This window comes from Enoplosus armatus, chromosome 13 (genome assembly GCF_043641665.1).
Source record: "Enoplosus armatus isolate fEnoArm2 chromosome 13, fEnoArm2.hap1, whole genome shotgun sequence".
NCBI classification, from domain to species: Eukaryota; Metazoa; Chordata; class Actinopteri; order Centrarchiformes; family Enoplosidae; genus Enoplosus; species Enoplosus armatus.
Window position 1 is genome coordinate 5,332,060 of NC_092192.1, and position 121,896 is coordinate 5,453,955.

The 121,896-nt window shown below is 39.7% G+C and overlaps 1 protein-coding gene across 1 annotated transcript; it reads left to right on the top strand.

The window, feature by feature from the left end:
• Positions 1-43,559: 43,559 nt before the first annotated feature.
• ncam1a (neural cell adhesion molecule 1a) lies at positions 43,560-121,053 on the top strand. The gene is made up of 23 exons (XM_070917725.1): positions 43,560-43,576; positions 49,597-49,706; positions 52,044-52,253; positions 53,749-53,892; positions 57,585-57,722; positions 57,999-58,116; positions 61,799-61,959; positions 62,854-62,996; positions 67,728-67,757; positions 73,916-74,066; positions 80,296-80,480; positions 80,572-80,668; positions 81,646-81,813; positions 85,173-85,298; positions 87,690-87,704; positions 89,576-89,623; positions 91,943-91,945; positions 96,711-96,835; positions 97,616-97,796; positions 113,340-113,547; positions 114,980-115,096; positions 115,787-116,248; positions 120,933-121,053. Exons 1-23 carry the CDS (start codon positions 43,560-43,562, stop codon positions 121,051-121,053), a joined length of 3,078 nt encoding a protein of 1,025 aa, XP_070773826.1.
• The last annotated feature ends 843 nt before the right edge of the window (positions 121,054-121,896 follow it).

Here is a 121,896-nt window from a genome sequence, read left to right on the forward strand (position 1 = left end):
CCCCGTGGGCACCAACATTGTGGCAGGTGTATCTTTCTGTGAATCAGAGGTGTGCTCCTCTGTGACTGAGCTTGCTGACTAACATCAATTTTCTTCGCCGCCTGACATTAAGGTCTGTCCTCCGGACCTTGCTTAAGGCATGGTTTGTGTCAGGGAAGCTCCATGACAAAAGAGAAGTTTCCAGCTATACCTCTACCTATGTTAGCTTTCTTGTATTACCTACACCCTCCTTTCCGCGTCATCACTCAACTGGCAGCAGGTGACAGGCTACAGCAAGTATAGAGCCACCAGCGGAATCTCTTTTTTTCCTTTTTAATTTGCCCGGTTGCGCTGAAAAGAAACGGGTACACGAAGAAGTTCAAATAATTGGATCGTCACAAAGGCCAACTGATCTATTAACCACTTAAACACTGAAGTAACAAAGAAGATAGTTAAATTGGGGGAAAAAAAATATATTATGCTGATTTCTTTTGTTCATTTAAGGGTTAAAGAAATTAAAGACAACCCCACAAAAAATAATGAAAGAGCAGTACACAGGCCTTTACATTTGGTAGAAACCTTGGAAAAAAAGGGAGTTAGGAGATGCAAATGTGTCATTTATCTTTGGCCAGAGAAGTAGATGTGATTGGGCTTGAATCTTGATAGTGCTGCATATTATTCAGGTACCAGGGATATTTTGAGTGTGTCTGTCTCTTCTTCTTCTTGTCGTCATTTAGTCACAAAATGCAGAATTTCCATCAAAGTTTTTTCTTAACTCTAAGTGCATTTTTTTTTGTTCTAGTTGACACATTTTCAACTCGCAACCGTTCTTTGACTCAGTTTGTGCTGGCCAGAGCGATTTTGCATCCGTTTCCATCCATTCGTGTCTTTCCAATTATATGCAATCACATGCCTCTAAAATGCTTTGTGCTCGAACACGTCTTCGACTTCTATTAAACCCAGACTCACTTCACGTTAACTAATGATAAGAGAAAGAATGGACAGTCATGTCTTTAGAATGATCCATCTGTAATGCATCAAACAGTCTGTCTTTTGTGTATCCCTCACAAAGTCGAGAAAATGGAAAAGGTGTTGTTAAGGTGCAGACAGACTGAATCACCTGTGCCGGACGCCCTGTTGTCAAGGCTGGCTCTGGGATCTGTCTGGAGAAATCTGCCAATGCTGCAGTTGTGTCTGACATGACAGCTTTCCTCCCAGGGGTTAAGCATCATTCATATTCATGAGAGCGATGTTAGAGAGCTGCTGGGAGCCGAGCACTCTGTGAAACAACTGCAAGGCTTTTTTAGCCCCAGTCCCTTCCTGCTCAGCATTTTTGACAGAATGTCATACGTCTCTTTTTTCCAACTGACACACAAAACCAGTATAAACCCACGTATTCCATGTTGAAATTCATGAAACTAATCAGCAGCTCAACAGCTGCATTAAGAAAGGCCAAATCAATACTTCAGAGCTGCCTCAATCTCAGTTTTATTTTCCGAGCCTGATGTTTCCAGTACGGAGGCACTTACTTGCAGACATTGTATGTTAACTGTAATCCTTTTTTTCCATCAATTTTGTGTCCATCTTCAGAGCTCTTTGTTCATTGTTGTTCTGTTTTTGTTCTGCAGTTCCCAGAGATCACCTGTCAATCAAACATCATTGCCAGCCTTTTCTTTGGGTTTTTAATGAATCAAGTTTGAGCCAGTGTTAGTATCGCTCTCTTCAGCCACACTTTCATGTAAGCTCATGTATGTGTCTGTTTAATTTGACAAACCACTTAATTGAGCAAATGAAACTATACAGTATAGCAGACAAACAACAGGCAGGTACAAGTTAGGTTTTGATGTGTTTTCATGTATTTGGGAAGCTTCAATAAAGTTTGAACATGATCATAACATAAACTCCCATCCACAGTCCCGTCCATCCCTATAAGACATTTATCCAAATACAAGACTGAGCAGCAGCCAGTGCAGGACTCCATCCAGGCCTCTGTGGGGGGCGTGGCACTTGAAAAATTAGGTGCAACAGAGATTTGTAAACAAATTATGTGAATGCTAATCAAGGTTATTTGGCATGAAATGTCAGAAAGAGAAAGAGAAAAGTTTTGGCTCACAGACCATTAACATTCATTTGCTGAGGTTAGTTCAGTTTTGGCAATATTCTGCTTTGCTGCAGGCGAGCCGAGTTTTGACAAACAAGACTAAAAGTCAAAAAGCCCTGTTAGCGGCCCCTACAGAGTGCAATGTTCATTTCACCCCACAATATAATACGAACGTATTTCATGGAACAAGCAACATGTGCCAGCTGAAAATGTAAAAACGTCTTGATGATTCATGGTCACACAGGAAAGATCGCGGTATTAGTCAAATCAACAGGGTCCATCCCCTGGCAGCTTAGGGGGGGTCACCATAAACATTAGCATTCATTCTCTAGTGACTATCCATATCACATCACAGAGCAAAATCCAAAGAAAATTCATTAGTTTTCAAGACAGCTTGTCATGAATCAAACTGTGTGTTTCTCACTCAGGTCAATCACTCATGCAGAATGAAAAACAAAAGTTGCTTTTTTCATTCTAAGAAAATAGAGAGTAGAGGTACCTGGGCACAATATAACACGCTTAGCTGGAAATTTTCACCTTCTTAAAAGAGATAATTATGTAGCAGAAGTGCAACATCTGGTCTCCTGTAAGAGCGACGCTCTGTCCCAGCAGTGGCACATCTGTGACAGTATACTCTTAAATTCAAAAATGTCTTTTTCTTTTGGAAATAATTTTAGTCGTTCTGCTTTTACCATTAAAGAGTGAGGAAGTCCAAATGGCAGTAATACACTCGAGCAGACTGTCGGTCGGTGACAGCTACAGTAACAAGCCACACTGGGTGAGCATATTGAAAAATGACAAGGAAACACTAAAGTGAAATATTTCCTTAATCCTAAGAATGATGACTCATCCTGTGATTCAGAATGGCAGAAATTCAAAGGGAATTGAATGCGGTTCCCCAATTGTTAAAAAAAAAAAAATAATGTGTGAGATGTTGAAGGCGCAGTTGCTGTATTAACAGGCCAATCAGGCAGACTGTGGTAGAATTGTGGAATTCAATAATTCAGAGAGAAATTACTCTTCAGAAGGGAAATGTGAATAATTCAGGGTATTATGACTTAAAAGAACCATCAGCTGCATACAGAATGAAGTGGAATTATGATTAATTCAACATCTGGATTAACAGCGCTTCAGTCAGAGCGTCAGTTTACATCGGCGGGTCTGGCTGTCCGCTTACCCTTTACCCACTTAAAGAAAGGGATTATTTTCAGCTGTAGCCCTTTGCTGCATTTTCGGCTCAGTGCCAGTTCACTTGCTGTGCTGCGTGCCAGCACAAGGAGAAAACAATCTGGTGAGCTCCGAGTCTAGGAGTTTGACTTTTGTGGGTGACGGCGCAACGCAGCGAGTGCAGTCTGCTGTTAAGCAGTCGAGATAATTGAAGGAGACGCATCTAGTGTGCTGCCCATAATCACTTGAAAATGTGGAAGGGGATAGTCATCACGGCCCGCTCAGCAGGAGACCTGCTATTCTAGAAGCTGTATATCATGAGGGTGAATATGAAGAAGCACTGAAGCAGTTACGTGATGAAAAGGTACACAGGATGAGGAAATAAATCTAGATGCTGGAGAGATGAAACTGTGGCCAGAAGGTCAAAGATTCTAATCAGCATACTGGCTGTAGAAAGACGATGAGAAACCCTCTCTCTTCAGCTACTGTCTACTCCCTCCTGACTGACTCAAGTGCCCTTGAGCAAGTCTTTTCAACACTCAACTGTGCCGCTGGAGTGGATTGTACTGTACTTTATGGATAATTAAAGACACTTTACATAGAATTTTTATGTAATTATCATCTTTCAAATGATTCTTTTATGTCCTCGTGGTGTCAAGCATGATGTTCTGGTGTGTCGGTTGTCGTACTGCAGTGTGTGATTTTGCCATGACAGAGTGTAGAAGCAGTTGTAGTTAAATCAGTTATATCAGTCACACTTTAAACATTTAAACAGCATTTAAACTGGGCATGTGCTTCCAAAACTCGACCAATGTATCTTCATTCTCTGTTTGTTTTTGCAGTAATTTGATCAGCAAGCAAATGTTCACAAACAAAGGAATTAATGTGTTTTACTTACTTAGTAAAGAAGGAATACGCCTCAAATATTCTGGCTAAATACTGACTCCATGACTGAATATGGAGTTATTGTGGCACTATAAAAAATACCAGATTAAAAACAAAATGAAATTTGTAATTTTAGTAATATATCGCTGTTTTCGTACAACAGCCACACATAATTTGTTTAATTCCATGCTCCTGCTCTTAGAAAAAAGCACCAGCCTCATGTTTATGATACTTTAACAGATCAAACTGAATAAACTTAAAGATGCAACTCAAAATTCAAAGTTTAAAACAAGGCTGCAGTTGAGAGTGATACACACTTACTACCTGCAGTGACAATATGACGTTTTTGGCTTCATTGTCTCTCTTGCCTCTATGTCAAATTAGTGCTTAATGTAGACAATTACTGCAGATGTGCCCACGGAGATGAATGGCAGATTGCACCTGGATCGTCTCAAAAATAAATAAAAATGTGTACTATCAGATTTAAAAATACTGTAATAAAGGGGCTCTCACACCCCCTTTTAAATGCCAATAAACACTTAATGACTGGTTATTACCTCTGCTTTATCTTGCAGTGTATCCACGAGGTGATGATCCTGCAGTTGTGTATGCTTACTGGGTTCAGTCTGCACATTAGCAAAGCAAACGAACACATTGTCAGAATGCGGGATGATAGCATGAGGCTGATAGCTTTGGGCTCATTTGCTTGCTCAGGGCTTCCATGCTGATCAGAGCTGAACATAATACAAGTTGTTGATGAATTAAGGGTAAACTGTTGAGCTGTGGGGCTGCTGCAGGGCCTCATGACAAAACAAGATGGGCTATTATTTTTGTGTAAGTAATCGCGAAAGAAACAGTATGTGATGATCAAAGTGTTGATTCCATATTTGTTTTATTATTATTATTCAGCGTGTTTGGCCCAGCTCCATTTATTGATATTCCAGGGTGGGTGTGAGTGTAAGGGTTGCATTTGTGTACAAAAATTCAATTGTCAGATTTTGTTTACTCTCCTGAAAAATCAATTGCCCTCCTCCATCCGCTGGCAGACAGCGGGTTTGTCACGTCCAGAGCTCAACCAGTGATAAAGCACTTTCCCACTTTTCCAAATGGATCGCCTGCTTGTTTCCAAGGTCACTGCACTAACTGCCATCTGTGACTGTGGGTGTATGTGTGTGCAAGCACAAGAGCAAGGTTGTGATCTGTGTGCATACACATTTGTTGCTGTGTATGCTGATGAAGTGTGGAGGCGATTCTGGTACAAAAGTCAATGATTCACACAGAATGTTTATGAATCATTGCATATTAATCATGTGTCTGCGTGTTTAAGAGCATGAATGGAAATAGATATGGCAGTGAATGACAGAATATTGTACTCATTAGACGTGTATTATGATATTATAAAAAAAGAAATATAACATCGTCCCAAACAAATCAACACATTAATCCAAAGTCCAAAGGGACTCAGATTTGTAATTCATAGTAATTGTCATTGAAAACGTCACATAAAGGTTTTTACAAGAATTTTTAAATATGGTGATAGATGATCTGACGTTGTGTTATTGGCCAAAATTGCCCATTTATAAATATGGTACCATTTAAGGGTTTTTTGAAACTATATGGATTGTGACTTTTCTAGTTTTATTCAAATCTTTTAAATTTCTTAGTTTTGATACAGAATAGCCTCCATAAAGAGGCGTTTTTTTCTCCTCACTCCCTTTCACATGTAGGTCAGTTTCAGCTAACTGACCACTGTGCTCTGACTGGCTTCTCTTGTTCCATTTTCTCACTGTGTGGTTGAGAGTTGACAGATTCAGTGTGACACTTTGGTTTGAAACAGATTCCCAAAGGCCTGAAATGTGCTCAGCTTTTTTCGTGTGACTGCCACTAAATATGCAGTCGCAAAATGAACTCAAACCTGATGATCCTCGTTATATATGTTTGGCCAGTCCTCACTTTGGTTTTAATTCCTGTCATTATCTTTTGAACAGAGGAATGTTTTATCATTTTTAGATAGTGCAGTAAGATTTTGGTACGGGGAAAACAACTGACCCAAACTAGTTTCTTTCTGTCTCCGCAAACAAAAACAATTCCAAATATGACTCCATAGCAGGCGAGCAATCTGAAAAGGTTTGTGCTCTTGAATTAAGGCTTCGAGTGTGTGTGTGTGTAGCCAAGATAAACAGTCCCATAACATAGAGAAAAATGTCACTGACAAAAAATCTCAAATGCATAAAGTGATATTTTTATTACATATCCAAAGGGCAAGGCGATATATTTATATAGCATATTTCATACATAGTAGCAGTTTGTGTGTGCTTGCAAATTGCATAATAAACTATAAGACAGGATTGAAAAGAAATACATAACATTTTGTCTTCGCCCAGTAAGTGATCTGTAGACCAGTAGCAGTATTTTGGACAAGCTGTCGTTGCCTAACAGCTCTCTCTGGTAGCCCTGAGAAAATTACTGTTACAATAGTCTAATCAAGATAAATGCCTGCGTTAACTTTGTTAGATTATGTTTTGACATAAGTAGCAATATTGTTTTGATGATAAAAGGCTGATCCGGCAACTGCATTATGGTGTGCAATGATTTTCTGTCTTTCATTATGGGCGCCAAACTCAAACACCCCTAATCTTTATTTAGCAGGAGATAATTCTGGCTCATCCAGTCATTAATTAGTTCAATGCTCTGGCAAAGTGTGTCAATGGGGGGAGTGATTTCTGGCACAACTTTACAGTACCTACTTCAAATTTGAAAGATGAAGGGGAAAAACCATGAAAACTCCATGAATACCTGTAGTATACGCACAATAACAACTTTATTGTGAGTATAAGCATAGCATAAGTATGTTAATTAATGTTGTTTTGAAAGATCTGGCTAAATAGAAGGCGGGAAGTGTTGGTTCTTGTGGTGCTTCAGAGGTCATGCTGACCTGCTTGGAAGTAAAATTGCTAATTTAGATGAAGTAATTATCGTCTTAGAAGTAGTCGCAATACCAGAAAGCTCAACACAGGCTACCAACCTGTCCAACAATAGAGTGTGATCAACTGATCTAATAACAATGACTCCACAATGTGACAGAAGTTTTAAAAACACATACACATAGCCCCATGTGATATCCTACAAGGACATGATACATGGATGTATGCATGCATTTACATGTGCTGTTTATACTGATGTCCTTGTCAGGCTTGTGCCCTCACTCAAGCTGCTGATGAGTTCTGGGAAAACCCATTTCAGCCTCTTACCACTTTTCTCCTGATTGTACATTGCTGTTTGTCTGATAGCCTATTTAATTTTCAAAATCGGCACATTTTGTAAGATGTGCTGGCGACCGAAACATTCACTCATCTTTCACATTTTTCACACTGTGCCATCTGTTTTTCCTGTTATGGGTCCACAAAAACACAACACAGCGTTACCTCACTGACTTGAAAGAGACAGTCGCACACTCGGTTGACCGTTTTGACTTTGGTGGCTTTGTGCCAGCTCTGTGGGCTGCGATGTTGGCTGGGTTCTGTTCATATTTCACTCTTCACACTGGTTTGTTCAGCAGTCACATGGCGGAACTGTGTGATGCTGCTGCAATTTCTTTTTCAGTGTTTTGACTCCAATTGTTGCAGTCAACCGACCAAAAGCCACGCTGTCGATTCAGTCTGGCCTTGCGTAGCCTTTTGACTGTCAGCAGCTTGTTACAAGATGATCCCCATCAACATGATCAGGAGTTGCTTACATTGACCAGAAAGCCAGAACGATATCAGCAGGCTGATTTTATTGTGCGATACTGGCTTATTATAGTAGAAATGTTACTGCATTCTTCTATTTACAGTTGATCATTGTTCAGCTGCAGAAATATTTAGCTTTGTCACACCTCTTAATAACCAAACTTCAGGGTTCAGTGACAACAATATTGCAAAAACGGAATATAGGCAGATGTTAAAACCGGGTGCTTGTGATTGACACCGTGGATAGCCAATGACTGTAAACTCTCAGACATGAGGTCTGGTGACATAAGACTAATTTGAGCTCTTTCTTCTCCCTCTTTATGACTGTAATTAGCATGTATACGCCCTGTGAAGGTGACATTGAACTTCTGCTTGCAGAACACATGGTCACATGGCTTCGACCCTGAATACCGAAATACTGAATATAATCTTTCAGAATGCTGCCTAAGTGGTATTAAAATTTCTGTAATAATAAGTGCAGCCCAGAGCATGCAAAGGAGCTGCTGACAATAGCTAATTCATCAGTGCTAATTTGCTGTATTAGAGAAAGAGATTGCCTGCGGTGGTTGTTTCAGCGTTTCCTTTTTCTTTCCATGCTTGCTGGTCTTTTCCTCATTTTCCTCCCTATTCTCTTCATATCCACACTATCTTTGCCCGTGCCTTGTTCTGCTTCTTGCGCATTGTTCGGACATGCAGTGCACTTCTCATCTAGTTCAGTTAAACGTAGACTCAGTAGTGATAACTAGTGTGTCAAAACGCCTTTGGGAGATGGACGAGGTGGATGGGTGGGTCAACAAAGCACAGGACTTTGACACCAGAGACAGCTGTTTGTATCCTGCTTCCTACCAACAGTTGACTGTGGTTTCTTTCAACCGTAACTCTAACAACCACTTGTTCTCTAAACTTAACCAAGTAGTTTTTGTGCCTAAACCCAACAAAACCTAACTATAGTGATGGCAGATCAGAGATCAGTCATAAGAATCATTTTTGTAGTCTCTCTGAAGTCTCTTGAGATGCATTTGCTCTTTTACAAGAGAGACCTGGCCAAGCATAGAGTAGTAAACACATAGTCAACACACAATTCATTTACAACACAAACAGGGCTTCTAGAAGAGACACGTTTCCTTTGTCTTGACTCCCCCCCCCCCGCTGAGTGTGTGTTTGCTCTCATAGTTTGACACACAGTATGTTGTTTCCACACACACCTCATCTCACCATCAACATCTATCATCTGGAAAGAGGGGTGAAGGTCTGCACAATATCTTAGGCCCTCATATTTGCTCAGAAGCCAGCGCTGCTCCACAATTGTTTTATCAGAGTAAATAAATAGCTGTGCTTTTGAAGAAACAAATGAGGTTGCCTCGGGGTTAACAAAACATTTTCATGCAGAAAAAACATTGCATTTCAAGGTATGATGTTCCTTAGAGAGACTAAATGTTTGAGTAGCCTTTTCTCTTCATTTAGTCTTTTCCCTTACATATGGTGAGCTTAGCAAGGCTGTTTATCATCTGCAGAAGCATTCCTCCCACTGTCTTCTACTGTATTTTTTGTTTGTGATGCCTCGGTTGTGTTTGGATTGGCTAATTCTTTATATTCAGAGGCAATGTTAAAACTGTGACTCAGGATAAACTGAAAAATGTGGATTGTTGCTTCTGTTTGAGTTAAATTAAAACCCAGTCAGATGGAAAATACTCAAAGGCCCAATTTCAGTGATCAGGACTGAGGCAGTATGTGAAGCCTAAATGATACAAGGTTAGCTAGAGCGCAGACCTCCACCTGGAGTGCACAATCCTCATTTTTTAATTCCATTCATTTTTCTGAGACAGGTAATGCTGCTTTTCCAAGGACTCTTTTTAATTTGTATTTTTTTCTTTTTTAATTCCTCATTTCAACAAGTTATTTAGATTGGAGGACTTGTAGCACATTTCATATTTCAGAGAAACTTGTTCTGGGAATATTTCGAGTGTCCCCTTGCCAAATATTTTCCACTTGAACAAAAATAAAAATCTCAACAGCAACAGTGGTGTCAGTGGGTTTGAAATGAGTTCCAGCCGCTGCTTGGAATTACTTTAGTAAAAAGCCTTTATTGGATAGCTTAAAGCTTTAAAAACAGCAACAGTTTTTAATATTTGTTTAACCATCCTCTGGGGACCATGAATATCCAGACCAGATTTTTGCCAATCTGGCCTGTAGTTGTTCTGGCTCTGGACCAAAGTGTTAGATGAACAGACAGAACACATTGCCACCCTTTGGCTCTGCATGTAATAGCTGTATTTCAGACTTTTTTAGGTTTGTCACTATCTGTCCATCAGGTATTCACTGAGCGATCCTCCCTCTTTCTCTCTCTAGTCCCTTTTTTTCCATTCAAATGATTATCCTAATATAAGAATATGAGAAATCCTAATATCCAATGTGATTGACTTGGGATATTCAGATGTCTCAGCTATGCTTTAATCCCTCGCCATGCCCGTGTTACATCGCCTCACCATCTCACCACTCACTGTGGAGTGTTTCTTTGTTTTTACAATCTCAAATAAAACCTTGATGCTTTAAGACTGGACCTTTGCTCTGCTGTGGCTTCGGGAAAATGCCCTGAAGTTTCCCTTCTAAAATGAATACACTTTGTTGCCAGTGCTGTCTCATATATAGGAATGTGGGTTTGTTTGTAACTGCACCTCAAATCATACCCATTCATCTCTGAAAACAACTGCAGACACACCAAACAATTGAGTTTAGCTCGGCACTCTCTGAAAAGATGAAATATTTTCTGTGATAAATTTACAGTCTCCCTTTCTTTTTCCTCTCTCCCTATCCCTGCTTCCCTGTTGCTGCTGCCTGGTGATTTCTAAACCGTCTTTGTGTTGCATCACCACTCCATATCTACTTAAAGGTAAGAACCTTGTCTTCTGTGAGCACTTGTGGTGCTGCTAGACGGGATATTAACTGGATAAAATACCCTCGGTGTTGATTCTTTTTTAAAGTAATTGCTCAGTTAAATCATTATACTGCATTAAAGAAATCCACATTGATTCGTTAAAGTGGAGTCACACCAAATGTGAAGGAACAAGATTAACTTTCCTTGAAAAGCAAGAAACCAGAGAACCAGGACTCCTGGGCAATAATCCTTGGCAATGTGCCTTTTGCTTCAGATGTGTAGCTACTACACTCTACATGAAACCCCAGGACAGAGCTGAAATGGCGCTTGTTTTTGAGGGAGCCCTCTTATTAAGGAGTGAAACATTCTTAAATGAATTCTGGGAAGGTTTGAAGTTAATCTCCCTAACCCCCAAGCTCCTCCACAGCCATTAGGAATCAGCCATCAGCCGTGCTGCCTTTGAAAACAATCAAAGCTGCTCTTCTGCTTGTGTTGCTGTTGCATTGGCGTTTTTCAAGCTCAAAAACTGCAGAGATTAACATATCAGACCCGATTATCCTTCTGATGCTGCTGTTTGGGTGAAATTAAATGCATGTGTGAATGATGTTTCTCATCTGGGGCTTTTGATATTAGCTCTTTTTTGAAGATAACGTCTTATTTAATGGGTACACCATTCAATTAAAAAAAATCACAAAGTATTTTACAGCATCAGCCACATCACACTGAGTGAACATGATTAACCGTCCTCTAAAGCATGAAGTCAGAAGGCTCCTGGGAGTCATTCTGTGCACTGTCACAGTCTCCTTGCTGCTCTTTTCTTAATTCATTCCACATAGAGCTCTACATCTGTCACAGATCATGGAGCGAGACAAAAAAAATCCTTTTGTTTCTAGTTATGAATTGAACTGAATGTGAAATGAAGTGGGAATGCTAAAACAGGCAAAACTGAAACACTAAAGTGAGAGCAGCATACAGTATGTGAAATGGTCTGATATGCTTTTAAGATAGCACACTGTATCCTTAGCGCCGACCTACCACATCTCCTGCATAACAGTGTAATTTGTGGTGGAGGACGACAGGAAGTCATAAACAAAATAACTGAAGCGCATAACTACCTCTGCCAAGTACAACAGTCTTCCCTTGACTCCAAGCAAACACTTGGAAACAACACAAAGTAACCACACAGAGTTCATTCCTGTAGTTCATTCCAATTTACAGTGTTTTCCCGCCCCTGTTGGATCAGACATTATTATGAAACAAAGCAGATTCAATTAGACAGATGCAAGAATAGGAAGCAGAAACTCAAACCAGAAGAAAAAGGAATATGGCTCTCCTTTGTGCCTTATCTCCCAAGAGCCTGCCATGGCAATCCAGGGTCTAATCTCCTCTTTGTTTTTGCTGGTATTGTTTTCCCTTGTGTCCATCACTCTTTCTACTCCAACAGTTTATCTCAAATTCAGGGAAATGTACACAATGAACACACCTTCAGCTGTTTTAAAGCGGGGAAGCGGACAATTGGACCAAAAAGCCTTTGGCCCAGCGAAATATCTAAGAGCCTCTCTTGACAAAGCTTAGTATTGATTTTCTTAGGGGCCAGCAATGTGGTAGCTATTACCAGTGCTGGCACACGACGCTGCATTCTTCCTTTGCACAATCATAAAAATGTCATTCATGTCAGCTTTAAGGTTATGCTGGCATGATATCAGTGAAGGCAGCAGCCTGCAGTCAGGAGCTGGTTCTTCACATCAGTGTTGAACTCTAGATCAAACACCAGCCCAGGACAGACCCCAGAGAAGGGGAGCACAGGGACTACTTATTAAGTAAGAAAAAACTTGCTGAAAAGAACTGTGGCGAAGTTTATCTCCCTAACCCGCAAGCTCCACAGCCACCATGAGGCATCGGGCGTGGACGCAATGATTCCTCTGAAATCGATCAAAGCTGCCTTCACTGCTGCATTGTGTTGCATGGGAATGTCCGAAGTTAGAAATCACACAGTCCAGTTATTGCTCTCAGTTGTTTCCTAGTGGCTATGTCTTCTGCTGAATCAGCACAAACATAATACCCACAAACCGCACAGGCAATGATGTACATTTGAAAAAGACCTCACATTTTAACTCTGTGGATGCAGTTTTTTTTTTTGGTCTATATTTCAAGTGACAACCACCACCCTCGAGCGATAATGCCATCCCGCAATTGCAAGGAATTGTTACAAAGTACTGTAGCCGTCGCAGTGTGTTGGGGGGTGACAATGCATTGCTTTGCTGCAAAAGTGGAGCCATGTTCTTTTTTTTGCAGGACGACTCTGCCTTTTTATGCTAGAGCCTTTTGTTTCGTGACCCCCACTCTGTGGTCTTAGTGAAATAAACGTGAAGGCTCATTTTCTTAGCTACTGCTACATGTCCAAGTGTCCTTAAGCAGGATACTGTATCTTGCTGCGGTGTGTGTGGGAATGGGTGAACCTTCTAAAGTTGTTCTTCTTCTTCTTCTTCTTTAATGTTGTTCTGACGACTTTCAACTGCTATACCTCTACAGGGCTACTTTATGGCAAAATATAATTAATTTAAAAGGTCCCATCTTTTCTCCTGACATACAAGTCCACATCTTGAAACTGTCGCGCTACTAAGGCTTAAACAAAAGTATGTTTTCAGCCACATTTGCTTGATTAACAGTTGCCTCAGTCTGTTACAGTAAGCAGTCGCGGCTACTTCTTGTTTACCCCACCTTGGCGAGATGATGCACAGTGATACAGGCTCGTGATTGTTGTAGAAGTAAAGCTCTTTGAAAGTTTTGGTAGCGTACTGACAGACTGACAGGGTGACTTATGGTGCTGGTTGCGGGTAAAAATACCCATGCTATTCCTTAGCACATTGATGGATATGGCCCACATGTTTTTTCCCCTGCATTTCTCCTTCAAAATAGCGGCACTCTGTGGGGCAGCTGAAACGCTGCGTCATTGTGAGTATTCATTTGAATTTAATAACAAACTGGACAGCCGGGGATGGACTTCATCAACTTGTTCAGAGTAATGCAACATAAAGACTTGTTTCCATAAATAAACCTCCTTTCCTCTGTGGCTTTTCCTTTCTACTTGTCTGATCATCAGCAGATTCTCAGCAGGGTCGTTGATTAGTGTCATGGTAGCAAGCAGTGAGTGCCAACCATGATGGGAATTAGGGAGTGCCGCTGATAGCAAACACTGTGTCGTCTACAGCCCAGCCCCAAAGGAGATAAGTGGCTGTCATCACAAGCTGACACCTGACCAGTCCTCTCAGCGCAAGCCAAACTGCAGAGTCCAATTAAGAACATGCATCTATCTGTTCTTCAATCTCCCCTCCATCACGCTTCTTTCTCACTGTTCTTCTCCTCGCCTTTACCGTCCTTTCTCTTCCTCTGTCTCCTAAATTGTCTCTCTCTTCAGTCTCTGCTGCTCCTCGGGCTTTCAGTCCTCATTCTCACTCATCTCCCCACTCTTCCCCTCTTCTTTCCCAAACCTGTTCTACCTAAGTCTCTCTTTTAAGGTCGCTTTCACACCAGTAGTTCGGTTCCCTTGCTCCAGACCCAAGAAAGAAATTATTCATTGTTGCCTTTTAATTCTAGTTTGTTTCTTATTCACACTGACTTCAAAGATAAGCCGAGCAGGAAGTAGAAAGACAAGGTTGTCCCACAGTGGACATTACATGAGGCTAGCAGACCCAGCCAAACAAGCTCAAAACAGAGACAAGAAAGAGACAAGCAGAGATACAGTGCAGCTGCAGCAGTGCATTAACAGCAGCCACTTTTCATTTCTTTGACAAACCCACTGACCTGTTCCAAAGGCAGATGGAGGCAAAATGATGGAAGTAAATTATAGTGGATGCTTTTAATTTGTAAATCTGTTCTCCCCTGGAAAACAGCTCTGTTTGAGTGTTTGGATCTGCTGTTTCTGAGCAAAGGAGGCTGGGTGTCATTTGAACAGTTTTAGAGGTGAGAAGAAAGAGAATTAACTTTTAAACACTGTATTTTTATTGTGTATGTATATATATATATATATATATGTATATGTATTTTATGGTTGAATGTGTTTATATCGGCGTTTTCCTTGAGTCCCTTGAATGTAGCGTCTCACAAAGCTGAATATGAATTTGAATTTATTGTCTAACCAAAATATCTTGGACTACGTATTGGTTACTTACAATTTCAGAATATGAAATAAAAAATGATGCATGAATGAAGAATCATAAATTGTTATGTTATTTAATCACAATTTCAAATCCTACAATTCAAATTACCTTAACATGTCAATCAAGGAAAAGGATTTCAATATTCAAAATGGCAGCCATAATTTATGTTGAATGTTTAGTTAAAGGCCCTGAAGGGAAATTAGAAAATTATACAAAGCATGCTTAAGTGATTGATCTACATACATAATAATAATCTGAGCCCCGAGTCATTTATGGACTGCCCTCATGTTTTAATCCACACCGGAGCCATGTGTGATTGTCAGTGTTACATATCTCAGCAAATTTTCCAGCAGAAGGTAGATGGAGGGTGACACTTTTACATCTGTTATGCAGTTTAACACACGTATTGTGCTGTTAATTGAAACTACAAAGGGCAACTGAAAATGGTCCTGCAACAAAACCAGCATCCACCCATATTCAATAAACAAATATGTAAATATATATATTCGTAGAATGGTCCATCCATTCTGGAAGGATAAGTGAATAAATCATCCAACCAAAGCAACCAAAATCACTTCAGTTCCTGCAAAGAATAGGGTCTTATCATGTGTCATGCTCCTGCTGCAATCTGACACTGAAATTCAGGAACACTGTTTATTATCAACAAAGTGACGTGCTGTGCACTGTGTAGGTGTTCACAGCAACTGAGTCTCGTGGTGGAAAACCTTACCGTATATAAAACTGTGCCCAGGACAGCAGCTACTTAAAGGATTAAATTGAATATCTAAGCCAACCAATTTTTGGCAAAACGAGCTATGTCTCGTCCATGCATCAGCTTTAAACTAAAGCAAACACCAGTACATAAGGAGAGCCAAGAGATAAAGTACATAAACAGAGGAATAATGCAGCCAAAACCCAACGTGCAAGCCAAAATGCAGAATTAAGACTTATTTGGACTCAAAATTTTACAGAATGCAACTTCGAGACCAGGTGTTGAAAAACATGAGAGAATCAGAGTCAAGTGTCCTTTTGAGCGACATGCTTCAGTTTACTGTTTCCACCTGCCACCATGTTAAGCTGTGTTCCCCCCTGAAGCCCTGCTCATTGCATCCTATTCATAGGATTACCAGAGATGCAGGTGTTTCCATAGCAACTGCAGTGCAGGCAGTGGCAACTGGGCTACGGTGGGGCCTGGTGGCTATAATATGTGTGTATGAGTGCATGTGTGGGTGTTTGAGAGTATTTGTGAGAGGAAGACATGGAAAGAGAGGAAAGACAAAAAACACTTTTGTGTGTCCATTTTTACAACTAAAAGGAGGTTAATAACCTATAGCTTGTAGCTTGTGCACACACATATATACATATACAACTGGTGGCAAAAAAGTAGTGAAAAGAAGCTGTATGCAAGTGGTGGGCTAACGCTAAGCTTCAAGGCTTATGGACATGGCACTGTTGCATTCAGCCTGTTAACATTGTGCGTAAAGCTTTCTTCTGTTGCTACTACCCATTGTTGCTCTCTGCCATGTGACCGGTGATGACATTACTACGTGCCAGGATTATCCTGAAGAACGTGTGGTGTTAATCACCTTAGCAAACAGGCAGTGTGTCTGGAAAGAGGTGTACTCGCTGAGACAATCCCCTTCCTGAAAACGCTGTCGAAGCATACAGGGAATTAGCGGAGGGTGACATCATCATTATGGATAGCGGCTTTATATTGTAACGGTTATACTGCAGCTGGTAAATACCACCCCGGTTATAATTGAGCTGGAGGCATTATTTTCTGTCCTCTCATTATGTCTGTGCTGTTTGTTTTTCTTTCTTTTTTCTTTCTTTATTCCGTCAACCAGCAAACACAGGATTCGAATAAAGTTGGAGAAGCATAACAAATGTGGATGTTTCTGTACAGGACAGGAGTGCTCAGGAATGACTTGATGAGTATGAAAACGGTGTGAATCGTATGCCGTGGTCTTCACAGTCACCGGATTGTCAACCCAATTGAACACCTATGGGAGATTTTGTAATGACGTGATAGACGGTGCTCTCCTCCACCACCGTTTTAAGGGAATTTCTTTTGGAAGAATGATGTTCATCCTTTCAGTCGAGCTCCCCAGAGTTGGAGAATCTATGCCGAGGAGCAAACTGTTCTTGAGGCACCCAACTGAGATACTTTGTGTTGGTTTTTCCTTTTGTATGTCACACAACTGTAAATTCAAACATAGATAGACAGCATTGGTAAGTTGCTCTTACAATGACCCGTGTTACGTTTCCTGTGACCTCCTGTATTCGTGCATATAATGTTAAAATGGTAGATGGACTGCATTTATATAGCGCTTTTGTACTTGAAGTACAAAGCGCTTTACCATTCTGCCTCTCATTCACCCATTCACACACCGATGGTGGCGGAGCTGCCATGCAAGGCGCTGCAAAACTCTTAGGGAGAAGGTGTGTGACTTCAACATGGAGGTAGCAGTTCTCCTACCGTCAGACAATATTCTTTAACCATCACCTTCATTGGCCCCTAACCTAAACCAAGTAGTTTTGATTGCTTAAACTTAACCAAACCATAACCATACATGCAAATCAGATAACAGGCACATGAGTCAGTTTGGAAGGCACATATATATGAGGACTTATTGGAAAATGCACTAGACAATGTGAGCTAGTTTAGGCCCCAGCACCCCGCGACGCTGCAGCTATAGATAATGGATGGACTACAAGGGGAATCTAGTGACTTTTGTTTTCTTTTTTCCTCTATAGGTAAATGGCTTTGCTGAATCCTAGTAGCTAGATTGCTTTTTCCAACTATAATTTCAACCCTGTGTTTCTTAGTCTTCTTTTTTTTAAGGCTCGTCATCATCTATCAAAATGACTACGATCATCCTGTGCACCATCTGTTTAAAATAACTCACAAAGAATACCAGAATAGTCACAGCTGCCAAAAAGGAGCATGTTAACGCAATAAATGCAATTGGTATGACATATCCCAATGCAGTCCAAAACAAAATGTAACACTCTAACAAATGACTTATTGTTTTTTCATATTTTGTATTTATTTCCTCGGGCTACGCTATAAAAAAATTACAGTGCATGTATGTGAAATGTATTTGGAAGCAGCAGGGAAGCAGATATGAGTGAGGCACGTTTGTCTCCCCGAGTGAGATGAATGAGGTGGATTCTTCTTGACATGAGATGATATCTGCTCCCCACCAGTGGATTTACAGCAGGGATGCTCTCAGAGAGGCAGAGAGATTAGATGGCCCTCCAGCTGATAGAAAGCAGTGATAAGTAAAGTAAGGCTCTAGTTTTTAAATTGTTAATGCATTATTAAGGCTTTTGCTGAATACATGGTTGGATGGAGCATTGCATTGCATATAGAGGAGTGTGCATTAGCCTGCAAGAGACACATTTGAAACTGTGTAATCAAATTGTTGGTACTGTACTGAATTTTACAGAAGGGAGCCACGAGGGCACAATGCCTCACTGGCTTTCTGTCCGTACATGTTAGTTTAACTCGTACTGGCCAGTCGGATTGCTGAGGACAATCCCTTTCGGTCATTGTTTGGACACTCCATGAGCTTTGCTGAAAACAAAAACTTGAACGTCTATTCTTAGTGCAAGGTCAAAGAACCACTTTTTTTTTATGTATCAACCTGTCACCTTGTGCCACACCTTTTTTCACTCACCTTTGCATCATCTATTCAGCATCCGGCATGAACAATGTACATTTAAAGGCCAGGAAAATACAATAACAACATGCAGGAGAGCTGCTTAAGCTGTGTTTTTGCTTCCATGAAAATAAAGCCCTGAGTCTCATTTCACCAATGTAATGAAAGATTAGTTTGTACTGAATGCAACTGCTTGACTATAAATAACTTGACATATTTTTAGAAAACTCTTTACGTAAGTTAAGTGGTAAAGTGGGTATTGTCATTTCCACTTCTTTGTTTTGGTTTCTGACTTTGTCTGTAATTCAATTCCAGTAGCTATAAAAAGGTTTTGAGAAAATCTAAAATCTGGTTTTCTGCAGTACAAAGATACCCCATTTTGTATTAAGGTACCCATGGGTCTGGTCTAAATTACAGCCGTACAGATCAGAAAATAGCTTCACCCTTAAGGTAGTCTGTGTCTCTTTCTCTCTGGTGCCAACGCTGGCCCAAACCATCATGTTGTATCTGTGTCTGTTCAGCTTGAAATTAGGAAAAAGCAGGACCTGAGATTGTTTAAACACGCAGTCTCCATGGAATGTGGTTTCTGTTGGCATTCTGGGTGGGTTTGAGCAATAAATCAGAGTGAAGAGGCCAGTGCATGAAGGCAGCAGGGTTAACTGGCTGGGTTGCTACATAAAAGGCAGAGTCTGAAGGCCAGAGCTGCTTAGTGAGGAGACCCATTTAGCATCTATTTATCAGGTATCCACTGAGCAGCTTTTCAGTGATTTGAGTGGGTGTAAAATGGACCAAAAGGAAATTTCCACCCACCCTCACATCCTCAGTTGGATATCAGTCTGTGATGTTCAGCGCATTCCAGGAGCCATTTTCTGATGAAGAGTTGTAATGTGCTTTCATGTTGAAGACGTTTCCCTTAGTGTGCCTCATCTACATCAACCTCAGTTTCTGGTTTAGCAGCATGTCTGATACATGAGCCACACCAATACGAATAGTGATAAGGATAGTTACAGCAACAGTGAGAGTTTCCAGTCAGGAAATAGTGAAACTGGCATCCCTTAGGGACTCAGTGGCTTATACTACTTTCTGAAGCCCCTGATCTCCCCTGATCTGATCTTGTGAAATCCCTGATCCCTTCGTGGTTCCTCAGAACTGTGGGATATGTAGGTGGTGTGAGGAGGTTTAGGAGCTAGCCTCATACAAAAATCAGTGGCAGGAGCATTTTTTGTTTGTTTTTTTGGCTTGGCTTGATAATGCTGCTGTAACAAGGGCTCCTGATGTGGCGATCACATAATTAACAGCTGGCTCTTTAACCTCTTCCAAGTGTCACTTAATCTTCAAAGAATGCCCAGACTGTGGAAACAGGCCTCAGTGATGCCCATACCTGACACCAGTGTTGAGGAAATGACTCTAACATTACTCAGTATTACTCATTAGTCGATGAAGAGAGGAATCCCATTACTCATTACTTAACTATGCGTTGCTTTCTTAAAGTCCTACCAGGCCTCACCTGCCAATAGTAATCACTCGTGGGTCGCACAGTTGCTACCGCTTTACTTTTATGGATGCTGATGTGACTAAGCCTTCAGACCACACAACCTAAAAGCTAAAGCAGATGTGCTAAGTTCTTTTAGTAACGACATGTTTTGAGAAGCTTAAGAAAGACCTGTCATTCAAGAGCCCAGAACCTGTAGGATCCATTACAATTTGCTCAAAGGGCTAAACACGGAAGCTACTTTTAGATTTAAGCAAAGATAATAATGATCTCACTGCCTCCAAAATAGCAGTTTGAACAGTATGATGGCAAGCTGTGGTTGGCATGTACACAGGATGTGCTGTAGTCCTTGCTGGAGACAGCATGCTTGACATCTGGTTGGCTGTGTGGTGACGACTGGAATTGGGTTGCAGTAGTGATGTTAAGTTTGTCTTTCATCAAACACTGTCTGTAGGCCTGTAGCTGATCAGAGACTCACTGAGACATACAAAGCCAATATTGTAAGACAAAGTAGTTTTAATGTCTTTGCACAAGAAACAATAACGTCAGTCATATTGCGTAGCCTAGCTAGTGGTTGTTGAGGGGTTCCTATATTACAGATATACATGTAAAATGGAGTGAAACAACTGATGGCTGTGAATTAATGATGTCTTATCGGCTTTTATCATACCACATATTTTAGCAAACAAACTCATTTACAACTTTGCTCTTGCTTTTCCTTTGCTACTTGGATTTTGTGTTTTCTAATGAAGGTACTGCAGAGAGTGAAAGTAAATGGCTTCTTCAGCATCCACACAGTCACCACGGGGGGTCTGACCTTTTTCCATGACTTTATATATTCTATAAAAAAAACAACTTACTAGACACCTTTTTTTAGGTAAAACTAGTGAGTCTTTTAGAAAATGTCACTGGCCTACTGCTGATGAATTTGTCACATGGTGTAATAGTGCCTTTCAGAAGCTTAATGCACTCAAACTGTTGTTTTTAGCACTCAGTCTCATGTCTCTCAGCCCGCAAACACTGCAGCTACTTGATTGTGCGTGATAGATAATAGATAGAGTGGAGTGATAGGAAATATTATCGTAATCAGGAATCCATCATGCCTGCGCACTGCCATTTGGGTGTAACAGTAATGTTTGCCTTAAATAATCATGTTTTTTCTGTTGTCATCGTTGAGCTTAGAGAAACAAACAAAACCTTTTCCCCGGTCGTCTCTACATGACAGAATCGGTGAAGCTCTGGCATCCTATCAGAACATACTCTAAAGGATCTCACCGACACTGATCGACACACTAAAAGTAGTTTATGATAACTTAACCGACATCTCCGCCATATGTTGCGGTGGGTTGTGTTAATTATGGAAAGACCTTGTTGCCATATCACACAAATCTACAGTATGTAGTCTCTTCTAATCAGGGGGGAGGTATAACGATGCGCCATGTCGTAACTCACGCTAAGTGCATTTTCATGTTCATTTGTGCTCTCTTGGAGCCTGTGTGATTTGTCCCGATAACAAGCTTATGAAACGATCAAGCATAACATATGGTATCAACAACAGTCCTCAGAAGACTCGCTAATTGGAAGGTGTAGGTGGATAGTTAGAATATATGAAAGACATATTTGTTAATTATTGTCCACGAGGGCTGCATCGTTTGCGGGGAAGAAGTCTCTTCCTGTTGCTTCGTGTAGGAAGGGATGGTGGATATTTGTAGCTGCACATTTTGCATGTTGACGGCTTCAAACGGTGAATGAGGACTTCATGACCCACAAATTCAATGAGATGTCTTCTTCTCACTGAATAGTGTAGGTGGGTGTGGTGCAGAGGTTCGGTTATTCTTGGTGATTATTCTCTTTTGGAATACAATTTGGACTTCCACCGTCTTCCATTGATGCAATGACTTTAATATAGCTTTGATTGAACATTTTATTTTTTGGTTGTTTTTCGCACTTGATGTTACACATTACATATTGATTTCTTTATTTATAAGTGTTTCTATGTTGGTTGGAGGAAACCCCCAGAGTTCTTTTCAGCTGTTCACACGAGGAATTGGAAAGCTCTTTTGAAAATGACACTAACACCAAATTGCTGGAGTTGATGGATAAAACCATGTGCTCATGTTGTTGTGCTTTCAGGTGTTCTCAAAGGAACGTGGCTGTCTAAAAAATGAGAATGTTTCCCTTCCCTAAAGATAAAGAAAGACTCAGCGTAACTGTGCCAAAGAGACCAGAGAGTATCCACTTTCACATGTTTTAAATGCAGATTAATACACAGATCATTTACAGTGAAGACCGCAATGTTGTACATTAGCTGTTAAAGATGCACCATATTGAATTTTTCACAGCAGAAATCAATAATATTAACGGTTCATTTCTGAGCCTGATATTATTCATCTGATTTTAGCACTACCACCTACATTGCAGCTCACATATCTCACATGCCAACATTGTACTCATTGTACATGTGAAAATAAACGAGTGTGATCTGGGAACACAGCAACATCGCTGTAAAAGAAGACAACAGTTTAGCCAGCGTAATAATCCTTCAATGCACTGGAAAACTGAGCACATGTGGTTGAATTTGAATCAGGAAGTCGGACAGAATCGGACAATTTTTTTTAAATTTTACTGTTTACCTTTATTTTCTCTTCCGAATGAAATTGGCTAACCTTGTTGTGACCGCTTGTGTTTCCTGCCCCCTCTGACTTTCCTAACAATGTCTCCAGATATATTTTACCCAGTCAACTGGACCACCCCTGCTATGTTGGTTGAGTCAGTGGTATCTTACTGGAAATGGGACATGCTTGTCTTTTGCAATACTGCTTTGACCACACATTCAGAATGGAATTCATTTCCTGGTCATATGAGCTGACTTGGATAAAAATAATCTCAATCTGTTGACTGTTGACTCAGTCTAGAATAACTTTTGTGTTACTATTGTATGTGTTCCTGCCCCCCTTTCTTTGGAAAGTCCAGCCCTCTCATTTCAAAATCTCATAGAAATGCACGAGCTGTTGTAGCTGCTTTTGCACTCACCACATATTAGCACGAACTCTTCATTTTGAGTTTATGAGAATTTATTACCCCTTAAATGGATTAGCTTTATTGTCAGAAGAGCCACAAGTCAGAGCGACCATGGTTTATGCATTCTGTATCCCTCCGTAATGTTTCTCTTCCAGCTATCGCAAGCCAGAATATCTTAAAGCAAATGAACAGAAGTCACGCTTTTTTTTTTTTAATGCTGATCAAAGAGGAGACTTTGGCCCGACACCCGGGATTTTTGGGGACAAGACCAAAGAAAAACATGCAACAAAGAAGTCAGCCTCCTAAATAACAAACCAAACTGCTTAAGTCTATCAAAGTGTGTTTTGATGGTTTTAAGTTACTTCTCATCCTGTCTCTTTGAAATGTAAACCCTGTCAAAAGTGGGTGTATATGGCAGGGCATGTCCATGTCTGGAGGGAGTAACTGTTTTAAGAGCACAAAAAATTCATTTCCCTTTTGTTTCATGTGCATACATACATAATTGGTGTAGGGGGTTGCCATAGAAACCACTACAACTCAGATTAATTCCTGACAGCGGTCGCAGTCAAAATAAATGGCTTTGGGAATTGGGGCGCACTCCGCATAAGCAGAGAACTGGGGTAAATTTAGCTACCCTCAGTGAAGAGGGAGCAGCTAGAAACTGAAGCTAAAACGGAGGAAAGCAATGAGCACTCTTCTTCCTTCGCAGGATGAAAAAGGGTTACTTATCGACTTGTGCTGGTCTGCTAACAGGGTGAGCTATACGGCCAGATTATTCTCCATAAAGATGGGACTTCAGTTTTACTGTGGGATATGTCGTTATCAGTAAAGTAACTAGTGGACTTCCGTGCTCACTTACAGATGGAGCAAGGAAAACTGTGGTTTGAGCAGAAGTGTTCCCCTGTAAAACAATAATAAAACCGCACACCAATTGTAGGAATAGACTCACACCTGTCATGTTGGCAGACACTGACAAGCAACCTATTTTTTTTTTTTTTTTTTTTAAGCATGGACAATTTTGTTATTCTTACCATTAGTAGAGCAAACAATGTTTGTCCTGTGGGTGGTGCCAGAGGAAAATTCATGGGGTTTCCAAAATGACAGGTGTTCATGCTATGGGTAGCATAAATGAGGTCAGTACAAACGGTGCTTTGGCCTGATGGTGGTAAAGGCCAGAGGGTCACCACAATGATCAGGACTCATCCTCTGGGGACCAGGAATATCTCATCAAATTTCATGTCAATCTGGCCATCTGACTGATGAAGACTGTCCTCACTAGAAAAGCAACAACAGTGGTTGAGTTTCAAAGTTCTTCTTGACCTTGGAAACAGTTGATGAAACAATCTCACCTCAACGTCCATTTAGTAGCTGTTCTGGAGCTTTTGATCATGTCACATGGTCATCTTCAGAGCATTTTATGCTCAGTTGTCAGAAATTTGTAGATGTTAAAGTAATTTTTTTTATCGGAGACCTTTAACATCTTCTCATCCATGTTGTCAAAAGTCGTGTTTCAAAGTCTGGTCAGCGCTGGCCTTTTCTTCAAATACTGATACTGATTTTTAGAGTTTTTTGACAAGCAACCTCTTGTGGTTGTGTGGCAGTGGCTGTTCTCTCTTACAAACAAAAGTGTAAGTAGCGCTGGTATTGCACATTGTCAATAGGGGATCTTTCACTAACCTTAATGCAGAAAATGCTCTCATAAAACAGCAATATGGGTCATTTTTGAGGGCTCTGATCTATTTTGTCAATTATGAGGCTTTCTTTCAATTCATACTCAGGCACATGGCATACTTTTGTGGATTCTGCCAGCCGTTCATTGTAACAATAGTTCTGGGTCACGCTGTCTGTCAGAGCTGTTAACCCACCATTCGAATCCATAAGTGTAACTTTCTGTGTAAAGTGTTGTTTTCTTGTGGTTTTAAAGCTTTGCAGAATTTCCTCTGCCCTGACGACAATAAAATTTTATTGTATTTTATGGTATTTTACACACCACTCGTCCAATAAAGTTGGGTGTCCAAAAGCCACCTGACATCCATGACCTACTGCGTTCTGTACCACCACGTACAAATGTACTCTGGTGTTGGGATTTGTTGTTACTGGGGAGTTGTCTACAAAACAGAACAAAGGCAGAGAGAGCAGAAGGACACAAGATGTGGATGAAATGCTCTCTGGCTCAATTGAGCTCCATGCTTATGTAGACCCCCCTTTCAAATCTTGGCTGCTTTTACTATGTACATCTGGACCCATGGGAGCCTCCCTTTGTTTCTGCGGCCAGAGGAAGACAATAGATACTCCGGGGTAAAGCACACTAGCAAAGGTGTCTATTTACCATGACAAAGCTGAGGGCCACGCAATGGTCACCGCTGCCGCAGGCAAAGCAGCTCTCCAACATATAAATCCTTCAACTAAACAGTCGCATACACAGGAGGTTCAGTCACAGTGTATACAAACACATGCGTATAAACATACACACAAATATAAACCCAAAGAAAAATCCAGAAACACACACACCCCAATCTGCAACACACCACCCACAGCTGACCACAGATATGCAGCGCACAGGATGAGAAATTGAAAGCATTTGGGGAGTTCCAAACACCAACTTCTTTTGTTTCTGTCTGCTTTTCTTCTCTTTCATATTTTTAGCAAGTCGTTAGCAAGCAGTGCAAAATTGAAGTAATTAAAGTATTCACTTGTCTCCTGCTGTTAGAAACCTTTTTCAGCACTAAGGAGGCTCCTTTTTCTCCTCCCATCTGCCCCTTTCTTCTCATTCTCATTTCCTTACTCTTAGTCCACATACAAGGGGTTTCTTGACTTGGACATCAATATGCCATCTTGTGTTTTGTCCTTGCTTAAAACATCAAGCCAATGAATGTTAATCAAGAGCACAAAATGTTTTATTTTGCTTCTCCAGTGCCTTATAGCAGTCGTGGTCTGTGTCAATACAAAGATAAACCAAAATCAAACTCAAACCAGTCCCGGTGCATTAGATCAGTTGATGCAATATGCACTGCACACATTACTTAGATTCCTACATTTAAATAGCTTTTTATTTTATTTTTTTATAGCAAAGTCAATATCGTGTTTTTGAAAAAACATTGTGTAAGATTGAGTTCTATTTACGATAGCATGGCAAATGATCCTTGGATTGGATTGGAGCAAATTATTCCTAGTTGATATCCAATTAAACTGAACCTTGGGACTCCAGACAACCTTGCTTTACAGATTATTAACAAGAAAATAAAATCCCATTGGCTTTTAAAGGCTTTTTCTATGATTGCCCATCAAATCAATGACCTTCAGAATGGAATACTCAACGTTTATATAATACTAATTTGTTCTCTCAATTACACCAGAGACCGGGCTTCGCATCTCGAGTCAACAAAATCACTTTGGTTAAGGTTAGGGAAAGACTTATTCTTTCCATTTTAATAAAGTAAACACATCCTGTCTCGTGCTTTCAGTCGCTGTCAACCTTTTCAGTATTAACCAAGACCATGATCTTTCCCTAACCTTAACCAAGCTCTGTGAGTGCCTAAACATGACCATAAAAAAGTTGTATCATACTTTATTTGCTGAGCGGCTATTGTCGGAAGACAAATTAGATACGTTTTTAAAATTCTTTGCTTTGAACAGTGCTAAGCTCTAAATCCTGAATTATCATCATTCGGCTGCTCGGGGTATGCAGAGTTTCTTTAGCCGCTGCTTGCAGTATTATCATGAAATTACAGAGTTCTTGGGTTGTTCTAATACCACTTATTCCGAAGGGCATTAAAATATAGCTGACAAGACATGTTGACCAATGCAGGATGTACATGTACTGTGTATTCATCTATACGTTGATGTCATTTTACAAATATCCTATATGACCTCACAGGACAGGACAACAGCAGTAGTTTCTCGCAGACAGTGCAGTAGACGGGGATTTTCAGGCCAGCTGGAGTGGAAGCCAAACTGTTTACCCCTTTAGAAACTATCTGAGCTGAAAAACAACATCAACAAACCAGGAAGAAGGAATAGTTTTAGGCCATGGAAGCGCTCTGGCTTACTGATGAAAGCGTATTAAAAAGTCATGGAATTTTACATCCTTGTACATCATCCGTGTATTGACATTTATCCTCTAATATGAACATGTGAAAATATATATTTTCTTTTCACTACCATGAGCTACATTTGAACATCTCTGCTTCGGTGTGTTGCTGAGAATGCTAGAGAATATGGTAATTAAAAATAGTCAAATGAATTTCAAAAAATCTAGCTATCTCCTGAAGGCATGCTGCACACTAACTGTTACAGTTATCGGAATCTCCCCATGAGGATGAGCAGCCAGATAGCGTGTTGCTTGCTGCTTTGTTGATAACACTGGTCAGGGGAGACAGCCAGGGTTGGCACTCTAGGCTGCAAACAGCAGATTGAGGAGATGAGGCAGGCAGCAGCAGAACAGTTGGCTTCAGGGAGGATGGCACTCCTGTTTAAAATGTTGCCTTAGGGCTTCACTTGCTGCATTCTAAGATGTTGGCTGTGGACTGTGTCTGTGCTTGTAAGTATGTATGTTTATGCATATATTATTTAATATTGATATATCAAAATTGGTAGGCCACCTCTGCAATGTTGTCATGTTTTATAATACATGATGTACTGATATCTCTTGATAGGAGACTGTCCTCTCAAGAAAAAATAACAAAGGGTGACAAAGCCGACTAGCGGCCGTAGTAATTATGATGGGAGCTAAGGGGCATGTTATTATAGAGCAACTGAAGGAAAGCAACAGCAGGCAACATGGGAGGCCGCAATGTATGTAGAAAAAATCAAATAAAATCTAGCCAAACCTTAACCAGAGCTTTGTCACAGCATAAAACTGATTTATTTTTTTCAACATTTAACCAAGACGGAGGAAGCATCTCCTCCGAACCATAACTAGGTGCTTTAAGTTGCCTAAACACAGCCATAAAAATGTTAATCGTGGTTTAGTGATCAGAGTAGGGAGAACTAATGAAAAACAGGTTACATAAAATGTACTTTCAATTAAATGCTGCTAAAAGAGAAATCTGAGCAGTTTCTGAGCAGTTTGAGTTTCCTTCAAAATGCATTTTTCAATGCAAATTACTGGTAAACGTACCTTTTTTTGGTTATCTTTCGATGTTGGATTATGTTCAGTGACAACTAAACTTTGTAACATGCAATTCAATGTATCCGTTCTCTTTTTTCTACAATGTCTGCACATGGAAACTAGGTAATAGTTAAGGTTAGGGAAAGTAATTAATTGGTTAACTAACAAACACTCCAATTCCAGGCCTGTGAAAGAATACAAAGTCTGGTCTCCCACGTGTCCATTGGATGCACTACTTTAGATGTCCATTCACCACCCTGACCTCCACACCTTTACCTACACCTCTACCTACATACAGGACACAAAACTCTCTGGGATGGCAAATAACATTGGCACTGGACATCAAGCGTGATCTGCAGAATCTGCCGTTGGATTTAGGGTTAGGGTTAGGTAACATCCAACTCCTCCAACAGACCGGATGACTGAGAGACATTGAGGACAGAATAAGATCGTTCTCAGAGTCTTTGATGAAGTCTGCCCTCGCTGTGCTTGCTTGCATGGCACTGTCTTGTAAATTTGACAAAAGTATATAATAATGATACTCAGCAGCAAAACATGGTTGAAAATCCATCCCTGTATAATCATATGTACTTTTTCACTTGGGAGCTACAGTCAGCCTAGTTCTGGCTGCTTGTCCTCATTTTTCAAGGGCAAGATTTTTTCTTTTTTTTTCACACCAGTGGGCTGCAGTCACCAGTTCTTTTCCTCTTCTCTCTCTCTGTCTATTCCTATCTTACTCGTTCCTCTGTTCTCCTTCTTGGCACTGCCTCTGTCTTCCCTCCCTGCTGCCTTATGTACATACATTATTTAACAATCTGAGGAGTGAAAATGCTATAATAGAGTGTCTCAGCGTCCATCTGGACCACAGAGACATGTTATTTTTACCAATCTCCTTTGGCCCATTCAGAAGGTTAAATAATGTATGTGTTAGCGGCACATCCATTCTGTTGGATGCACGGTGATGCAGATGGGTGTCATCAGTATGCCAAGTGTGTCATTAGGATGACACCATCCACTGACAGATTGCGGATTTCAGACGAATTTCACCACAGGATACTTGCAGTGAAAATGAGATAGGGGCAAATAGAAAGGTGGTGCAGGAATCTGATTTCATTTGCTGTCTACACCCCCCCCCCCCCCCCCCCCCCCGTCTGTTTGTTTCGTCTCCAGCTCACACTGTTGAGCTTGTATTCCTCATTCTGTGCGTTTTTTATTGAATCCTAGGAAATAAGAGCTCAGGTGTTGCTTCTCACTCAGGGTTTGTATTTGTTTTTTTTACTTTTAAACAATCACATTTCTTCCTCTGCATCAATATAGATGAATGTCATGTTCACCTCAGTTTACGGCAATAATCTTTGATATTCCTATCACCACCCACTGTAATCCAGACTCACAATGACTTTATCTCTGCGCCTTTCAGCAAATTAGGAAAAATTTCCCTTGATCCCCTGCTCCCAAAACAGCTGCATTTATATGGAAATATCTTACATGGAAAAAACACGCAGACACACTTGTATTTCCAATCGACATTGAGTTAAGGCCCGAGTCCAAGTCTCCTGTCAGTGAGAATACACTAAAGGTAATAGTTGAGGTTGACTATCCTCATTGATATTCATGTTTTCATTTGAGCCATTGTGTTCACTGTAACATACAGTCCAAAGGGCCTGTAAGGGTCTTACATATGACATGACAGTGCAGCATGTCAAACATTGGTTCCCCCAGTCAGGGTCACAGTCACATGTTTGTCTTTTGACAGATGACTTTGTCAACATATTCAGCATGACAAGGACCTGTTGCTTTTGTTGTTGTTGTTGTTGTTATGCTCCTCATGTGGCTCCTTCAATGACTGCAATACCTTCTTGATGTTATTCAGCTTGGGAGTATTGAGCCATTGATGCAGGTCACCCCGTCATCAAAGTGTTTGCTGAATAGTCAAAACGCTTATACTACTGTTTTAAATGAAACGTCTATCTTCCTGCATTGTTTACTTGGAACTGAAATCAGTCCATCTGTTACGTATGCATTGAGCATACTAAGTAGATATTCACATTTTGTTAATTACTGTTATTATTCAACCATTGTCTCTAATTATTACCTTCAGCAACAGGTGTAGAGCATTCACTGCCACCACTGTGGCCTTTGACCGTAGAATGGAGCCATTAATAATAAACACAGTAATTAACTCAGGTGAGGCAAGAATGCATCACATCACTCATTTTAGTGATGCGATGCATCTTGCTCCAGAGAAGGTTCTCCGTTTCAGAAAGAGGGTGGAGGCAGTTGCTTATCTCTTTCTTTTTCTTTGTTCTTAAAATGTCCTTTGACCTCGTTCACCTCGCCGACATCTTGAAAACTGATGATAACTGATGGGTTTTTAGGGTTCAGTGAAGCTACAATTTTGAGACAAAATGCCGATGTTAATATGGAGTGTTGGCTGTCATACCAGCTTCATCACAAAATTGGCCATCGTTTTACAAAGCTACTTAGCCCCTAGAAAATTATTGATGCAATTTGCATCAAAACAAATCACGCCCCTTCTTTGTTTTGATCACAAAGACATCATGCATCGTGATGTGAGTTCTCTTCTAAGTGATAGTGGCATCTTGTTCATTTTGCACATAAAAAGACACTCCTTATGAGATATTGCCTCATATTCAGTTAAAAAAACATGTATAAAACCACCCGCGTGCCAATTGATGGTTTGGAGTGCGCTATTTACATGCAGATAGTGCTGTTTATGCCTGCAAGAACTTTCATATACAAAAATAACTTTTATGACTTATTCTTTTTAATATGCATTGATAGCAACTGCGTTTGTGTATCAAGGTATCGATTTTGTGGTATCAATCTGCCCAACCCGAAAGCCTCCTGGACGGACAGCTAAACTGTGTGGGGACACAATTTTGCCTCCTTGCTTGGAGGCACATGAATAATGGAAATAATACTGGAGATTAATTGGAAGACTCGATTTTGTAAATTAATTTTAACATGTCTGCATGTCTTATGATTTTTATTAAGTAACTCCTCTATAATTATATTTGAGAACATACTGGGAAGTGCTACCATCGTCAAAAAAAGTGCAGCCATTACGTTCCCTCTTAAATTAGAATACAGCCAAGCCACAGGAAACTGCATTCTGAGCAAAGGCAAGAGCTATCAACTATCTAATCGATGGTTCTCTGGCCTTTGTTGACGATGACAAGTGTCAGATCAGGTGTCCTTTTGAGGAAGATTTATTCCAGAAAGAATTGGACATAGAAATCCAATTAAAATGGAATCTGTCAGGAACCAAATCTCTTTAGATTGAATGTGGGGATTCAGACTCCTTCCCCCTCCATATCTCAGACTTGCCAGATAACTTGCAGGTAACACGTTTTCCTCACCAGACACCCAGACAAACCATCTATTCTGTGTGTCCTCCCTTCCAGTCTTTTCATAAGCTAAGTCTAATGCCCAGCAGCCATCCACTGAAGTTCAAACACCAGATTCTACAGCCAACTGTAGTACTGTAGGAGTTATGCGTTTCCAATGTTCATAATCGTGTTTTATTGGGTGACAGTGAGGGTGGAATGATTTGGGGGGGGGGAGGACTAGGAAATATGTGCCTAATGTGCTTAAAGCACTGTCGTAAATTAGTTAGCATATATTTCATGGTGAATATATGTTCTACTTCTACGCCTATGTCGTCAGTGCAAGCAGAGTTTATTTTAAGGCAGTGGCATTCTGGGAAAATCTCTTTGGATAATAGTGATGGGAATAAAGTGCTGCGACCACACTGATTACACAAAAGTTAAGTACAGCTGCATGGCTAATGAAGTTGACATGGCGCTAATGCTCTTGATACAGTTCCATTCAGTTCAGTTGTCAATGGCATAACAAGCTTAAATTCATCATATTACTGTATTCTGCGGGCTAATTCAAAAGCTTTGAACTGCTTCAATGAGGGATGCACTTTTCAAAGTGGTGAATTGCTCATGGTCAATATGGACACTATACTGAGGCATTATGCTCGTGTGATGTTGTATGGTGTTCTGTGGAAAGAGGCACTTGATGACATGCTTTAGAGTAGAAATGGGATCAGTGCTCGTTGTTATGTGCTACTTCATTTTAAAATATTTTAAAGAGTGCTTTGTAACCCATTTCTCTGCAATACGTTATACATATTATACGCTATACCTACGAGAGCTGGTTGTGCACCTATGAGATTCACTACATGTCTGTTGTCATTGTTTGCTTTCAACTGTGAGAAAATGACCTCTAATCTCACAAATCACATTTGCATTTGCTTACACATTGTAGTCGGATTTAGCATTTTGCTTGTGAGGATTTACACATTGGGCACGTGCATAAGTGGATGTAAAGATGATGGAGGCGGTTCACAGGTTTGCAATAATGTGTTTGCATTTTGTGTGAAAGCAGTGAGAGATTATACAGTGTTGTAGCAAAGTGTGACTCAATGATGTGGGGTGTTTGTCACAGTTCTGAAAATGTGGTCAGTCATTGGAACATTTTAGTCAGTCATTTAACGATTAGCTTTAAAGCAACAATGAAAATCAGTACAATCACGTCTGATATTTAGGTGTAAGTTCCATAGGTGTTCCTCTATTTTCCAGGTTCAATATATGAATAAATGAAGGAATATGAAAGGATAGAGGAGAATGTTTGTGTATCCCGGATATAAGAAACTACTATTATTATATTGATGCCTTAGTAATGTCAAAAAGATTCATCGATTGTGTAAATTCATTGACTATTCCACCCCAATGTTTTTGCCTTTTTGTTTGTGTTTTTTCCATTTGCAATGAATATTTTTTGTGTTTTAGCCTGACTCATACAGGAAGTATAAAGTTTCCATGGAGTCAGTGAGTTGTGGGCTGGCCTATATTTCTATACATTTTGGCGAATCTTCATTTTATTGCATTTATTCTCAAAGAAGGTTGCGGTGACTCCAGCAGTATGTGTATGATGTCTGTGAGTTCAGGTTTAACTTATTACTGACACGTGAGATTTTTGGCGCAGAATGCATCAATTTCGTCATCACGTGACACCAACATCCATAAAGTAATTCTCTAAAATATAATGTGATTGTTGATGTAATATTAATGTTGTCGTTAATCATAGAGTGGCCAGCAAAGTCTAAAATGAATCCAGACACATTAGTTTATTAGATGTTTATGTTCATATGTTCGTAATACCTCATCTCCAGCTTGTTACTGAATCTGCATGCAGGAGCAGAAACTCTCTACTGTCTCACATGGTGGTCTGTGGCTGTTGTCTTTGATTGAGATTACAAATGCGTTGTGGGAGCTCAGCTGAAGTTGAGAGTGGGATTAAGGTCCCGCTATTGCAGCTGAAGGAGATCCAAGTTGCAGCTGTGTGTAAGTGATAGACAGTGTCTCAGTTGCCAGAACAAGTCGTCTTTCAGGGGATCGGTATCATCACTCTGACGGGTGATAGACAGCAAAGGGTTTAGGAAAGGTTCGAAAGTTCTAGTAGCCGACTCTCAGATATACCCTGGTGATGTTTGTAAACGCTCACAGATGAATGTCCTTTTGTTTGTGAAAGAGCTGTCAGCTGAAGCTTCCATCACAGCAAGCAGTGCATGGTCAAATGGAAAGACTCAAGAGGAATGAATTAACAAGCCATTCTCAATTATGTAAAAGAGTTTCATTCTATCTCAAGCAGCCAGTGTGGAATCCCCATCAATTATAAATCCAGAACCACATCCCAGTGGTTATGGTTTCTGTTTCTTAATATCTACTCTGGCTCCTTATTATATCATCCACTGGTATGTGAATGAGAGTTTCTTTGGTATGCGTTTACGTCTGTGTGGGGATGAAAGTGCTTATCAAGAGAAGGAAGTGTCCTGGTCCTGTGAGGGATGGTGTGAGGAATAAGCACAGAACTGGCCAGAGGCTGTAAAGTGATTGCAAAAGATTCCATTGGATTTAAGGTTAGCCTCTGTTCATGGAACCTGCCATATCCAATCCTCACTGCAGGCTCAGTTTGATTCAGTGGGCTCTATAGGCAGAGGTGCCTGTGCCTTGGACACACGCCACATCTTATCCTCCCTCCTCCACCACATGTTAAACTATTCCATACACACATACACAAGTCACCCCCAGTTTGCTTTAAAAGTGCTGTTTAGCATATTTAAACACCCATATATCACTGTCAAATTAATTGCAATACCTCTGTATAATTACCCGTAACAAATGAGAACATGGCTGAGACTATTTCTCACACCAGGGGTATTGCTATTGGTAGTGTTTCTCTAAATTAAGATTCCTATGGACCGCATTGCTTTGTGTTGCAAAGAAAACATTGCTACTTGCTCTCCTCCTCCTGTCGGGTCTCGCTCTGGGCGTGTTTGTTTGAAAGATTAAGAAGAGGGATAACAGCCTAAATAGCCCTTATCTGCATTCTAATTAGGAAACAGGAAGTATAAACTGGAACAACAGCACCTATCTCCTGCTTTGTGTGGTAAAGTGGAAGGGTTCAGATTTTTTTTTGTTACCTACTGGCGTCATTTTTGGCCCCATTCTTAATCCTGCCTACAAAGCTATGAGCGATCGATAGTTCAATAGTTCTCGGACCAGGGAAACAGCAGTCAATGAGCACAATGCCAGATCTATTTGAATCGCTGAACGAATCAATGATAAGGGAACCAAACTATTTCATTAAGTTTGATACGATATGCAATAATCTGTGGGCTTTTGTTGGATACGTCCATGGATATATCTGAGTTGCTATGGAATCAATGGAAAAGAAGCATATACCCCTATCAACTTTGGTTGTTTTTCTCTCCATTATGCCACACACCACCACCACCATCAACACTGACCTAATCATCACCCAACACAAATGTCTCTCCATGCCCTGCATGGCCCATTATCAGGCAACGAAGATGCAAAATTAAAAAGGAAGTCAATGACCCAAAAGGGCAGACCCTCATAACAGAAGGCCATCCACTTCATGAATGTGTTAGACTGATAATGGTAAAATCTCTAACAGAGGTCAGGTCAGCTCCCCTTCTCTGAAAAAGACAAGATCAACCTGATTCATTTTCTCCTCTTTCACCTTTCATGATCTGTGGCATATATCGTCCTCCTCTGGCAGAGTGATTGAATTAACTTTGTCATTGTGATGAGGATTTGTACGGGTCACTACCTTTGTGTTTACTTGGCTTCATTTCGTTCAGCTGTATGGTGATCAGCTTTTGAAATGTGCTGTTTTTCTTGGATGAAAGTTTCTCTAAGAAACTGAAATCTTGGAGGCTCAAAATTGTGGTTATGCCAGATTCACTTGACTTGGTTTCATAAGGACACATTTCACATATCTGGTTTTAAGATTGCTGTTAGAAATGGAGCCCAGATCTGTACATTATCTTTCCACTTCTTGTGCAAAAGTGTGACATGTATCTGGAGAATGGTATTTTGGAAGAGTAAATGCCGATAACCATTCGACCCTGCAGCCAAGGGGCTCTCTGTGGTGCCTGGATGGGAATCTCTGACTGACTTCGTTTCAGCAAGTTTATCTAAACCACTCGCTGCCAAAAATGCCTCTCGGGTCATTTAGCCACTGTCAACAATTCAGATGAGGCTGCTGGCCCATGAAGGATAACACAACGGCAGCTTCTCAGACACTCAGCGTGCTAGGAAAGCTTTTAGTCAAAAGCTTTGTGTGAGCCAGTAAGGACAGACTTTTAAATGAAATCCATTTTGGATGATCATTTGTCTCCTATGCTCATATGGCGGACACTAAGGTTATCATACAGAATGTTAAGCTATTACAGCTCATAGTAAGCCCATTGAGACACCTGAGTCTGCAGTTCCCCTCAGCTTTAAGGAGCTTTTTAGCTTTTTTTAGCTCATTGTTTTCTTTGCAGAGAGCTAAAAGTAGAGTGATTATTGGACCTACATTTCTCAGGGGGACAGAAACCAATGGCTAGTGTTTTTCCTTTTGTGGAATTCTGCCCCCTTGGCCAAGAAATGAATGAATGCAACTTTAAGGAATTCACTTCAAAATACAATGTAATGAAAACAAATGTTAGGTAATAATGACCAGTCTTTGGGTAATGAGCAAGGCTTGATTATCACCTGGGCAAAGCTGTCTTGCAGCCCCAGACCCTCAGGGGGCTCAACGGCTTCAGGTTCACTGTGTCACAATATTGTATCCACAACTGAAGCACAATATCAACTGACATGATGGAGTCCTGTAGGTGACACCTGCATTATTGGGTGGAGGGAGGGGTTCAAAAGGGGCTCACAGCTAATTATTTTACCTGGAGTGTTAATCTAGAGTGTTAATCTGCCCCTGGTTATGAATATGATTTAAATTGTGAATAGTAATGATCACAAATTAATACAGTATGATTTTGTAAATTACAACATTTCTACAAATATTGCAGCTTGTCCGAGGTCTTTAGTGGTAAATAAAAGGCAGGTATCCCCCAGTTTATGAACTGCATAACAAGTCCAGACAGTGTAGGCCTTGTTATCTATCTGTATGTTATTTACTGCTGGACTGCCATTCACACACCTTGTATCCAAGGCAAAACATAACCTGGTGTAAAGAGCACAGACTTGGAGCCCTAAGCAATGGAAACCGCTTACATAATTGCAGATACAGCCCAAGTTGCACACACTCTTTCCTAATAATTTTCCTATGTACTGGTATGATTTGGGATTAAGTAAAAGTTCTTCCATTGGTGCAAACAGCAGAACTACTGTTGGCGAAGTGAGGTCAACATTCATTAAAAGCTATATAGAATGTGATCAGAAAGGATGAAATCTCAGTTGCACATACTGATTGTGTTTCCTCTGAAGTGTAGAAATATTCTTGTGAAAGGAACAAGGCCTTAATATAGTTTAGATGATCTAAGATGACTGCTGCTACGCTTGGTATATTAGTTTCTTTGCCATTAGTATGCTAGGGAGTATTCTGTAGCTCTGCAGTGATTATCAGCTTGGTGAGATGCAGGGCCACCTCAGGGTCAAACACAGAAAGAGGATGGGGGCAGCGGTTTAGCCCTTTTGGCCTCATTAGTTAATTAGGGTGCAGACTGGCAATTTCACTCACAGTGGCCTTTGAGCACGCTGAGAGAATACATGAAAGATACTGGCCTCATGCTAGAACCAAAACAAAACTTGGATAGGAAAGGGAAATGGAGACAGACTCTCGGTCCCTGCCTCACAAGACATGTTTCCATTTAACTGTCAAGTGAATTTTACATACAAACTTGATTTAGCTTCTTGGATGTCAAACTCAAACACTACTTTTTTCCAATATTATTATATGAAAAATATTATTAATAATAATAATTAAAAATGTAGTGGGCTACTGTTAATGTCACAAGTGTTCATAAAACACTAGTGGGCACCTGTCCCATACTGTACATGGACGCGACTGCAGGTCGGACATTTCTAGAAGTTGCAGTGGACATATAATGAATGTGTTTTGATAATTCAGTCAAACCATTTTTTTGGTCCAATCAGGCCAAACATACATATTTATAAATGACAACAAATTAGTCTGCTACTTTAACAACTCATTAATCTTATTTAGCACATCATATTTTGCAATAATACTCTGAATGAAGGCTTAGAATATGCCCAGACTAGCACTTGCTTTGTTCCAAGATGGGCTTTGTTTAGGGACAGCAGAGAATTTTTCAAGGGTTAGATAGGTTAGATATTATGGGCAAATTTTCATTTTCAAGTTCTTATGCTAGTCACTGTAGCGCTGTATCTCTGCAAGATGTTAGTTATAATCTTTCAGATTCTCATTATTTCAAACCCCATTTTTATTTCTCAATAGTATTATTCAGAGTTAGTGGTGGAGTCCTCCTTTCCTGCACAGGATTTAACTTGCACAAGGGTTCAGGAACTAATGCATACACAAACCAGACCTGATCCAGAAGACCAAAGCCAGTGCATACCCACATTTCATCTGCTGCGGCGGATAACATTAAATCATGACTTGAGTTTCAGTTTTCAGCTCCGTTTGTTTGGCTGTGCTGTACATCAGTTGCTCTGCTTCGGTTGCTTTTCAGACGCTTGCTGCCCCCGGCTTTTGTTATTTTAAACAGGACTTGGGACCAGTATTATTAAAACGCAAACATGTTTCCAAATCAACCAGTACTGAAACCTTAAGATCAACATTAAACGATTTATTGAAGGAAGCCCATGACTTCCAGGAGTCAAGAAAAAGCTACAGTCAAACACTGAACAGCGGTGGGGTTAGACTTTTCACAGGCATGATAGCCAACAGAAAAAAAAGACTGCTGATTTTTTAACACTTCTCCATTTGCTGTTACCTTAACACTTTAAATAGTTTTCAAGGACCCATTTCTTACATCAACAGCACTTTGCTATCCCTGAAGCTTCAGCTTAACCAGTTCAATGATTTTTATCAAGTTTGTTCTTCTGAAACCGCTGCTTCAAAAGCTTGTGTCTCATGATAAATGGTCCTGGTACACACATTTTTCAGGATTCCCTGTTATTCTTAATAAAGGTCTCTGCTCAGGAATTGAGTGCCAACACCTTGCTTTAACTTGGGGCAAATGCATTAAGCTTACAACCATGTCTACAGCATCTCAAAAGCCATTAGCTAACTGTACCTGATGCAGAAAAGTAAGTGCTGAAAGTGAAAGGGACAAAAAGGCACTTCATGCCTTAGTTTTTCATTTTTTTAAGTGGGATTCTTTTTGTAGTTTGAAAGAAGACATAGCAAGTTGCCAGAAGTCACCACAGCAATTTGCCCTCATCCCTGGCATGACTGAGCCTAAGTTATTTCAGCAAATGTGAGAGTCAGCACAGACCAGAATAGTCAGGCTGGTTCACACTCATGCAAACTGACTTCCTGCATGTACATATCTTTGGATGTATTGTGTAAGGTTTGAGGTAAATAACTGTAATCAGCAAGTGAATACAAAATGAATACATGCGTGCAGTAGTTTCATTTTAAGGAAGAGGATTTGTTGTCACCTGAAGTTTTGTCTTCTTATAATGCTAATGTGATTATTGTTTTGGTTGGGAAAATCTATTATAATTTCTGTCTTCCCTTCATTTAAAACATATTACATTTTCTTTTTCCAAATTATAGCTTGGCCTCAGTTGTATTGCTGTTAATTATAATGTACCAGGGGATTTGACCTTGTGACAGAAAGCCCCTTCAGGAAGTTAATTGGTAGGAGCTAAGGCATATTCAGGTCAGACCTGGTTCAAATTACTTGGAAATACTTTTCATGATCTGCTTTAGCTGAGAAGTGCAATTGGTAAGGTTTACGAAATAGAAGACAAAAAATTAAAGCCTTGCAGAGCCAACTTTTTAATAGTGTCAGTGTCAGTCTGCATAGCACTATCTGAATTTTCCCCAATATATAATATATCATGCAGGTTACAACTAAACAAAAATAACTTTCTGCACTGCTAGCTCCGAACACTTTGGCCCAGACTAAGATACTCAACAAAACAGAGCCAGATTGTAATGGAATTTTATATGGATATTCCTGGTTCCCAGAGATCCTACTGTTGTTGACCCGCTCTTTTCCTCTAGCACCAACATCAGATCAATATTTCCCCTCAACTAGCATTTTGTTCCATGAGATGGAACAATAAAGGCAGGACTTCCATAAACCTTTATGTAGTTATTCATTATCCTGAAAATGTGAATCTTAATGAAACTGGTGAACCTCTGTCCCTTTTTTCTTTAGAAACATGCCACGGTGTTCATTTCTATACAAGAGATGTCGCATATTACCCTGAAATTTATTGAGAACATTAATGCTCATCAGAGGATGAATCATGTCCTTTCTGGATACTCCAAAAGCTTTCATCTTGTAGCAACATCAGGCCAACATTTCAACTTGGTACGACACTATATCTCTTAATGTGTTGGGCAGGGTGCCATGGAATTTGCTGAGCACAGTCATGCTCCTCAGCGGCACCTTCTACGGGCTGTTAGCAGAGCTTGAGATCTTTACCTTGTGTTTTATAATCTTTGGTCACTGCACCCTTTACCTTGACTGGTTTTACATATAATCTATTCACAGCCAGATTCCATATTGTAGCTGTTTTTTCCCCCCTTCTGCTGCCCTTTACAGCCTTTTAGTCTTTTGTGTAGCGTTCTCTCCAGGTTTAGTAATTAGTTGCTGTCAGAATGAGGAGGCTCAAATTAGTTTGTTAATTAGGGTAAAAAGGGACTTTTCACTCTTTGGCCTCTGTTTAATATCCAAATATTAACAATGACAGACGGGGAGCAGCTATTGGAAGTGTATCAGGGAGTTGTTTATTTGGAGATGTTGAGGTGAGACGACACACTTTTAATCAACAGACGAAGGCAAATATGAGGCTGTGTAAAAGCAACCCATAGTCTGAAATGTTTTACAAGTTAGTGGGGAAAAGCACTTAAAACTGTGGATTTCTGCAGCACACATTTGTGCTCCTCCAGATTCACTCCTCTCCACTTACAATGCACTTGGGTGACAACTGAAGTGGTGGCGGGTCGGAGGAATGATGGCAACAACCGTAATCCTGACAAAGCTGTGTTGGTGAATGACTGAAAGATGTGAAGAGAAGGAGCTTAGTAGCTGACACGTCTATGTCAATTTGATTAAGGCCTGACACCCACACACAGCACATGGAAACGGCTGCTTAGTGCTTTGTGCAGTCTCTCAAAGTACAGCAGGTTAATGATAAGTGGTGGAGACAGTTTGGAATGTGCTTCTGAAAGGCTAATTTATCCGACTCTGAAACACAAATTGGAAACAATGCTCAAAGTTAGTTCTGTTAGGAGGCTGAATAAAACAGCTGTTATGTATATTCATTGTTCGCCTGTAAATCAGTTTCCTTTTAAAATGCAGATGAGCGTGCAGAATTAGTACAGGTAGTATACTACTACTGTCAATCCTATACTGTTACTACTGTAGTACTCGGTAAGGGTAACGAATTGGGAGCAGTGTGTGTGGATTGACTCTCAGGTCAGAGACAGGGTTTAGAAAAAAGCTGCAGAGTGTATAGGGAGCCAGTATCAAGAGAACATGATGGGAGTGATGTGTTGGTGTTTATACAGAGCTGTAACGGATGTACTGGAGGTTTTTGGAAATGCCTGCCAGAGATCCTTTTGAAGTTTGTGGAGAAGCTTCTTCAAGTCTGCAGGGGTTAGAGAGGGGTTAGGGGGAGAGCTCGGGTGTGGGTCTCTGAAGTCTGTTGATAGTTTCTACTGTATGTGGTATCGGGCAATACAAGTGGACTTGACTTGATTGACACGGCTTCGAGATGGGTTAAGAATGCTTTGCAGTGGGGCTTGATGTGTTCAGGTGGGGTCTTCCCTATCACATCGGACTGCTCTATGACATCAGAGGGTACAAGAAAGACCCCAGACCCAAAGATTAAAATACATTAGATGAGAATAATCGTGGGTTTTTATCACATATGATTTCAAGTCTTTCATTTTTTTTTCTTGCATTATTGAGAATGAGAAGTCAGGCTTGATTCAGTCCGAGATTCAGCTAAGTCCCACCTTAACTCCAAGCTGTGCTTCAGTGCCCCACTCATTACAGGGCATGTGAGGTGAATTCCTGCATTAGAAAATCCCATTGGATTCCAAGAATGGCTCTTACACAGCTTACTACACCTGGTCTCAGGAATGGGTTTCTCTCAAATTCATTGCGAGAAGCAATCTTATGCCAGCTCATATTAACCTACCTCTCTGATCAAGACAAGAGTTCTCTAAACAATCTGATGTCGTTTATTTATGCAAAAAGTGTCTCTGCGTGCATGTGCGTGAGATTATAAGCTTACAGATCTTGAAGCCAACAGATAAGACTGTATTTGTGCAGCACTTACAGTCATTTAACAAAGGGTTGCACACATCACCTCTTTCCAGTATGTCGAGAGGAGTGTGCGGCATAATGTCTGGCATACATCACATTTTGAGGAGCAACTTATAGTTGCAGAAATTCTTATGACTTATGAGGCATACCACATAACAACATGTTAGAGGGTTTTCAAATCTGGTTTTCACGTCTGGTACTTGTCACATGTCACGCATCTTTCTTTTTTACCTTCTTCCAATTTTCCCATCTTCTTTTTAAAATGTTAAAAATATCAAAAATACTCCATGATATTCATTTAAAATGGAATAGCAGCAATTTTAAAATCAAAATTGCCTCATAATATCTCAAGGATTCATTTCACCATTTACTCCTCCTCACTGCCCGGGGGGAATCAAGGAGACCTAATTTACCTACCCACCTGATTTCGTAAGAGATGGAAAAATAAGACTTCTTTGGGAAGATGGGTTTCCTGTTGGAAAGCTTTGAGAGGGTAACATTAGGTGCTCGGTGTGTGTGCTCGGATCTCGCTGAGGTCTTTGTCCTCATTGCTAATGTCTTGACCTTTTTTTTTCAGGCCGCAGGGATTTACGAGGAATAGCACTCCGCAATCAAATTCACATTCACACATGACAGGGAAAAGCTACAAAATAGCGCATTAGCGTTTCTTCTTGCTGTACCGTACATCCTCAGACAGTTGCTTTCTAAGTGTGTGTGCTGGTGATGTATGCATCCCTGTGTGGCCCTACACAGTGCTGTCTGCCCCTTCATAGTGTGTGCTTGCACCGACATGACTTGCATGTTAAGCACCAACAGCTGACTGTTGTAGCCTCCTTGTAATGGAGCCAGTCACCACCGGCTGCCAGGCTCCAATTAGGCATGCAAACCTCCTGATCCAAGACGGGAAAGAAGCTGCCTCAAACTTTAGATTTTCCCCAGCAGAACCGACTTCTTGTTTGTTCACTTCACAAACTCACACACCCTCAAATGAAATAATGATGGCCGTGTGGCCCATATAAATATTTGTGCTGTTACATAATTGGAATTAAAGAACACTGCGGTGTTGATGCTAAGATGCTAAAAGCCTACTTACAGTAGCAGGCTGTAAAGTCCATAATTCTCTCGCTAGAGAATGGCCAGCACTCACATCTTCACTCAGTGGTTTTGGTCATTGTTATTAAAACCTCACAGGCATATTTGCTTCAAAGTGTGGAGGGATTATCAGTAAATTAATACACCATTGCTAATACCGCTTCTGAGCTCACCGTGAGTAGATTTGAATGTGCTCTTCAATCTAACTTCTTTCCTAAGTTTGTGAAATTAATAACTTGAATAATCAATCTGCTGGCAAGCTATTAACTAGGCAAACACACGGTATGTGTGTTCAAATGTATGTGTGCGTCTATGTATGGATGTATATGTGGGAAGGGGAGTTAATTAATGCTTTCAGTTTCCTTGAGCTCTAATAAAAGCCCCTATGTCTCTTTGTTTATTAAAGGATAATACCAGTGTAATTTAATTTAGATCCTATAGCCCTAAATGCTTATAAAAAGTGAGTTTAGACTTTTTACCTATATATTATAAGGTAGTTGCATTAAGGTTAATATGTTCTGTTCTGTGATTTGGACTTATGACCTCAGCCTTTCTAAAAATACTGTCCCTGCTCAGTACTACACTGATAAACACAATTCATGTGGCACATTTTGTTTTTGGAAATGTATTCACTGTCACACTGCAAATGTCTTATACACGTAATGTTTAGAGGGCAGGGTTTGTAAGGAGATATTAGTGAGGAGGAACTGTCGGTAAACACTGTGGGATACCATCCTCCATGTGGATGCAGTGAAATAACCTCTGGTGTATTGGTTGCTGTGGCCTCTAATTGCCTGTGTGGATGATTTCCAGAACAACCTGCCTGTTTCTTTTCCAGAAAAAAAAAAAGAGAGAACAGGTTGCACTACGTTTTGATGGTGGAAACTGTCATCTCTGGTTATACAGTTGTGCTTCCCTCAAACTCTGGAAATACAATGGACATGACACAGGAAGTCTACAGGGAGAGATGGGCAGATTGGAGTTTTATTTATTTGTCAGAGGCAAAGCTGCTGTGCAGACAGAAATATTCTCAGTGAATGAGTTCAAGTAAAATGGGTAAACCAGATAACTACTATATTCCTGGGTTTTCTGAAGTTTGGCTGTACTGAGCGTCTGTATTCAGCTTGTTAACACCCTCTTGAGGACAGTGTAAATTGCTGTTTCTTGATCTCTGTACTTCAGTGTGTGTGTTTAGTACACGACCAGTGACTGGCTTTACCATAATATTGTTTCTTACTGAAATATTTAAGTTCCAATCTCCAACGTCCACTGCTCAAATTAGCAGGAACTAGGTCACTCTTCCCATATATGTTTTTATTTAGGTCTGCTCTCTCTGTTTCACTCACTATCTCCGTCCATATTGGTGTATGGATTTTTATTTAAACGAATGTTGCTGCAGCAGAGAACATACTTAGATCTCACCAAAGTGCTCTTTCTAAGAGAACAGAGTACTGTGATAGTGGTTAGCTATTGCTTACAATGTTTGGTTTATGGTCCCAACTGGTCAGATTTGATAATCCGACCAAAAAATGTCTTCCCAAATGTAATAAGTGCTTTTGATGGAAGTTTCTGTAACACACTCTATTGTTGTTTTCAAGTCTTTTGGAGCAAGTCAAAGTCAAGTCTCAAGTGTTTGTAACTTAAGGCTGACTGGAGTTGAATACTGTGGGGTGTTTTTAATAGATCTGTGTTGTTGCCAAATATGATATAAATGAGAGCATGCAGCCATGCAAAAGACAACGATGGATGTGATTCTGAAAAATACCCAGCTGTTTTCTGCTGTGGCAGAAAGAGGCACAGGTTTTTTTTATCTGAAGATTTACAGTGATTTGCAGATTTTTCTTTCAAACATACCCAAAAACTGCCTTCATCTCTGTGAAAGTACGCTGATCCGAATGATGGTAGAAGTGCTGTTTGTTAAAGAGCTGTGACTATAGGTGTCTAAGCGGTGAATGAAGAGTAGAGCTCTTGAGAGTAGACAGAGAGGTTTCTAAGTCATTAGAGAGGACAGAAAGTCAGGGACAGGCTCAGTGGATAGATATTAGATTGGTGTCGCGAATGAACACGTCGGGGCACAGAGAGCTTCATCCTTTATCCGAGCCCTCTCCTCACTATGCCAAGCACTTCTTTCTATCCTTCATGTTAATCTTCACCTCCTTCTTCAAAATCTCCTTTGCTTCTGGGCTTCTTAGTTTACCTTTTTATTCATGTAATTTAGGTCAGGTCTTTCTTCATTCCAATGCTTTGATGAAAACTTTAAAGGTGAAAAACTTTTTGCATGTTTTAGCATATTTACAATAAATTGTATATCATTTATATTACTGCTGACCATTTTCTAAAGCATCAATACAAGTCCATCCAAATTTAAAGTCACACAACTCTTTAAACAAATACATATTACAGTAGATGCAGATACAATACAGTATTACAACCATTATTTCAAAACATCACTTTTTAAAAAAACAATAAAAAAAACAGTTATTAAATAAGTTTAATCACCATTTTATCCACTTTTGTAAATCCAAATTCCTTATTTTCCATATTTGTAAATGAGCATACAGTTGACAACAACATATCACTCTATGAAAGCGCGACATAATTAAATAGACCTCCACACACTGCAGAGAGTTTCTGTTTGTATGAGTCTTCACAGTGGGGTGTTGCCCCGATCACTGTAAACATGCCCTTGCCTTGTATTTCAGGGGGCATAGAGTACCAAGCAATGTCACAGATAACAGCTGTTGTTCTCAAAATCTGACACCCCCGGTCTACATTCATGTCAAAAAATACTGAAAGTGCAACACGAAAAGGAAAAGGTAACATTAACATATTTTGTCACTTCAACTATATTTCTTGTCTTACTTAGATTTGGGGGATAATCACGCAGCTAGTAACTGTGGTTCCCATAATCCTTTGGGAGATGTAAAGAGGCAGTAAAATATCACCATGGCAAATCGGCACCATTAAAGATATGACAAATTAGCTATAAGCACTGGTTTCTGGACGTTCTGAAGTTACAAGGAGCATCTGTTTTTGAAGTACCTTAGTGACCTTTAGTATATGTACAAAACAAAATTTGCTCAAAAACATTTTCCAAAACATACTATAGATTTTCTTTTTCTTTGTGAGTGTGTTTTCACTTTTTTCCAAGCAGCCACTGGCTCCTATCCATTTAAGTTTGGTTTGAAAATGAAGTTGTAGAGAAACTTGAAACTTGAATGTTTTTGATAATTGTGTGTTTTTTAGTGTAATTCAAACAGGAATGGAATGAGCCGAAAGGCAACACGTCCAAGCTTCACCTCAACAGGAAAAATCCTGGTTCAGATGAAGAACAAGGATTTTGAAGTGTTGTTTTGGATTTGTTCATTAATTAAACCTGGCCTCTTCTCTCGTTTTTACATCATGATTTTACTAGTCACAATATGCTCTCAGCAGTGACACAAAGTCACACTTCTGCTTGACGCATGAGACTCAACAACCACTTTATCCTGAAGAGACTGCGCAAGTGGCCATTTAGAAACATACACTGAGAAAATGGTTCTGGGAATAGCTATCTTTCCCACACCGCCTGAACTCCTTTTTGTTGTCTTTAGTGTTGCAGATATGATCAGTTGATTTTTTGGCCAGTTGTCTTAGTCTTAGGAGGCATGGCTAGGGTTTGCAGCATGGTATCTGTGATCTTACTAGATGAGGGAAGGAAATGGATATGTTGTTTTCTTTGTATCTACCTCCAGCCTGTAAAAGCAAACATACTGTGGGTAGTGGTTTTCCATGCCTCTTGAGCCTGCATGCTAGCCTGGAACTAAGCCCAGGTCATTTATGTGGCAGAGGCAATGTTTTACTGCAAATCAATATTTGTATGACTTCTTGACTAAGCCATAAGGGAGATATTAATCTCACCTTGAATAGTTTAATGAAATCAATATTTGAGCTTGTCCTCAACCAGGAAAATTACAGAATGTGTTTTCTTGTGTTCACATCGTACTGTACTTGTGTCTTCTCTCAGTAGCAAAGATGGAAGTAGTGCGACGCCGTTATACCATCACAAAACCTCATCACTTATATATCTTCTTTTGTGACAATGTGATGCTTACATGTCTGCGTACTTTGTATATACTTAAAGGATTAAAAATATATCCACAAGGAGAAGACCAAATCATCCCTATTGACACTGGAATATCTTCCTCGAGAGCTTCCAATACGCTCAACATAAACACAACTAAACATGGCAACACTTTCAACGCTTCTAAACACAAAAGCTACGTTTATGCAGTTCTAAATGCTGTATACACCCTTGGCAGCTCTATATTTTAACTGAGGTTCAGCTTCACAGCATAATGATGATGGCTTCTGACATAAAGGAGTGTGTCGGGGGGGAAAAAAAAGAACAACAAAAGCCCCTGTTGTGACTGTCTTCTTAGTCACGGACGTGCTTCTACAGCTATGAGTTCGTGGCAATATGAAACATCAGCGTCTCATTGTGCTGTGATGATAGTTGGCTACCTGGCTTTGAATTGCGAGTCCTTGCACACCATTCCCATGAATCTCCTGGTGAGAATTGGGCTGAGACTGACTCACTCATTTGTGTGAAGTGGCGACATGCTGAAGGCTCAGCGGGATTTCTCTGTCAAACTCTGGATCACGATTCACTGGTGTTTCTGCTTCGCAGTCTGTGCTCCACTCCCATGCCACACATCACTGAAGCTAGGAGTCTTAAATTAAACCATGTCATATTTAAAAATCATCATGGCTCCTGCCATTCTGGTGCACACATGCGAGTTTTGATTTCCTGATTAAGCCTTTGAAAATTATTACACATTTAAACACTTTTCATTGAATATGCAAGAGTTTTAATTTCAATTTGTAAGCACACGGGATGGAACAAACACCAGGTGTTTCTCTGCACTCTTTCTGAATCTCATATGTGTCACTGTAGCTTTAGCTGATGCCGAGAGATGAAGTGCATTAGAGTCTCAGGAAAAGGATATTCTTTGATTTACGGCATTATGCTTTCTAAATCATCTGCCAGGAGAAGCAGGGATGTGGAAAATGAGTGCGAGAGCACCCTGGAATGACTCAGTCAGGTGGCTTACATAAACACTCAGTGACAGAACATATCTTTAGATAGTGTTGCTGAATATACTTAAGATTGCTGCTGAGGACTGAAGATCATCTTATCCCAAACTAATTCAAAATGCATAAGGTTCGAAATACCCAATTTTCTTTTTTTAGTCTTGAGAACTAAATTGTCGTCAATAATTTGCCATACAATTGCGATCCTTCTACACTGCACCCTCTTTTTTCCCAGTCAATTTAATGCTGTCATTCGGATTGTCACAGGGTCACAGGAACAAGATTCATTAACAGCTAACACCTTAGAAGTGTTGGTAGCGAAAGGTGTAGCTTTTTATAAGTGAAGGCCAAAGAGTTTCATCATCTGTTTGAGGCCATTTGTACTATTAACATTAAGAAGCTAGAATGTTAGGTGTAGTCAAGCTAGGAGATGAAGGTAAAAAAGAAATAAGAATATGATGACGCAAATTACTAAAAATCCAGCCTTACAACATAACTTCGCTCATTAATATGGGTTGCAGATCACTTCATTTGTCTTGACAGAAATGGTTAATAAGAGAAAGATGTATTATTGTTTTTATTAATATCTCTGTTTTGTGCCGCATTTAACACCATTTCCCAAGACAGCCTTGGGTTAAACATCAGCAACTTGTCAGACAGAGGCCATTGGAATGAGAGCTATGAGAAAAATACGGGGAGGACCAAAAACCATAGACACTTTTAGACATTAGACATTAAAGTGTGGGAGAAAATGGGAGAAACAAAGTTACAATGACATATATGTACACTGCTGCAGTTTTTTGTATGCTATCAAGTAATAGTTTGTTTAGCTCAATTCAAATCTTATATCAACTGCTGTAGCTGCTCATCCTTAGAATATGGATAGTGACATTTTTTGGAAAGACTGATGAAAGAAAACCTCAGAGATCACATTGAGTTGCAGAGGATCTAATTCCAATGCTTGCTAGCTGTGAGTATCTTGGCTAACAAGACAGCCAACAATGGTGATATAATCAGTTGACCGTAGCCTTGCAAAATATTTAGTAGTACACAAAACGGTCACCACATTTTCGGTGAAAAGCCACCTGAAAATCTGTAAAAAAAAAAAAAAGAAAGAAAAAGATGTAACTAAAGTTGTTGTTGGCAATACTTTCTACGCACAATATGTCCTCCATAAGTGAGCCCTCTAACAACCAGGCAGTTCAACAAGGCAAAAAAATCTAGAGTCATAATCCATCTCCACATCGAGATGTTGCTCTCTAGTGAGCATGAACATTCATCCCATAGTTTCATTCATCGAGGGTATGCCTAAAGAATGGTTTTTCTTTTGAGCAGGCAAAGCAATTTGATTTTGAACCTTTCCTCTTTGGGCTTTGCTCCTGTGTCACCGTTCCTCTCGCTGGAACCAGAGACTAATGTATATTTTGTCTTCTTTTCTTCACCCAGCCGCCATCCAGGTGCAAATCACTCCAACACAAGGAGAGATCAGCGTAGGAGAATCCAAATTTTTCCTCTGCGAAGGTAAGCATGATGTCAAACACACCTCATTTAACACAGCTTGATGCAAATGTCGCCTCATATAACAATATTGGTGGTATTAATTGAGATAATTTTATAAAAGTGACAGAAGTCAGTTTAAATAATGAGACCGGTGCACTTGAGAGTATACTCTCATTAGAAGTTACGCATTAAAGACATTCAAGGCAAGACAGAGCGAGAAGAAAAGACAAGGATAAATTGATTGAGCAGTTTATTCTGAGGAGGTAGTGGGATGTTGAGATCACAGTCAGGTAAGGAAAGGGCTTAGAAGAGGTGGGAGAGAGGTGCCATCTGAAGAGATAATGAGAGAAAGGTCTCAGACTGTGCTTTCGGTGTTCAATGTACATGTGCAGTTGTCAGCTTGTCTGAGACGCAGGTGGTATTTGCATTAGGTAGCTGAGTTGTCTGACATTACACAACACTCGGTACGTGAATAAAATCATTTCAGTCAGTGAGTTATTATCAGCGTCTGTTCACCCAAATTACAAAACAAAATGTTATGTGGCCATGCAGATAGTCGTGGTCTTATCTGTCCAGGTTTTGAAATATGTGCTTTTGAGCTTTTGATCTCAATACAGTAAAGGCAGCAACATCTCTCTCACCAGAATCAGTGTCCCCATTACTCCACAGAATATACTGCAAACTTTTTCTTCAGATTTTTTTTCCCACCAAAGGAATATATTGTATATGAAAAGCTTTGAACTGTGGGTTATCCAGAGTAAAGCCTTGAGCAGATTATACACATTTTGCCACAGTTAGCTTGTTGCTGATCTGAGACAAAAACCCTTGAGCCAACACAGAGTCTGCGCCCATGCCCATCATGACGGGTCGTCCGGTTTGACTGGTTTCATAGTAAGTACCTGGGAGACGAGTCAACAGGAAGCTGAGGCTGGGGAAAGAGGGAGGCAGACAGTCACTTCTCATGCGTCTTTGTTGAACATCACGTTAATTTGCATCAGTCACACGTCTCACCATCTGAAATGACCCCACATTGCCATGACAACAGTCTGAGACAAAAAAACGTTTTATATTGTGAGTAGTGCTGTCGACGACGGTCGTGAGATTCTGATAATCTAGTAGTCTGCACTGGGAACACTGTTTCTGGGAAGAAGCTGTTTTTTTAAGTAGCTTTTGAGCACCACAAGCCAAATTCCATTCACCTCCATTGTACTGGGGTAAAGGCAGAAATCTCAGCGGTGGATATCTCATAGCCCATACCACTAGAAGTAAGTAAGAAAGTCTTCTGCAGTTTGGGTGAACTGACCCTTTAAAAAGGTCATTATACTACATCAGTAACAAGTTGACTCCCCCTACTGACCTGTTGCTACACTGCTACTTGCAGAAAACGTCCTGTGAGAGCGAAGCCATAAAAAGCAAAGCTCATTATCTTTGTGCATGTGGAATATGAAGCCTTGACATTTTTTTTATTTTACAAAGTGTTTTTTTTTTTCTTTTTTTTGTTCTATGAAGGAGCATGGCTTCAGCTTGAACTCTCCAGTTGAAAAGGATGTCAAAAAGGGCCCTTTGTGTTCCTTTAGAGATGAGATGGCATTAATATGTTTCAGGGAACCAAAAAAGTCTCAGCATGCACTCGTCTTTATGAAAACTGAATGATGTGGAAAAATTGTTTGATTTTTCTTTCAGTGCCTCCCACATTACTGAATAATCCTCTGTCCCACTGAGCAAATAGAAATTATTTATACCACTCTTCTTAGGTTTTAGTTTGCATATTTAGTCTGATCTTGAAAAAACGTCTGCTGTAGGGAGATGAGTTTTTATTTAACAATATGTTTCCAAGCCATCGTCACACCAACAATTCTTGATTTATGGAGTGTAGATATCAGCTTAATTGACTTGAAGAGGTAATAATGATATGGTCATATTACATATTATTATATTTATTATTTATATACAAATTTATATCATGATTTGTGTTTCATCTTTCACTTTGAGTCTGGTTCATGTTTACTCCAGAACATCATATGAGCGCAGAGTCTTGCCTAAACTTGTTGAAGTAGTTGCACATCTATGATGTAACACATTAGGGATGTAACTGAATATGAATACATTATTGGAATATGAACTTATATTTCACTCTGAACAGATGCAAGAAGATCCAAATTGTACACAAATAACGCTGGGGGTTCATATCCAATCCAAATCTCCCAATATCTAACAAAAATGTTGAATTGCAAAACTACAAATCAGAGTTCCACTTTTTTCAGACCTGTATAATGTGATTATCACTTATATGGAAGCTGTGGACTTCCATAAAGAAAGAAAACTTCTCAAACTCATTCTTAATTTTCTGTTTTTCAGTGGTGGGAGATGCTAAAGACATAGACTGGTACGCCCCCAGTGGAGAGAAAATCCTCCCCAACAGGCAAGACATTTTTGTGAGCCGCAGTGATGAAACCACATCGACCCTCACCATATATCACGCCAACGTGGACAGCGCCGGTATCTACAAGTGTGTGGCAAAGAACGGGGACAAGGAAGCCCAGGCTACAGTCCAAGTGAAGATCTTTCGTAAGTGTTATCCTGTTTAGTATACTGATTCTAAAAACAAAATGATGGGTTTAAACTGCAGGAAAACATGGACATAGTGTATGTGAGAACGCCTATAGGTTATTGAATGAACATTTTGCATTCTGAAATTGTCAGTTGTTTGTTGGACAAGGTGGCCGAGCCTTGCTGCAGCTGAGGTTAGATGTGCAAGCAGCAACCACAAAGGCTCAGACTGATCAGGGACCTGTCGGTCCCGACCCACAACATGCCCCACTTTAAATTAAACTGTTGTTGAATTTAAAGTTGTGTCATCTTCATGACCACGCAATCTCTTTCTGTCTCTTAGAAATTCTGTTCATATTAATTTGCAGCAATGCAGCTGTGCTGCACAAGAACATAGGAATTTCTGCAAACCTTACCCTGTCTCCTAGAAATGACGTTTGTATTGTACTAAATGACTGATATGTTCAAATGGAAACATAATTACTACCTGGATTATGTTCAATGAGAATGTTTTTTCCAGTCAATGTAATCCAGGCAGCAATTAATTTAAGATTTTGGGCAAATTTAGTGCAATATAAATGTAAATTCTAGGAGACAGGATTGGATTGCTTCTGTGCACTGTGCCTTAGTTTCAAAGGAATTGAATGGAACATTTAGTGACCCCAGAATTATTGGCATCTGAGCCAAAATATATGCTTAGAAGGCTATTTAGTAAATGTAATCAACAGATGAAACATGAAGTTATACTCCAAAACAACTTCTTCTTCTTAGTAGAACATCCAAACTATCCATTAATGTTTCCTCTGGTATGTTCTTCTTGGGTATGTTTTGAGAAGCTGAAGCTCTTACTCACCTATTCTGACCGTAACTCTTCACTGCATTTTCAGACCAAAAACCAAAAAATGCAAGGAGCTGCGTTTGTGGGGTCGTGTTGTTTTAGGCAAGACAATGAAATCTAATCCAGGAAGTCCTGTTTGAGTGTTTGAGTAGATTCATGAGTTTGAAACTCACACCACGGCGGTTTGTAATATTACGAGGAAGGATTTTAAACCTTGCCGCAGCGATTACGAGGTAAACAGTAGAAATACAGCATTCGTGTTTCAAAGTAATCAACCAGGACGAAAGTTGAGCCAGGTTAAACTCTTTTGCCCGACAACCCTACACTTGCATCCGGAGCCCTCTGCGTCGGCACCCCCTCCATGTCAAACGGAGTGGTCCCACTGAAATCAGTTTTTTACACAGTCCTGATGTCTGTGTGAACGTGGAACTGCCTTCACCTCGACTGCCTTCCCACACCATCTGTGAATACATAAAAACCTGAACCAACAAACAGTTATCAGAGAAGCAGAAGCTCAAACATATGGGGCCTCGTTACACTGCTAATCAACTGTAGGATTTCTCTTAAGCCATGTAAATATGCTACGTGAGAGTTCTCACCTTTGGAAGTGTCACTCTGAACGTTAAGATATTTAGAAGTGTGTATAATGTGTGTGTTTGTCACGTCTCCCTACAGAAAAGATCACCTTCCAGAACGCTCCCAGCCCACAGGAGTTCAATGAAGGCGATGATGCCGACATAGTCTGCGATGTGGTCAGCTCACCGCCACCCACCATCATTTGGAAGCATAAGGGCTCCAGGATCCAGGTTGACAAAGATGGTGAGCCAGTCCAAATAAAAATGTTCCAATGATTGAGCTACTTTCTCAATTCCAACCCGCCATCCCATTTCATCCCCCTGACTCCCTGAGCAGTCACCTTACCTTCCCGCCAATGCTGTCTGCCAATTCATGCTTTCCAATCAATTTGCCACACTCTTCCTCATCTCCTTCTCCTCCTGTCCGTCATCTTTGAACAAAGCCATGCATTTTCAGCTGGGAAAGGTTTAGACCTCATAGATGATGCATGAACATGGAAATTGTATTTTTTTGGACCAGCAAGAAGTGGTTATTGTCAGTAGAAAAGATATCTGAGGGCAGATTGGACTTTAAGTTCCCCAAATAGAGGGAGAACTACTCCGGAGGCTGAAATAATCTGAAAACTGAAGAAAAAAAAGGGACAAGTAGAAGGGTAAGAAAAGAGCTAGCGATATAATTTATGTCTGCCACAGCTGCCACTATTTTTTAATGTAGAAATAGAAATGAGGGTTTCAGGAGAACGTGTGATTTTGACAGTTTACAGTTGGATGTAGTCCTTTCCTCATCAATGCCTTTAGGCTTGAAAGGAGGATTTGAGAAGTTTGTAGCTTGGTCCCTGACAGAGGGCGGAAGTTGTGATCAGCTTCAATTTGCTGCCGCTACCATGGATTCCAGTGGTGAGTCACAGTCTGAGCGGGGAAACAAAAAACATCAAAAGGTCCATAGAAACTTCTCAAACCACTCCTGCATTATAATCCATTTCTCCACTGTTGATCCCTATGTTCTAAACAATTGTTGCTTTTTTTCCAGTAAACACACTTTGGAGCTGTCAAGTGTGACAGAACTAAGGTATTTACCTCTGCTGAGGAGAAACAACGAGGGTTTTGACCATACTGAACACGCAATAAACACTGTAGAAATGAATGGATCCAGACGTTTCTATGGACATTTCGATATATTTAGATGTTGTGACTCTAGGTCAACATTGGAGACTATTGTAACTGCTGTGAATCCAAGCTGACTACAGCTGCTGTCCTCTGTGAAGAAACATTTCAGCGTTTGGCCCCTTCCGGCCTAAATGGTGTTCCGAGTTCAACTAAAGCTGGAGATAAGACAGGAGACAGGGTTTTTGTTTTATGCTTGGACTGGGCCTATTTTAACCTTACAGTAACCCCTCCTTTGGTGACCGCTGGAGAGCCTGTAGTCACCACAGTGTTGTGCTAAGCCCGCCTTTATTCTTGGAATCTGGTCAAGGAATGTGTTTTTCTCTGGAAAAACCACTAATTGTAACCGACACTGAAAACTGAAAACTGCTTATGTAATTTTCCTCAGAGCAGCAGTTGACCTAACCATATGCTGCGTGTTGCATTGTTAAACCTTCCCCTTTTGTCGTTGTGATATGTGTCAATATGACATGAATTAAGAGCTGGATATTGAAATATAAAGCTTATTTTTCTGTTTAAATACAACACTAAGCCCTCAAAAAATACTATTTTTAATTTCACTTAATATTTTGACATTTATTTTACACTCAGACAGGAGGCACAAAACAGACAACAATATTATGGAAATCGGGGGGGAGGTGTGTTCAGATTTTCTAAAAGTCGAAACACTGTAATGTCTAAATACTACAAGTAAAAATCCTGCATTCTTAATTCTACTAAAGTAAAGTATTAGTATCATGAGTAAAAGCAGCATTTAATTGTTGTAGCTAGTGGAGGTGGAGATGTTTAAACTACTTTATAGGTTGTTTAGTTTAAACAATGTGTCATTTTATAAGTTCGATCAAAGGTTTATTTGTTGTTTTTTTTATGTAAAATGCAAATCAACTAATGACTTTGAGTGTGTCTCCTGTTTGGTGCGTATCCCAGTAATCAGTTTTCTGATTCTGGGTGTTTGCCAAGTGGATGTGAGGGAGCACTGAATGGTTGCCAGACGCTGGATGTAGTAGTAGCATTCATCCAGGAGTATATGAAGCACTATGGTTGATAGTATTTGTGGCAGTGATAGTCCTGCTACTTCAGGCAGTGAGTGCTAACACCACAAGTATTAATAGCAGTAGCTGTATTATAGAGGGTCATAGGCCGTTATCACTGGCATTGTTAATATCAGTGTAACACCTGTGTTGAGCTACCTCAAAGCTGCTCCTTCATAGGTCCTGCTAGGAGAGGACAACATGGCAGACATTAAAAATGGCTCCATGGATATTAGACAGAGAGTTTAGCTGTCTAATGAGCCAATCACAGTCAGCTTTGTCCATTTCTGCCCAATGGCTGCTGAGTCACTGGTTGCTATGGTGCTCTGTATCCACAGGTATAAGGCAACAACTTGAAAGCCAAAACTTATAGGCCTCACTGAAGACTCTGATATATTATGTGTATACCTATTGTTTAGGAGCTGTCGTAGGTTAAAGGCTCGCATCATCTTTACATTTGACCAGGAGCTTCAGGACTCAGATAACATAATTGTATTTAGGTACATTAAATGTTCTTAGTTACCCTCCATGACCGGCAAGGAGCTAATGGTGATGATAGTTGAGGTGAAATAGTTGAATAACATGCCCACAGTGGTGGGAAGAAAATGTTCACTATCCCACCAACATCCCTTCTAGCACTCTGTACATAATTATTATATGCATCAGGTGGTTTTATAGCACACAGGCTTTGTCTAGTTTACACAGTGGGCCTCTCTTTTTAAGTAGGTGGAGAAATCAAAATCTCCTACCCACTCATTAGCATGGAAATTGGACTGGCGGCATTGGACTCCTGCAGAGGAGCTCTCATCCCCAAAGAAGGAATCAATTGGCCTGTGAAAGTCACGCTCAACAAGTACACCCTAAATAGCCACAAGTTTTAATCCAGTGAGTTTTAAAGTACACACTGGCCAGCCACAGATTCTGGAGAAGTATGTTAGTTTTGCGCATTGGGATGTACAAAGAACAAAAACAGAAATGACTCAGCTATTTGTCCTAAGGCTCTTAAATCAGATGTGGTCAGAGCCCTGGGTTTTAATAATATGCTGGATTCTTTTCCCCAGAAATGTGTGAGAAACAACACCTGGTTCCAGTTAAGACAGCTCACTCTGTTGCTGTGTGTTTATGGCTGGTTTAATTACAGATGCAACACTTTGTCAGTCTCTATGATCGTCATAAAACACTGCTGAAATACGTCTGGTGTAGCCAGGGTGTCATGCAGGGCTCTCTGTGTTCTTCAAACCACTTGCTTGATTACCGGGGATAATTGGGAGTTTTTAAATATGGCTCCAACTTCCTGTCTGAGCATTTAAGTGAAGTATTTCAGTTTTTAAATGTTCCTCTTGAACTTGATTTTATTTCCACAGGCAGATTTTCAAGATTCGTTGAAATAATCATCCTTAATGTCGCACTTCAGTTAGGCACTTGTTGGCTCTTTCTTAGATCTTAGATTTTTTTTAGACAGCATTAAAGTATTGCATACAAACCATTGGTCCTCCATTTGGATTTTGTGATCCACTGACAAGAATTCATTCCTAATTCAAACTTGTGTGCTGTGACTTCTAGAAGGGAAAATACGTCATTTGCCTGGAGACCAAGCATTGAACGTATTCTTTCATAATGTTACAAACTAATACTAAAGCAGACAAAAAATGCTTTCATATATATAAGTTAATGTTATCTTAATAATCTTGAATACCGTATGTGATAAATTACTGTTCTCTGTTTGCCTTTTATGTTTTAGTGCGATTCAAGATCATAAATAATGGCCACCTGCAGATCCGCGGCATCAAGAAGACAGACGAGGGCATGTACAACTGTGAGGCTCGTGTCATGGCCAGGGGGGAAATCGACTTCAGGATGATCAAGGTCGTTGTTAATGGTGAGCAGTCCATCTCTTTCACCTTCTGCTCCCTGCCTGCCCTGTCGCTCAAAAAGGAGTTGCTGCTCAACATAGTAGGGTACAGTAAAGATGACCCTGAAAGACCTGGAAATGTTCTTTTTAAAGCCTTAAATATGGTTCATATACCCTTTTTGTGCTCCAAATGATGGTGTCATTTGGTGACTTCATCTGTCCACCTGCTCAACTCTTTGGTCCATGGAGCCTCTTCAGAATACCTCCTCAGTACTTTTTTCAATTTTTTAATCTCCTTTTCAGTGCTTCCCACCATCCGAGCCAGGCAGTCGGATGTCAACGCCACAGCAGACATCGGTAGCTCTGCCCTGTTGGCCTGTGATGCGGACGGCTTCCCTGAACCCACCGTCACCTGGGCACAGTACGTCATCAACCGCTGTCATTGGCCTATTTTGATGAGTAGGATCAGGAGTAGATCTGAGCTGTTGCAAAAATTAAACCCTTTCTTTTGTTTTTTTTCTAACCTCTTTTTCTTGACCTCAAAGGGAGACACTGTTAAGTAATGCAAAGATGTGAAGAAGAATGAATTAGAAAAAAGACATACACAGTGCTGAGTGAACCCTCTTGTGTCGCCTCACCAAAAACTTCAAAGACAAGGTAGCCAAAAATACTGAAAGCATACATCAAGGCAGTAAAATAGATTTTAACAAGACACTATTATTTTCTTAGAGGTAAACACTCAACATCAGCTCAACATCATATCTACCAATTCTGGACTTGTTTATGTATGTTAGAACTGGGCAGAGGTCATTTGCGTCAGAGTAAGAAATAAGAATAACATTTATAAATATATATTTTTTAATCAAGCAACAAGGCTCCAATTATAGAATTTTTATCATTCAGCAATAACGATTTAGTTGATTCCTGTGGTATAAGGTGTTGAATGAAGAGTTGTTCTGATGGCTTTACATTTTACCTCAAATCTGTGAATTGATTTTCACCATACTAGAAAGCCCATATTGTGCTTTGTCGATCGCCAGAGGAAGGTATGGTGGGATAGTACTGCGTCCTTTTATAAACGATGGTCACTCTGAAGCTTCTTTCCTTAGCGTTTAGAGAATTCCAGCAATTGCTTTAATGGCTGCAGCTGATTCTTCCAGGTCAGTTCAGTTACAAACCTTCCTAATCGAATAAGAGCTCAGGTTTATCTTTTGTGCAGGAAGGGGTTTAACTCTATCAATGGCACTTCTGTAAGGGTGAGACTGTGCCCTTCAATAACAGGCTGCACTCTAAAGCCCGTATCACAACTGGATCAGAGTGTGATGTAGTAATCAGGTGGACTGTTTTTTAGAGATGTTGTCAGGATTTCTCTGCCCTCTGTCTCCAGCTGCTGGACACAATGACAATGGCAATATGCAGACACACTATCGATGATAATACTGCGTGTAGTGACCAAACACTGGAGTGCAAAGATGCACAGTCAAGGAAGAGTCCAATTACGTTACTGTTTTTATTGTCAGCTGTATGCATGTGGCCGTCAGGATGCTGAATACACGATAAGAAACATAAGATCCTCTAAAGTCATGTTGGTTTGTGATGCAGACATTAACATATCAAGTGTTCACACAAATATGTAATGCAGTCATGTGAAATAGTGGCAACAGAAACCAAATAGTGGCAACAGAAACCAGTTATGTAAAGAAAAAATGAAAATGAAAGTCTTTTTCAAATAACATATATATCGATTTTTAATCAACCTGTGGCCTTATATTAATCTCAGTTATTTTGGTTTTTAACTAGTAGAAAAATGCTGTTGAGTCCTGAATGACTGATTAAATCACAGACCTGTCCACAGCATGCTAATGCTAAACATGCTAAAACTATTCATCTTCAGGTTAAGATTGTAAACTTGGTTCCTTGAACTAATAACATGCTTTTTTTTTATCATACTGTTAAATATGTCTGCAAATCAAGTTGTGCTCTAAACAAGCCCCCTGAAGGGGTACTTCAACACCAACTGGAAGTGCAAATTGCATGTTTCAGGTTTAGCACTAATCCACCGGGGCTGGTAGCTTTTGTGCCCTTTAAAAAACTGAGCCTTCTGATAAAGTCAGAAAAAAAGTAAACTCTCTCCCTTGCTGGAGATGCTGAAACTCATTGTTCAAAGTATTTATACCCCGTTTGAAAGGATTGCATATGCACAAGATACAATTTAGGCAGTTGGCTTTGTAAAGTGTTTGCAAAGAGAGCATAAATATGAATTTGCCTTGCCAACAAATAGTTCTGTGGGAGAAATTATGAGATTTACATTTATTTACATTTGCATGAGTGTAGCAAGTGCTAAAAGGCATTTAAACTATTTAGCTTTCAATAGATTCAAATGGGATCTGTAATCAGCTTTTGTCAGCAGAGAAGGCAAAAACTCTTCCACTTTAAGTAGTAGTGTAATTAATCTTCACAACCAACATCAATAAGATATGAAGCATATATTCAATATGTATCTGACAGTGAAATAACAGGTAACAGCCTTATCTTTCCAACGTCATCTAAAAACAAAACAGCAAATTCTCAAATCTCATTGACCTTAAAAACACCCCATATTCATGATCGTCACCGACAGGATGACATGGTTTGTCAGTGCCAGTCACCATTGTCAAAACTGCACACTGTGCTGATCCATCCACCCACGCTCTACACCAATGTCACGCGACTTCCACCTTTGTCCATCTCTGTCGCTTTCTGGGGAGGACAATCTATTTTTCACAAGCTACTTGCCCTAATCACTGGAGGTCTCGATCGAGAGCTGATAAATTGATGAGCTTGAAATGTTAATATCGTGTGCATGAAAGTTTGGAAGATTCTGACTAATGATATTAATGTGACTCGATGAGCTGATGAGCTGGTCATTTCGCCAGACAAGAATCACCATTTTCTTGATGTTGTTGAACTCAAAAACAATCCAGCCTCAATCACACAATGGTGTTATAGAGTGGTGCTTCTTTCAGACAGACAGAGAGAGAGAGCGACAGACGTTTCAATAAGAGATTCGTTAGCATCTGAGGTTAACAAATACTGGTATTTGACTCAGCTGGAACTAAATCCAATATACAACCAGCAACTCAACCATAGGTACAACCACAAAATCTCTAGATTAACTAACTACTTCTTTCTAAGAAATTAGTAATGACTTCACACACAGACCTAGTAAGGGATTTAGCATTAGCTGGTATAATATATGTCAAAGTAACTCCATTCAGTATGAATTGTTGATGCTCGATCACCACTCAGTTTTGACAAGTACAAATAACCAACATTCATTCCTCGTCATACAGCTGTTTGCTCAATGTGCTTTCATATTCATGGTGCATCATTTACCGCTGTCATGCAGCAGCAGCACCACCGCTGTGCAGACAAATCTTTGAATAAGGCTTTTTTTGCAGAGATGTGAGTGAATAAGACTATTGAACACCGTGCTGCTCACAGCTGTCTTCCATGCAGCAAAGCTGGTGTGTGATGTGGGTGTTGAGGCTGAAGGAGGTGCAGTTCCTGGCCAGAGGAGAGTTGAGACAGACACTGAGGTTGTAGGGAGGACAGATGGGTGAGGCAATTAAAAAAAAAAAAACGAGGTTTAAAGCTCTGTTTGTTATTTGTCATTCACTGTCTGCCTTCAAAATGCTTCAGGAAGGCTTCTACTCCAGGCATACAAATACTTAATTCTCCACAAACAGAATTCTAACCTCTAGTGAGGACGTCTGCTTTTCAAGAGTGAAAGATGGTTTTCTCCAAACTGAAAATACATGCATCATCATCAAATTGGTGCATGGCCTTTTTTTAAAACACAGATGTGAGAGCTAAAGGAGAGCTGAGGCAAACAAAAGCTATGGAAATGTTGGAGAAGCATCTCAGAGGCACGCAGCACGGGCCAGCTCTCTGGCCTCCCAGCCTTTGTTTTATACCAGCTGCCCTCTTTCTGGGATAAAACCCCAAACAGATCGTTGTCAGTGACTTAAGAAAGTTATTTGTAGGCCCCTCAAGATGTGTAAACAAACACTTGTGACGTGAACCCTGCCATGTCTTTTTTCCTCTTTTTCCCTCTGCTACAGTAACAACATCGTCCTTGAAACGGGTGATAAGTACAGCCTGAACGAGGATGGTTCAGAATTGGTAATAAAAGATGTCAAGAAAGTGGATGAAGGAGATTACACTTGCATTGCCAAGAACAAGGCAGGAGAGAAAGCCGAGGAAGTCAGCCTGAACGTGTTCGGTAAGAGAATAACTCCATTCGCCTACGATACCATAAAGAACAGTGTGGATCTTTTTCTCTTTCTGGCCTTTTCTTTTGTACTTATTGACATTTGCTGTACACTTCTCTGCATCTTTTCCAGTGGCTGGGTGCAGGGTTACACAGTGTGAAGCATACAGTTTAAAGAAAAGCGTGTCCTATTGAAAACGTATTAAGCTACCCCTTAGGACATTGAAAGATATCACACTACAGTTTCCTTTCATGAGGAAATTTGCAGCAGTCTTATGTAATCATGTGCTTGCAGCTCTATTATAGGTCAATGGGGTATGAAACCACCACTCTAATGAAGCCTGTCTGTATACTTTACCACAATAATGCTAACAATATGTAACAGCTATTTAAAGCTGCACTAATAAGGAGTTTTTAACAATGGAAGATGTCACTCTGCTGAGCTTTGCATCTTATAGTCTATTGTTTTATTGGACCAGGCAAAAAAGCTCTTATTAACCCAGTGTACACCACCTGCCCAGCGCTAAACAACAGAAATTGTTGTTTAACAACCAGCTGTTGAAGTAAGTCGAACATCTAGCAGCTAAAGAGCCTGCTGTTTCCTCAGGAGTTCGTAGAGAACAAAAGAGAGATAAAAATTGAGTAAATAATGGAACGTACATTCATCAAGTTGGCATATTTTATCACTGGAAGTGATACAGTGTCACTTTAGCGTGTTCCAGTGCCCCCAAGTGGCCAAAAAAATCAATGAATGCAATTTTAGAAGGACGATGCAACAACTTCCAGAGACAACACTGCTAACAAATACCAGCAGCAGGCTGCAACAGACAAAACCTCTCACGTGTCTTGATCAGTGGAACGTTTAGAAAGACATTTTTTCAATTAAAATGTTTGTGTTGTCTCTAGTGCAACCCAAGATTACCTACCTGAATAACCAGACTGCCTCAGAGTTTGACGAACAAGTCACCCTGACCTGTGAGGCCTCGGGCGACCCCACACCCACCATCTCCTGGAGTTTTGAAAACAGGCTATTCACTGAAGGAGAGCAGGTACTGATTTTTTTTTCTTTCTAGCAAAGGTGGACAGTGCCAGCAATTTAGTCACTGGTCCACAGTCATGAAATAATTTCATTTTGCTTTATTTCCAGACATCATCTTAGATAGCCAATCAGTTGGCCAATCAGCCCAAACTGCTTACTGTGCTTCACACACTCAACACTTCTTATTGAATTCCGTATTGCCACCTGAATTTACTCTTTGTACAGTAAAGTTTGGATTCTGCCGTCTCTAAACTTTGGGCAGCCTTCTCCAACACTGCTGGAATTGCACGAATGGTTTTGTACGTTTCCATCATGAATGCTAGAGGCGAGAGTGTTCAGATTGCCATAAAACCAATTTCCAGGCGGTGCCATTGCATGATATTCCCCGACGATGTGAAGAATATATGTAACTCTCTTCTTCATTCCCTATTAATCATTAGCATTTAAAAGGGAATATTTTTTGAGAAATTACTATGAAAAGTGCTCATTGGAAATTCACAGAAGATTAAGTGAGAATTAGTTAGAGATATGGAAAATGATGTCAGGGAAAGTAGCCTAATTATTGCTCTGTTAAAAGCCAGAAGCCTCCCCTATCTTAAAATCTGGTTGTTTTGAGCTCAGTTATGCTACTCTGGCAAGCTGCTGTGATTATCCACTTTGGAATTGAGTGGGCACTTTTTGTCAGCATGAACATGATATAAGAGTAAAGAAGCCTTTGCACGTAATGCCACATAAGGTTTATGCATCTTTGTCATGCTTTGGTGTATATCCTCGTTTTTCTCTTCATGTCCTTCAGGAGCACTGGAGATAACAGTGGATTAAAGCTGTGGCTATAGAACACGCAAAAAGGCTTCTTAAGACGTGTGAGCTATGAATACCATCCTTGTGCATTTTCTCCATTACAGTGGTCACAGCGTGTTGGCAGTCGCCTGCCTGAGGAGAGAATCTCATCCCAAGTCTATTGTTATACTCTTATCAGCTCATTAAAATGGTATAATTTTGAAAAATCCATCTTAACGGTCTATTCTGACAACATGCATCATGTGAGCAGTAGACAGATTAGTCACTTCAGAGGGGTAATTTTCTGCTGTGAATGCAGTAAACACTATTAAGATAATTACCTTGCTGCCTCTAGCAGGTTTGTGGATTCAAGAACACCTCATACGTTGGTTAGAGCGTCAGCTTGCATTAGATACTGCAAAAATGATAATACAACTTCATTGCATCTGATAATAATGGAAGTTAGGTATTGTGTATTTCCCTTGCAGATGTTCCCAACGCCTGGTACTAGGCCTTGGAAAATATGCTTTGGGGCCAACCAGAAAACAATATGATTTGGCAAAAAAAGCTGAATAATAATTGATAATATAATTTTACAGGTACTACAGTAATACCCTTGAATATCGCTCAGTCTGTGCTGTGTTTTTAATCACATCCTGTCACGTCCAATGTACTCATTTCTGATTAAAGTAGGTCACTTTATGAGACATAACCGGTCTGTCATCACCTTTCAGAATTCAGCCGTACATAAAAAACATGCATTCTCTTGTGTTCTCTTGTGGTCCACGGGAACCCCTTGCTCAACATTATCAAACACAGTTGTTGTGTGAATGTTACAAATGATATATGCATGTAACAATAGGTGTACTATTCTTGGAGACACACACAGTAGTGAACAGCAGTGAAAGCACCTGTCCTGTTACGTCCCAGAGGACACTCAGTTGCACATTATTTGGGCCATACTGGCCTACTTTACTTCACAGCTCTTGTCCAGCCATATTTAGCTAATGCTGTGTGATGAATTATGTCTTGAAGCTGCTATGTAGAGCGTTTTTTAAACATCAAATGAACCCTTCTACCTTGGTAGAACAACATCAAACTTTATTAACTGTATTACTTTACTGTAGGGGATAAACATCATTTCAGCAATTCAGTTTTACTTTTAGTCCACATCTGCTATTACCAGAACCTCTGAAAAGTTTGGCTCCTTTTGCTTGTAGATTCCTCTTGGGATGAACAGAATCATTTTTGTGTTTTGTGCCAGTAACCAATTATGCAGATTTCCCCCAAATTCTAAAGAATCAAAGAGTAGCAGTAGTTGTTAGTCATTTATCAACTAGGACAGATGCATTCCAAAAGCACAAAAAATATTTCAATAGTCTGACCTCAGTTCACCATTTTATTCATTGGGTTGACATGTTTCATCAAACAGGCTCGGATGAGACTCAATCCAGAACCTTCCCAGTATCATAAAGATTTTCCATTTTTGGAGTTTTTAGCCTCTTAAAATCTTGCCTAAGGCAGTGATACATCTAAAGTTGGCATATTTACCCCATAACGGGCCCTGAAAACTACTTTGCTCAGCAAAAGATCTTAGATTAATTGGTATTAATAAAATATATGAAACAGCAAAAGTATTTCAACTTCAGGCTGAATTAGTCATTGAATCACATTAGTCACTGTGAAATTAGTCAAATGAATTGAAATCCAAAATGTTGGAATGTGCACAAAACCACTATGAGCAAGGGTAGATGAAATCAGGGATTTCCAACATGTAGAGGCTTTACTTTTACCTGACTGTGCAATGCAGCCTAAAGCAGCCTTGTGGAGCTGGGTGTTGTGCCAAAAGTTGAAATTCATGCGAAAAGTGTTTCTGCTGGTGGCATGTCTCCACCTCAATTTCATGCCAGGAAAAAGAAAACCTAATGGCATTTCCATGGTAAACATTTCACAGAATTACCAAGAATGTCTGTAGCGTGTCGGTTGTGTGCTGAAGGTATCTCAGCCACACTAGATTCATACTCGGATTAAACATACGCTTTTGATTTTAATGACCTCGTGGCTTTCCTTCCAGCGCCACCATCAGGACAAACTTTCCAATTTTATAACTTATAACGATTGGGAATGTTCTACAAAAATACAATCATCAGTATGTTGTTGCTAGCTTAATGTTTGAGTCTTTCCACATTTGTGCTGGAGGATTTTCAGAAGAGAATTTGTAAATCTGATTCAGCTAAGGTGTCCCTAGTTTTTTCTATTAACTGTGCCATTCATCACTGCCAATCAGTGGAAGCGTTCACCCAAAACAGTGCATTCATGGCTGTTTTGCGAGTTACTGTACTGAATCTTATCTTCCACCTGCAAGGCAGAACTTGCTCGCCGCCACTCACAGTATCTTCTTGCATTCACAGGCTGTCATCATCCCTCTCTTTCCTATCTATCACTGTCAGATCAATTTTGATTTAATGCCGCTGTAATCAGAAAATCCCGCTGATCACTTGGTAATAGCTGTCACTAATTTTCATTGGATCGTCATTCATCACTGGAATGTTGCCTGTTTGCCACGCTCTGTCCTCCATTCACGTTCTAGTTCTACATCTTACCAGCCAGAGTACAAGTGCACAGACATATCCATAATGATGTGAAAAGACAGAGAAGTCATTTTACCGGCTGCTCCTGCCTCTTTTCAACTTCTCTGTCTTGTAAAAAGTAAAGCGGACGTTATCATTGTGTCATCTCTAGAGATGGGATTTCAGCGTGATGCCTCCATTCTTTCCACATTCGTACCATGTGCTTTTTTACACCGAGGGATTAGAATTATCTGTATGTACTTGTATCAACAGGAGATAACTGGTGCACATGTGTCAGTGTTCTGTACATAAATGAACGAGTTAATCAAAACACAGAATGCCATGATGAGAAAGCCACTGATTAGAAAAAGAAAGTCCCTAGATGCCGGTAATGGCTCCCTCATAATTAGTTTCAGTGCCCTGTTTTCCTTCGTGTGCCTCCGATTTCTCTCTTATTACAGTACATTAATTAATAACCGACTGAGAAGCCCCCATGCTGCGTTTGGAAAATATGCTCCAGTTTGGCATTTTGACCAGTTCTGTAAATTCCCAGAAAGCAGTTGAACTGCTAAGCCAGAAATTCTGACCTCACCGTAACAGTCCTTCACTTTAAGAACCTGCACTTAATGATGTTGGATTTTAATATTGCTCATGCTCTGTTTTGAATATCATAGAGTAGTATTATTTAACGAAGACAGAATTAATCTTAATTGTAATAAATACAACTTGGTAGAAAAGTCATTCAGTCTCATCCAGTGTGAAAGCAAATCCCTGTAATCTTCATTGATGTTTTTGCTAATTGTGTATACATTTTTGTTTTTGAGTGTTTGTACATGTTCCATGTTAGAATGTGTTGTCCTACCTTTCAGGCAAGCATTGGTTTCCATTTATTTCACTACGGTGTGAAAATCAATGCACATACTTGAAATTGAGTTGGGTAATCTACCACAATAAGCATTATGTCTGCATTAGTTAAATTATCAAAGTTACATTACCGCTGCATGGTAGACTCATTTCAGCATAAACGATGCAATACCAAAGCAGACACAAAGCTAACTGTGATGGATTACCTGACTCACCTAGCAATTTCTAAGTTACTGCAAGTTGATTTCCCTACCAATTGCAAATTAATGTAAATCAAAAACTACTTGAAGGTAGAAAAAATGCACTCTAGTATGTCCTGGAAAATGATCGGCAGCAATGTATGTATTTGTAACCGACGAGCTAAAACATTCAAAATCACCGGTACGGTCCATCAGACATGAAATCATTGCACATCTCCTGCAGGTAAATCCAGTCTACACTCACTGTGTGTGGATCCTTTACAAAAGCTTACTTTGCTCCACTGTGTGGCTGTTTGTCTTTGCTTCCTCTGTGTTTGTCCTCTCTAGGCTTCTTGGACGCGACCAGACAAATATGAGGTATGGCTACTAAATATGGTAGCCTGACTCTAGTTGTAATAGCCCAAACTTACACAGTAGACCACCCCTTTTTATTGCAGAGCAGAAGTGTTGTCATTCAGCCCACATTTATTGCTCACTACATTTAGTTGTGCACTAAATATGTAGACCATTAACCACGTAGTACAGTACATTTAATCCATTTAGTTCCAGTACGCATTTAGACTTGCCCTATTTACTTGTCCCTGTTTATTTCTGTCGACAAATTCCATCTCGAGACGTAGAGACAGTCACAGTATCTCAAAGTAGATGTCCCATTTTTTTGGCCATATAGCATGCTGTTATTTCCTGCTGCATGGTCTGGTTACTTCTCAGACTTTGCGTGGGAACAATGAATTCCTGCATTGGGTTGTTGGTAGGCCATCAGCTCTACAGCCTCACATAGAAAACACTGTCTGCTCTGCTGAAGGTCGGCCATGGCCCTAACTCACCCAGCTATACTAAATCTTAACAGAGTGGTTTTAAATGGTGTAGCCTTCTATCATAAGCCAGGAGTCTGCATGTTTTTACTTCAACTGGTCACTACAGCAGCTGATACCTTCAGTCAGAGGGGGAGTCCTTTTATCTGTCCAGGTTTTGAGATATCTGTCTCTGAGATGTCTGTGTCCACCCCCAATATAATGGAAGTGCATGGAATTACATTTGTAGTGTGCTAATTTGAGGCACAGACATTACAGGGCTGGCAATTTAGTTACGTCTCTTAGAACACTAGTGACAAGTATTTTTAAGAATCAAAAATGCCTGCCATGGGAAAATATATTAAAGTATATTTAATTATCAATCCAATCCATATACACAAACTCTCTGTTGTAGTGTCTGGTGGAAACATGCAAACTCTTGGCCCTCCACAAAGCAAGAACTACAGTCCATAGATAGAACTGACATATTATAACAAGCTAACTTCACTCACTTCCACACACACGACAAAGAATTCATTTACCTTACTAAGCTTCACTGTGAACAAACACAATGAACCCCATGAACCAATGCTGAACCCCTAAAAGAAAAGCACATGATGTGATGTGATCATTTAAATACATTTTAACTGTATTATGTCAATTATCACATCACATGAGTCTGTTTAAGAGTCTCCTGGATTTCAGGTTGTGTGATTTAAGTCTCTGTTAGTCTAAGTCTCATATTCATTATTATATGATGGTCTTGTTCTGTTATTTTGTAGTTTACAGTGTAGTAGGCTCTGACACATTCTTTACTTCTTGTTTAATGGTCACTACTTGACACTGTACTACTTAGAGACTGTGCGTTACATGATGTTGTTTTCCCTGTAGGTTTTCCTTGCTTTTGTAGACAACTAGCTATTATTAGTAGATGCAAAGTGTAGCCTTTTGCTGTTGTTGAGTGTTGCTCTTTCTCAGTAGATGATTGCCAGTCGAGAAAAGTGTTTATAGTGCATGCCCTTAAGTGTTCCCTCTCTGCTTCTCACTGGTTTCTCACAAACTGCTTGTCTCTACAGAGGAAAAATAATGTGTTTTAACCTGATACAGCAGCTTGTATCTGGCTGTGTAGATAAAAGCACTGACGACGGGAATATCACACAACTAACTTGGCTCATGATCTATGATGAAGATACCCGTCGTAATATTTTATGTGTGGGAATATATTGGTCTAAAGACAGGAATGTTACCATGTTAGATATTTTGATGTAGCCCACCACGGGAAATCAGTTGTTGATGAATGCACTTCTGATAGCACGGCATTGATCAAACTAATCTGTAGTCACCCATAATAGTTTTGGCCTTGCTTGCATTAGACGCCAGCTGAACTCAGCTATGTGATAGGCATAAATCATGGGCTGCTAACAAGCAGGCATTATATGATTAGTCATGATGATGAATGTATCCTGAAAGGGGATATTATACTAAAGAGAACTGGGGGGTCTTTACAGTGTGTCTTTATTTCATTGAGAAGTGCACTTTAGAAGGCAGCCATACACTTGATCCAGATCAAGGTCTGATTATAATAACCTGCCTGCTGAATGCCATTGATGTCAGTGCTGAGTAGAGCTTTCAGGTAATCCTCTTTAACCCATGAAGGTTGTATTTACCATAAATTTGTATTAAAGATCAGCAGTCATTTGTAAATATAACACTTAAACTAGACCAATGACAAAGCCACAAAGCTTAAATAATGGAAGCAAGGCATGGACTCTACTGTATGTTCTTGTCAACAGCTTGGATATCTTTACAGGGTTCAGGGAATTGCAGATAAATTCAATGTTGTGATTTAACACCATGGCCACCAGCGCACCCTAAATGTCAAAAATGATGAGAGGAGGAACAGGTTCACCTTCGTATGCCACATTCTGCAGGAGGATCCAGCCCCTGAATTGGGAGACAGATAATCAAAAGCTGTATTCTAGCTACAGGCCATTTGAAGTCATTATTGGCTTGTCAGGCTCAGCTCTGCTTAAGGACCTGCAGCTCTACTTTCATCAGCCTAATTGCTATTGCTCCTTTCCACTGCAGAAATGAAAAAAAAAGACATATAGTAAAAGTATGTAAAGTGTAGCTACGGTCACAGGATCTGCTTTTGTTCCAGGAACCATATTTTGGCACTGCTCTGCAGGTAATAATAAATGCAAGACCTTTCAGGGGTTGCTAGCAGTGCTGTCAATCTTCATTGGTCAAGCAGATGTGTTGTCACATCACAGCAAGGATGACAACAACACAAACAGTAACCACCATTTTATTATAGTAACTGTATCGACTAGGGAAAAGGAAGAACAATGAAGAATGCTTGTTGGACAAATGAATGTGTCCAGGCCCTCATTTGTAATTGGAGCGAGGAGGCCGTCCAGAGGAGCTGGAATCAGCAATTAGAAAAGAAAAGGTTTACCAGGAGATTTTTCAGTCTGGCAGAAACATGGATACGTCACACAGCCTAACAATGCACAGAAAGAATTTAAAAGATGACACAAGATTATAGCAAAATTAAGAATCACAATGCGTGCAGCAGGGCAGACTGAAAAACTAGGAAGTAGTTTGACATGCTTCACACCACCGCCGCCGACCTGCTTGTGCCAGCATTAACATGAAATAAAATCAATAACAATATCTGCTCCACTTCTTCCTTTGTTGTCCCACAACAGCTTACTTTCCTCGCCTACCAAACAACACATAAAAATCACATACTTGGTCCCGCTGTTGCTTCTTTGATGAAGTGTATCATGGTTTGGAAAATACAGCAGAAACACAAGGAAGTAAAAGTTCAGGTTATGGGAAGCCCCAGGTGACAGGGTCTAAAGTTCCTGCAGTGGAAAAGGGCTATCAGCTATAGTTTCTTGACTTTGTAGTCTATAACCAGCAGGGTGAATTTTTTTGCTCCAGAGTGAAATGTCTATCCATGTTTCCCACAATACGGACTGTAATAACTTTGGTGATCCGCTGACTTTTCATCTACTTCTATCATCTGATCAAAATTCCAAGGTAATTAATAGTTTATGTAAAACTAATTACATTCCTATCAGCATCAGCTGTTAAACATGGTGAACATTACCTGTTGAACATCAGTATGTTAACAGTTTCAGTGTTCAACTCGCCACAGGGTCTATACAGTCTCACAGAGCCGCTAGTGTGGCTGTAGACTCTTCTTAAAAACTCAATAATTATTAGATTCTAGTTTATCTCTTATGTTGACTGCTGACAAACCTTTGCAATTCAAGTTGGAGCAAGAAAATTCTCACATGCCCTTCTTGTAATTACCCTTAGGATACTGATATGCACAGCTGTTCCCAGTTGACATTTTGCATTTACAGATATCCAGCATGACATTAATGCATTAACATTATTTATAGGGCCAGTAGTGCTGTAGGTTGTGGCCCGGTGCTAAAATATAGAAGCAACACATAGAAAGGGTGAACAGGGTTTGTTCACTGCATCACTGATAGACGCAGCCGCAGCAGATTGTGGCTGGCAGTCTCTCCTATATAACAGTTGCAGTACAGAATATATGACCGGTGAAACGTGCGTATTATTGACAGGTTAGGTAACAGAGTGTCAGTTCTGCCCTACAAAGCAAAGAAGCAGTGACTACGTAAATAGGGGAAACTGTGAAAAATTATTTTCCATGCATGCCATTACAAGTCCACCGTTCTAATTAATATGGTGACAAATCAGAGGTGTATAATTAAAATAATTCATCGGAATAAATGAATAAATCCTGTTCAAAGGTCTGCCCGTTCACTTCTACCTCTGATGTATCATTAAAGTATTATTCTCCATTAACCTTATCCCTGTTTACATTCCAACAGTGTGCCCAGTGCAGCTCCTTCCTGTGTCACTGCAGTAAGACAAGATTAATGCTGCCCTTTCAAAATGTTCCAGGACACTCCCTCAGATCTTCAGTAAACAGCAGAAATGTTTCTGTCACATCTGCATCCACCTGCTCTGTAGAGGATAACACTTCATGCCATAGTGCTAATACAACAAATATCATTCAATTATTTATAAAATATAAATGCTGAAGCGTCTACAATGCCTGAAATATTAATAGAAAATAATGGCAGCTCGAAGGAAGACATATATCCTCTGTTGGTTTGAACTGTGTGTCGCCCAGAGGCTGTTGCTGTATTTTTAACAGCCAGAGTTTTTATAGGGCCTGCTACATGGCTCTTCTTCATTATTGATGTCTCTTTTTTCGCCAGCTACCTTCTACAGCATATTTTCCAGAATATGTGTCATTTATCGTCGTGGTGGGGAGCTTGCATTTGCATTTTTGGGAGCACACTATATGTGAAAATGGTCAGATGTGACTATAAATGAAGAAAGAATAGAGCAGAACACGAAGCCCCCGGTCCTTTGGCCTCATCTTTGTATTTGGTAACATGTACGCTACAGATCAAGCTAGGTTGCAGTGCATAATTAAAATGGCAAGTGAGGTCATTGGATGTCCTCATATGTCAGCTGCACACCCGAACTGAGACCTTGCTCTGCATAAGCCATCCTCAGTGACCCTGCATATCCACAATACAACAGGTTCAACTAAGTAGGCAGGGCAATAAAGGCGATCTGCTAGGGAAAATAACAAACAAGGTTTAACAAGACACTTATCCCAACTGCAATTATACTGTTCCAACTGCAATTAGACTGTCCGTAAACCTGCAACTAGACTGCTAAATGGTAGGAACAGTAATCGACATACTGTAGGAGTTTGCAGTTTATTGGCCCAGGCTTTGTGCGCTCGCTGATTTCCAGGCAGATGCAGGGAAAGTTTCTCCATGATGTCCACTGTCTTGCTGTTTGTATATGTGTGAGAGACAGACAGTTAATTTGACTAGCATATTTGTATGATTTTAAGATAGACATGTATATTTTTATGATTTTATGCTTATGTATTTTGGTCATCTGACTTTCCTTAACCAGGGACAATAACATTTACCTAGAACTTACTTCAATCTTAGTTACACACTGTAAAGGATAAGGCTGGTGTTGGGTCTCTGTAAATAATATTATAAAGACTACGGTCTAGACCTGCTCTGTGTGAAACGGGCCCTGAGATAACTTCTGTTATGATTTGGTATGATTTATATAAATAAAATTGAATTGAATTGTATTGGATTGTATCTCTGTATCTATATATTTCTTACTCAAGAGATCCCCTAAAAAGATCAAAAGCGTGTTTCACTCCCCCATCCTGCCTGTTGCACAGACTTTACAATGAGAAAACTATAGAATAACACCAGCCTTACCCTTCAATTTATTTTTTCACAAAACACCAACTTCCAATCTGTACAAGGTTCTCTTATTTTCTATTCTGTCTCTCTCTCTGATTTTGCACTACAATTCACATACTTTAGGTCATCTGTCAATCAAACTGTGTTTATCACAGTTTCTTTGTTTTCTTTAGTTGATTAAATCTGAGTTCAGTTCCCCGTTCATCTTCTATTTTATACCCAGTTTAATCCAAACAAACGAGAAACATTACTCCATCACCTCCCAGGCTTTTTTTGTAAGAAGCTCCCGTTGTTTAGTCCAACAAATATTAAAACTCCCATAAACAAGCTGAGGGAATCACTGAGAGAGTAGCGAGACATGCATTCATTTCTATGACAATTTCAGGCTTTATAAGTGAGAATAATTACTGTCTCTTCTTCTTTGTAGAGCCTTGATAGAAATATTGTGGTACGCAGCCACGCACGGGTGTCTTCTCTCACCTTGAAAAACGTCCAGTTCACATACGCCGGCCAGTATCTCTGCACCGCCAGCAACTCCATCGGTCAGGACAACCAGCACATGTACCTGGAAGTCCGCTGTAAGTAACCTCACTCTTCCTGCATTTGCTCTAATTGTTCATCTGTGCTGTCAGTGCTCATCACCGTTACTTTGTAATGTTCTAATTCATCTCACTCTCAGAACGAAAGAAAATAAATGTTTTTTCCAAAATGCTCAACGATTTATTGATGAAAAAAATATTCTCAGTATTGTGAAATTGAACTCTATTCTTTGAGTTAATTCTTTTTATTTTCTTATATTAAATAATGCCAGGTGTTAAATAATATTTCACACCCTCTACTACATCAATGTCAGTTTTATGCAAATTCATCAATGCTCAGCTAAAGGAGACACTGACGAGTTTAAGTCAGGATATAAAGACTAAAATAATTCTTCTCATCTGTCTTTTGTTGGCCCTGATCTGGAACAGCTGCTGCAGCTGCAGCTGCTCCTGTCTCCACGTTCGCCCAGGACAGTCTTCAGATGAAATGTCACAAAGTTATTAAGAGCCAGTTAAAGATCTTAGTGACAAGTCGTAGATTGTAAAACTCCATTCTTTGACAATATATATCATCGGTCATGACGTTTAGTGTATTCCAGGAGTCATTTTGTTGTAATTGGCATTTGTTGGTGCCCAGAAATTTTCTCAACATGCCTGTTTCTGCTGAGGTAGTGATTTCCTGTTTCCTAAAATGGCTTTTGACAACACCCTTATAACTTTCCTGGTCTTTGTTCATTAGCTGTTGATTTTACCTGTTGGCAGAAAAATCAATAGCACTAGCAATAAAACAGTAAGAGCAAGAGAGCACTTTCCAATCAAGAAAAGCTTGAAACTCGTGCCCTCTATACACAACCTGCCCTGTGGCAGCCTTTCATGTGGAAATCTGTCTCTCAGCATCTTCTACAAAGGATTTCTCCTTATGTGATTGTTTAACGTTGGTGCAAAAGAGCATCTCTAGACAGAGGATCTCGATTTTTGACTACAAAACCTGGAGCTGGTTTCAGAAAGACAGACTAGACTGATTTTCCGTCTTCAGATAGAGTTCTGCAGCCTGTTGCACCGGCTGAAAACGAGTTTGACCATAAGTTCAAGTGTAAAGTGAAACTTACTGCTTGGCTGTAAAAGGTTAATTTCACGCTAAACTTGTTCTTTTGTCCATTTTCCCCATCTCTACTTACATTGTAATTTAACAGAGTCGTGTGCAATCAAAACATGGCAAAGTGAAGTTTCACTGCATTTTCAGATAAAAAGGAGAGAAAGACACTACTATGACAGAAATTAAGAGGCCTACAAGACTGTTTTATTCAAATAAGATCATGTTTGCTATGACATGGGAAGTTGCTAACATTAGGTAAAAATGCGTGCGGTTCGTCTAACATTGCCTCATTACTAATTCAAGTCATTTATCGATCGCTTCTTGTACTTTGATGTTTTTCACTAAGGTTAAGATGACTGTATCACATAAATATCGTCATAGATAATAACATCATCAACTTCCATCTTCTGCTACAAGTTCCTGTTTGAAGTGAGCAGTATAAAGAAACTGTACAGCGCCAGACTGAGCGTGCTTGCCAGTAAAGGGAAGTAATCAGTAGTCACAGGAAATGTGCTTCTGGTGTAAATATAGAAAAATTTCCTCTGTCTCTTCTAAAATTAGTCTTTACCATTTCTCTAACTGTTCCACCACGGTTCCTGTTAATACCTTTTACCGTCTCAGGAGAAGGGTTCATGTTATCATAACTCTAGGTTTTAACCACAGTAAGTATGTTATTGCATAAATTACCACACTATGTTCAAACTAAGCTGCATTTGAACTTACACATAACTGGTGCAACAGGCTGATTGTCATCAGATGCACAAAGCGATCTAATTCATGTTAAGTTATTTAGGTAAATGAAGACTCATAAACATGTTGCATGCTGTTTTTAGGAGAATTAGAAATATATATAAAAACATGGCACTGCATGCAAAGGAAGACATATTCAAATCAGGAAATCCTAAAAACAGAGGACCACAGAAAGAGCTTGTAAAGACCAAAGAAATGTGTGTGAACATACAGCGTTTGGGCAGTCACCTCTGCATCTGGGGATAAATGGTGGGCGAGAGAACAGAGTTTGCTGGGTCAGTGGTACCACTGCGATTTGTTACCATGGAAACAAAGGTCTCAGTTCTGACATAGCCTTGAGGTACAGTGGCTTTTTAGGCTCAAAATGAAAGTTGGGTTATGGTCTTTGAGGAAACTAAGTCGAGACTAAAATGCTTGTAATGCTTGCAACCATTTGGCCTTGATTGATTTTATACATCATATATAGAAGAGAGTGACAGGAAGTCATGTGGTTAGAGAAAGGGATGTCATGCAACAAACCCTGGTTGGATTTGAACACTGGGCATTGCAGTCATGTGGTATGTCTTAACAAGACAGGACGGTCAGGATGCCCAAAAAGGTTCTTAGAGGGTAACAAAAAATGTTGTAAAGCCTAAATAATACCTTCTGCATCTGCAGGGTCTGTGAGGGTACTAATCATTTTGATTGATACATTATTTTCTGCTATTCTGCAAAGCAGTAGTTGTAATGATCATTATTATACAGCTAGATACAGATCATACGGTGTAAGACTAATGTGTTAGTGTGTTTTTGCATGCATTTTCCCTTCAGTAGGATACTCAAAACATGCTTAGAAAGATTGGACGTGCAGAATGGAAGCCAAATCATACTTGATCTCGTTTTGAAATCTATCGAATATTACCCTGGTTAGAAAAGAAAGAGATAAATAAAGCCAATGAACACTTAATTGGATTAATATGCCCTGCTCTCAATGCACCATCAATTTGCTCAGAGATATAATCACAATGGAGTGTTGATAAAGTTGTTTAAGGGCTTGAAGTTAGCTAGAGTAATCAGCAAGTAATCAGGTAGCTGATTCACTGTTGCCAAGCAATTATCGATAAGAAAAGGTGCTTTGTCTTGAGCACAGCTCTCACTCTCTGTCCTCTCTATCACCACTCGCCCAGTCACACAATGAAGACGTTATCTAGGCGTGGAACTTCCTATCTGCTGCACAGCATGATCCCATTAGCTTGGCTGAGCGTGTCTACGTTTGCTGTTGAAGGACTGATAGGAAAGTGTTAATATCTTCTCTGTTTGAGCACCGGTTTCAGCACCCAAGGTTTATTTAGCATGAATGTGTAATGAAAGTGCTGTTTGAGCTGCAAGCAGGTCACTTCTTATGTACCCATATCTGTCCTGCTGGCTACACAGTTAGAAATCCCAACTCATGAGCACAGCTTTTACTTTGTATTGTGGCCAAGTTCAAAACACTACCTATGATATTGTGTGGGTCTGCAGATATTAACAGTTTAATAATAATAATAATAATAATAATAATAACAGTTGCAATGGTTATACCTATATTTTAAGACTGAAGCTGCAGAGAACCATTATTCGGTGCCAGTGTGTTGAAATGTGACCATTTTCATACCAAAGAAATCCCCCCCGCCTATTTCCTCAGGATGTTATCCTTGACATGGTAGAATCAGCACTTGTGCAGTCAGTTTACTCTAAAGGTATCCATAGATTTATTTATTTTGTGTGTAAAGCAAAAACTGCAATCAAGTGTCACTTTTATGTCATGTGCAGGTAGCTGTGGTCTTCCACGCAATGTTTATGCTGAACTAACACAGCACGAAGGTGTGGCCGAACCATGATGGTCTGATCTTGACTTAATTTTAGTCATTTGACATTTCTGACATAAAATTCTGATTACAAAATTGTACCTGTAAGTGCTGACATAGCCATAAAATAGCCTATCCTTCTTACAATACAACATTTATGAACAAGCTACTATCCAGACTGTAAATACAAGTTATGCACATACACACATTAAGTATTAAGATACATACATTTACATACAAGTATACAGTACATAATATGCACGTATCCAGTGATTTGTCACAGCTGAACGTTGATAACACATATGTACAGAGGAAAAGAACAACTAATTCATGAGCACAAATTGATTGCCAACCCAGAGGATGACCCACTCTACCTCCTCTGCAACAGTGCTAATCACTGCACCACCATGCCGCCCTAATGTGACCTACATAAGCACCACTAGCAGATACATTCATGTTATTTTCACGTATATCAATAATCTCACCTAGACCAGGCTAGGAGGCCACAGAAATCAAACAGGCAGGTCACAGGCACTGCAGTGAGTCAACGAGGCCCAAAAGCTGCATATATAGAAAGAGTGAGAGTCTAATCAGGGCTGCAGGTGATGGAGCAGTTATTGACTCAGCCTCGTCCATCAATCCCAGCATCAGCACACTGCAGAGTTTTCAAGGATCCGGGGTCAGAAGTAAAGCCCTGGCAGTGTCAGGGGCCACAGCATTTCTCAGCACTCAGGAAGCAAAGCATACTATACTGCGTTGAGAAGCGCTGCTCAGTGATGTGAGCAGGATGTGATAAAAGGAAACAGGTACAGGTACACAGTCATCTCCTGTTATAGCCTCTTACTCCTGAATGATGATGCTGAAAATTAAGGCTCAGGGTGAAGAGTGTTGACCATATGGCATCAACTCAATTGAACAAGCATGACAAAGGAGCTTGCTAAATGGTGCTCACACTGCAGCATGAATGGTAGCAGTGTTATTGATATCTCAGCAGGTATCAAATATAAAGCAGTTGCAGTGAAATGATCTAATGTTCATCAAACCCAAATAGAACCAGCTGAATTTCCTACAGTTATTTCCTGTTAACTCAATGATTTTGCTAACTCCATATTGAGCGCCTATTATACTTACTGTGTAATAATGGCCTGTGAGACATTGAAGTTTTGGTAATTGCTGAGCTGGAGCATCTTGCAGCAAAACACTGCACTTACTTTTTCTAAAATGGGCAAAAAGTGGCAATTTAATGTTCCATAAAACCAGCACAGGTCTTTAAAACTTGAACAGATGTCATAAAAGACCCCGCCTTGAATGTATAGAAGTCAGACAAATTTGTTTGTAGTAAAGTTTGTTTACCATTAAGATTGCAGGTTCTGTCAGCATTGCCATGATTGCTCCTGCTGGAGTGTGTTTTAAATGTCTTTTTTGATTACAAAGATTTCTAAATGAAGTATCTCACTGGTAGCCATGATAAGATCTGCTGGAAATGCTGAAAAGAGGAGTTTCAGGGAAGGAAGGAAATATTGCCATCCCACAAATGACTTGCTCCTGCAATAGAAGACTCTGTGTGGTCTCTCCCAGCCGACTGATTCCTATCAGTCCTGTGGATTTTCTTTTTTCATAAAGAGATTTGATGGGTTTGAAGATAACATGTAGATAACATGTCTTTTCCTGCACGCACAGACTCTGAAATGAAGAGTTAGTGCCGAGTTATGGAAATATTACATCTAATTCCAGTTAGATGAAAATTAGATTTTATCGATATTGGCAAAATGTATGTACAAACCAAAGCCTAGTGTAGACCACCCGATTTTTGCCATGATTTGCATGTCCCACATAAATGTTTGAAATCTGAAGCAAAAATCCTCAAGTTGGAACAGAACTTGTGCCCTTCACAACAGGTTCTTCAGTTTGAGCTGACTTCTTCTTCTTCATCTTGACTTCTTTGTTAGCTGTCCCAGACGCTTGGACCATGTAGTTTATGCACCCCCCCGTCACCAAAAAATGTCTTGTAGTGTGAGCAGAACAGTAATTCTGAGATTCTGAAAGTCTTGTAGCTGCAAAGGGATAAAAAAAATGTTGTTCCCCTGTTCGAGATCAAAGGAATTAAGGGAGTTAAAGTTTTAGACAGAATCCATAAAATTAAAAAAAGTAAACATGCAAATAACATCCATGATCTTATAAAGGTTGACCTGAACAGATAATTATCCTTTCTGTCACATTATTTTACTTCTCTTACTTACAACTTTTTATTTATCTTTATTTATTCAGGCTCTGTGCACTTGCCTGGTACAGCAGATACAGTACTGATACTGTGTCTAATGATATAAAGTAAAAGCCTGGATGTACTGTAAGATGTTGGTATTTACTTTATTTTTGGCATTTTAGATTCACATTACATACATGCATTATTTATCATTGTTTAAAAAGCCCAGCGAACCCCGGCATTTTCCTCTGGTTAGTTGATTGCAGTTTCACTCCTTATTCACTCCTCATGCATGGCATCATTTTATCCTAAACACTTCAGATTACCAGTCAACTGGTCCAAACATGCCTGTTGTGATGTTTACCATCTTCTCTCCATTGTGTGTTGCCGCAGATGCTCCAAAGATCCTGGGTCTAGTGACAGTGTACACGTGGGAGGGAAACCCGGCCAACATCAGCTGCGAGGTGGAGGCTTACCCCGGAGCCTCAGTGGTTTGGTTCAGGGACGGCCTCCAGCTGCCCTCTGCCAACACCACCAACATGAAGATCTACAACACACCAACCATCAGCTACCTGGAGGTCTGCTGCACCTTACTGACATACAAAATCATAGTTAATCGAGCAAAAGTGATTTTTTGAAAGAATTAGAATTTTTGTTTCTGTCTCTCAGATTACCCCTGACTCTCAGAATGACTTTGGGAGCTACAACTGCACAGCAACCAATGTGATGGGCACTGAGTCCAAGGAGTTCCTCCTCATCCAAGCAGGTTTGTTCACCGAAAATTAAGCATCACATTTAACTGAACATGTGTCGCGTTTTTTCAAATTGAACAAAAGTTTTAAGAAAAAGGTGAATCATTTAAAATCCCAAATGGGGGTAAGTGGGAAGTGTTTACTAATGCCAGTAAACATGGTCAACACCACATGTAATGAATGTATTAATGACAGTTTATTAATGACAAATTCTCAGATCTTGAGATGTTCAGGAGCTTATTAGAAACAAACCCAAACTACTGACTCAGTGGTGTAGACTCTTTGTTTAGATACTATGAGTGTAACATCAAGATCCCAGCAGTGGTGAGTGGGATAGTGATAATGATTAGGATCTTTGTTTGCTTTTACATGAATCGAGGGAAGATAATCCACTTATGACTGTTCCTGTTCAGGAAGCTGCTAATTTCCTTGAGACAATTAACACGTTCGTAGCTAAGATATATCTGTTATTGGCCGCATACGAATTGAAATTGATATTACATTTATGTTCGAGTTGTCCAAAAGGCAGCATATAAATAGAAAATAAAGTCGCACCATGCACTGAATTGTGAAGCACTTCATGAGAAGAGGCAGGTCACCTTGTCTCAATACAGTGTAGCTGAATCACCTGTGCTAACAACCTCTGCTGCCACTGTGTAATATACTAATATACTGTAGGCCCTTTGAGGTGTTTTCTCTCTGCTTTTTCATCTGCTGCATAACTCATCAGTATGCCTTAAGTGACTCCTTCCAACCTTAGTTGGACTAAAGGGATGCCAAAAGGAGCCCTTCAAATAGGGATTCACTCCTTATTTTCCACATTGTTATGTCAATGAGAAAATTCTACATGTTGAATGAGGCAGAGAGCAATAAACATTGTATACTGCATATACTGGGAGTTACATGCAGTTTGTGAATCATTATATTTTGTGTATTTTCTTCAGTCTTTGCATCAGTGCTAGCTTTCAGAATGAGTTATTTTCTGTTGCAGAGGTGCCATCATCGCCAGAAATTCAACAAGTGGAACCTTTCTCCAGCACAGCAGAGGTAGAGTTTGAGGAGCCTGACTCCATAGGTGGAGTGCCCATTATCAAGTACAGAGTGCAGTGGCGTTTGCCTGGCCAGGATTGGAAAGGCAAGGAGTACAATGCAAAGGACGGTGAGTCACGCATCTCTCCTGACAAAGGTCATTTGATGGATGTTTTGTGCCTCTAATTGGCTTCCAGAAGCATGTGTAAAAATCTAATTTCAAGCTTTTTTTAGCATCCTATTTTGTCTTTGAAAACTGATTATAAACCCCTGTTGTGACGTAGATTTCTTCTCAATGTGAGTCAGTGTTGAATTAGTCCCTGAGTCACCACCACTTACCTACATTTCCCCTGAAAGCCTTGAAAAATACACTTTCAATAAAGCAAAAGTGGATGCAAGGTATATTATAAAATGATCTCCTCAGGGTCAGTGTTGTCTGCGGTCTCTAAAGATGCATCACCTGCATCAGCTACACTTTAGAACCTATTAAGACATTATAATCCTTAGCAGCCAAATGACACGTCTTGCTTCAAAAGTCATCTCAAAGAAGAAGCTTCTACTCAGACTCCAGTGTTGGATGACAAATAACATCTGTTAATCAGTTCAGAAATGAAAAGAAAATTAAAACTTTACATCTGATCTCTCAATCATAAGATTTTAACTTTTTGAGTACCAACATAATCCACTTACTGTAAAGGTTACAGCGCATAGAGAAACTGAGGAGTCACTTTTCATGGTGCAGCTTTCACTAAAATATAATATGTTATTATTATTGTTATTATCTTAGGGTTTAGGGTGTCTTTAGAGCGCATCTACTCCATGAAGGAAATATGGGCCAAAACTGCAAAAAAAAACATTTCAGCTAGCAACAACAGTTAATCCAAACATGACAGTAGCTGATGTCAGGAGGAGAGGTGGAACACAGTGTAGCCTAAATGACAGTCAGCTCAGACACTGACAGGCCCCAGATAATATCCCCGTCCCACTGAGGGTTTGTGGCTCTTACAAATCTGGATGGTTCTCGTCCTGTCTGCCACATGGGACGTATCAGTCAGTGGCTGACAGGCTCTGCTGTCAGCTCAAGGCCCAAGAGCCTCCTGTCATGCAAGCGTATACACAAAACAAAACACCCGCACCAACAGTAAACCAAAAATATCTCATTGTACAGTGCATACATTTATAGTTTATTTGTAAAATCAGGAATACTAAAGTCCTAGTTATATAAACTACAACATGCCGGGGAGGAAAGAAGTATATTGTTACCGATAAAGAATTATCAAGTGGCTGAAATGTCTCAATAGAAAGGCTATTGCGTTCAAAGTGTCTCACTATATTGTGAACCAGGGCTGCCATCACATGTTGTAAAGCAGTACTGCCAGATGTAGATACCACACCCATCACTGTGTGGTCCATGTATAGATATCTACATCTGCAGTGTGCACATACATGAAGCTACACCTGCAATGCTTCATACTGAACCCTGTAAACCTGTCTATTACCACTTCATATTCTATGTTACATGCATTAGATATCTATATCTGCCTATATGGTCCGTAGTAAACATGAATACACTGTAGCTACATTTTGAATGTTTAAAATGGCACAAGCCAAATTCCATTCAACTCCATTGTCTTTAGGTGGTGACAATAAGATTGATTTCTCAGACAACAATACATAGTCCTTGATGCTGCAGTAAGCATGCACTGTAGAAACACAATTATTATCACACACCACAGTCAGTCGAATTTGTAACAATTGTTATGATTTGTGGAGATAACCTTTTAGGGAAGCTGAGGAAACCAGCATGTGGTAATCAGTGGTAAATTACTCCAGGCAGGCTGGAAATCTCTGAACATGAATGGTTTCAGCAGGGACATCAGTTTTGCTGATATTGGTGCTAGAAGCCCAGTTGTGACTTAATTTGGTGTTGGGATTTTCAGCTGTATTCATACAGTTTCCCCAAGCAGTCACTTATGCATGGTTCATTCTCATTGAGACATTAATGTGAAACAAATTTAGAATTTATTCGGAGTCACTGTAATCGAAAAATGTTTCTCTGTTTTGCACCGGGGCCTAAATTTGTTCCCATCCATGAAATTACTATTCTTTATATTATGCAGTGAGATATCAGCCAAGTGGCTTTTTATGACAAAAGGCAAGAAACAAATGTGTATATGTGTGTGTATCCTGATTGAAATCTCAACAGTTCCTTGTTAATATGGGAATAATAATAATAAAGTAGGTTTTAATTACGTATCATGTATTATTTTTACCTCCAGAAAAAACCCCCGCCACCAGTTCCCTTTAAGGGATTATTCACACGTTATATATTTTATTTCAAACTATCAAAATGTTTCTAGTTGGGTCGTTACTAAGTAATTCACTTTCCCCATGAAAATTACAGATTGCAGATTACAGTAGCAGGCTTTCTTTCCTCGTAGCTTTCTTTCTGTATTACATGTGACACCCTTTGCGTTGCAGTTTCTCTTCAGTGTTATTTTTCTACAATAAAACCAGTGATCATAAACCACTGAACCCCACTGAAATTAGAGCTTGCCCTTTTCTTGGCATGTGCTCTTCATGATGCTGCTCTGCTTTGCTTTGCTCAATGGTTGTCATTACATGCAAGTATCCTATTGGTCTGCACAGGCTGTCTTTGCTCTCATTGGTGACTGAGTCTCCGTGGTTAATCCAGTTAGGAGTTTATTCCAGGCTACCTGTGATGTCATGCTGCACGTACAGTATAATAATAAACCGTTTCAGCCAGCAGCCACTGTCTGTTCTGGAGTCATAGGTGACTTCTATATATAAATAATACTCACAGTACCAATGGTAAAAGGACATGCTGCTCAGTCCCATGCTATCTGGTGAGAGCAACATGTACACATCAATACATCAAAACAGTAACCTGTTTAATTTGGATCAAGCTAGAAAAGGCATCTGAGAGCTTATTTAGTCATTGAATAACAAGATTAAGTTATTTTGTTTGAATCTTTTTAATTAATTGTGTTATTTTTTATTCAGTGAAAAGTAAGATAGTACAGTACAGAAAAATAAGGCTTTGTGTAAACACATTTATTATATTCTTTATACTCTATTTGGATCCACGCAATGGTTCTTAGCACATACAGAATCAATGGAAGAAGAATCGGCAAAATAAGCCAAACAACTCATTTTACAGATGAAATGGAAAAAACAACAGTATTTGAAATTAAATTACATCTGTGTGACATTCATCAGTTTTTGTCTTAGTGCCTGTTTGAAAGAAAATCTGCTCTTGAATCTCATGCTGGTGGACCTGTTGGAGACTGTTGACATTTCACATGACTAACAGGAGACTAGGTTTTAATTTAGCCTACACAGTTAACCGTAATAGGTGTTTACGTGTTATCTCACACTCATTGGCACACAAGCATCACATCTTTTGTTCCCTGATTCCTTGTTCACCATTTCTTGGTTCCCGGAATAACACCACCTCGCCTCCAACAGACCTGACCAAGATCACCATCACTGGCCTCATGCCAGAGACCACCTACGAGGTCAAGATGTCCGCCATCAACGGCAAAGGCGAAGGCGAGAGCAGCCCGGCCAGCACTTTCAAGACCGAGCCAGTCCGTAAGTACTGCCCTCACTGCTCGTGTCCCTGCTCCCAGTAAGTGCTTCTCTGACCCCAATGCTTTGAACCTAATGCTGTTGCTCACTCCACCGCCTGCTTATGTCTAGCTGAGCCCAGATGCTTTCACCCCTACACTCCTCTATTCTCACGCCAAGCCCCCAGTGCAGTCCTTTTCCAGCCAGGCCAGAAAGAACGATAATTCACGATGCCACTGCCACTTCATAATCCAACTAGGTTAAAAGTGGTAACTATGCAAAGTATAACCTTTGTATCCTTCATCACTGAACAGTATTATGTGCCCTGTTTCCCCATGAACGACTGCAGTGTGTAAGGCAGACCGTACCTTCTTCCATTTCGCAAAGCCTTGCCTTTTTTCGCCCACAACTGAGGTGATTTAGTGAAAGCCGTCTGGAAAGCACATGTGCATTCTTAAGGCTGATTTATACTTCAGTGTGAAGAAGTGTCAGCTCTGTATTTATAGTACAGTGGCAGCGTGCATTGTTAATATAGCAGCCAGAGGTCAAGCCCTGCTGAAGATTGTTTATATTTCGTGAAGGGAATGGCAGCGCGTGATGAAATGTTGGAAGTGGAGGAAATTTTCTATTGAACTGTGTTTTGAAGGAGGTTTGAGAGGAGAAAGAGTCACCTTAACAGAACAGGGGAGATACAAGGAGACTACATACTTGTCAGGCAGATGAGGGGGGTTTTGACCGTGTCACATTTGTTCGTACACCACCACGACGTTCACACCAGTTTGCTCGATGACTTGCTGTCACCCTCCATTTAAGTTTTTCTTGGTGAATAATCCAGCATCAAATCACAGCTGTGTTAGACATATGGCATCGTCTGCAGCCTTACAGCAGGTGCGCAACACCTGTCATTGCCAATCAGAATATGTCGGATTGACATAAAGTGTGTCAGCTCTGTGTTTATTTATGTGCAATTATGTCAGATAATGCTTTCTCACTGAAGTATAAATTATGCCCAATCATCTCTGATTTGCATTTATCCAGTAAGTGTTTAATATAATACCAAATAATTGCATAGACTTAACTTTTCACATTGTAACACGGTCTCACATACTAAAAACAATCAGTGCGATAATGGAACGTTTTCTTGCTCCATATGTTTGATGGCAGAAGTACGTGATTAGTTCTTGAACGATTATGCTTATAAGGCAGTCACACTCATTAAATCATAAGTCATCAACAAGGCAGCACAAGACAACTTTGAACAATGTGGTAGTATCAAACAGGTGATGATGGGGTGAGACACTTGGGGTGTGAAGGATAATTCTGCTTTATCACAACTTGGGTCTTATTTTTGTGGTTTCTGTTATCATTTTTATTGGTTATAAAAGGTTGTAAACAGTTTAGCAAAAGTATCTTCTTCACCGAAAGTGAGTGCAGCAGAAATGTTGGTAGTAATGCCTCATTGTTCAGGAAATATGTGCATGCACAACTACAGTAAGCACACTGGGACAAAACTGAACTCGAAGGTCAGTCTGTAAAGTCGGATGGATGTTTCTGGTCATTTGACAGTGTTTTCTTGCCCTTTCAGACTGTGTTCCCAATTTACTTGATTATTATTACATGATATTATTACAGATAGAAATTATGACCCAAACCACTAAAATAAAACCCAAATCATAATAAACCAGAATTATCCTTTAATCCGTCTATCCACTGTGGAGCTACTTTACCCGGGTCACAATTAGACAACAACAGAACCTATTTGTCACTCAGCATTTCAAATCAGGGTCATGAATAAATCTTTGTTTTAGTTTGTTCCAGCCTCTATGTCACGCTTCCATCTGTGCTTCATCACCCCTCTGCTTCTGTAGAAACAGCCCTCCTCAGCATCCTCCTTTTTTTTTTTTGCCTGATTTGCTAAAGCTGAGAGAGGCTTTGTCCTACTTCAAGATGTATTTATTAGGTTTACACTAGTCTAACAAGAACTTTTTGTATACTTATATGTATAAATTTGAGGTTGAAAACGTACACTGAGGAATCAGTTTAGATTGTAGGCATGTTGTCATTTAATGTGATATATTACATCAGGGTAGCATTTCTGTGTCCCAGCGTCCTTTTAAGAAATCACTGAATCCTTACAACAACCAAGACAAATTTCTAATTTGGAAGCTAATACCTAGTTACCAGTATTATCAAAGTCAGAGTTATCTGCAGAGCAAAGACAGGCGAGACTTGCTGGAGACAGAAAGTCCAGTGAGACACAGTAGCAGTATGACAGCCAGTTAATGATGTTGCAGGACAGAGTTGCCCTCTTTCATTGTTCATATTTCTCATTGCATTGTCTTTGTTTCTTCTTTTTGTTTTATTGTTGTCTCATCATGGTTTTCCATCTGTTCTGTTTTCCATTGGACTTCTCAGGGTATTCTTTCACAAGTAAGTTTCTTTTCTCCCTGTCTTGTCTGCTTTATTTTCCTCTGTTCTTGTTTCCATCTCCACTGCATTTATTTGCTTTACTTTGACCTTTCTCTCTATATATTACAAAATTGCTTACTCATTATTAAAGAAACATGTTTCAATAATGTAAATGTAGCAAATGGCGTAATCACGTGATGTCTTCCATGGAAAGTTCCACAGAAATCATCACCCAAAACCCCAAAACCTTGAATTTTGTTTTTCCTACCTAAATATCAGAACTCATTTCATTACCTGTATTGATTTTCCTGACGGGAGTCCATTCAGTTACTCTAATATGGTTTCAGGTTTGTTTAGCCGTGTGATCGATTGATTGATTACAGACTTACAGCCTGTAGCAAGTGAATTATTTGTGCTGTCGTTAGTGTTACACTTGCTTCTTTAGTATTGCTTGATCACAATATCTTTCTCTAGTATAAAGTATATTGTACTTCAGTTCAGACAATAAGTGTTAAATCAGGTCTTTGAAGAAGGTCTATTGTCTTCAGAGACAACAAAGAGGAATACAATAGTATTATCATTCGTTAATTTATGTGGAATTGGAATATTTACTTGTGATAATGTTAAAAGCTGGGCAACTTTGCACATAAATGGCCCCGTATGGAAACCTAAGGTTTAAATATTCAGGCCTTCAATTCCCAGAAATCTTTAGAATTCCCATTTGTGCGCACTGTGGGATTTTATTTTCGTATTGTATTGTCATTAGACTTGACGACAATTGTGCCTCAGAGGTCACAAGAATGCATATTAAGAAAGGCTGTAAATAGCTTCCTAGTTTCTGTTGAGGTGCAGGTGGGGAAGAGCTGCAGCTCTCTGTAGACAGAGCATATGCTTACTGTCGCTCAGGAAAAGGTTTTATAAATTGCCAACCCCAATTACTGATTGGTGGTAATCACAACTGTGGTCAATGTATAGCAGGCCACATGGTCTGGATTCAAATCTTCAGTGTTTACATTCACACTGGTATCCAAGAGTCTTTATTCAGGTTTTGGACTAATGAGTTGCATGTTAATGCAATTTCTTGAGACGTTACCTTTGGCATTATCTTGGTTTAAGGAGAATAGTAGTGTGTGTGTGTGTTATGCTTGTAGGTATGTTCAGCTTCAGAAGCGTGTAGGCTAGACTTCTAGAAATCTGACAACTAAAGTAATTGCTAGTTGTTGCTGTAAACAAAACAATGGGTACCAACAAAAGTCAGTTGGCATTGGTACAAAAGGAATGGAAGCTGACACTATACACTCAGTGCTGAACAAATAACAACGCAGCATAGGATGCTCAACAAGTGACTCACAGAAGTCGTATAAGCACTGCAAAATAGTTGAAAGAATGCAGCCATTGTTCTTGTTTCCATTAGAAGTTCCTTTAATGCGTACAGGCATAAGCTCTAAAATTATAAAGAAACCTATTCTGTTTTAACTCGTAAGTTGTCCTAAACATTACAGTGATGATAACTGGCAGACAGTTATGTCAAAGAGTAACCACCTGAGCCCAGCTTAACTGGTGATGTCTTGCAAGGTTGGACTCCCAAGAACACAACTCTGAACTTGGCGTACTCTGTGTTGAGCAAGGCTTTATGTGTGATATGTCTTGGTTCACATGGACATTCCCATCACCCAGGATGTAATACAAAATGCTATAAGATGTCTGTGCTGTTGCCTCACAGCGGTCAGCGCAGTGGATGTAATAACAGATGCTGAAAAACAAGAGGAGTCAGTGTTGCACAGGAATTCCTTATCACCAAGACAGTATAAAAACAAAACTGACCCAGCACTGAGTTGCTCTTGTTTGAGGAGAACTCCAGCTCCTCTCACCATGTTTTCACCATCTTTCAGTTTCATCAGAGATACCACCCCCTATCGCTGCCACCAGTATGGCTCGTAGTGAGTATGCCAGTCGCACAGTGTGCAGTGTGTCTCTGTTCACCTCTTATCTGCTTGGCTTCACAGTTAGCGTAGATGTTCATTTACTTCTGGTGTGGCTCATAGGAGAGTGTAGCCACAGCAAAACAGCAACATGAGTTTGGCAACTTACTGACTTTGCTAACAGTCTTGGATTGTTCTAGATTATGATTTTACTAATATTTATACAGGACATGCAGTGTTGTCCTTCTAACCGCCTGACTGTAGTGTCGTGTATTACATAATTAACACAGGTGGGTCTGTTCATGAAGATTTACATCACAGTACACGTTTAAGTTTGCTGTGAACTGTTCATTTGTGAAAATGCAGATGTCAAAGTGAAAGGTCCTGGTAGAGCAGTGGCTACAGAACTCTGTGCTGACACTACTTTTAGAGATAGTAGGTATCATGTTAACATTTGACCATAAAGTCAATTGTAGACTCATAACATGTTCATGGCACACAGCATTGTGTTATAGTAGGCTCCACACTAACGCCTTACGTCGTGTTTGTGTCATGTAGAATTTATTGTAATTGCCATTTTCTGTCTTGTATTTAAGTGAGCACCATTAATGTCAACATCAAACATTGTGCGATGGCAGGAGTGCTTATAGTCATAACCACTGATTGGTTAGGAAATTGGCTATTCTCCTCAATTTTCTTTGTTTTTCATCTAAATGTTCATTGGTAAGCCATTCTGACAGTCTACCTAGATGCATGCCTGTTAAAAAAATGGAGGTACCACCCTGCAAAAATACTTTTTCATCCACTTCCTACTACCTACCGAACCTGTTTCTGCTCTCTCTGCCAGCTACATATTGTAGTTCTTATCAAAATCACTGTAGTCACTGTAGACTTTGATTTTTCTTGAGAGCCCCTCAATGTTTCTAATCATTGTGTCCCTTCAGCTCAGACACAGTATCAGATCATCTGACATTCATGATAGAGCAGTCCACGTCAGTCTTGAGGATTTGTCTATGCAGACAGTAATACAGAATACACTGAGCCAGACCTGCTTTGCCTGTTTAGAAATCCTACAAAACCATTCAGGTAACAGAGGAGTGACACTGATCAGCAACACTTGCAGCCCCTGCTGATATTTTATCATTATTTTGTGATGAGACAGACAAATTATGACTAATTGCACCTTTGAGCAACTATATCTGACTGCTTTTTGCTTTAATTTGAGGTTTACACACAACCTTAAGTAACATTTGAGGTAACAGTGTGTGAACAAACATGACGTGTGTGTTTGGTTCAAGGTCACTGGAATTATTCTTGTATGTCTATTGTTGCTCCTTTTAATTGAGTTCCATGTCCTGTATTAGAATTGTATGTCCTTGCAGTGTTCCTAACTAAGTCTTTTTCCTTTGAACACACTCTTGATAACATTTGTCAGACACATCCTTGGCTTTACATTAGATTCACGTAGGATGTAGTTGTTCATATATATGCTCCAGCAACATATATGCTCCAGCAACTACTCTGTTTTCTGCAAGTGCATCACTCAGAGCCAAAGTCACAGATGCTTTCATCTGATGCAGACCTTATTTCTCCTGATGTTTCATGTGTTCACACTGTTGTCTGCTGTGTTGTGTATCATATTTAGTTGGCATGGTTTGTAAAGCTGCAGAGTTTCCTCTGTTCTTCTCTTGACCCCGATTTCTTGTTTGTCCCAGGGAAACCAAACAAACTGCTTTGTTTTTCTTTTAGTCTTTAATGGCAGTCGTGGTGTTACAGCCGACCGTACTTCAAATTCAGATTGGGCCTTAATGTTGCTATGTTAAATATTAGAATCAAAGAAAATCTGTCAGAGGAAAAGCTGTTGATTATCTGGATGCATGAGGCAATTGTGGCTGTACAGTTTTGGTTTTATCTTACTGTAAATCTTTATCTTAAAATCAACATCAATGAATTTGTTGTTTTATTTGTTTATCGATATTCTGCATGTTTCCAAAGACCAAAACAAAAAATCTGCAACTGCCTCATATATTCAGCAACATGTTTTTTACATGTATTCAAAAAATCAGTTTATCGATTTATGTATTTCTCTTGGTTGTTTGTGTTCCTTTTGTGTCATGTTGTCTTTAACATTCTTGTTCATTTGTTTATTCTGTTGACATGTTTTCATCATTTCAACAATGTTTTGTATGTTTCCCATGTGCCCCCCCCCCCCAACCTCCTTCCCCCGCCCTCCTTCCCCTATATTTTCCGTTCAACCAATCATGTGCGTGCACATCATGTGACTTTGTCATGTGGCTCTTGCATGGTGCTGATGATGTCGTCTTCGCTGGCCAACAGAAGGTAATTTTTTTTTTGTTTAGTTTGAGATCATTAGATCAACAATGATCATTCAGAAGGCATTTAGTCAAGTAGATTCATAGGCGAGACATGAAAACACTTTCAGATTCATTTGGCCATTTTTCATGCATCTTTAGGCCTGAAAATATGTAGTAAACATTTAGTAAACATGCACTATTTTTATTTTCCAACAGTGTTCCATCATCGCCATTCATTTTAAGACTTTCTCTTCCTTCTAGCCAACTATGATCCTTTTGCCCATTCTCCATTGCAGTCATAAATTAACAATGCAAGACTATTCTCCTCTTAGTGCCTTGTTAAATATGAATTCTATATAGGAAATCTTATATCATAATGTAATAAATACACACCAGGGCCACATTCTTTTGACTGTGGTTAACTGAGCTAGCTTGATGTGATTGTTACTCTTTGACTCCATGTGTTCTGCTTGCATTTACCCCTGCATTAGCATGCGTTTGTCCTTATCCAGATAAGATATCCAGATAAAGACTGCATGTTAATATCAGGTGGAAATGGGGTCTTTGAGGTCTAGTTCTTCAGAGCTGGCTAAGATACATCTGAAGCTAATTGTTACAGCATGTCCTCCAACTCTAATTCAAAGTGAAGTACATCATGAATGAGACTTTTTAATGTTACCCATCCGTGACCTAATTTTCTCATATAGTCGCTCCTTTCCATAGAGGCACCTATAAAACATTCAAGTTGGATGGAGTACTAAACTTTTTTTACTGCAAAGAAAACACGTATACTTTAAAACACACCAAAATACATGTGCATTATAGTTGTAGTAAATTGCAAGGATGCAACATATCCTGCAGATCTAATATAACCAATTTAATTGGGCTCACACATTTCATTCCATGTCTTTTTTAAATCTCAATTTGCATTTACTCTCTCACGTTACTTCAAGCTAAGATTAAGATTTCACATGTCTTAATCAGCCGTAGTGCTGTGCCAGCCAATCATGTCCTTTTCTCTTTATTCAAAACACAGTTATATAAGATTATATGAGATTATGAATGAAGTACTGGATGAGCTCCAAGCACAGCAGGTTTAGTAGTTAAATTTTAATCCAAACACACATTTATTTATCTTTTTCTTGTTTATAGGAATCCTCGATTAGAAATTAAATCAGAAACATGTTGGTTCTAACAGCCCTGCTTTTTTTATTTAAGCTTTAAATTCACTTCTAGGTAGCATTAAACATCTCTAAGAAATCACAGATTTGACTTTGTGAAACCAGCAGACCAGACCAGACCAGACCTTTGTTTTTTTTTAATTGCATTTAAACATCACAGGAGCACCCTCACAAAGTGCCACTGACTGCAATCTGCATCGCACGCAACGTAGTCCTCATACTCACCCACAAAGCTAACTTTTCTTATTTTTCCCCAAATGATCTACTGTAGCTGACAGTGTTTCACTGTTAGGACTCACAGCAGCCCATTGCATTACTGCAGCATGCAAGTTCTGTTTCTTTTTGCATCCTTCTTCTTCTTGTTCTGCTGTTTCCCAAAGAAAAAGTCCTGTCTGCATGTGTCTGTGTCTTTGGTGTCATGTCTTCTTGGTGCTTGTATTTCTACATATACATAAAGAACTTCAAAGAAAAAAGAAAAAGATGCAGCTGAATTACACATGTTACAGTAACATGTATAATTCATTACACTGACCTGATTTGAAGATTTAAATTTGGTCAGTGCGATGCATTGCATTGATAATAGTGATTTATAAAGGCTAATCATTACTGTCACATTCTTTCTTCACTATAATTAATATTAATATTGCCACTAATAGTACTGTTACATGATATTCAGCTTCAAAAATAGTATCAGAACCACAGAAATTGACGTTACAAAACAAAAAATGAAGAAATTCTATATCCAACAGCATGTTTTCAATAACTCTTGTTCAATTCTATCCACTTACCTCTCAATGTACACTGGAAGATGAGGGAGGATGCTGCATTAGGTCGGGCTACATGTGGAGCCACGCCTCCTACATGTGTGTCAGTGTGAGGTCATGGGCAGTGCTCCACATGTTTCCCCTCCGAATGTGTAGCAGCAGCCAACGATTCCAGCCTGCATGGAGAAGCTTCTCATTCTAACCACCCCTTTCTCTGTTTTAGCCTCAGAAAAAAATGACCTAACCCAGAATGATGCTCGCGAATAACAATGCTGAATGTACCAATGTCTACCTGCCACCACGTTACTGCTGCTGTTACTAACTAACACTGTCTGATTCACTTCCAGCATCTGTCATGCTCACGCCAGTCTAGTGGAATGCAGTTTTCAGGCAGTGCGCTCAGATGATTACATACGATCAAGAAAAAGTGCCTTCATGCATATTCATTTAATTAACTACAACCACTAACACTGATTTTTGAAATGTTAAATACTGGCTGTGGAAACAGGAGTTTTTTTGTGTGTTTGAAATGTATGCCAATGTTATGTTTTTCCTTACCAACTCGATGACTTGCCACCAAAGAATCAAATCTGCATCATGTCTTAGATTATGTAGTTTTTCTGCCACGTGCTTCTGGGCTGTTATTATCAGATTGTCGGCACAGGGCAAAGGCTGCAACATCAGGAGGTAGTCAATTTAATAACATAATAACAAGGCTAACTGTATGTAACCAATATGCATATATTTAATGAGTTTGCGTTGTTAGCCTCCTCCCTTACTGCCCGTTACAGACCCGGCATGAGAGTAAAAGCAGAGATCACTGCACATGCACACAAAACACCTCAGCCTTCCCTCCCATAAGATTATGTATACATTATTAAAAGTAATAGAGTAACACGTCCAGTCAAGGCCTACAGGCTCATTATCCAGCGACACAGCAGTCATTACTCAGGAGGACAAAGCAGAAGCCGCTGGTTCTGAGGCAGCTACACCGCCTTCTGTCCCTTAAAGCTGCCCTCAAACGGATATTCCACTCAAAATGTGTCTTTGATGATCAAATGCTCTCTCACTGCAGGCTTGAAAAGTGAGTTTATGTTGGTTCCAACAGGTCCTCTGAACTCAATGACAAAATACATTTTCATTTCCTTTAAAAAAAATACCCATTTGAGCGTTTTATGATGTTATACCCCTATGAGCAGGTAACATTGTTTGTCAGTGCCTTCAAAAATTATTCATTTGACTGTTTCCTGATCTGACACATGGTTAAAGTTTGGTTTGGTTTAGGCACAAAAACTACTTGGGTAGAGTTAAGGAAAGATCGTGGTTTGGGCTAAAAATATCTACTTTGGGGAAAGATTGTGGTCATGGTTAAGAAAAGAATATGAAAAGAAATCTACAATGACTGTTGGTAAGAAACAGGCAACAAACAGCGGTCTCCTGTGTCAAAGTCCGTCACTTTGTGACCCATTCATCAACCCCGACCTCCTCCTTAAGAGGTTTTGAGGCACTACAACAATGTCACACTATTTCCACCTTTGCTTCTTACAGACAAGACTCATTATTCACACGGCCTCTAAAGGTCCTTGTCAGAGAAACATAACATAAATCATGTATAAGCATTAGAATATACGACTGATGCTCTCTTTTTTGTTTTTTTTTTGTTTGTTTTTTTTTGTGAGGACAGTCACAAGTATCAAAATGTCCACAGAAACTTGTTCAAATCAAACTTCTCCTGCAGCATAATCGACTCTGCTGTCCATCCACTTGTGTAAAATGTTCCAAACACTAATGGTTTTGCAAACAGTATATCTTGATACACAACTTCCATCTTAATCCTCAAAACTATAAAAGTTTAACACCCACTTTTCAGGTCTGCAGGTGGTGAGAGTTTGATAATCAGATGATAGATGGAGGAGTGCCACGCCAACCGAACTTAATGTAGATTGCTTTATTTTTAAACTAAGCTGTTAAGGGGTGAGAACACCAAAGTCGTTGAGCTTTCCCTGGTTGAACATTGGGTTCGATGCTCCATGCTAACCCTTTAACACACACTATGTAATGGGACTCATTATATTTCATGTCCTATAGATAAGGCTTAATATATTTAAAAAATGACACCGTAAACTAATACTTAATGTAACACCAACTCTAAACCATGTCACACTGTAGAGTGTGTGTGACAAGGCTCATCTGGAGCTGCCCCTCATCACATTTCATTTCACCATTCTCTTACATAAACTAGTAAAATGTGGCCGCATTTCTTTTAAGCTCATTTCCATTTTCCTGTATCGCTCGCTTCAGTTCATATTATCTTGCTTTTGACATAATCTTAGTGGCTTGAGATTCCTCAAAGGTGTGTTACTGTAATATGCTGTCATGGTGTCAGTCAAGGTATGGTTGCGTGGAGCACTGCAGCCAATGATCTGCAGGGATTTTAAGATTTTATTGGCTGTGTTCTCATCCTTATACAGTTTAGTAGGGCAATGCAACAGCACAACAACCCTCTGTGTTACTTCGGGCCAACAAAAGGCTTAATCACACTGTGATTACTACCTCCACATCTGCAACGTCCTCTGATTGCGATGCTTGTTACGTTTGAGAAGAGAGGGCGCAAAAAAAAAGCATGTTAAAACAATATAGACTGAACTAGCAATCAACTCCAACAGTCGAACTTGCAGTCAATTTAAGTTTTAGCTCAGCTGACCTTCAGGACACAAGCACACTGAAACACAGTAGGAAGGTTAGAAGCACAGTAGGTAACTTGTGTTTAGAGACTAAGGATGGTGTTGATGCAACAACCAAATTCATGTCAACTAATTATAATCCCTTGGTTTGTCCTGTGTAGGGGAACCCAGTGCCCCCAAACTAGAAGTCAAGGTCCAAAGCAGGGGCAATATATTTAAGGTCAACTGGATCAAGCAGGACGATGGCGGTTCTCCCATTAAACACTACCTGATCAAATACAAGGCTGTGAGTATACTGGGCAAGGAGGTAACTTGGTACCACTTTGCTGTTTTTATTTTTTTCAATTCTTGCAATGGTTTCATAATAATTGATAAGGAACAGTGCTTGGAAATGTTCACAAAACAAGCTGGAAGCAGGAATAAACTTCTAGCTTCACAGCTACCAAGTACATTAAGCATCCTTTTCATCCATTTGTACCTTCTAAATTATAATTATGTTCCCCTATTGACAAACTTGTACTTTTTAACAACGGTATAATCATTGAGATGAGTGTTTGGGTTTTTTTCTTCAAGCAATTTGGAATAAACAGTTAATTGGGGACAGGATAGACAGACTAACCAAGACCTGTGTTGCCCCCAAGAAGCTTCACCAATTTAGATTTAAAGAAATCATTTTATAGTTAAATTGAACCCTCTCTAACTCGATACCTAATATTTTTCAACAACAACCAACATTTGCCAAATTCATGATTTTACTCTTGGGGCTATATAATTATTGTTATTATTAAGTTCTATGTGAATTATTTTCTATTCCGCATGTTTTTGTCTTGTGCTGAAAAGTTCCTTTGGGTCAAGATAACGTCTGGTGAAACAAATGGAACTGAAAAATGTGCTGTAAACCCTTAAACAATGCACTCCTTTTATCTTGTGCACAGTGACCCGCTTGAGAATGGGATCATTCTCAAATGATCTAAAATGACCCTTTCCTCTGTGGCTGTGTAGGGTGACCACAATCTCACTTGGTTACCCAGTTTTGAATATTGTTCCCTCTACATTCCTTTCTCAGAAGCATGTATCTGATTGGAAACCAGAGACCCGCGTTCCCCAGGGCAGTGAGTATGTGATGCTGAGCGGACTGGAGTGGAATACAGAGTATGAGGTCCAAGTGGTGGCAGAGAATCAGCAGGGCAAGTCGCAGCCTGGCATCTATTCCTTCAGAACAGCTACAGAGCCCACTACCATCCCAGGTACTATTCCCATCATCCCACCCAGAGCATCCACACACACCAGCCACAGTGCACAAAGGCTTCCACCGTGACCAATGAATGCTCTATTACTCGGATCCTTGACTTATTCAAAGCTTGCTGGCTGTAGGGTCTGACGTGAGTCATCTGTCTCTGTCTGCTGGATGGGGGAGGTGTTTTGTTTTTCACTGCCCTTATTAGTGCAGCTGGTAACAAGTGAAGTGAGCACAAACTCTCAAATGCATACAAGGTGTTGTACTCATGAATAATCAGAAGAATATATTCCTCCACCTTGAAAGTATTACACTATGAATTGGATGTGATATTATTATATCATGAAATGTTTAACTGATGGTTTAGAAAAGTGTTGAAGGTTAGATTAAGTTTAGGTTCAGGGAACTAACTAACTAAAACATTGGGAACGGCTGCGTTTACATGCAGACCACTTATAATAGATGAATTATGAGGGGGAGTAATTTCAACTTAACATGACAGTTGTTTTTTATACAACTGCAGGATTGTTGTTCTTGTTTCCAGAGCTATTTGACATCCCTCTACAATAGTTTACAATAAGAGGGTTTCTCCGCAGTACTGAATAGAAATATGAGATGTTTTTTGTAGACTAAACAGCTTTCATAAATGACAAAACAGTTGTAGAGACTGAACATTAAAACCAGGATCAGAATCAACTTTATGCAATGCTCTTTGTGCCTCAGTAGCTCTTAATATACATAAACACAATGTCAAGAGGAAGATACACGTACTGTAGGTGTGTAGCTAAACAAAGACGACAAAGCTATCTGCTCAGGTGATAGAGTGCCATGCGTGTCTCACAAGTTGATGAAATGTCAAGCTTTCATGTCAGTAAAAATACACAAGTTGTGACTTGGGTCATCTGAAGTTTATTTTCCTTTTACCCCTGGCCTGTACTCTCTTTCTTTCTACTGTTAATGCCAAACTACTGCTTGTTTCCAGTCATGTCTCCTCCCCCTAATCCTTTCCTCTTGGAGAAGTTCATCTCTCTGTTTTTTCATGCACCTTATTTGCATTTTAAAACATTGTGCTCGCTTCACAAAATTTTAGAGGGCAGGCTGAAAAAAGAGCAACAATAACTATTGAATCCATACGAAGAGCAGAAGCATACTCACGCACTGTTTTTTTTTTTGGGGGGGGGGGGGTTTCTCCTCCTTGATGCTGTGCTGCCACAGATAAAACGTGGCATCATGGTATTCCACTCTCCTGGTCTTCAGTAGCTCCTATAAGGCAGCTGTTACTGCTCAAGCTCAGTTAACAATAAAGTCGGACCAGATATCAGTCAGACCCAGAGCGTTTTGTCCAGTTAATACCAAATACTTCTCTGCCCAGGTGGTCACGGTCAGCCTTCGCTCTGTTGTTGTGTTGTGTGTAAGGTGCACATTTTAACTTGGGCTGCCTCCCCACTGCACTATACCTGAGCTATAAAACAGGTGAAACTGCTCATCCACCTATCATTTTATCTTCTATTGAAAATTAACTATTCTCTCTGCATCATCTTGTCGTTCTTCCATCCTCCCCTTTAGTTTCAGGGTTTTGTTGCCTGTCCTTTATTTCCCTCACAAAAGAGATCTTGATTGCTTCAACCATTGTTTCCTTTCAACTGTCTGGTGGACATCAAGGAATCTGATAAAAAATGACACAAAAATTACAAACTAGATTAGAAGTAAATAATTTGTCTCTCGCATGTCAGGCTTATGAGAGATGAGACACATTTATGATTTAATCATTATCGATTAGCTTTGGGAATACATAATAATTACCACAATCTCATGCCTTCAAAGTAATGCCCCGTGATATTCTAGATACAATGTGTTATTGTTATTTTAGTGTCCCAGCACACCAGAAAACCAGGAAACCATTTCCTGGAGGTGGTGGACAGATTTCAAAATGAACATTTCAGAATAGCTCATAAGTGCTTATAATTAGTTTAATAAATATGTATGTTTCCTGGTAAAACTTACAATACATTCTCAATATTCTAATGATGCCCCTAAATCCCTAAACTAATGCGCAGCTGAAGGTGGTCCACAACAAATGCACTTTTGTTTTTAAAAAAGTACATCTGCAGTAAGAGCCACAGGCCAGGTGGTAAAGACAGAAAGTGCAAACTTTGGCTTTGTTTTTTTTCACGAGATTTGCTGACAATAAGAAACATCTAAATAACAGCAGCTCAGTCCTTTAAACAATGTTATAAGCCTCAGGAAGGTTTGAGATAAGTATTTTTTTCCTTCTCCCAGTGTAGATAGACCAATTAGTAGGAAAGTATCCCCCACTGGCTTCCCACCAGTGAACATGCTGTGGTGGGCAAAAGCTTTGTCCTGGAAAAAAATAATACATACTTCAAATACATTCCCAATAGCTCCTATCCCAATATGTCCTCCCTGTGTACCAGTCGCAGTAGTATATATATATATATATATATATATATATATATAATTAATTTGGGGGAAACTTCTAAGCAATTAACCAAAAAATGACATTCTGGCTAAAAAAAGAAAAGTTCTGATAGGGTTCTTTTTTATTCTACTTTATATTTCACTATTCTGTCCCTGTTTTACTCATCATATTTTTTTCTTCGCTCTCTCATTATTCATATTACAAACTCTCCCATAGGCTTTTTTCCACATTCTCCCTTATTTTTATTCTCTTTATCAGCCCCTATCTTTCTCTTCCACTGCCAGATTTAGTGGGTCTCACAGTTCATGGTCCTTGCCTGACCTGAATATACAGTGTGTGGCCTAGTTAGGTGGGGACGCAGCCCTAACAGTCTTTGCATGGTGCCACGTCCAACTGGATTAATTGTGTCTGTTCTTTACTGGAGACTCTAAAAGGCAACAGCTGCCGGTGCATGGCACATAAAGAAACCAGTTATTTTCTTTTTCATGCGCTTGCTGGGCAACAGCCATATAGCAGTGGGAGGTTTGGATCACTTATAATACTACAAGAGCAGAAGTTCATACGGGCTTCATCCAAGTCAGTCCCACTTTAATTCCCATAATTACTTCCATTAAATTTTCTGTTTTGGAATGTTTAGTGTTATTTCCAAGTTCCTGCTTTTTTTTTTTCTTTTACTTCAAGACACGTGGGAAATCACTGAGGTTTATTTTTAGCTACAACATCTGCATTTAATTTTTAGTAGGTTTCGCAGCTGTTCTTGGTAATGCTGGCTTAAAACAGCTGCTCTTTTTATACTTAGATACTGGCTCTATGCGCTTAATTGGCACGGTTAGGCATTGCAATGCCGGGTTGATCCAAAGTTGAGTTTAAATCTGTTTAAATTTGTTTTATTTTTTTTATTTTTCAAACACATGCTCAGAAAGCAGTCACACACACACACAATGCCACAAAAACATATTGACCAAAGTGATTTGAGTGTATTTTAGATTGAACGATCTCAGTGTTAAGCTACCTTCTTCTTTGGAAAAATGACCTGTTCAGTCTGTTGTGTCAAAAAAAAAACCTTTATATAATTTGGCTTGTGTAATTGCTGTTCTCTGCAGGTACAGCTGGGCTGCATTTGCATGCCACAGACTCAGAAGGCAAAATGCCGCCCAGCTGTGGAGAGATAAAACATCATCATAATTCTGCCAAATAATGCCAAAAAATAATCTTTGTAAATTTGCTAATACGGACACAAAGTGGCAGGAGTTCACAACTGATCCATCCAAATCTCCCCAGCTAAGGTTGACATCAGAGTAAAACAAAAAAACAGCTATTAACTTTTGCAGTTTTGATAACATGAGATCACCCATTCATCCATGTCATAGACTTGACTTTCATAACCAGCTTCTGTTTTGGATGTGTGGTTTTGCATGGGCCATTCTCCCTGCTGTGGCCAGTGGTGTAATGGTAGCTGAAGAAGTGGCTCGACTGTGAAGTGAAGACTGTCCAGTCCTCTCCTGTCCGTCTTCATGTCAAAATAATGTTTCCTTTTTATTCAACACAAAAGAGCTGCCACGTTTGTTTAACAAAACTCTGTTCATGTCTTGACCTGATGGTCTCTGCTCTTTTGTTACACCTGTAATATGTGTATCTTTTAGGAGACGATGCTTTTCCATCATTGTCTCCTGGAAATGTCATTTATATTCCACTAAATTGCAACAGCAAATGTGTTTTGAAGGAAACATAAAGTCATCTGGATTACTGTCTGAGCAGCATAATGAGGAAATGTTTCTATTAAATGTATCTACAAAGATGCAAAATGTCAATCATAGTGCTAGTTAACCTAGTGTTGTGATTTCTGTATGGTGCTGCTGCTTTTGCACAGCAAGTCAGCAGCTGATCTGATGCTGCAGCAGCAAACGAATCCAGCATCACTACTTTAAAGGCTTAGAAGGGAGCTGCTGATTGGATATTGAAATAATTGTTTTTGTTGTCAGTCAATGAGCCGGCCTTTGGCTCACGCTTCCAAAGACAGACGTAACAAAATCTAATTTCTCCATTAATGACCTAATGGGTGAATTAATGAGGCTTTTGGATCAGGTTTACACATCAGTGGCTACTAAGCATATACTTGCATTTACCTCACGTTACACCACTGGCCATCACGAATGAGAGATAATAGCCTGACTCTTGTGGATGTGTTCTCGCATCCAGGTTGTCATCTATCTTATCCTAAACTCTGCTACTGATCTGCACCATGGCTGATTAAAACCTCTCCTTGTTTATACTGAACCTTAAAGCGCTGAGGTTGGACTGTAGTGCGTTTGAAATGTCTTCCTTTCTGTTGTCATTCCCCATTACCTTCATTTCTGTGACCTTCCACCCATGCCTGCCATGAACCATGTGTCATTTGCCGTGCTACTAACATGCTATGACTTTTTTTTACTTTGATCCTCTAACTTAGACTTCCTTTTTTCCCCCTCAATTCAGTCTCTAATAACCTTTCAGACTTGTATTTCTGCATTTCTGACCTTATTTTTCTATCTCTCTCCCTCTTTTCCCTCTTTCTCTCCTGCTTCCCTTTTCTCCGTGTCCTTTTCCTGTCTTCATGTGTGATCTTCTTGGGCACCTATGGACCATGACATTGCCATACACACAAATTTCTTTCTCTGTTTTTGCTTTTATTGTGTTTTTTTTTCTTGTCACTCTTTACTGCTATGATTATCACTCAAACAAACTGTGGATATTAAAACTTATTTTTGTCATCTGTGGTTGATCAATAACCTCAGCTACCCTCGGTTGCCGATGTGTGACGTACAGTCTGGCAGCTCTCCTGCTGTCCGTGCTGACTGTGCTCTGGCTCTCATAAACTGATTTCGTTCAAGGAGAAAGAGGATAGTCTGAGCCTTTGAAATCTTTGGGCCCTGACTCCTTTGCTTTCTATGCCTTTTGACCCTTGTGCAGCCACACACAAGATAAAAAAAAAAAAGATGAAGAGTCAAGACATTGGTTTCATGACGTTATTACAGGGTGCTCAGTACTTGCATCATTCTCAATTTTTGGGGATTTAGATTCTGTTAATATTTTGTTTTTATCATCTGTTTTCATGTTGTATATGAATAGATTCAGAAAGGGAAGATTTTAGAGGGATTGGTCAATGTTACAAGTTGGACTTGGGTGCTCTATTGAGATGCAATGTAGACAAAGCGTTGCTGCTTTGTTTTAGCGACGATTAGTAACACATTCATAATGCCTTAATGTGATCTTAAGAGGGGTGATAAACAGAATAATTATCTTACACTGACTGATTATGTGTCTACAATGTGCTAACCAGAAATGGCAATTGTAAAGAGACTTTTATTTTGGAATTTATTGCCTAAACAGACACATCATTCCACTGTTACGTCACAAATGACATAAAAGCATGAACACTGCATGAAAGCTGACACAAGGCATGAGCCAGTATTCATGAATGTGCTATGCAGCTGCTTTGAAGCTCCCCAGTCAAGCATTATGAATGTGTTAACCAGGTGAAGAGTACAAATGCTGTGCCTAATTTCTGTTTTTGGATACAAGCTTGAAATGTCCTGCCGTGAAAACGAGGAAAGATAACATTTGCAGAAACATTTAATATTGGTTTTGGTCAGAGTATTCATTTCCAAGACAATTTATTACTTCTCTACATTATATTATGCTCACTTTCAAACATATTATTATTATGTAACCGCCTTGTCAGGAGAGGACAGAGAGTTGTGCAGAAAAAACTAATCATGTTTTGTGACAAAGTGTACATACTCTTTACAAACTGACCTTCAAAAAATTCAAGAAATCAGCTGTTTTTTTGACTGTTCATGTTCTCTTTTTACCTGAAAGCAGAGAAATGTCTAAAAAAAAAAAAAAACATAAATGCAACAGCTGGTAAACACTAAAAATTTAATTTTCAATAATGTGAAATTATTCTATTCTCTGAGACATTTTTGTAAGTACATATCAGTGTATTTCCATGTAACCATTGTAGGGTTGAAATAAATTGTGTTTCTTTTTCTTTCATGAAAGTAATGGCTTTCTGAAGCTTTAGCAACTAAACATACTAAGATGTGTGACACAGTGCTGACCTGTACTGACTGTTCAAGGCCTGGATTGTGAAGCTGATTTTAGCCCTTTTTTTCCCTCTGGAGCTTTAACAAAATGTCTGTATTCTGCATTCAGTTCAGTGTTGCATTACACCACACACGACTGTTAAACCCAGATGTTGAAAGATTAGAAGCCTGGCTATAGCCTAATTGAAGAAGATACAGTATGCATTTTGAACAAAAACTGAACAAATGGTAAACAGTACGTACTGTATAGAGGCTTTGCAATTGTACATGTCACGTTTTTGTCAAACTAAAACTAGAAACTTTAATTCCACATCAGCTTCTGTTACTCAATTTTACTTTTTTAAAAGAGGGTTTCTTTTCATAAAAAAAAAACAACAACATGGTTTTCTGTCCATCTTCTTGTGAACACTTAAGTTTAACATATGACAATTATGTGTTTGTTAGCAACAAAAGCAACTTCAGCTGCTATTGAGCCTCATGGGAGCTGTAGTTCAGTTGATAAGGTGGAGTTGTTACCAAATTTAGGTCACTGTTAAGTTGTCACATCCATAGCAGTATGATGTCTATTTCAAAACATTCAGAGATGTATCTTTACTTAGCTTTGATAGCTAGCTAACTATCCAGCAGCCTAATAGAGCAGAAAAAGAAATATGCAACTAGCTAAACATTAGAACAAATGATATGTGCCGTGACACATGACAGTGATGGCAGATTTTGGTTATAGCTAGCTAACAAGCTAACATGTTCTAAGCATGAAATCAATGTCTTCAGTGTTCAGTCAGAAACAACACAGAAATTGAATTACTATAAATGCTATTGCAACAAGTCCTCCAAACCGAACGACAAACTACGTTGTTTGTAATTGCCTTCCGAAATTACCCATATGAGTATATCAGTCCTCTAAGTTCAAATCTCTGCAGTACATACATACGTTTAGTGGCTCTGTGGCAGGCTAGTTCCGCCTTTGCTACTGACAGACGGGTCGAAACTCCCACGTTGTCTGTTAAATATGAACATAAGTCATTTTAGGCATTTGATCAAATGACTGATTCTGTTGTTTTTCTTGCGACAGTCCTGCTATTGAGGTAGCCAAGCAATACATTTCGAAATTCAAAAAGCTCTTCTTTAACACAGGAAACCAAGAGCTACAGATCTAAAAGATGGCCATCAGAGTGTGCGTTACTCAAAGTCCTCTATACGGTTTCCATTTGTTCAAACATTTGTTCCACACTCTGCTCTACAACTCATTAAAGTCCTGAGTCATGAGAGGTGAGAGGATGCAATGCATAAATTAAGAGATTAGAATCACCTACAGCCATGATCGACAACAATTCAATGTGAGAGAATTAATAAAGCATTGATACATTTTCAGTAATCAGACAGATGTGAATGGTGATTGTTTTCTCAGTCTTGGTAATGAAAACATTGGAGAGTCTGCATTTTGGTGACCAGCGGCCAACTTTTTCTTTCGAGAGCAAAGACATTCAGACATTTACCTGAATTTTCACCTGAATTTGACCTAAAGTACTCCAAATGACCTGGTCCAGATGGGTTGGTGTTCATGAGAAGAGTCATATATGAAAAAAAAAACACTCTTGTAGTATGCGTACATTTTTGCCATCCGCTCTCTTTTGTACTCAGCATGGTGTTGAAATACGGAAAATATAAAATCATATACTATTTTCCAAAAAGAGAGTATTTGTGTTGTCAGTTGCCTATCAAAGATGGTCTCATGAGTTTTTGAGTGCTTAAACACAGACCATGCCATGTACTCGACTGCCCACTTGAAAAAGAGAAACTCACAAGGTTCCATTTGAAGCAGCGTTGGTCTGCAGCAAAGAGCACTTCAATTCCAAACAAGAAAATGTCAAAGGTTTTTCCATCCTTTTGGATTTGTAACCTTTGAAGGGGGCTTTGGAGGGAACGCTAAGGTGAATGTAGCTCAAGAGGCTCTCTGCCTGTAACTTAGGATGTAGAAGCGCCATAAAACTTGCTTGCTTGCGTCGACCTTATACGCTTGAAGGTAGAAAATCATTGATATGTGGTAAGAAGACTTATATTGGCAAAGGGAAAAAAATACCTGTAGATATTTTTTTTTGTCCTATTGGTAGTTTCCTTTGGGCAGTTCTCATCTCTGTTGGCCTCCTGGGCTTCCTTCCCTCCTGGATTGGGATCTAAAATGAGACCTGAACACTTTATTATCCCCGGCACTGCTGTTTAATCTCAACTAAGTTCTGTCACAAGGATAATAAGAGCTTACGACACCCTTGAGGTGTTCTTTGTCACTTGTTGGTCTCTCCTGTTGTTCATCAGTGCCTACTGAGTAATGATAGTGCTGATCAGTGCTGAGTGATTTTCATTTTTGATAATCAGGATCTTCATCTAAGTGTGTGCATCAGACTTGCATTGCATATAAAGAGAATATTTCTCTTCCCTGAAGCAAATGGTGCAGTCGCCCGCTGCATACAGACTACAGCAAGAGCTGCTGTTATTGTCCAGGAATTTCAGATTCACTCTCTTTGCGTAGCCTAAAACATTTCCTCTGTGTGTTAACTTGATGTGGTTAATGAGATGTTTCTATGGATAGAAGTTAAAATCAAATCAGCAGATTTGTGTAGGAAATGAAGCGACAAGTTGTATTTACTCCCCATGAAATGTTCCTCCACAGTTTCTCATGTCTTTTATCATCTTAACTGTCATTTTCCCCAACTTTTTTTATATTACAGATGAGTACACGTTGTTTTTGTTTTGTAATCAATAATTTCATATTCTAATTATGACTGAAGAATTTTGTATTAAGCAACATCAACAATTAGAAAACCTACAATTATCATCTCTGTTCAACAATATTGTCACTGTATTAAATTAGATATATTATAAATTAAACCTTTTTCTCACTGATTCCTCTACTTCATGAAAATGAGTCAGCAATTCGTATTTCAAGCCAATATACACATCAGTTTGTAAAGCCTGTTGCCGCGCTAGTAACTGAAATCTTCATTTAAATGCTTGAAATCCCATCCAGCCACACAGCTCCTTCCTGCATGACGAGTTTCCAAAGATCTTAATCAGTCAGAGGGAGAGTCAGTTGTCAGCATCACTCTGCTTCCTTGTGCCCAAAAAGAAAACAGAATCTAAGGTTCATGATATTTTAATGGGGGTGCAGTGCCACACTGTGGAGGATACAAACATGGGAATAACTGAAGAAACTTTATTGAGCCAAATAAGGTCAATGCAATACCCAAAGACAGAAGAGAACAGAAGAACAAAATGAAAACAAACAAAGGAAATAAACAGTTGATTTAAAGATTTTCAGCTAACTAGAATATAGATTACAACACATTTACATTATTACTCACTATTAGTTTGAAATTGTTGTATAGTTAATGACCTCTTAAAACTCTTGATTCCCTCCTTTAATTTGGAAAATGGGTATTTTCCCACACTTATTTGCTTGCACCAATTTATAAACTCCATTAAAATTGTAAATCTGTAAATTTCAAGTCATCATGTTGTTGTTATCTGTATATTTTTATCCTTCATCCAGTTAATACGACATCGGGTTGAAATGAAACCACTGTCTGGACTGGACCATGGAAGTAGCTGAAGATGTTTTCCCTACTTCAGAGACTTTATCAGTGGCTGGCTCTTGGCGAATCCTGTCAGGGTTACTAATACCATCTTTAAGAGTCCTTAAGGTCACATGTGTGCAGTCATGTGAGAGTCATCAAAGAACTAGGGTGTGTCACAGTTTTATAAGACATAATTATACAGAGCAGATTTTAAGTATGTAGTGTTTTCAAATGGGATGATGAGTGTCCTCATAGAAGTCAGTATGCATACTAAAACATGCTTGATTTTTTTGAGTGTGCTGTTGATGTACACTATTTTCCATAATGCTGTGCAGACAGGAAATGGAGAAGCTACTCACAGCCACACGTGATTAGAACAATTTGCTGGTTTGGATGAGATGGCTCAGGGGTGATCATGGAAAACCAAAACAAATCATAGCTCAATGTCTGTCCGTCTGTCAGCGCTCGTATTCCATCATTTCCTGTTAGCACACTTTTACACTGGTATACTAACCTCAAAAACATAATGACTATTAGTGTATTGTACATAGTTTGTGCAATTAGTGTAGTATAGAATTGGGACCCAACAGTAGGGATCTGGTTCAGATGTACTGATGGTTACGCCTTTTAGAGCGTGGTGGTCGTAACCCAGGCGATGCCTCCGACTGTTAGGCAGCCTGCTGGATGTGTTGGAGATTTGCAGAGTAGATGGGTGGTGTTTCAGTCCCCCTCCTCTGTTCAGTGACGGTTGATCAAGTTTGACATTAATGGCTTTGCACCTCAGTCAAACCATGTGTACTCTCTGTTTAGGACATGTGCGTTTGCCCCTCTACAACATGTTGTGACATGCATTCGGGCGTTTTTGGTCTCTGCTATGTACAGATCTGTACAATCGTCACTGCTTCAGTGCATACAGACTGTTGTGTTGACGTTTCAATGTGTGGTGAAATAAACATTCCTCCACAGCACATCTTTAACTCTATTTCTACAGTCTAATGAACATAGTTTCATTTAGATTTGACCATGTTGTTTATGGCATGCCATAGATGTGTTTTACATAATTTTATTGGCATTTCCCACAAATTCAGCCTGAAACATTTGGTATCTTTAGACTCTTCTGGATTTTATAAGAATTAAAATACATTTCTGTGTGTTTAAACATGCTTTACGACATGAGTTTGTAAAGAAAGCGTTCAAGAGGTTGAATAAAAAAGTCGTTTGCATTCTGTTTAAATTATGCAGCCCAATCAGTAGCCACTATTTAAATGCATCTTCCAGTGCTATAATGATATGTAAATTAACTGCCGATATAAAGCTTTTTCATCAGTGTACCAGTGCACAAGTCTGGCAGATTGTCTATGCTGGACAGTGACCAGTTATTGATTTCTCAGGAATTTGTGGTTTTCAGTGAAATTGAGGCTTATCACATGCAGTCTGTTATCAGCAGTCCTCTGGGGAACTGGCTCAGTACTGTACCTGACAAGCCTGTAAAGAGAAATGTTTGTGTAGTCCATCCTGACAGGTAGATTTGTGGTTTCTCCCTCAGTGAGAGCACTCGGTGAGAAAACCCCCCACGGCACTGAATACATGCCACGATGCCATGATTTATTGTGCCTGTTAAAATGCAAATGAAGCAATGGGCAGAGGAAAAACAAGTGTTGTCTGCAACACTGTAGTCACCTATACGTACACAGAGCTGTGGTATGCCCCTGCCATTTTGATCACAGCCATCAGAGAAAACTAAGGATTGCATACGACTGTGCAGCCAAGGAGAGGAAGATAGTGAATATAAATAAAATGTCTAGATTGACACGGGCTGTGCTTTCACTTGAAAATGTATCTGTCATACAAGTGCAGTCAACACAAACTTAACATGTTAAAGAGGCGGAAAAAAAGATTTAAAAAGAAACGTTATCAATCATTGCAAAGCCTGGCTGTCTGTTTTAAAAATCACAGGAGTGCAAATCATTGAAGACCAAACGTCTACAGCATTCTTAAGTCGGCTATTTTGAAGTCTGTATTTTAAGACTGAATATGTGTCAACAAGACTGTCCCATTTCAAAAGCCCAGAAAAATGTGGCCATCATTTGCACTTATTCGTGTCAGTTACTTGTGTAATGGTGCGTTCAGGGCAGTGCTTGTCAACTCGTAAAATCTGGACATTTTACATGTCAATGGTAAATATGTCACATAAACTAGACCAAAGTAATTGCAGGATGTAAATAATGGAAGCCAGGGTTAAACTTAGCAGCCTGGACATGTTAGCCTCACATGTCTATAGCCTCACTAACCTATTTAAGAGAGATTTTAATGAAAAGTCTTCATGTCTCATTGGGTTCTGGCATGGTAGGGCTATTAAGAAATATTCCTTTATAAAAACAGGCAAAGCGCTTGTGATTATTTGACATGTTTGATAACTAACTAGAGATGATTTAAGGCAATCTGGGGGGATAATAGACTGTACACTAACATATTTGTGTGTAGAGGTGTGGATCCTCCAAGAAGTATTCTTGGGCAAGACACTGAACGTCACATTGGTCCCTCGCATGGTAGCGAATGTGAGAGGAAAATTGTAAAGCGCTTCGGATAAAAGCTCTATAGAGCTACCATTGATTATGAGGGGACATTTTAAAGCCGGCTCTGCATCCGGTTCCACCTTCGTGTCCTTTCATGGGACAACATCAAGGTGTCCACTTTGAAAAGCATACCGCCCACCACCACTCAAACACTCAAAAGGCACCTGGCAGCACAATGTGGGTAAGTTGAGAAAGATTCAACTTTATGCAAATGTCCTCTGACGCACAGAAGCAACAACCTGGTGACAACCAATCACGTTCATTTTGATTCCCTCATGAAACAGAAATTATTGTTTTCTACTCCACTCAACTAAAAAAGTACTTCAAACATGATGATTGTCGTGGTCAATGGTTTCCCAACTCTGTATATAACTTAAATGAGTTCCAGGGTCTTGAATAAGGAAAAAGGTTGCGTCATTGACGGTACATTGGCAATTTAAAAAAAGTAACTACCCAATCAGAGCTAAGTATGTAAATGACATGCTCAGTGCAGACATGCCCGCAAGCTTCAGACTGATTGTGTATAACCATATTCGTCAGGGTGATTGATTATTTACATTTTAGGATCCATGCACATCCACTGTGAGTCAGTAAGTACATATTATACCACAAATGGTAAGTAGCTTGTGTTTTGTCCCCGTGAAGTGAAAGTCTCGCCCCATTTTGAAATTTTTTAGACAGACTCTTGTCAGCATGATTTTTCCAAAGGTGAATGGAGAACAAGTAAAACCATGGAGTGCACACTGTCCTATGCAGCTTCATTGACATTGACATGTGTTGACGTCCACTGATGGCATCAACAAATTTTGACGTTCTTGTTTCAAAATTGGGCCGAGTGTTATTTAAGAAAAAAATATATATATAAATTAATTACTTACTGTGATGAACTAACCGAGATCACCGAAATATTGCATGTATTCTGTGTTTTTTCCTTAAAGCATCCTCAGCCGCTTGGTTGCATGGCAATTAAAAAAACATTTATTAGTCCCGGTCTGTAGAAATGTCATCAAATGGCAAAACGAATGACAAGAGCTAAGAAAGCCGTTGTTGAAATGCAAAGCTGCAAAGCCTGAGCTGCCTTGGACCTCCAAATCCTGTTTATTCCATCCTGTCTATAAACTGCATGTGCATTTGTTTATGTGGAATAATCTGTGGGAGAAAATAACCTGAATTTGCACTTTGCCCTCAAAATGGAATTATAAATGTGATGACTGCTTGCATATGTTGAGATAAACAGCTGCTCAGATAACCCTCTCTAACCTTTATGTTTCCTAACAAACAAGTTTCGGAGAAAAGTTTGAATGGGAACTTCATGAAAGCTGTTTGGTAACTCTCTTTGTAGAGTGTATAAGAGTTGTACTATAACTGGAGGCCTGAAAAAATCTGTATGAGTATAGTTTCCCTGTGATGTATTCCTTGCTGATAGATTGTAAATCCAATGTATGTGTATTCCAGTGGTCTCCCTCTGAAGCGAGTTAGCACAGAATATTAAAAACTGCAGGTGCCACTTGTATTATTGATTATGGGTTTTTGGTATTTTGACCGAAGGGCAAGAAATCTTGAAAATTGTGTATAATTTATGGATAATGATATGTAGTATTTACACTGTATTCATTTCTGCAGTATTTACACTGTATTCTGCTATGTTGCTCTTACCTGAGAAACTACCTGAGAGTTTCCTTCATGAAAGTTGTTCTTTGCCTCTTTTGTAGCAGAATGTCAGAGTTTCTAAACTTTTGAGATTAAATATAAATGGTGTTCAATTGTCAAAACACTGCCAAATAATAATTAATTATAATTAATAACCAAAACAGCAAGTAATCTTTGAAAAGCCTCTGACAAACAGCAGCAGTACCACCAGCAGGTCAAGTGTTTTTTCCTTTTTTCATCATTGAAATATCTCAACATCTACTACATTGATTGGCGCAAACTTTGCAATGTATCCTAACAATCCTGTCTCCTAGAAATTACATTTAGATGCTACTAATTTGCAAAAGCAAACCCTGACCACCTCCCTATGAATGCCAGGGGGTACAATAACATAGTGCTTTGTTTCCTGGAAAATACTTTCCCCTCCCTCAAAATGTAACTGGCAAAACAAATGAGTTGTATATGAGCACAATTTCTTGTAGACAGGGTTGATCCTAATGACTCTGAGGATCCCCTGGCCCAAACGTCTCGACAACTACTGGATGGATTGCCATGACATTTGGTACAGACATTCATAACCATGTTTTTCGTATCAGAAATGTTAATGGTCAAGTCATAAATGCCACAAAACATGTCACAAGCCTATCATGAAAGCCCTGTGACAAACAAAAGGGTTAGCACTGAAAGGTTACCACACGTAACCTAATATGATATTTGGTTTGTATATAGTGTATGTCACCCGCCTCTTATTAAAGAAACTAATATAGAACTATAGATGTTTTGTAGAACCAGTTTGTCCTCACATACTGATGTTTAGATGTGTGTGTTTTTTAATCTTTGGAAGTTCTGTGATTGTGTGTGAAATTGAACACCTCAAGTGTGTCGGCCATGATGATTTTCAGGAGTTAATATTAAGTTGCTATAATGAAAGAAGAGATTAAGGTTTTATTGTGTTTCCGCGTATTAGTTTCCTGGTGGCTTTGGCATGATTTGTCTCCAAATTCCCTCTGAAAGGAACGACACACTTGAGGTCTTGACAACTGAAACCTGAAGCAGTGTATTAAAAGCTTGACTGCATTCCTCATCATCTCTCTCCCTCTCTCTTTCTAACTTTCTTTCTATCCCCTCTCCTTCACGTCAAACCCTTTCCTCTCTCCTAATTCCTCTTCTCCCCCTGTCTTTCTTGCCTGTTGTGCCTGCGTATCCCCTCTCCCTGTCCTTACCCTTCAGATGCCATGGACGGTGGCTCAGGCCTGGGCACCGGAGCCATCGTAGGCATCCTCATTGTTGTCTTTTTCCTGCTGTTGGTGGGCGTGGACGTCACCTGCTACTTCCTCAACAAGTGTGGACTCCTCATGTGCATTGCTGTTAACTTCTGTGGGAAGGCCGGCCCGGGTGCTAAGAGCAAGGACATCGAGGAGGGCAAGGCGGCATTCACGTAAGCCAACGTCATCCTTGCCAGTTTATGACGCACTGTTTTCCATGGATTGTTTGAAGCTGCATTGTCAGTATTTTTATATAAACAATGGATCAAATGACTGTCTTTTAGCATCTTACAGCTCATTGTTTTGGCAGCTGTATTAAACAAAAGCTATAAAAACCTACTGTATGCTACCTGCCCGGCACTAAACAACAGGCAAAGTTAGTGACTAGCTGGTGAACATAGGAGTTGGTGGAGAACAAAGCAGAGCCAAAAAAATGGACATGCACGACTCATAATGAAGTCCAATGTTGCTCCTTTTCTTCTGGACGTGTAAACATGTTGTTTGCTAACATGTGTAACATCAAAATAATTTTATAATACAATGACTTTGTTGCTAAAAAGCATATTTCCCAAAATGTTGAACTAGAAAGAAAGGTTTATTTGTCACTGAGGAAAGAACTGTTAGCAGCCTTTTGAGGAAGGTTTCCACAACTCTCCATGTCAATATAAACCCCAGCAGTTTGATACTGCAGGCTGCGATACAGAAACATTTATCTGTGTCTACAGTTCAGTAAACTGAATTTACAACAGCTAAATGCTATTTCATTCAGACTACTTCAGACTACGTCCTGCCTTTCCCAGATTATACAATTTATTTAACTGTAATTGTTTAGTACAGGGATGTTTTGATTAGGTTTGATGGATAACCTCCAATTTAATTCCAATTGAACAATTCACAGATTGAAATTGGCATAGGTTGACTTTCTGCTGAAAACAGCATGCCACAATTAAAGTGCACAGAAAGTCTTGACAGTAAAATATCCAGAATTGTATTTAACAGATTACCATGATAAACATCACATCCAAATTCAGTTATTGCATGTTAACCTTTGGTTGATCAAAAATTCTGTTGAATATATTGAACTGTCTGTCATCACACCAGCTATGAAGTTCACAGCACAGTACAACAAATAAATATTTCAACTGAACAGCTGACATGAAACAGATTTATTGAGAATGAATCATGGTATGTTCAGAGTTGATATTTGGCAGCAACATGTCACTCCCAGCGAGGAAACGCTTTAAAGCTCAGCACAATCAGAGAGCAGTGTGATAATAACAGACAAGCCCCCAGAGGAAACCTACAATCAGAGCCTGCAGGCGGATGCAGGTGGAGGATGATCAAATGTTGGAATGAGAGAGTGTTTGACAGCTTAAAGGACTATACACCAGTGTTTTTGCATGTTTTAGCCCATTAACTACACATTTTGGTTTACATTGCTTTAAATAGACTTCCCTGGGGTGAGATGGACATTTGTTACCGAGGTAGATTTTGTCACTGTGTACGTGGGACATGCTCTTCAGTGATCTGCCCATGTTCAACAGATTAACAGCAAATAAAGTTAGTGTCTTGGCTTGCTAACAGTCTGTTGCCCTCTGACAACAGGAAAGATGAGTCTAAGGAGCCCATTGTGGAGGTGAGAACGGAGGAAGAAAACACCCCAAACCAAGAAGGAGGGGGTCCCACTGAGCCCAACGAGACCACGCCTTTGACAGAACCTGAGTGAGTATGGAACAGAACCACGTCCGCAGTTTAAGAGGGTATCCCAGATTTGAGCCTATCTAAAGGTTCAAGTGACATCCCTAATCCCTCACACAACTATGTGACTGAATAAAGAAACAAACAACTTATCACTTTCAATCATTTCTAATTATGTAGTTTAAGTAACACATTTTATAGTTGCCACTATACATTGTGATGGGTCTTTATAGAACCTTATAGTAACCCTATAGTTTCGAAAGATACCTGTTTTCATCTTTTCAAAGTTGAAGAGTGTCAAATCTAGCCCGAAGTGGAGCCGCCAAGCTACTAAACCCACCCAGACCAACAACAAACTCTGCTTTTTCTTGGTTCTTTGCTTTATTGTGAAAAGCATATTAGCATCCTGATCCTTAAACTCCTACATTCTTTCTATAGTTTATTGTTGTATTATTATTATTTTTGTTTACCCCTCCACAAATATTATGTTGCTAACATTTTGATTGTGTAGATTTTCTTTTTCACTGCAGCACAGTAGCACTCACTCTGCCTTGTTTATGCCCTGACCTGCACTCTCCCTCTACCCCTTTATTTCTCTCGTTGTCCTTTTTCTTTCTGTCCCTCACTTTTCTGGTGGCTCTATGCTTCCTCCCGTCTCCACTCCCCACTTCTCCCTCTCCCCCCTTGTTTGTCCTGCTCCTCCCAACCAAACAGGCCTGCTGCTGCAGACACCACCTCCACGGTGGTAAACATGCTCCCCTCCACTGCCACTAACTCAGTTGCTGAGAGCTTTAGCACGGCGCAGAGCAGTCCTGCTAGCGAGAGCACCACGCTAACCACCAGCGCCTCCAGCCCAACCAAAGCTGCCCCTGTCAAGTCCTCCCCCAAAAACAGCCCTGCTGCCCAGTCCAATTCACTTAAAGCTAACACCCAACCTGATGTTGGTCCCCTGGTCGACCTGAGCGACACCCCTAAAGTTCCCCCCTCATCCAACCCAACACCCCTTGTCTCAGAGCCAGTCAGCCCGCCCTCTGCTAATGCCGACGGGCCACAGAGCCAGCGTGACCCAGTCAAAGCCCCTGACAGCACCCAGAATAAGGACTCACAAGTAGACGGCCCGACCAAGGATGCGCCCAATGCCCTGTGCACAGACTCGACCACACCAGCCCGAAATGAGTATGAACACTGCCATATCCCCATTCCTCAACTTGTTGCTTCTGCTCTGGTCGCATCCCAATAGCCCACAAGTGTGCCATTTTTAAAGGAATGTTCCGCCCTGAAATGCAGACACAGCGGTTTTGGTGTCAGGTCTCAACATGCACAATTTTGCACCAGTCAGGTGTGTTGCCAGGAAGAATAGGCGACTTTTAGGTTTGATACTACTACAAGTGTTGTCTCTGAATCTTAGCCAAGTTAAAATTGTTATCTAGCTTCATCATTTTCTGAAAATCTCACAAGCTTTTGATTGATTTTATTAAGTTTGATTAACATAAATAAGACGCAGTCAATTTTTGGAAAAGGTGAAGGACAAAATGTGCAGCCACATGAAAGAAACTGACTTAACTGGCCTCGCATTGATTTCACACTAAAACTGATAAGCTTACCTGCACTCAACAACGGGGGGATAAAAGCCTCAGACAATCATGTAGCTGAGATCAGAAACGTTTTTCCATCTTCATTACATTCTGAGGGAGCTCAAAAAAGTGAGGTTAAAAATAACAGCAAAATGTGTCGGTCTCTTAGGCTTTCATCAGGGCTTCTATGCATCGCCGCCTTTCAGTAGATTTTGACAGTGTTGCCTGATCACCCCCTGACAACATGTTTGGTTGTGGACTTGGCACAAGTGTTCAATAGATACAATATATATCCTAGGAAAAGATACAGAGGCAGAAATATCAATGTCTCCACCAACAACATTGTCCCTGAATTAGATGCAGCCTGAAGCCATGTTGCAGACTGCAGAGGGAGCACAGATGTGACTGTAGACATGTCCCAGTTTTCAAAAGCCGCATGGCCAGCCAGTGATACTGTGTTTTTACGTACACCCGCCTTTTATTGGAGACATTTCTGTATTTTCTGGGGGTAAAAATGGAAACAAAAAAATGTATGTAGAAACAAATGAGGCTGCAAAATCAGGTACACCAAACAAAGATATTTGCAACACTTGTGCACTTGAACACCTCAGGTTGATGATTGTTGTGGGAGCATTTAAGGGTGGAATTTTCCTTTAAGAATAACAGATGTTCGCCATGCAGATAAATGGCACAGGAATACAATCCATTGGGATGCCACTAGTGCATGTCTGTCTTCATTCAACCACCACCTCCACCCTTCACCTGTTTGTTTGCTCACTTAATGGAGTCAACCTTTCTCTCACCATACAGCTTCTTTTATATTTCACTTGCGATCAAGCATTTGTTTTAGAACACACCTTGTTCACACTCCAGGTCTTCTATATTTACATGAGTACTAGCAGTACGTCCACTACTCTTATTAGCAGTAGCAGTTCTAGCATACATATATACGTATATGCAATGATTTTAATATAAATCCAGTTCATTAACATCTGTTAGTTGTTGCCATCAGTCCTGTCAATAGGATTGTACTCACCAAGTTAATTGCTAAAATAAGGGAACACGGTGACATTGATAAAAAAAAAAAAAAGAAGTCAAACAGGGCAAGAAACATAAGCAGTCACACGATCAACAAGGTTAGCCAAGATGAAGACAAAATTAAGGTGGATAGTAGAATTCACTCAAATTGTCTGTTGTAAACATCCAGAATTGTACAAAAGTCTACACACAGGAACAATATATCTAATATTATATTTCGATTTCATTTTCTTGTATGCATCTAGTCAGCATTGGTCCAAGCTCTTGCAGCAATGATAATTTTTATTTTTTTATGCTTCTTAAAAAAATTAAAAAGACGTTATTAAAGAAACTAATATAATATAATATAATATAATATAGACAAAGTTTTAAATTCACCCAATTTTGGTCAGACAACAATGGCAGGGAAGAACCATAATGTTTTTATTTGTTTACAGGACCAATGTTTCCGCTTGTTTATAGGGCCTCTAGATCTTGTGCGTATGAGCGAAAAGAAGAGATACAACGACCTCATCCTGTGGTCATGACTCAGATAATTCAAGATGCGGACTCAGTAGTCGTTTGGGGAAATGAATCAAAACTATTAAAATAAGCCTCAAGTTCTCATAATATGTCCATCCATGTAGTGTAGACAAAACAGTATCATCTGCCCCGTTACAATACGTTGATGCCACAGAATGCAATCTATAGCTGTAGTTAATGTATTCACAACAACCACATGGCTGCAAAAGATACAGCTAATGGAGCTTAGTTTGTCTTAGCTGTGAGGAAAAATAAGCTTTAAGTCCTGCTGCACAATAAAAATAAGAAAAGTAGGGATATGCTGTATCTTGTTGTGGGGTACTACAGAAGATACAGTCCCTCTCAGTTCTTCAGGGGTGAATGAGCTTGTTCAAGTACATTAAACACTTGTCACAAAGTGACATCCAGCAGCACCACTTCATTGTTCTGTGTCCTCTTCATTTAATGAAGGATAATAGATATCAAAGGCCAATTAAAGTGCCAATCTCAGAAAGACACCTCTGTCTTCGGTTTTGATTTTTGTAGAAAGCCCTTATTTCAGTGGTGCTATGAAGGGTTCATATTTTGCCCCTTGGAGTTTGCAGATGTTCCTGATTCCTGACACCCTGTGAGGATGATGAGAAGGCTGTGGCAGAAGATGAATTACAGAGGCTTACTGACAATCAGTCCTCTTTCTCTCTCTCCTTCATCTCGTGCTTTGCTCACTCAGATGGCCAGAAGAAGATGTCAGTGATGAAGTATGGGGGGTTGAGAGCTAGTTGGAAGCAGGGCTCTTGTCAACTCAACATCACCTTGATATAACCAAACTTGTCATCGAGGGGATTTCTCTTCATAACACTTTGACAGGACTGAAGCACAGCTACTCCACTGATCTATGGGGTGATCCTTCTTCAGCATCCCAACACTGAAATGTCTTGTCAGGCTTCTTGTGGATTTATTGGATTTCTGTGTGACGTACTCTTCCTCAGGACCCATTTTTCTCTCCTGAGTAGAAAAGACCACAACCTATAGACCCCTACATATCACACACATAAATATCTTTGGTGATGTTGCTACACACCATGAAACAATCTTTCAAAAGCAGGTTTCAAGAATTGCTCTTGATTATGTAAGATTATGTATATTTTAAAATGTTTCAAGAGAACAATAGTTAGAAGTATAATTAACCTCAGTGAAAGGGAATTAGTGGCCCCCGTGACATAGTTAAAGAAAGTGTCTCATGAAAGAGTTTTACAGAGCAACATTGTTGGCAACCTGTGAGCAGATTAGAGTATGTAAAATACCAAATTATTTTAACATGTCCAGGAGATATCAAGTGTAGACTGATGCTGAGTATGAGAGTATGATTTCAGCATGATGGCTGTATAGACTTGCTTACATTGAAATGTTATCAAGTTGACTAAACACTTTTGCTGGATTTCAGGGGCCGTGTGTAGTTGTGTACTGTCAGGATTATTGCCTTCATTGCACAACCTTAAAGATAGTGAAGGTGAACACAGATAAGTTTGGCACTGAATTTGAGGAAGCTGCAGTTAACTTCAGGTTATAATATATTTAAACTTTTGGGATTTTGATCGGTTAACTCCTATTTGTTTATCTATTTGCTTGCTTTTTTAGGATTAAAGGCAGGTGTTTTGGTTATGATAAAATACTTTGAATAAGCTTAGTTAGTGGATTTGGCAATGACCTACTTACTTTGATGCATACAACTGGCCTGGTTGAGTCTACATGGTTCAGTAGTTTTCACAAAAAACGTAAAAATAAAATCGAAATCTGTTGCCTGATCACACATACAAAGTATTTCTCAAGACAGGACTTAATCTAAAGGGCCGTAAAAGAATTAAGACCATAGATAGTACTGGGACATGCCATGAGATTTGCGGACAACATTCATAGGGGATAAATCTGTTTGTTTTCAAAGACCCCATGTTCTTTCTTTTAGCACAACATTCAGGTCAGACATTTATATGAAGGCTGTTTCAGTTTTATGTCTGTAAGGCTTGGATGTATTTATGGATCCTGTATATGGGGCAGTCCCTGGCCTAACTTTGTAAGGCGCAGAGAGAGCATGTATATGTGTCAGCAGGAAAGAGAAGTGTATTGATTAGAATTGCTATTTGAGAGCTGATTTAGAGGACAGAGAAAGAGATGATACAACAGTCAAGCACCACATTTTCAAAATGGAAGCCACAGCAGCACATTACTACAAATGTATTCCAACAAGGGTGCACATGCTAACACCAGAAAATGTTCGACTTAAGTGAAGTATGGCTTTAAAGTCTCTTTCCATTGTGTCTTGGCTCAGTCCAGACGGCGTGTAATCCTCTTGTGTATTGTAGTTTGTGTTGTAGGTTATGCCTCAGTCTTTCATTCCTTCATGCATTGTGCCTACTGTACCGGCCCTGTCTCATTCCACATCAGCATTCATTGTTCCTTGAAAATAGCTGTGACATCCATGTACTCTTATTTGATGTCTGGCTAGGATAGTGAGCTTTATCCCATTATGTGTGAAATGCATTCAGTTCCAGGAGGGAAAACAAATTCCCTCAAAGCATCTTGCATGTTTTCCCCCCATTTTTTTCCCTTCGTTCTTTGAGAAATGACACAAAAGGCAGCTCAGAGCAGACAGTTTAGCTGTGAGAGAGAGACTTAGTGTTTCACTGTTAACAGAATCTCCTCTCTTGTCTCTTTCTGGTTCTCTCTCGCTCCTGTGTTTGTCCCCATAGTGGTAAGACTGTGAAGGATGATAACACTAAAGGCGAGACGGAGGTGAAGAACGCCACAGCCGAGGTGAAGACAGTTCCCAACGAGGCTCCTCAGACGAACGGCAACGAAAGTAAAGCGTAATCTCCTCGTCCAAGAGCAGCGGGAAGAAGAGGGTGGTTGGGTGTGGGTTTTTAAGGTTAATGGGGGGGTGGGGGGGTGGGGGGGGGTCACAGTCACTGAAACCTCAAAGCAATGTCACACACCACCCCAACAAATCAGAAAAAGAGAACAAAAAGCAACAGAAAAGATTAAAAAAAAAGAAAAGAAATAAATCATGGGTCTCTTTCAACAGTGTCTTCTGACCAGGAAAATGTAAAGACCTCATGCACATGCCTTAGTTCCTTTTAAGTCAGTTTCTATTTGTTTATTTGTCACAGAAAAAAAGCAAAATTCATACCCGTAGTTCACCCTCTCTCTTGTGTGTAATATTAAATTGATCAACTGTTAAATACGGAAGAGAATCTAAACTATTTTCTAGATAACCATGGTTGGACTGTAGCTTTACTTCACAGATTACTGCCCTCATGATGTACACACATGTAAGACTGGTACATTACCAATACTACTCTTCTTTATGCAGTATGGTCATCATCGTGGTAATGGATTATGGGTCTTTTTTTCCTTTGTCGATATTTTGTTGTGTTTAAATAATGTGCAGACGTTACTGCCTATTTAGCTTTTTTAATGTGTTATTTCCAGGGCTAGAGATTAGAACATTAGCATGCCTGTTTTTGCAAAGTTACTGTATTTCTGTACATGTTGCTGTCATTTGGTTCCTCTTTAGATGTTTGGTTTTGTTTTTTTTCTTGAATGTTGTCTCCATACGGTTGTGGTCCCAAAATAATTTAGCCTAAGTTATGAGAAACGGAAGAAGACACCGGAGAAAGATTTTTCATGCTAATAAAGTCAAGGTTCAGGGGTTTC

Coding starts and splice junctions, on each gene's coding strand:
- ncam1a (XM_070917725.1), top strand. Junction 67,758..73,915: donor CGCGACCAGACAAATATGAG/GTATGGCTACTA, acceptor TCTTCTTTGTAG/AGCCTTGATAGAAATATTGT. Junction 80,481..80,571: donor CAACCATCAGCTACCTGGAG/GTCTGCTGCACC, acceptor TCTGTCTCTCAG/ATTACCCCTGACTCTCAGAA.